The sequence below is a fragment of the Rana temporaria genome, chromosome 12, assembly GCF_905171775.1.
Source record: "Rana temporaria chromosome 12, aRanTem1.1, whole genome shotgun sequence".
In the NCBI taxonomy this organism is placed as follows: domain Eukaryota; kingdom Metazoa; phylum Chordata; class Amphibia; order Anura; family Ranidae; genus Rana; species Rana temporaria.
Window position 1 is genome coordinate 142,771,716 of NC_053500.1, and position 114,688 is coordinate 142,886,403.

The following is a 114,688-nucleotide window of genomic DNA, read 5'->3' on the forward strand; positions in this document are numbered from 1 at the left end:
GTCTCCTCCTCTCTGCAGGTCCTCGCTCTGACACCTATCTCCTCCCTGCAGGTCCCCGCTCTGACACCTATCTCCTCCCTGCAGGTGCCCGCTCCGCCACCTGTCTCCTCCTCCCTGCAGGTGCTTGCTCGACTACCTGCCTCCTCCTCTCTGCTGGTCCCACCGCTCTGCCACCTGTCTCCTCTTCCCTGCAGGTCCCCACATTGCCACTTATCTCCTTCTTCCAGTGAAAGTCTGTAGTTCAGCTTTACATTTTTAAATATTATATAAAATATTTTGGATCGAATGTATTATTAGCATTTTATATATTTTTTATCTTCCCTCAATGCTTCACCTAAAGTCTCCCTTTCTTTATAGACTTTTCTTAGGGGGTGTATGTATAAAAATACAATTAGCAGTGCTATTCATCCTGACACATGCATGAACTCGTATTCTTTGTGAATGACAGCAAAATCTAATGTTATTGGGGTATGTTTTATCTTCAGGTCAAGTGTTCTTCATTCATTATGGTGTGAATCAGGAAAAGAACAACCTTTTGGCCACTAGATGGCACTGATGATCGTAGTAATTTTTTTATCATTATTAGTCTAGTCTCCATAATGCTGTCCTGATTCACTCCATTCTGATCAATGAAGAACATTCAGCCTGGAGAGAAAATAGCCTAATAGCATTTAATGTTACTGGCCTTTGCATAGGCTGAACATATCCACTTGAAGACCAGGCACTTTTTGTACCAATCAGTATTTTTTTCGAGAATTTTTTTTTATATATATTTTATTATTTCAGTTTTATTTATTAAATTTTATTTTATTGTTTAACTTTTTTTTTATTTAATATGTTATTGGTTCTTTTTTAACTTTTTTAATTTTTGTAATTTATTGTTTTATTTCCATTTATTCAATTTTTATTATAGTTTACTTATATTATTATATATTCTATTGTACTTTTTGATTTAATTTGACCTTTTTTTTGTTTATTTATGTTAATGTCTTTTATTTTGTATTCTATATTCCCTGTTATATTTAAATTGCGTTCTTTTACTTTATTTTAATTGTTTTATCTTTTATGTATTCTTTTTTATTGTATTATTTTACCTTTTTTTTTTATTATTATTTATTTAATTTTACCCTTTAATATTCTTACTTTTTCTTTTAATGTATTTTATGTTTTATTTTACCTTTTCATTTTATTTACCTTTTCATTTTATTTATTTATTTATATATATATATATATATATATATATATATGTATGTGTGTGTGTGTGTGTGTATATATATATATACACATTATATTATATTATTATTATTATTTAAAAAATATACATATATATATTATTTTTTTATATATATATTAAAAAAAAATTATTTTTTATATATATATATATATATATATATATATATATATATATATATATATATATATATAATCATTATTATTAATATAAATTTATATATATATATATATATTTTTTTATATATATATATATATATATATATATATATATATATATATATATATATATATATATATTTAATTATTATTATTATTTTTTATATATATATATATATATATATATATATATATATATATATATATATATATATATATATATATATATATATTTATATTATAAACATTTTTAATTTCATCTCCACTTTAAATGGTTCTGATCCTATGCAGGAATCCACCGCAACCTATAAAGTAATAGCGAGGGAGGGGGGGGCGTAATACGCAGCGTTGAACGTTCTCTTGGAAAGCTCTCAGCTTGTACAGTCGGACTGAATATTTAATAAAGACACTGAATCATTCCCAAAGTCCCGCAGCCAGATATTGTTCGTCAGGAAATCGTTTTTTAGTAATTGTCATTACAGCAAACAAAAGCCTTTCCCCAAACCGGAAGTGGCCTATCGTACCTGATATGAATGGTTGTCATATAAACAAACCGCTTTATTGTCACGACCGCCGTTCAGTGGAAGGACGTGATGACTTCATGTAATGAGGAGAGCGACGGAGAGGTGCAGAGCGCTGGAACTTGTAGCAAACATTGTACCCGGTGTATTCGGGGGACCCATTTCCAAAGGAAGGACTCCTAGGCAATGGTTTGGGTCTTTACACAAAGAATCCCAACGACTGTGTATTGTATGGACTCATCACCCGAGCTCTGATTTCGAAGGATTGTCCCCGATCTGGAACAAAGTCCCTCTGTCCCTCCTTCCTTCCCACCCATTTTGGTCTGATCTACACACTTTATTAGGTCCACCTTGCTAGTATCGGGTTGGACCCCCTTCATTAGGTCCACCTTGTTAGTATCGGGATGGACCCCCTTCATTAGGTCCACCTTTTTAGTATCGGGATGGACCCCCTTCATTAGGTCCACCTTGTTAGTATCGGGATGGACCCCCTTCATTAGGTCCACCTTTTTAGTATCGGGTTGGGCCCCCTTTATTAGGTCCTCCTTGCTAGTATCTGGTTGGACCCCCTTCATTAGGTCCACCTTGCTAGCAGCGGGTTGGACCCCCTTCATTAGGTCAACCTTCCTAGTATCAGGTTGGACCCCCTTTATTAGGTCCTCCTTGCTAGTATCGGGTTGGACCCCCTTCATTAGGTCAACCTTCCTAGTATCAGGTTGGACCCCCTTCATTAGGTCCACCTTGCTAGTAGCGGGTTGGACCCCCTTCATTAGGTCCACCTTGTTAGTATCGGGTTGGACCCCCTTCATTAGGTCCACCTTGCTAGTATCGGGTTGGACCCCCTTCATTAGGTCCACCTTGCTAGTATCGGGTTGGACCCCCCTTCATTAGGTCCACCTTGCTAGTATTGGGTTGGACCCCCTTCATTAGGTCCACCTTGCTAGTAGTGGGTTGGACCCCCTTCATTAGGTCCACCTTGCTAGTAGCGGGTTGGACCCCCTTCATTAGGTCCACCTTGCTAGTAGCGGGTTGGACCCCCTTCATTAGGTCCACCTTGCTAGTATTGGGTTGAACCCCCTTCATTAGGTCCAGCTTGCTAGTATCGGGTTGGACCCCCTTTATTAGGTCCTCCTTGTTAGTATCGGGTTGGACCCCCTTCCTTAGGTCCACCTTGCTAGTATCGGGTTGGACCCCCTTTATTATGTCCACCCGCATAGTATCGGGTTGGACCCCCTTCATTAGGTCCACCTTGCTAGTATTGGGTTGGCCCCCTTCATTAGGTCCACCTTGCTAGTATTGGGTTGGCCCCCTTTATTAGGTCCACCTTGCTAGTATTGGGTTGGCCCCCTTTATTAGGTCCACCTTGCTAGTAGCGGGTTGGCCCCCTTCATTAGGTCCACCTTGCTAGTAGCGGGTTGGACCCCCTTCATTAGGTCCACCTTGCTAGTATTGGGTTGAACCCCCTTCATTAGGTCCAGCTTGCTAGTATCGGGTTGGACCCCCTTTATTAGGTCCTCCTTGTTAGTATCGGGTTGGACCCCCTTCCTTAGGTCCACCTTGCTAGTATCGGGTTGGACCCCCTTTATTATGTCCACCCGCATAGTATCGGGTTGGACCCCCTTCATTAGGTCCACCTTGCTAGTATTGGGTTGGCCCCCTTCATTAGGTCCACCTTGCTAGTATTGGGTTGGCCCCCTTTATTAGGTCCACCTTGCTAGTATTGGGTTGGCCCCCTTTATTAGGTCCACCTTGCTAGTAGCGGGTTGGCCCCCTTCATTAGGTCCACCTTGCTAGTATCGGGTTGGACCCCCTTTATTAGGTCCACCTTGCTAGTACCCAAGATTTGATGGTACATGGCCCCGTCCATCGTCCCTTTGATGGGGTGAAGTTGTCCTGTCCCCTTAGCAGAAAGACCCCCCCCAAAGCATAATGTTTCACCCTCCATGTATGACGGTGGAGATGGTGTTCTGGGGGTCATAGGCGGACCTCCGCTTTCAGCCATAACCCCGGCAAACCTCTTGCAAACTGCAACATACTGTATCTCCCAAAAGTAAGTACGCCCCTCACGTTTGTGTAAATCTTTTCATGTGACAACACTGAAGAAATGACACTTTGTATATACAATGTAAAGTAGTGAGTGTACAGCTTGTATAACGGTGTAAATTTGCCGTCCCCTCAAAATAACTCAACACACAGCCATTCATGTCTAAACCGCTGGCAACAAAAGTGAGGACACCCCTAAGTGAAAATGTCCAAATTGGGCCCAAAGTGTCAATATTTTGTGTGGCCACCATTATTTTCCAGCACTGCCTTCACCCTCTTGGGCATGGAGGTCACCAGAGCTTCACAGGTTGCCACTGGAGTCCTCTTCCCCTCCTCCATGAAGACATCACAGAGCTGGTTGGGTGTTAGAAACTGTGCGCTCCTGAGCTGCGGTGGCTCAACGCGATTGGCACTGCACTGACAAGCCCTTCACCTCTGCAGCTAGGGGTTCGGATCCCGGTCTCGGCTACATGTGAATTGAGTTTGGTGGTCTCAGCCCGGCTCCCGGTGGGTGTGCTATGCGAGGTAAGCCTGCGCTTAGTACGCCCACCCCCCTCCCACAAAAACCACAACACTTACACGCACTCGAAATTGGGTTAACACACGCACTTTGACCACACGGTCTCTAAAAAGAGAGGCGAAGGACTAACGGGGCTGGTTGAGCGGGCTAGATCCTCTCACTCCCTTATAGGGAGTCTCTCTGCCCCGTTGGGCTTCAAAGCGGAGCAGGTAGGGCGGGCTGTGTGGGAGGACCCCCTCACACACCCACCATTGCCACCCGGGGCATGGAGAAAGGTGGCAGATTGCCTCTGGGGGAGGCCTGCCTATTCTCAACTCCAGCAGTCCGGCTCCTCTCTCGAGTACACGCACAAAATACACAAAAAAAAAAAAAATGGTCACACAAGAAACCGTGCGCTCCTGGAAGGTGGAGGAGCGCAAGGTCTCCAACATCCACCAGCTCCGTGATGTCATCATGGGGGAGGGGAAGAGGACTCCAGTGACAACCTGTGAAGCTCTGGTGACCTCCATGCCCAAGAGGGTTAAGGCAGTGCTGGAAAATAATGGTGGCCACACAAAATATTGACACTTCGGGCCCAATTTGGACATTTTCACTTTGGGGTGTACTCACTTTTGTTGCCAGTTTAGACATTAATGGCTGTGTGTTGAGTTATTTTGAGGGGATGGCAAATGTGCATTGTTATACAAGCTGTACACTCACTACACAACATTGTAGATACAAAGTGTCATTTCTTCAGTGTTGTCACATTTTTGTTGTCATATTTACACAAACGTGAGGGGCGTACTTACTTTTGTGAGATACTTTATCTATAAGAATTGTGGGTAGTAGCAAACTCCTCTACGGCGTGTGTTGGCGCTCCATTGTTCGCAGATTTTATTGTCACTTCCTGGTAGGATATGAAGTCAGGACTGCAGGTGTTGGAAGCGGCTGACTGGCTGTAATTTTACGTCGCTGCGAGGAATATAAATCGCCGGTCACAGGACGCGGAAACACCGCTTCTCATAAAGATTCATACAAGAGATAGGAAGGAGACGGAGGACTGATTTCCAGATATGGGAGACTGGGGCTGCTGGAAATGCTGGTTGCCTGGCTGTGGCTTCTATATTTATGAAAAGAAGGGCGACCACATCTATGGTGTCCTGCCGCAACGAATGGAGGGGCAACCTTAGCCAGGCCACGCCAGGAGGCAGTTCAGAGGCGGGGCAGCTAAAATCTCAGGATTTTCACATCAAAAGCATGTCGGTTTCGGACATTTCAGGGACAGATGTAAAAAAAACACAGATTTTTACATACTGTCCCTGGTTTTACTGAACCTGGCAACCCTGATGGGGCCCCCTAGTGGCATGGGGCCCTCGGGCAGTGCCCGAGTGACTTAATGGTCAGTCCGCCCCTGCACTCACCATACAGTCTCCTCTCGTGTCAGATTGGAGAGCTTCTCCTCTACTGTAGGTTTATAGTGGCGGCTGCAGATCATTTCCTCGCAGATCATTACCTGACCCGACACAAATCACTGAATACAGAGGAGCCCGGCTCTCTTCACTTCTAATTGTGACAACGAGACATACAAGGTGATAATTACATCTCATTATCAATGCGGAACTGAAAGCTCATAATTATAATAATGGCAAAAACATTCAACGAGGAAACTGAACCGCCATTCAGCGAGGAGGAACATTGTGTCCAATGTGTATCCAGTGTGTATCCCATATGTGCAGGGCTGTCTTAATGATAGGACACACCTGGGCACTACCCAGGGGCCCCAGCTGCATGGGGGGGGTCCCTGCACTTTCCCCAAAGCAGCTGGTCCTTGAGCCCACGCTGCCCCGAAATTGGGGGCCCCATGGTGGCACTGAGAGTGATAATACGCCGGTGTAAGTGGGGCTGGAATGCATTTTGGAAAAAAACGCATATCATGTTTTTAACATGTTTTAAATGCGTTTTTGTTGTTGCCGCAAATTAAGAAAATTGAGAAGTGGGGGGCGGCCACGAAGTATATATATATATATATATATATATAAAAAATTATAAAAAAAAAAGGGGGGTTGCCATCAGGGGCCCTGGGGACCTCCGGGGTCTTTAAAGCGGAGGTTCACCCTAAAAAACATCTATGTACCATCCCATCCAGCATACTTGCGTCAGCTATAGTATGTTTTTTTTTTTTTTTTCGCTGTATTTACCGTTTAATCCTTCAGTTTCATTTCAGACTCCCGCGGGGAGTAGGCGTTCCTATGAAGAGGGGAACATGATTGACGTCCTGCTATGGCGCGTCACTCGTTCCGAAAATAGCCGGAGTAGGACTCGGCTCTTCACGGCGCTATACGGCGCCTGCGCACAGACTAGGAGCTGACTGCGCAGGCGCCGTATATATTCGAGTCCTATTTCGGCTATTTTCGGAACGAGTGACGCGCCATAGCCGGACGTCAATCATGTTCCCCTCTTCATAGGAACGCCTATTTCCCCGCTGGAGTCTGAAACTAAACTGAACGATTAAACGGCAAATACAGCGGCAAAAAAAAAACATACTATAGCTGACGCAAGTATGCTGGATGGGATGGTACAAAAAAAAAAAAAAAAAAGTTTTAGGGTGAACCTCCTAAAATTAAAAGGGGGTCCCCGGGGACCCTTTAATAAAAAGAAAAAAATATATATATAAAAAAAAGGGGTGGCCCTTTAATAAAAAAAAAGGGGGGGTTGCTATCCGGGGGTCTTTTATAAAACAAAAAAAATATATATAATTTTTTTTAGAAAAAAAAAATTTCAATTAAAAGGGGGTTTCCATCAGGGGGGCCCTGGGGACCCTTTAATAAAAAGAAAAAATAAATAAAAAAATATATATAAAAAAAGGGGTGGTTGCCATTCGGGGCCCTGGAGCCGTCTGGGCCCTTTAATAAAAATATATTAAAAAAAATGTTTTTTATAAAAAAATAAATAAAAAAAAGGAGGGTTGCCACCTCCGGCCCCTTACAACAAAAAAAAATGAAAAAAGGGGGTTGCCATCCGGGCCCCTTACAGGTGTACTGCCTGTACCCCCTGATGGTGGCCCTGTGCACCTGTGAAACTTTTGATATGGGACTCCCTGAGGCCGGGTTCCCACCCATGCAGGTTGCAGTTTCTCTATACTGCGCCGGGTGCATTTTGCATTTTTCGATACACATTTTTGATCCATTGAAGTCTATGGAACCAAAAAAAAAAAAAACAACCTGCTGGTCCCTCGGCCAAAAAATGCACAGGTGTGAACGTGACCCATAGGAACCCGTGTTACATGGGCTGTAGTGTGTTTCTGAAAAACTGAAAACGCACTAAAAAACCGCATAGGTGTGAACAGTGCCGATCCTGACCCCCCTGGGGCCCTAAGCAAAATGACATGTCACATTAAAGTTAAGAAGCGGAGGGTGGGGCGCTGCTGACAGTGACATGTCACATTAAAGTTGAGAAGCGGGTGGGGGGAGGGGGCGCTGCCGACAGTGACATGTCACATTAAAGATTAAAGTTGAGAAGCGGGGGAGGGGGTGTTCTGCTGTCGGAAATGACATCTTACATTAAAGCGAGAAGCGGGGGGGTGCTGAATTCTTACCTCTTCTCCCATGCAGCCAGCGAGTTGAGAAGCGGGGTGAGGGGCCGAAAATGATTTCTCACCAGGCGGGGCCTCTAGTAATTTGGGGGGGCCCTCCTCAGCTTTGCGGGGCCCTAAGCGGCTTGCATAGTGAGCCTATAGGGCGGATTGGCCCTGGGTGTGAACCAGGCCTAAACGCACAGCGGGTGCGTTTATTGACGCATTTTTTATGCGTTTCCGGTGTGTTTTCTGCAGAAATGATTGGGCGGTGTGTCTTTTTTTTTTTTTAGGCCGGGTTCACACCTATGCGAATTGAATGCGCGTTTCTCCGCATTCAATTCGCATAGCAGGAGAATGTGGCTTGCTCTCTATGGAGCCGGTTCACATATCTCCGCAGCGGGTCCGGTGCGGTGTGCGGGGAAAAAAAGGCAAGCCCTTTTTTGCTTGTGTTTCAGGTCCGATTTCAGCCCAAAATTCGGGATGAAATCGGACCTGAACCAGCACGCACCGGGACCCTGCTGTGCAGCGGCGGCGGTGTGAACCCGGCCTGAAAGTTTTTCTTTTTTTAAACATGGCGCCAAAGACGCAGCATGCATTGCAGGACTTTCCGAAACGCGCCGCGCCCGCCGTGCGATGATGTGAAGAGTTCCGTATGGATTTAAAGGGAAAACATTTTTTTATTGCATTTAGCAATAAAATAAATGATTGCGCAGCAAAAGCGCGTCAGTGCGCAAGGGGCCTTATGTGTTAGGAAAAAATCCTGGGAAAAAAAACCTAGGAACCTTGGAAAATCCTACGAAAAAACCCTGGGGGGGGGGGGGGGGGGGGTTGGCAGAGGGATTGGGTTCCAGAAGATGGACAGTCCCTTTAAATGAAGACGTCGGGTGTCTATGGGGACTGTGATGAGTCACAGCGCTCCCGGCCTGCCTGCACTTCCCCCGTGTGGCCAGCAGGTGTCAGCAGTGCCCGGTGGAGATGATGATGATGATGATGATGATGGTCCCTCCTCGGAGTGTCAGCCCGGAGCTGTGTGCAGAGCTCAGCCGGTGATCGGGAGGAGTACAGCATCCCCTCCCCCAGCCCGGGGCAACCGGGACTACATCATCCCTTCCCCCTCCACACCGGGACTACAGCACCCCTCCCCCGGGGCAAACAGGTACCCATGTGATGACTGCAGAGCATTGTGTGTATGTGGGGGGGGGCCCCTGATGGCCGAGAGCTGGGGGGCCACTGCACTGTGCACCACTGAGATCATTGCATTGTATAGAGCTGGGATCATTGCACCACTGACAGTATTATATTATATATACCAGTGCAATGATTACATTGTATACACTGAGATCATTGCACCACTGACAGTATTATATATTAGTGCAACAAATACATTGTATACACTGACATCATTATGTTACATTGTATACACTGACATCATTATGTTACATTGTATACACTGACATCATTATGTTACATTGTATACACTGAGATCATCGCATCGCACTGTGTGCATCACATAGGACTTTATATGTATTCCGGATATTGTGTGTGTATAGCTATGTGTGATCAGTGCAATATATATATATATATATCTATCTATCTATAATCTGGTTATTGCACTGTGATGATTGTATGATATATAATAGAGATGTGAGGTCCCTGCACAGTGTATTCTGGTGATCAGTCCATTATATAGCTCTGTGATCACTCAGTGCACAGCATTGTATAGCCCTGTGTAGTATTGTAAAGAATTGCAGTCCATTGTGTAGCATTATATTGTATTGTTGGCCATTTATATTTCATTGTATAGTATTATAGGACATTCTACATCATTATATAGTAGTGTAGATCAATGTATCTCATTATATAGTATTGTAGATCATTGTATTTAATTATATAGTTTTGTAGATCATTATATAGTATTGTAGGCCATTATTTATCATTATATAGTATTGTAGACCATTATATATCATTATAAAGTATTGTAGGCCATTATATATCATTATATAGCATTGTAGACCATTATATATCATTATATAGTATTGTAGACCATTATATATCATTATATAGTATTGTAGACCGTTATATAGTATTGTAGACCATTATATATCATTATATAGTATTGTAGACCATTATATATCATTATATAGTGTTGTAGACCATTATATATCATTATATAGCATTGTAGGCCATTATATATCATTATAAAGTATTGTAGACCATTATATAGTATTGTAGACCATTATATATCATTATATAGCATTGTAGACCATTATATATCATTATATAGTGTTGTAGACCATTATATAGTATTGTAGACCATTATATATCATTATATAGTGTTGTAGACCATTATATATCATTATATAGTGTTGTAGACCATTATATATCATTGTATAGCATTGTAGACCATTATATATCATTATATAGTGTTGTAGACCATTATATATCATTATATAGTGTTGTAGACCATTATATATCATTGTATAGCATTGTAGACCATTATATATCATTATATAGTGTTGTAGACCATTATATATCATTGTATAGCATTGTAGACCATTATATAGTATTGTAGGCCATTATATAGTATTATATATTACTGTGTGGTGGTCGGCCCCTGCTCACACCTCCCATAGTCCTCGGTGGATGAGAACACGGCTGATATATTTTTGTCTCGATGATTTTATTCATCTCTCTATTTTTATATCCAGATGTTTTTATAAACAGTTCCATGCAATCTGTAAATAGAAACCCCCCCCCCGGAGCGTGAGATCTGCGCTGGTACGACCCCCGGATCGCGGCCTGTTCTCTGCCGGAGTCGTGTGATTTGTATGAAACTGATCAGGTTTAGGAAGTTATTTGGGTTTATTTGTTTGTTGTATTATATTATACTGAATTTCTGCTGAATTGTTCTTCGGTATTATTTATCCCTCACTCCCCCTTGTTTACATATTTATTTATTATCATTACTCATTATACTGAATTTCTGGATAATTGTTGGAAAATATTATTCCTCACCCACACTCTGTTTCCATTTTTTTCCTGATGTCTATTTATTTATTTATTTTTTATTTTTATCTGAGTCGGGACCAAACAGGCAAAAAGTCCCCTGATTGGGGAGGCTTCCTTCAGTCAGTTTGGCTGCCAGGAGATCTCTGGATGTACGATCAGCAAAGTACGGTTGGCATTGTTCGTTCAGCGTTGTACGGTCAGCAATGTACAGTCGGGGAGCTGCGGTGGCTCAACGCGATTGGCACTGCGCTGACAAGCCATTCACCTCTGCAGCTAGGGGTTCGGATCCCGGTCTCGGCTACATGTGAATTGAGTTTGGTGGTCTCAGCCCGGCTCCCGGTGGGTGTGCTATGCGAGGTACGCCTGCGCCTAGTACGCCCACCCCCCTCCCACAAAAACCACCACACTTACACACACTCGAAATTGGGTTAACATGCACGCACTTTGACCACGCGGTCTCTAAAAAAAAGAGAGGCGAAGGACTAACGGGGCTGGTTGAGCGGGCTAGATCCTCTCACTCCCTCATAGGGAGTCCCTCTGCCCCGTTGGGCTTCAAAGCGGAGCAGGTAGGGTGGGCTGTGTGGGAGGACCCCCTCACACACCCGCCATTGCCACCCGGGGGATGGAGAAAGGTGGCAGATTGCCTCTGGGGGAGGCCTGCCTACTCCCAACTCCTGCAGTCCGGCTCCTCTCTCGAGTACACGCACAAAATACACTAAAAAAAAAGCAATGTGCGGTCGGCATTGTTGGTTCAGGGTTGTACGGTCGGCGTTACCGTACATTTGGACAGGTGTAAAGGTTTCAGGATCTCAGAGTTTACGGCAGTGCGCCACACCAAATCCTCTGGATTAGCAGACCAGAGATCCCCCAAACAGTGATCTCCATTCACTTCTACTATCCACCGTTCAATCTGCTCTCCTCCACTCACACACCGCCAACATAACATACACACGACGGGACATGTCCGCTGGCGGATTTTGGTCTGATGGCTGTACACACCATCAGACCAAATTTCCCGCGGACAGCGAACGCGGTGAGGTGCGCGACCCTGGAAGTTCAATGCTTCCACGCTTTCGGCCGAGCGGACATGTCCAGTGAGTCATACAGACGACCAAACATGTCCGATGGACAGGCTTCCAGCGGACATGTTTCTGAGAAACATTTGTCCGCTGGAAACCTGTCCAATCCGCTGGAAAATTGTCCGGTCGGCCGTACAGACGACCGAACATGTCCGCGGAAACTGGTCCGCGGACCAGTTTCAGCAGACATGTTCGGTCGTGTGTACGAGGCCTAACATCTAAAGGAGATTGTACAATCAGGCTGTATAGTGTATAACTAGTTGTACACACACACACATATATATACACTATATTGTCAAAAGTATTGGGACACCTGCCTTTACACGCACATGAACTTTAATGGCATCCCAGTCTTAGTCCGTAGGGTTCAATATTGAGTTGGCCCCGCCCTTTGCAGCTATAACAGCTTCAACTCTTCTGGGAAGGCCGTCCACAAGGTTTAGGAGGGTGTCTATGGGAATGTTTGACCATTCTTCCAGAAGCGCATTTGTGAGGTCAGGCACTGATGTTGGATGAGAAGGCCTGGATCGCAGTCTCCACTCTAATTCATCCCAAAGGTGTTCTATCAGGTTGAGGTCAGGACTCTGTGCAGGCCATTCAAGTTCCTCCACCCCAAACTTGCTCATCCATGTCTTTATGGACCTTGCTTTGTGCACTGGTGGGCAGTCATGTTGGAACAGGAAGGGGCCGTCCCCAAACTCCTCCCACAAAGTTGGGAGCATGAAATTGTCCAAAATGTCTTGGTATGGTGACGCCTTACGAGTTCCCTTCACTGGAACTAAGGGGCCAACCCAAGCCCTGAAAAACAACCCCCCCACACCATAATCCCCCCCCTCCCCCCACACCATAATGCCCCCTTCACTATACTTCACACTTGGCACAATTCAATATTCAAGTACCAATAGGCAAGTACCGTTTTGGTAACCGCCAAACCCAGAACCGTCCATTGGATTGCCAGATGTAAATTGTCTCTGAAGAGAACACGTCTCCACTGAATCCAGTGGCGGCTTTACACCACGGCACCCGACGCTTTGCATTGCACTCGGTGACGTAAGGCTTGGATGCAGCTGCTGGGCCACGGAAACCCCTTCCCATGGAGCTCTCCACACTCTGTTGTTGTGCGGATCTGAAGGCCACATGAAGTTTGGAGGTCTGTAGCTCTTCACTGTGAGCTTCAGCAAGCGCTGACCCCGCGCTGTCATTTTACGTGGCCTACAACTTCGTGGCTGAGTTGCTTTTGTACCCCTAACAAGTGACCGTGGAATATTTAGTAGGAAATTTCACGGATGGTTTTATTGCACAGGTGGCAACTTATTACGGTACCACGCTTGAATTCACTGAGCTCCTGAGAGCAGCTCCCCCCCCCCCCCCCCCGGCTGCGCCCCTGGCTCCACTTTACCCTGCACCATTTTGGTGCGAATGTGATTGTGATTTCAGCCATACAAGAGTTTGTATGGCTAAAATCGCATCGCACAGACAGAATCGTATGGCATTGCATTCGTGTGAACCGGCACTCAATGTTAGGCCTCGTACACACGGACGGACCGTTTTCATCGGACATGTTGTACACACCATCAAACCAAAATCCCCGCGGACAGGATACGATGACGCGGCGACGTGCGCGACCCTGGAAGGTCAATGCTTCCACGCATGCGTCAAATCACTTTGACGCATGCAAGGGCTTTCGGCCGAGCGGACATGTCCGGTAAGTCGTACAGACGACCGAACATGTCCGACGGACAGGCTTCCAGCGAACATTGGGCCAGATTCACAAAGGGGATACGACGGCGTTTCTCCTGATACGCCGTCGTATCTCTGTTTCTATCTATGCGACTGATACATAGAACCAGTTACGCATAGATATCCATAACATCCGACAAGTATAATTGTTTTACACTGTCGGATCTTAGGATGCAATACCGCGGCCGCCGCTGGGGGGAGTTCGCGTCATAAACCAGCGTCGGGTATGCAAATTAGGAGTTACGGCGATCCACAACTAATTTTCGCGTTCGCTACGTCGCCGCTAGTCTAGTTTCCCGTCGCAAATTTAGTCGTCGTTTTGGGTGCCCTAACTTTAGTCAGCAATCGTATTGCTGTCTAAAGTATGGCCGTCGTTCCCGCGTCGAAATTTAAAATTTAACGTCGTTTGCGTAACACGTCCGGGAATACGGAAGTACGCTACGCGCGTCGCCGTTCGAAAAAATGACGTCACGGCGCGCAAAGCACGACGGGAATTGCGAAACGGAGCATGCGCAGTAGGTTCCGGCGCGGGAGCGCCCCTAATTTTAAAGGCACACGCCCATTTGAATTGGCCCGCCATGCGCAAGTGCTTTGTGAATCAGGCACTTGCGATGAAAACTTGCGGCGGTGTAACGTATCTACGATACGTTACGCCGCCGCGATTCTACGTGAATCTGGCCCATGTTTCTTAGCATGCTAAGAAACATTTGTATGCTGGAAACCTGTCCGGTCCGCCGGAAAATTGTCCGGTCGGACGTACAGACGACCAAACATGTCCGCTGAAATTTTCAGCAGACATGTTCGGTCGTGTGTACGAGGCCTAAGTGTCAATTCTAATGTCGGCAGCATTCGTCGGGAGGTCAATTCATTAAGACAGAAATAATGTATGAATTTTTGCCCTAAAACGTCTTGTGCATTATTTATCTCACAAGTACTCAATTCACCAAAAAAAAAAAAAAAACTGCGTCATTTAACAAAATGTGTAAAATATTTATGTTCTGTGATATGAAGCACTTCGTGTTCTATGAATGAAGACCCCGGAATATTGTACATCTCTGAAAAGTGTTACATTGTATTTCCATTCCTGAGCTCAGGGCAGAACATTTCCGCATCAATACAGAGGGCCTTATTCACAAAGAGTTACGCCGGCGTATCAGTAGATATCAGTAGATACGCCGACGTAACTCGGAATCTGCGCCGTCGTAAGTTTAAGTGTATTCTCAAACTGAGATACACTAAAACCTATCTAAGATACGACAGCCTGCGCCGTCGTAACTTAGGGTGCAATTTTTCCGCTGGCCGCTAGGTGGCGCTTCCGTTGATTTCCCGTTGAGTACGCTTGCCCGTCACAGTAAAGATACGCCGTTTCCGTAAGAGATACGCCGCGTAAAGATAAAGCTGCCCCCTAGGTGGCGTAGCCAATGTTAAGTATGGCCGTCGTTCCCGCGTCCAAATTTTTAAATTTTACGACGTTTGCGTAAGTCGTCCGTGAATGGGGCTGGACGTAATTTACGTTCACGTCGAAACCAATGACGTCCTTGCTGCGTACTTTGGAGCAATGCACACTGGGATATGTCCACGGATGGCGCATGCGCTGTTCGTAAAAAACGTCAATCACGTCAGGTCACCATCCATTTACATAAAACACGCCCCCTCATCCTCATTTGAATTAGGCGCGCTTACGCCGGCCCTATTTACGATACGCCGCCGTAACTTAGGAGGCAAGTGCTTTGTGAATACAGCACTTGCCTCTCTGACTTACGGCGGCGTAGCGTAAATACGATATGCTACGCCGCCTCAAAGATGCGCCGATCTACGTGAATCCAGCCCATTGTATTCTCACATTGATACCTTGTATTCTCACATTGATACCTTGTATTCTCACATTGATACATTGTATTGATACATTGATACCTTGTATTCTCACATTGATACCTTGTATTCTCACATTGATACATTGTATTCTCACATTGATACCTTGTATTCTCACATTGATACCTTGTATTCTCACATTGATACCTTGTATTCTCACATTGATACATTGTATTCTCACATTGATACCTTGTATTCTCACATTGATACCTTGTATTCTCACATTGATACATTGTATTGATACATTGATACCTTGTATTCTCACATTGATACCTTGTATTCTCACATTGATACATTGTATTCTCACATTGATACCTTGTATTCTCACATTGATACCTTGTATTCTCACATTGATACCTTGTATTCTCACATTGATACATTGTATTCTCACATTGATACATTGTATTCTCACATTGATACCTTGTATTCTCACATTGATACATTGTATTCTCACATTGATACATTGTATTCTAACATTGATACCTTGTATTCTAACATTGATACATTGTATTCTCACATTGATACCTTGTATTCTAACATTGATACCTTGTATTCTCACATTGATACCTTGTATTCTCACATTGATACCTTGTATTCTCACATTGATACCTTGTATTCTCACATTGTTACATTGTATTCTCACATTGATACATTGTATTCTCACATTGATACCTTGTATTCTCACATTGATACCTTGTATTCTCACATTGTTACATTGTATTCTCACATTGATACATTGTATTCTCACATTGATACATTGTATTCTCACATTGATACCTTGTATTCTCACATTGATACCTTGTATTCTAACATTGATACATTGTATTCTCACATTGATACCTTGTATTCTCACATTGATACATTGTATTCTCACATTGTTACATTGTATTCTCACATTGATACATTGTATTCTCACATTGATACATTGTATTCTCACATTGATACCTTGTATTCTCACATTGTATTCTCACATTGATACATTGTATTCTCACATTGATACCTTGTATTCTAACATTGATACATTGTATTCTCACATTGATACCTTGTATTCTAACATTGATACATTGTATTCTCACATTGATACCTTGTATTCTCACATTGATACCTTGTATTCTCACATTGATACCTTGTATTCTCACATTGTATTCTCACATTGATACATTGTATTCTCACATTGATACCTTGTATTCTCACATTGATACCTTGTATTCTCACATTGTTACATTGTATTCTCACATTGATACATTGTATTCTCACATTGATACCTTGTATTCTCACATTGATACATTGTATTCTCACATTGATACATTGTATTCTCACATTGATACCTTGTATTCTCACATTGATACATTGTATTCTAACATTGATACATTGTATTCTCACATTGTTACATTGTATTCTCACATTGTTACATTGTATTCTCACATTGATACCTTGTATTCTCACATTGATACATTGTATTCTAACATTGATACATTGTATTCTCACATTGTTACATTGTATTCTCACATTGTTACATTGTATTCTCACATTGATACCTTGTATTCTCACATTGATACCTTGTATTCTCACATTGATACCTTGTATTCTCACATTGATACATTGTATTCTCACATTGTTACATTGTATTCTCACATTGTTACATTGTATTCTCACATTGATACCTTGTATTCTCACATTGTATTCTCACATTGATACATTGTATTCTCACATTGATACCTTGTATTCTCACATTGATACCTTGTATTCTCACATTGATACCTTGTATTCTCACATTGTATTCTCACATTGATACATTGTATTCTCACATTGATACATTGTATTCTCACATTGATACCTTGTATTCTCACATTGTATTCTCACATTGATACATTGTATTCTCACATTGATACATTGTATTCTCACATTGATACCTTGTATTCTCACATTGTATTGTTACATTGTATTCTCACATTGATACATTGTATTCTCACATTGATACCTTGTATTCTCACATTGATACATTGTATTCTAACATTGATACATTGTATTCTCACATTGTTACATTGTATTCTCACATTGTTACATTGTATTCTCACATTGATACCTTGTATTCTCACATTGATACATTGTATTCTCACATTGATACATTGTATTCTCACATTGATACATTGTATTCTAACATTGATCAATTTCAAAAAGGTGGAACTCCAACGTACGGACCAGTGCAGAGTTCCCCTCATTCCTAAAATATCTCCGGCCAATACCGTGAGACACACTGAGGGGGAAAAAGTATTTGACCCCCTGCTGATTTTGTACGTTTGCCCCACTGACATAGAAATGCTCAGTCTATAATTCTATTGGTCGGTTTATTTTACCAGAGAGAGAGAGACGGAATAACAACAAAAATATCCAGAAAAACACATTTAAAAAAAGTTATAAATTGATTTGCATTTTAGTGAGTGAAATAATAATTTGATCCCCGAGCAATCAGCGAGATCTCCGCCTCCCAGGTGTCTCCGCCTCCCAGGTGTCTTCTATACAGGTAATGAGCTGAGATTAGGAGCCACTCTCTCTCTCTCTCTATAGAAAACACCTGGAGCAATCAATCAATCCGACTCCAATCTCACCATCATGGGGGAGACCAAAGATCTGTCAGAGGAGGTCGGGGAGAAGATTGGAGACCTGCACAAGGCTGGAAGGGGCTACAAGACCCTCAGCAAGAAGCTTGGTGTCAGTGTTAGGGTCAGTGAGTGTCAGTGTTAGGGTTAGTGAGTGTCAGTGTTAGGGTCAGTGAGTGTCAGTGTTAGTATCAGTGTCAGAATGAATGTGTCATTATCAGTGAGTGTCAGTGTTAGGGTCAGTGTCAGAATGAATGTGTCATTATCAGTGAGTGTCAGGGTCAAAGTTGGTGTCAGTGAGTATCAGTGTTAGTTTTAGGCTCAGGGTCAGTTAGTGTCAATAAATGTCAGGGTCTGTGAGTGCCAGTGTTAGGGTTAGTGTTGGTATCAAGGCCAGTGTCTGTGTGCATGAGGCCGTAGTGTTAGGATCAGGGTCCGTGACAGTAAGTGTCAGTAAATGTCGGGGTTAGTGAGTGTCAGTATTCATGTCAGTGCCATTATCAGTCAGTGAGTGTCAGGGTCATAGTTAGACCCCCTTTCACACTGAGGAGTTTTTCACGCGGTACAGCACTAAAAATAGCGCTGCTATACCGCCTGAAAAACTCCCGCCCAGCAACCTCATTGTGAAAGCCCGAGGGCTTTCAAACTGAGGCGATGCGCTGGCAGGAGAGAGAAAAATCTGTGAGTGTCAGTGTTGGGGTCAGCGTTAATGTCAGTCAGGGTCATTGTTAGGGTCGGTGTCAGTTTTAACGTCAGCGTGGGGTCAGTGTCAGCATTAGGGTCGGTGTCAGTGAGGGTCAGTTTTAGTGCCAGCGTTGGGGTCGGTGTCAGTGAGGGTCAGTTTTAGTGCCAGCGTTGGGGTCGGTGTCAGTGAGGGTCAGTTTTAGTGCCAGCGTTGGGGTCGGTGTCAGTGAGGGTCAGTTTTAGTGCCAGCGTTGGGGTCGGTGTCAGTGAGGGTCAGTGTTAGTGTCAGTGAGGGTCAGTGTTAGGGTCAGTTTTAGTGCCAGCGTTGGGGTCGGTGTCAGTGAGGGTCAGTGTTAGTGTCAGTGAGGGTCAGTGTTAGGGTCAGTTTTAGTGCCAGCGTTGGGGTCGGTGTCAGTGAGGGTCAGTGTTAGTGTCAGTGAGGGTCAGTGTTAGGGTCAGTTTTAGTGCCAGCGTTGGGGTCGGTGTCAGTGAGGGTCAGTGTTAGTGTCAGTTAGGGTCAGTTTTAGTGTCAGCGTTGGGGTCAGTGTCAGTGAGGGTCAGTGTTAGGGTCAGTTTTAGTGTCAGCGTTGGGGTCAGTGTCAGCATTAGGGTCGGGGTCAGTTTTAGTGTCAGCGTTGGGGTCAGTGTCAGCGTTAGCGTTAGGGTCGGTGTCAGTGAGGGTCAGTTTTAGTGTCAGCGTTAGGGTCAGTGTTAGGGTCAGTTTTAGTGTCAGCGTTGGGGTCAGTGTCAGCGTTAGGGTCGGTGTCAGTGAGGGTCAGTTTTAGTGTCAGCGTTGGGGTCAGTGTCAGTGAGGGTCAGTTTTAGTGTCAGCGTTGGGGTCAGTGTCAGTGAGGGTCAGTGTTAGGGTCAGTTTTAGTGTCAGCGTTGGGGTCAGTGTCAGTGAGGGTCAGTGTTAGGGTCAGTTTTAGTGTCAGCGTTGGGGTCAGTGTCAGCATTAGGGTCGGGGTCAGTTTTAGTGTCAGCGTTGGGGTCAGGGTTAGTGTCTGTGGGACAGATTCAGAAAGTAGATATGACGGTGTATCTCCTGATACGCCGTCGTATCTCTGACTCTGGCCGTCGTATCTATGCGCCTGATTCATAGAATCAGATACGCATAGATCTCCCTAAGATCCGACAGGTGTAAGTGTCTTACACCGTCGGATCTTAGGCTGCAATCTCACGCTGGCCGCTAGGTGGCGCTTCCGTTTGTTTACGCGAGGAATATGCAAATGAGGAGTTACGCCGATTCAGAAACGAACGACCACCCGGCGCTTTTTTTTTGTACGTCGTTTGCGTTCGATTTTTTTCGGTGTATAGTTACCCCTGCTATATGAGGCGTAGCTAATGTTAAGTATGGCCGTCGTTCCCGCGCCGAGTTTTGAAATTTTACGTCGTTTGCGAATACGGATGGACGTAATTTACGTTCACATCGAAACCAATGACGTCCTTGCGACGTCATTTAGAGCAATGCACGCTGGGATATGTACAGGGACGGCGCATGCGGCGTTCGTAAAAAAAACGTCAATCACGTCAGGTCAACACACATTAACATAAAACACCAAAAAAAATAAAAAATAACATAAAACACGCCCCCCCCCCCCTTCCACATTTGAATTACGCGGCCTTACGCCGCAACAGATACGTTACGCCGCCGTAACTAAGGGCGCAAGTTCTTTATGAATAAAGAACTTGCGCCCAAAGTTAGAGAGGCGTAACGTATCGGAGATAAGTTACGCGGGCCGGACAGATACGCCATTGTATCTGAATCCAGTGGGCCAGTGTGTTTAGATAGAATAAATAAAAAAGCAGAATATGTACTTTTGTTTGTGGGCCGCACTTCGGAAACAGACAACAAATATCGCGCACACATGTGAACGCCAGAAGTTATTTTATTATTATTATCATTATTAAAGGAGAGTTCCAGTCAGTTTTTCTGTTTATTAAAAGTCAGCAGCTACAAAAAGTGTATCTGGTGGCTTTCAATAAACAGACACTCGCCTGCTCTACGTTCCTCTCCCCCCCCTCTCCGGCCGGCGTCTTCATTCTAAGTGTGGGCACCCGGCAGTGACAGCTTTCGGCTTCACGGCGGGGCACCCACTGCGCATGCGCGAGCGGCACTGCGCCATACGATTGGACAGGCGATCGCCTGGGACCTGTCACGTGTCCCAGGCGATCGCCTACAGGGAGGGGCTGCCAAAAGGCGATATGACTATTCGAAGCCCCCACTCTCCCCCCAAAAAAATGACATGCCAAATGGGGCATCTAAGGGGGAGGAGTGGATTAAGCAGAAGTTCCACTTTTTGGTGGAACTCCGCTTTAAGAAATATACAGCTAAAAAAATCTTTCCATTTTTATAACGATCGGGAAGAATCCATCACCCGCCATGATTGGCCGATTCCTTGTAATGATCAGTCCGGGTTCACTAACGCGTTGAAGTTGCAGCGCATTCCATCCATTGAAGGCTCTTTGGGGTGGGATTTGGAATGAACGTCACGCATTTCACCAGCAAAGTAGCGCGTTTTGCCGTACGGCACGCCGCCTTCCTATAATGTGCGAGGCCTTAGGGTTCTACTTTACGTTTCTTTATCCCGGAGGTCCCTTTTCTTTATCAGAAAACATATTGGCGCTGGAGGCGGAGTCTATTGATTTCACAAAGCCGTGTCCTTAGATGAATCCTCTGCTGTCATCTCGCCGCCGATGTTTATTCTTGGAGCGCTCGGAGTTTTCGATGAGTTCAGAGTTAATGATCCGTCTGGCTGCGTTCCTGAAAGGCGAGTCCATTATCGTCTTCCTGATCTGGGCGAGATGGATTTTGGCGCAGTTACTGTAACGGGAAACCATTTTTTTTTTGAGTTCGGGGCCCCCGGAGGCCAGAAGACGGGATACTTTGGGGCATATTGATGCTGCTCTCTGCTCCGCCCTCCGAGGTCGGTGTCACTGCGTCCGTCTGGACTCGGACCGCTCGGCGGGACGCACCTGAGACCCCCCCCTGTGATTGGCTGAATTCTGAGAATGTTCGAAGGAAAGGGGAAGAACGATCTGTGGATTAAAGAGAACCCGTCATTACCCGTCGTATACAAGAAAACTCACCATTTATCTGGGAAGTCTGGCCATTAAAGCGGCCCCGTCACCACGCCATTCATCCCAACAACATCCATTCATGTTATTTACCTGTGAGATCTCCCTTGTGACATCCAAAGGACAGGAGACTGCTGCTGGGTGCCGCCCTCTTTAATGTGATGTCAGCAGACTTGGAGCTTTCATTCAACTGACACTCTTCTCTATAGCAGGGCTGTCAAACTTCGCTTCATCGTGGTCCGCATCAGCAGCATGGTTGCCCTCAAAGGGCCGGTTGTATCTGAGGTGCGTTCCATGCAGAGTTCAGGAGCATGATATGTACAGAGTGCAAGGATTAGGGGTGTGCTAAAGTACGTACAGAGTGTGGAGTTCAAGGGTCTGTCACGTACAGAGTGCAGAGTTCAGGAGCATTTTATGTACAGATTGCAGAGTTCAGGAGTGTGTTGAGTGCAGAGTTCAGGAGTGTGTTGAGTGCAAGGATTACGGGTGTGTTATGTACAGAGTGCAGAGTTCAGGAGTGTGTTATGTACAGAGTGCAAGGATTACGGGTGTGCTAAAGTACATACAGAGTGCGGAGTTCAGGAGTATGTTATGTACAGAGTGCAAGGATTACGGGTGTGCTAAAGTACGTACAAAGTGCAGAGTTCAGGAGCGTGCTACATGCAGAGTTTAGAAATGCGATGTGTACAGAGTGCAGAGTTTAGCAGTGCGCTGCATAGAGGGCAGGGTTTAGGGGTGTGCTACGTACAGAGCGAATCATTCAGGAGTGTGTTATGTACAGAGTGCAGACTTCAGAAGTGTGCTACATACAGGATGCAGCGTTCAGGAGTGTGCTGCGTACAGAGTGCAAAGTTCAGGGGTGTGCTACGCACGTAGTGCAGAGTTCAGTAGTGTACTAAGTGCAGAGTTCAGGGGTGCGCTACATACAGAGTGCAGGGTTCAGGAGTGCGCTGCGTGCAGAGTTCAGGAGTGCGCTGCATACAGAGTGCAAAGTTCAGGGGTGTGCTACGCACGTACTGCAGAGTTCAGTAGTGTACTACATGCAGAGTTCAGGGGTGCGCTACATACAGAGTGCAGGGTTCAGGAGTGTGCTACGTGCAGAGTTCAGGAGTGTGTTATGTACAGAGTGCAGAGTTCAGGAGTATGTTATGTACAGAGTGCAAGGATTACGGGTGTGCTAGAGTACGTACAAAGTGCAGAGTTCAGGAGCGTGCTATGTACAGAGTGCAGAGTTCTGCTGTTTCCTTAACTAACCCATAGTGCTCTGGGAATCCTTTATCTTGTTTTAATTATTTATAAAACAAAGATTGTATATAATTGTATATAATACAACTGTTTATTTGCTCCCTTGTGGTCGATAATATACAATTAGAAGAACTTAATTTATATTTCAAGGTCACTGGAACCCTCACTGCTGCAAGCTTCAAACTCCCCCTTAACAGATCAGGGGGGTGCAGAAAAGTGGGGGGTGCAGTAAAGTGGGGGGGGGGGGTGGAGTAAAGTGGGGGGTGCAGGGGCCAGTACAATCCCTGCAATAATACATTTTTTAGGGCCCCACAATAGTTGCCCAAATGTTTATTAAAGCACCAAAAATACAGAGCACACATGAGCGCCGTACAGCGCCAAGTACACGGTCCTCACTAGGAGGAACAGCCCGCTGCTCATTAATTGGATGAAAGATTATTCGGCCTGGAGAACGAGGAGCCGCCAGTCCCTCGTCTTTCCCGCGGCGAGCCCTGAGCGTTTCTTGCACCATCTGTCACTGGCAGCGCCAACCGCCAGCCGTCTTCCACATCACAATGTTTACCCACAGTGCCATTCTTGCATATTGCCATCGGAATAAACAAGAACACAGAAAAGCTGCCAGAACTCCCGGGCGATATTTCATTCATATTCAATGTATGAGGAGGCGCGTTTCTGTGCGGCACCGCGGGGGTTAAAGCGCTACTCTTGTACCGCGCTACTGAATGTACCAACTGAGCGCCATTCTTGTACTGCGCTACTGACTGAGCGCCACTCTTGTACTGCGCTACTGAATGTACTGACTGAGCGCCATTCTTGTACTGCGCTACTGAATGTACTGACTGAGCGCCATTCTTGTACTGAGCTACTGACTGTACCGACTGAGCGCCATTCTTGTATTGAGCTACTGACTGTACCGCGCTACTGACTGAGCGCCACTCTTGTACTGCACTACTGAATGTACCGACTGAGCGCCATTGTTGTACTGCGCTACTGACTGTACCGACTGAGCGCCATTGTTGTACTGCGCTACTGAATGTACCGACTGGGCGCTATTCTTGTACCGCGCTACTGAATGTACCGACTGAGCGCCATTCTTGTACTGCGCTACTGACTGTACCGACTGAGCGCCATTCTTGTACTGCGCTACTGAATGTACCGACTGAGTGAGAGCAGAGTGATGGAGAGATGAGCTCATCACTGTGCTGCTTCTCCTTACGCTGTCCAATCACAGGCTGGGGGCGGGTCCAGGATAACCTGGACTCAAAGGAAGGGGGTTGAATTATGCTGACCAGCAGACTGAGGACACCTAGTGGCCAGTATGCAGTTGGTATGTTGCTGCAAGTTTGTTGCATTTTATATTCAGAATATCTCTTCCTTAAAGAGAACCTGTCACCAGGCAAATAATCCCACCATAAGATGACTGTATATGTACATGTAACATAGTTAGATGTACAATCCTCCCTTGTGTAGACATCCAAAAGCCCCAAGCCTGCTGCAGCCCCCGCAGACTCAGAGCTGTCACTCAAGTTACAATCTATAGTATTCCCCTGCACTCCTTACATAAAAGGTTTATGTAGGGAGGTGAGGAGCTGGGCCAACACAGACAGTAATAAGACACTCCCAGGAGAGTTCATGGGAACATTGAAGTGAATAAAAATAATTTTCTGGAGAGAAAAAAAACACTGCAAGTAATCATGTAATATTCTGGTATTCACGGACCGGTGCCTGTTCCTGCAATCCTGAAGGGTCTCTTTAACATTTTTTGTTCTTTTTGTTTTTTACAGGTTTTTTGAAAAATGACGTCTGAGATGCAAGATGTTGGCGTCTGGGCGCAAACCAAAACCCTCCTCTACAAAAACTACCTGGTCAAGTGCCGTACGAAGAAGGACACATTGCAGGTACACCGCATGTCATCCTAAACTTCCTCAGGGGGAACTTCCTCAGGGGGCTCCAAGGTTTTCTCAGGTGCCTCGAATCCTCAATATTCGCACTCACAACGCTGTCACTTTTAAAGGGACCAATATATACATATATATATATATATATATATATATATATATATATATATATATATATATATGTGTATATATTGGTATTGGTATATATATATGTCCCTTTAAAAGTGACAGCGTTGTGTGGATGGGAATATTGAGGATTCGAGGCACCTGAGAAAAAATATCTCTATCTCGTATGTATATGTTGGTTTTATAGTAGCAATACATGGATACATGAGATACAGAGTATCCAAAATGGCACAAAGATCCCTTTTTTTTTTTTTTTTAATTGATTTCTAAATTTGTTTTCTAATTATATTTTTGTGTAACATTTTAACCACTATAGATAATTATATATATAAAAAAAGAAAATATACATTTTAATATAAAATATCCAAATATTTATTTATAATTTTTTTCCCATTTGTTGTTCATTCTTCCCTGTGCGGGGGGGAATCAGATCAGTATAATGCACAGTTGCAGTTGCAGGAGATGTTCTTGCGGCTCGGATCACACATTAGCCACGTGGACATTTATTGACCACCCCCCCCCCCCCCTCCAAATGCCACAAAGACCCCTTTTTTCAATTTTTTTTTTCATCGATTTCCTTTTTTTTTTTATTTATTATATTTTTATGTAACATTTTAACACTATAAATATAATATAAATATAAAATATATATAATAATTATTTATATTATAATACATTTTTATAATTATTACTTAGTATATCATTTGTATTTTTTTATATAATACATTTTTAATATAAAATTTCCAAATCCAAGTTTTTTTGTTTTTTTCATTTGTTGTTAATTCTTCTCTGTGCGGGGGGAAACGGGTCGGTATAATGCGCAGTTGCAGGAGATGCTCTCGTAGCTCAGATTACACATTGCCCATCACCCCTCCCCTCCCCTCCTCCAAAATGCCACAAAGATCCCCTTTTCCAAATAATTTTTTTCAATTTAATTTTTAATTATTATTAGGTGGATTTAGAGAGACTTAGGCTGGCGTATCAGTAGATACGCCAGCCTAAGTCTGAATGTGCGCCGGCGCTAATTTAAGCGTATTCTGGAAACCAGATACGCTTAAATTAGGCTCAGATACGAGCGGCATAAGTGTCTTACACCCTCGTATCCTAAAGTGTCATTTTTAGGCTGACCGCTAGGTGGCGCTTCCATTGCGTTCGGCGTAGAATATGTAAATCACTAGATACGCCGATTCACAAACGTACGCCCGGCCAACGCAGTACAGATACGCCGTTTACGTAATGCATTATCAGGCCTAAAGTTATTCCATCAGATAGCTGGAATAGCAATGTTAAGTATGGGCGTTGTTCCCGCGTCGAAATTTGAAAATTTTACGTCGTTTGCGTAAGTCGTCCGTGAATAGGGATTTACGTCCACGTCAAAACCAAAAGGACCGTGCAGCGTACTTTGCCGCAATGCACACTGGGATATGTACACAGACAGCGCATGCGCCGTTCGTAAAATACGTCAATCACGTAAGGTCAACCTCCATTAGCATAAAACACGCCCCCTCAGTCGAATTTGAATTAGGTGCCATTACGCCCGCCCGATTTACGCTACGCCGCCGTAACTTAGCAGGCAAGTACTTTGAGAATCATGTACTTGCCTCGCTAACTTACGGCGGCGTAGTGTAAATGCCATACGCTACGCCGCCGCAACTATGCGCCCGCCATCCTGAATCCAGCTATATATAAATATAATATAAATATAAATTTTAATATAAAATATCCATTTTTTTTTTCTTCCATTTGTTGTTAATTCTTCTGAGCGGGGGGGGGGGGGTGTTGATCGGGTCAGTTGCAGGAGATGTTCCCGCGGCTCGGATCACACATTAGCCGTGTGGACATTTATAGCCCATCCCCCCCCCTCTCGGAGCGCAGTATCGGTTTCTTCCTCGTAGTATCTGGCCGCGGCGCTGTACACAAGTTCATATTACACGGCTCAGTATTTCCACCGACCACACAGAGGGAACCGCAAACCTTTTTAAAGGGTTCATCCACTCGGAATTGATATTGCATTTCTGGGCGGAGCCACGGGGGGCTCGAGTCACCTGCCTGCCAGAGGTTCCGACTGTGTTCCCGTCCACATGGAAGTCTCACTTCTCCTGCTGCAAAATGTTTTTAAACCTTCTGTTTCTTTCTTATTTTTTATATATATATATATTTTTATTACTGACGCTTTCCATAGTGTACATGTTACAGTCTGATTGCACATTCTACTTTAGATCTCACAATCCCGAGCAATGATGGGTGTTTTTAGTCTCCACCAGGGGGAGAGACAACGCAGGAGCACAATTGGGAGACAGTTGTCACCCTACACCAGGAATGGGCTGTCATGGCGGGACCAACGTGGATTATTTATATGTGTATATGCAGAGTAGGGAAGGGATAGAACCCCTGTCACTTTATTATTAGCTGTTTGTGTCCCGTTTGAGGTGATTTCCCTTCACTTCCTGTTCTGGAGACACAACAGGAAGTGAGAAGAAATCTCTACCTTGTGATAGGAAATGCCCCGCTCTGAACCTGTTATTTTCTTTTAATTATCTCTTTTAATTCTAATTCTTTTTATGACCCGATCTGAGTCCTTCCAAGGGCAAGATTGGGGCACTGAGGAATGGGGGAGGAGGGAGAGTCCCAGAGCCCCGAAACGCGTCGGTTTTCCAATGTCATCTTGTAATAAAAATAAAGAGTTCAGGTATGAATTATGTTTTACATAGTTACAATGTTTCAGCTTGGATCAATGCAACTATGTATATCCCGTCCCTGGCCAATGCCCCTTGAAGCTGGAAATCACGGAAGTAGACACTGCTACTACACTAATCAAAATGAAGAGAGGATAAGGGTGACTTCTGGAACCTCAATAGGTGATCGGATGAAGACTCCTTATAAAACAGTCAAGTATCCTTAGATAAAAGTACAAGCCGCTCACCTTAGCAGATGGACCTGTGGGTGAGCAGCAGGTCAAATGCGCTGTCCCTCTAATAAGGGGGTATTATAAGATGATAACGGTGCCTCCTCGGTCGATCCTTTTCTCCAAACCGACTTTCAGTGGCGGATGGTCATCTGGTATACTCTCATGTAGTTGAATGGCATGAAAAAGTAGCATACGTTTTTCTGCTTATCTGTTGTTCTTTATTTTGTCTGTTGTTGTCTTTTAAATGCATGTCCATGGGTGTTTCCTTACCTTGAGGGGCGGGGTTTTGTCCAATTGGCCAAATTAGGTCCTGGTGGTATATATTGAATCCTGACACCATAGCCCCTTATCCGCTGAAGAAGTCCTGTACCTTGGGACGATACGCGTGCGGGGGGCTTCCAATTTTGATGTCAGGACAGCCACCTACTTGGTATTTTATCGATACATGCTCATATTCTACGCACTAGGATATAGTGCCTCTTTTGTGAGTACTTTTATTTTTAAATAAACTTATTGCATTTTGGTTACTATACGGAGAGCACTATGTGTCTACTTTATACTTTTTCATGCCATTCAACTACATGAGAGTATACCAGATGACCATCCGCCACTGAAAGTCGGTTTGGAGAAAAGGATCGACCGAGGAGGCACCGTTATCATCTTATAATACCCCCTTATTAGAGGGACAGCGCATTTGACCTGCTGCTCACCCACAGGTCCATCTGCTAAGGTGAGCGGCTTGTACTTTTATCTAAGGATACTTGACTGTTTTATAAGGAGTCTTCATCCGATCACCTATTGAGGTTCCAGAAGTCACCCTTATCCTCTCTTCATTTTGATTAATTATTTTTTTTTGGACTTTCATCATTTTGTTAGTAGCGCTGCACTGCTTTTTTTACATACTCTGACCAAGGACTTATTGACCCTCAGTGTTCAGCAGCTTTGTTATTGTTTTGTCCTTTGCGCAGTCTGCTCTCTCTATTCAACTGCTACTACACTGTGACTATACTGCTACTACACCACTACTATAGCCCTGCTTCACCCTTTCAATTACTGCTACTACACCGCTATAATACTGCTACTATACCACTACTACACCACTATAACACTGCTACTACATCACTGCTATTACTGCTACTACACCCCTATTGTACTACTACTACACCACTAAAATTCTGCTACTATACCACTACTACACCGCTATAATACTGCTACTACACCCTACTATACCACTACTACACCACTATAACACTGCTACTACATCACTGCTATTACTGCTACTACACCCCTATTATACTACTACTGCACCACTAAAATTCTGCTACTACACCCTACTATACCACTACTACACCGCTATAATACTGCTACTACACCCTACTATACCACTACTACACCACTATAACACTGCTACTACATCACTGCTATTACTGCTACTACACCCCTATTATACTACTACTACACCACTAAAATTCTGCTACTACACCACTACTATTACTGCTACTGCACCACTACTACACTGCTATAATACTGCTACTACGGCATACTATTACTGCTACTACACTGCTACTATACCACTACTACACTGCTACTATACCACTACTACACTGCTAGAATACTGATAATACACCACTACAATTACTGCTACTTTTACTGCTACTATACCACTACTACACTGCTACTATACCGCTACTACACTGCTACTATACCAATACTACACCGCTACTACACCTTTGCTACACCGCTACTACACCTATACTACACTGCTACTATACCGCTACTGCACCACTACTACACTGCTGCTTCCGGTGATCGCCACTAGCTTCCAGGTCCCATGCATTGTGGCTGCTGGGCCCAGGCACCACTCAGGTAGTGCTTTAAGTTTACAGAATGAATGCAGGCCTTCTCTGATTGGGTGAGGCGGAAGCTGTGATGTCCCCCCCCCCCCCCCATCTCTCCTCCTCATCCAATCCAAGAATGCTTTGCAGTCATTCAGGAATTGTAAAGCATTCTCCGAATGTCTCCAAGCCGCTGACCTCCTGGGTTCCCAAACGCAGCAGGGTAGCCGCTTGTCACGTGACCTTGAAGCTAGTGGAGATCACTGGCGTAGTGGTGTAGTAGTGGTGTAGTAGTTCAGTGATTTTCAAGCTTCTGGGGCATCGACCAGGGTATGCAGTGGCGGCCCGTGATGCAGGGCGCCGGACGCATGGATTCCAATGTGTTTTTTTTTTTTTTTTTTTAGAAGCACATGATGTCAGCCTGAGGCTCTAATTGGCTTAGAAAAGGGGTGGGCTCGGGGCGCAGAGCACTGCGCCCCGAGCCCACCCAGTTGTGTGACAATAGCGAATTATTATTCGCTGTTGTCTTCCTGATTCTCCTCCTGGCCAATCTGGAAGCGGGTCCTGAGACTCGTCACCCGATTGACCTGAGAGAAGAAGCGATCCTATTGGCCGCCGAAGAGGAGGAGACGCAGGGGAAGCCGCTGTGAAGCACCAGGAGGAGGAGACGCCGCCCGGCCCCCCCGGAGGAAGCGCTACCACTGCAGATACGGTATATATACATAAAATATAAAATATCTATACCTGGAATTCGTATTTTATATACAGTAGGACTCTGTTGGTCTCTTCCTAGATGTTTTACTGGTAAATAAGAACTTGTCAGGGGTTCTAACCCTTCCCCACTCCTCCAAAAATGAAGTGGCTTTTGCTCACACAGGGCAGATCTATAAAAAGATTGAAAAGGGGATTTGGAAATGAAGACGTCGGATCTTCTGTGAGATTTCATTGACTTGATTGTTGTGTCTTCTCTGGCAGGAAATCCTCTACCCGCTGATCTGGTCGCAGATATGGCTGCTGTTGGTGCTGATCATGCCGAATAAATATTACGAAGCCTCCCCCAATGATATGCTCAGCGATCTGGAGATAAGTCCGCTTCCGACGATCGGATACACGCCGGTGACCAATGCCACCGAGAACATCATGGCCGTGGCGTGGGCGCAGTGTCTCGGATCAGGTAAAGGGTGTCGCTCATATATGTGCAACGTATCCAAACCCAGGAGCACAAATAGACACGTGACGTTCCTTTCCTTTCCGAATCGAAATTCGGACAAATTTTTCGGATGTATCTGAATTTCCTAATGACTAATTTTATATCGATCCAAAAAAAACGCAATTTATATCATAATGAATAAATATCACAGGCTCCTTCCATGTACATAAGTATCACAGACTCCACCCATGCACATAAGGATCACAGGCTCCTCCCCTGTACATAAGGATCACAGGCTCTTCCCATGCACATAAGTATCACAGGCTCCTCCCATGCACATAAGTATCACAGGCTCCTCCCATGCACATAAGGATCACAGGCTCTTCCCATGCACATAAGTATCACAGGCTCCTCCCATGCACATAAGTATCACAGACTCCTCCCATGCACATAAGGATCACAGGCTCTTCCCATGCACATAAGGATCACAGGCTCTTCCCATGCACATAAGGATCACAGGCTCCTCCCATGCACATAAGGATCACAGGCTCCTCCCATGCACATAAGGATCACAGGCTCCTCCCATGCACAAAAGGATCACAGGCTCCTCCCATGCACATAAGGATCACAGGCTCCTCCCATGCACATAAATATCACAGACTCCACCCATGTACATAGGTATCACAGGCTCCTCCCATGTACATAAATATCACAGGCTCCTCCCATGTACATAAATATCACAGGCTCCTCCCATGCACATAAGGATCACAGGCTCCTCCCATGCACATAAGGATCACAGGCTCCTCCCGTGCACATAAGGCTCACAGGCTCCTCCCATGCACATAAGTATCACAGACTCCACCGATGTACTTACTGGGGGTGGGAGGAGTTATGCTAGGGCTGTCCTTACAGCTTTGCTTGCTATTGTCCAATCACCTGAAGGTGGCTGCATAACCTAATTGTCAAAGACTAACATCCCGCGTCCTTGTACCCCGAGAAATAGATTTTATTTTATATTAGGAAGACTTAGATTAGAACTTCTAACAATGTTTCCTTTGCTGTTCCTTCCTATCCGGTTAACACCAGCTCCTCCCACTTCGTGTATGGGGGTCTCAGGGACAGGAAGTGAGGGCAAAGCTCTCCAATGGGGGGGGGGGTCACGGACAGAAATAAATCAACATAAATTGGCACATTCTCTCTCTCTCTCTCTCTCTCTCTCTCTCTCTCTCTCTCTCTCTCTCTCTCTCTCTCTCTCTCTCTCTCTCTCTCTCTCTCTCTCTCTCTCTCTCTCTCAGTATAATTCTAAATAATCATTTGGTTGGCGTTGGGCTCTAAATCGATGATATATTCATGTGAATGCTTCCTTATAATGGCAGTGAGAAATCTTCCCGCGGGTTTTTTTTTTTTTTTTTTAAACTTCCTTTTTTTTTTTGCAATCTCAGTTTCCTGTTGCACCTTTTTTAAAAATAGACAAGTGTGATAAAAGTCATTTGCATTGTAATGATGTCTTTGCTCTTGTTTTATAAAGCGTCACAAATGTTCATAGAATTGAAGGAACAGCGCTGTTTTAGACAGTGGCTGTGCATCTATAGAGGGTGCAGGAGCTCCGCCCCCTCTCTCCTGCACCCGTCAATCAACAATAGATAGATTCCTGCATTGCATGACTCTATTGTCGCCCCCCTATTCAGGTGTTCAGCCCTTTGTCAAGCGCCGCCCATCTGAATTACAGCGGTGGGGGTGTTTGGGAAGTGCCTTGATTAGAGCCTGTGGACTCTAATAGGCTTCCAAATTGGTAAGGAGCGGGCGCACTGCTGCTTACGTAGTGCTGTGTTAGGGAAGCGATTCCCTAACACTGAACCGCCTCTCAGCCAATCGGGTGCACCGGGTCTGGTTACCGGTCACCTGATTGGCTGAAGCGACAGGCGCTGTGATTGGCATCCAATCATAGCAGAGATGACATTAGGAGGATGGGAGAAGACATTGAGGACTCGGGAGGGAGCGTGGAGGAAGACACTGACCCGAGAAAGGTAGGTGCCCGGCGGGGGTGGGGGGGACAAGCTGGCGGCGTTTGGGGCAAACTGTTGGCTATTGATGGGGAAAACTGTTGGCTATTGATGGGGCAAACTGTTGGCTATTGATGGGGCAAACTGTTGGCTATTGATGGGCACAGTGGCTGCGTTTGGGCACAGTGGCTGCGTTTGATGGGCACAGTGGCTGCGTTTGATGGGCACAGTGGCATCAATTGATGGGCACAGTGGCTGCGTTTGATGGGCACAGTGGCATCAATTGATGGGCACAGTGGCTGCGTTCGATGGGCACAGTGGCTGTGTTCGATGGGCACAGTGGCAGCAATTGATGGGCACAGTGGCGGCAATTGATGGGCACAGTGGCTGCGTTCGATGGGCACAGTGGCTGCGTTCGATGGGCACAGTGGCTGCGTTCGATGGGCACAGTGGCGACAATTGATGGGCACAGTGGCGACAATTGATGGGCACAGTGGCTGCGTTCGATGGGCACAGTGGCGGCAATTGATGGGCACAGTGGCTGCGTTCGATGGGCACAGTGAGGCTGCAATTTATGTTTTCTTGTTTGTTTGCGCCCCCCCAAAAATGTTGATCACTAAGCGCCACTGGTTTTAGAAGAGACCAGATTTACTAATTTACAGTGGCAGCAATTGATGGGTACAGTGGCGGAAATTGATGGGCACAGTGGCTGAGTTCGATGGGCACAGTGGCTGAGTTCGATGGGCACAGTGGCTGTGTTTGATGGGCACAGTGGCAGCAATTGATGGGCACAGTGGCTGCGTTCGATGGGCACAGTGGCTGCGTTCGATGGGCACAGTGGCTGCGTTCGATGGGCACAGTGGCTGCGTTCGATGGGCACAGTGGCGACAATTGATGGGCACAGTGGCTGCGTTCGATGGGCACAGTGAGGCTGCAATTGATGTTTTTTTGTTTGTTTGCGCCCCCCCAAAAATGTTGATCACCAACCGCCACTGGTTTTAGAAGAGACCAGATTTACTCCTTTAGTTCCATTTTGCATTTCGAATAACGGTGAAATTCTGGACGCACTGATGGCTGACGTCCCTTTCTGGTTTTGCAGATGTGGACATCGTGCCCTATCACGACGAGGAGAGTTTGAAGGCCGCCAGCTCTTCCTTTCTGCACTTTGTTGGCGTCAAGTTTGAAGACCCCATGTCCTACAAGCTCATGTTCTTCCCCTTCTTCATCCCAAAGTCAACTTTGTACATACAAGGTATAGTTCCGATTTCCCATTCTTCGCCTACTGATGTCATAGAGCTGCAGGTTAATTGTGATGTCATAATAGGGGGAGCTTAGAGAGAAGGGTGGGGCTTCCCAATTTCAGTTTGTGAAGGTAGGGAGAAGAAACCTCAGGTATCTGTTGTAGGTCCCATCATAGCGGCCAACGGGAGATCTAAAATAAATATTGATCAAAGGGATGAGGGTGGGGAATGGAGGATTGACAGGCTCAGCAGACCAATCAAATATCTTTGATGGGAGCTTTCAGGTTTCTTATTGGTAGAGAGCAGAGGGGTTGGAGCAGGAATGTAAATGATTGGCCCTGATCAGACTTCCGAGTGTGGAAGGTAAGAGGAAGGACATGAAGGAGGGAATGTATGGTGATACCAGCTGCTGATGGGTTGCTGTGTAAACGTCGTTCAATAATATCCAAATATAGATTGATTATTGAATCTACATACATTGTTTCATTATTTCCAAACCCTGATGAAGGGGGCAGATTTACAGCCCAAGAAACGTGTTGGCTTTGCAAACTTTCATTGGAATAAACTTGTATTTGGGCTTCAATATTGCAATGAGGTGCCTCAATTCCTAATTCACATAAGAGGGAATAACCGGGATCCGGCACTAAGTGTCTTTAGATGAAGGACGAGGTTCCACCTAATTTCCGTATATGGATTTATAGAGCGTATGGCGGCCAAAGACTATACTGTGTGTTATACTGTTCTGTGTTTGTTTTCTTTGTCAGAACATTGCTTCTCCTCTCGGTGTGATGCGGCTCAGTACCATTATTCTGGATTCACACACCTGCAATCCTGCATTGATTCCGCCATAATAAAGGTAGAGGCCTTTCTCTCCTCCTTTCCTGATCTTCTTCTTCTTCTTCTTCTTCCTCTTCCTCTTCCTCTTCCTCTTCCTCTTCCTCTTCCTCTTCCTTCTTCCTCTTCCTCTTCCTCTTCCTTCTTCTTCTTCCTCTTCCTTCTTCTTCTTCCTCTTCCTCTTCCTTCTTCTTCTTCCTCTTCCTTCTTCTTCTTCCTCTTCCTCTTCCTTCTTCTTCTTCCTCTTCCTTCTTCTTCTTCCTCTTCCTTCTTCTTCTTCCTTCTTCTTCCTCTTCCTTCTTCTTCTTCCTCTTCCTCTTCCTCTTCCTCTTCCTTCTTCCTCTTCCTCTTCCTCTTCCTTCTTCTTCTTCCTTCTTCTCCTCTTCCTTCTTCTTCCTCTTCTTCCTTCTTCTTCTTCCTTCTTCTTCCTCTTCCTTCTTCTTCCTCTTCCTTCTTCTTCTTCCTCTTCCTCTTCCTCTTCCTCTTCCTTCTTCCTCTTCCTCTTCCTTCTTCTTCTTCTTCCTCTTCCTTCTTCTTCCTCTTCCTTCTTCTTCTTCCTCTTCCTTCTTCTTCTTCTTCCTCTTCCTTCTTCTTCTTCTTCCTCTTCCTTCTTCTTCCTTCTTCTTCTTCTTCCTCTTCCTTCTTCTTCCTTCTTCTTCTTCCTCTTCCTTCTTCTTCCTCTTCCTTCTTCTTCCTCTTCCTTCTTCTTCCTCTTCCTTCTTCTTCCTCTTCCTTCTTCTTCCTCTTCCTTCTTCTTCCTCTTCTTCTTCTTCTTCTTCCTCTCCTCCCATTGGGACTACAGGGAGTTTCCCGGTGGGCCGATGGCTCAGTGGTCTGGCTTCAGTGACAGCGGACTGCCGCTCCTCTGTCTCTCCCTTCCCGTAGCACTCACCTCCTCTCCCTCCCCGCAGCGCTCACCTGGGGGGAACAGAGGAGCATGGGGGAGGGGACAGACAGCTGACTCAACAGCTATGGCCTGAGGGTTTCTTACTTCTGCCTAATCTTGTCCCATAAGGGGGGGCACGGAACTGATTCTTTTCCCCGGGTGAAATAATGTCTAGCTTCCCCACTGGTACTGCCTATCAGAGTACCAGTACCAGCTGCTCTACTCTAATAAAGAAGAACGGCTAGTGGCTAGTGAAGGGGGAGAGGGGGCTTGGGTGGCCGGGGGGGCGGGAGTTGTCCGGCCGCCATGGGAGAGACCTGTCAAAGTGGGTCAGTCTGGATGAAGTCCAGGGCCAAATTTTTGTCCCAGTCCAGCCCTGTCTCTTTCTTCTTCCTTCTTTCTTCTTCCTTCTTTCGTCTTCTCCCTCTCTTTCTTCTTCCTCTCTTTCTTCTTCTTTTTCTCCCTCTCTTTCTTCTTCTTCTTCTTCTCCCCCTCCCCTTTGCTCCCTCTCTCCTTCTTTTTTTTTCTCCCTTCTTTTCCTCTCTCTCCTTTTCTTATGACCTCACTTTGTTTTCCCTAAATGTAAACCAATGACAAAAGTATTTGAGTACAGAGCCTGGTAATAAGGCTCTGTAAGGTAAGAGAACAACACAGGTTTTCCCACCAGAGAGTCCATGCGGTAAGCTACAGGGTTTATGCCTGTTTAGCTGTAGGACAATAGATTGTAAGCTCCTTTGGTACAGGGACTGGACTGTTCAGTTCTCTAGGAAGTGATTCATACTTTGTTGATCCTTTTACATTAATGCAGAAAATAAAACTCATTTTTTTTGTCTGGATTCCAGCTGAAGACCAATCACTCGGCCTGGAGGGAGCTGACGAGGACAAAGGTCACGATAATGGAGAAGCTGCCGATGATTGAAGTGGACAGCTACTACCATGCCCTCATGTCCATATGCCTTGCCATGGCCTTCTTGCCATTTGGCTGCTCGCCGGCAGCTTATATCGTAGCCGAAAAAGAAAAAAAGCTCAAAGAGTTTATGAAGATCCTGGGGCTCCATGACACAGCATTCTGGTACGAGGATTTGTGTCTCCCTGTCTATATATGTTCAGGATGTATCAATAGGGTGGATTTACTAAAGGCAAATAGACTGTGCACTTTGGAAGTTATGTGGCTCCAACCAGGGGTTCCTCCAGAGGTTGCTAGGGGTTCCTCCAGAGGTTTCTAGGGGTTCCGCAACTTCTGCCTCTTAGATAAGTTCCCACTGACACCATCCATCTTTTTATCTATCTGTAAGGGACATTCTTCCCACTGATCACCAATGTAAGGGACATTCTTCCCACTGATCACCAATGTAAGGGACATTCTTCTCACTGATCACCAATGTAAGGAACATTCTTCTCACTGATCACCAATGTAAGGGACATTCTTCTCACTGATCACCAATGTAAGGGACATTCTTCTCACTGATCACCAATGTAAGGGACATTCTTCCCACTGATCACCAATGTAAGGGACATTCTTCCCACTGATCACCAATGTAAGGGACATTCTTCCCACTGATCACCAATGTAAGGGACATTCTTCCCACTGATCACCAATGGAAGGGACATTCTTCTCACTGATCACCAATGTAAGGGACATTCTTCTCACTGATCACCAATGTAAGGGACATTCTTCCCACTGATCACCAATGTAAGGGACATTCTTTCCACTGATCACCAATGTAAGGGACATTCTTCTCACTGATCACAAATGTAAGGGACATTCTTCTCACTGATCACCAATGTAAGGGACATTCTTCCCACTGATCACCAATGTAAGGGACATTCTTCTCACTGATCACCAATGTAAGGGGCATTTTTCTCACTGATCACCAATGTAAGGGACATTCTTCTCACTGATCACCAATGTAAGGGACATTCTTCTCACTGATCACCAATGTGAGGAACATTCTTCCCACTGATCACCAATGTAAGGGACATTCTTCTCACTGATCACCAATGTAAGGGACATTCTTCTCACTGATCACCAATGTAAGGAACATTCTTCCCACTGATCACCAATGTAAGGAACATTCTCCCCACTGATCACATAAATGTATTTTATTGGGATTGTATGTGATGGACCAACACAAAGTGGCACATCATATTATATATTATTTATATTATAAGGTAATTCTCTCCTGTGTCCCTTCCAGGCTGCCATGGGTTCTGCTGTACATCGTTTTCATTCTGCTGGTCTCCATACTGATGGCCTGTATCACCACCAGCCTGACTCCATTTAGCCACAGCAGCTGGTTCTTGGTCTTCCTGCTCTATGCCCTCTATGGAATATCTCTGGTGAGTACAGCACTAAGAATCTGTATCAAAACAAAAATGTGTCCTTCGACCCTTTAATTATAGGTCCACCTGCACTTTTCAGTACCACAAATCTCTGCCAGTGAAGCCCATCTAATGCAACTTCCTGTGATGGGTGGGTGACAACGATGCTGCACTGCTCCTGAATGCAGAGCAGAGTTGTCACTCCCATGTAGGCTGTGCCTGCTTGCACTACAGCGGGAGGAGAAGATGTTGCAGGAGGTGTGGTTATCGGCAAGCCTGCAGCTTTTCAATCAGCACCTGGCCACACCCAGCCCCGCCCACTGCTTTCTTAATTGACAGAACTGAAATCCTCCCACTGTGAGCTGCAGTGTCCCGGGGGCGGGGCGGGGGGGCCGTGCCTAGAACCCCTTTAAGATATTTAGGGGCAATCTCATTAAAAATCCTTCTCGGCTCCCTCCAAAAACTAAAAGGAAAAATCATTGACAGGCTATTCTTATCTGCTGACCGATGTTAGAAGATTGATTGTATTTCCTAATGCTGAGCGCAATCATTCGCTGCATATAACGAGGAAGCGAAATGTTTCCGCCGATCGATTGATGTATCGGAATCCAGGGAGTCTAATAAAACAGAACGTCTGACTTGAAGCCCATCGCACGGCCTTGATGAAAGCAAAAATCTGCCTTCGGTTCAGGAGCCTTTCACAAAACGGGGGACACCGCGGGAGAGCTGAGAATCTATGTACAGGATCTCACAAAAGTAAGTGCACCCCTCAGATTTCTGTAAATGTTTTCTTCTATCTTTTCATGTGACAACACTGAAGAAATGACACTTTATGGGTGTCCTCACTTTTGAGGGGACGGCAAAATTTACACCGTTATACAAGCTGTACACTCACTACACAACATTGTAGCTACAAAGTGTCATTTCTTCAGATAGAAGAAAAGATTTACAAAAATGTGAGGGGTGTACTTACTTTTGTGAGATACTGTATATGCAGTCAACAGAGAATGTTTTTTAATGACACAATAAGTAGATGTGTCTGGCACTGTACACTAGGGTCATACAGATGTGTCTGGCACTGTACACTATGGTCATACAGATGTATCTGGCACTGTACACTATGGTCATACAGATGTATCTGGCACTGTACACTATGGTCATACAGATGTATCTGGCACTGTACACTATGGTCATACAGATGTGTCTGGCACTGTACACTATGGTCATACAGATGTATCTGGCACTGTACACTATGGCCATACAGATGTATCTGGCACTGTACACTATGGTCATACAGATGTGTCTGGCACTGTACACTATGGTCATACAGATGTGTCTGGCACTGTACACTATGGTCATACAGATGTGTCTGGCACTGTACACTATGGTCATACAGATGTATCTGGCACTGTACACTATGGTCATACAGATGTATCTGGCACTGTACACTATGGTCATACAGATGTGTCTGGCACTGTACACTATGGTCATACAGATGTGTCTGGCACTGTACACTATGGTCATACAGATGTATCTGGCACTGTACACTATGGTCATACAGATGTATCTGGCACTGTACACTATGGTCATACAGATGTGTCTGGCACTGTACACTATGGTCATACAGATGTACCTGGCACTGTACACTATGGTCTCTGGACGTTTATTTGTATCTTATGGTATATTTGTGGTTTCCTGCAGATAATGTTCGCATTGATGTTGACGCCACTTTTCAAAAAGGCCAAACAAGCCGGAGGCATCGCGTTCCTGTCCACCCTCCTCCTCAGTGCTTTGGGTATCTTCATTGTGCTGAAAGAAGACTTTCCAAAGTCCTTTGTGTGGTTCCTCAGCCCGTTCTGCCAGTGTACCTTCATGATTGGCACCGCCCAGGTAAGGGCTCTATAGATCTTAATATTTGCCTTTCAGGGCACTGAACCCAAATGAAATTAGTATTGTCCAGGTCAGGGGGGTCTCCAAACTTTCTAAACAAAGGGCCAGTGACTATAGGGGGGTGGGGGGGGGGGGGGCAGATTGTTGCCCTTTGGAAAAGAAAATGCCTTGGTGTCAGTGGGGGTGTCCCATCATTGGGGCTAATGGGGGGAATAGTGCCGTATTGTTATATTATTTCAGTGAGAGGAGTGGGACACCATTGTTGGTGTCAGTGGGAGTGTCCCATCATTGGGAGGCGTGGGACCCCATCGTTGATGTCTGTGGGAGGAATAGCGATTTAAGGGTTGGATAAAGGTTGGCAAAGGGACACGTCTGGCGCGAGGGCCACAGTTTTGAGACCACTGTTCTTAAACCCCCCCCCCCCCCCAAAAAAAAGTTTTCCCATGCAATGGGGCTGTGCCCGCACTGCAATCATCAACTGCTTGTTTTGTCTAGGGGGCGACGAGAAAGCTTATACTCACCCGATCCTCCGCTCCACCGGTCAACAGCGCTCCCCCGTGATCGGTTCTGTTCTGTTTTCTTGCCATGAGCGATCACTAATAATAAAACTCTCCGATCTTTGGTCTGGCGGTATCAATAGACTTTGTACACTTTGGGCCAGATTCACGTAGATCAGCGGATCTATAGATCCGCTCGATCTACGTGATTTAAGATCCGCTCCCGCAAGTTTGAGAGGAAAGTGGCTAATTCACAAACCACTTACCTCCAAACTTGCGGCGGCGGATCCTAAATCCCCCGGCGGAATTCAAATTCCGCGGCTAGGGGGAGTGTACTATTTAAATCAGGCGCGTTCCCGCACCGATTTAAATGCGCAGGCGCCGTCCGGGGAATTTCCCGGCGTGCATTGCTCCCACTGACGTCGCTAGGACGTCAGTGATTTCGACGCTTACGTAAACGACGTCCGTCCGTATTCGAGAACGACTTACGCAAACGACGTTAAAAAATTCAAATTCGACGCGGGAACGCCGGCTATACTTAACATTGGCTGCGCCTGATAAAATAAGGGGTAAGTATACGCCGGGAAAGCCGCTACGGAAACGTCGTAAGAAGACTGCGTCGGGTCCGCGTACGTTCGTGAATTTGCGTATCTCGCTGATTTACATATTATTTATCGTAAATCAGCGGGAACGCCCCCCGCGCCATTTTTAAATTTAAAAAAAGATCCGACAGTGTAACACAGTCAGATCTTAGCCCTATCTATGCGTATCTGATTCTATGAATCAGGCGCATAGATAGGACCAGTGTAAGTCAGAGATACGATGGTGTATCTGTAGATATCTGTAGATACACCGTCGTATCTCTTTGTGAATCTGGCCCTTAGAATCAGTTACGCATAGATACCCATTAGATCTGACAAGCGTAAGGCTGTTACACTGTCAGATCTTAAAAGCAATTTCTTTTCCCGCCGCTAGGTGTCGCATCGTAGTTTTCCCCGTCGTCTATGCAAATTAGGTAATTACGCGAGATTCCTGAACATACGCGCGGTCGACGCTGAGAATTTACATCGTTTCCGTAGCGTACGCGACGCGTAAGGTTGTCCCTGCTATTAGGAGGGGCAACCAATGTTAAGTATGGCCGTCGTTCCCGCGTCGAATTTAAAAAAAATTACGTCGTTTGCGTAAGACGTCCGTGAATGGCTCTGGACGCCATTTACGTAAACGTCTAAGCAAATGACGTCGGGGCGACGTCATTTAGCGCAATGCACGTCGGGTAATTTACCCGACGGAGCATGCGCAGTACGCTCGGCGCGGGAGCGCGCCTAATTTAAATGGTGCCCGCCCCATTTGAATTGGGCGGGCTTGCGCCGAGCGATTTAACGATACACCGCCGCAGGTTTACAGGTAAGTGTTCTGAGAATCAGGCTGTAAACCTGTAAACCTGCAGCGGTGTAACGTAAATCACATACGTTACGCTGCCCAGGAGCAACGTGAATGTATGAGAATCTGGGCCATAGATTTTTATTTCTGTCGGTGTTGCAGATTTTCCCTCACTTCCTGTCAGGTAAAGCTGTTGTCATCAGGACAGGAAGTGAGGAAGAAAAATCTCTTGCAAAGCCCCAGAGAGCAGTAAAAACCCGACAGAGGTTCTAATTCAATAACAACAATTTTTTATTTATTTTTTTGCCATACACTTTAGAACAACGATCCGTCCGACAGACATTAATAATGTAATGTACTGACCTTCTGATACCTCCGTGTGTATTTCAGGTCATGATTCTCGAGCAGAATGGAAATGGAGCCCAGCTATTCAATCTGAAGGATGGCCCCTACCCCCTCATCATCACCTATATTTTCCTGGTGGTGGACAGTGTCATGTACCTGCTCCTGGCGTCATACCTTGACCAGATTCTCCCGGGTAAGAACGCCCCGTGTGAGCGAGCGCATATTGACCTGGGTGGGTGTGCTTCATTTCTGACTTTGGCTTCATTGGGAGGAATAGTGCCCCATCATTGGTTTCAGTGAATGGTTATAGTGTCCCATCATCGTTGTCAATGGGAGGAAAAGGACCCCAATCCTTGATGTCAATGGGAGAAACCACCCCCCCTCATTGGTGTCAGTGGAAAGAATCAGACCATATCATTGGTGTCAGTGGGAGAAACAGTGCCCTATTGTTGGTCTTAATGGGAGGAATAGTACCCGCTTTTTGGTGTCTGTGGAAGGTATAGTGCCCCTTTCATTGGTTCCAATGGGAGGAATAGTGCCCCTTTTGTTGGAGTCAATGGGAGGAATGGTGCCCCTTTCATTGGTTTCAATGGGAGGAATGGTGCCCCATCATTGGTGTCAATGGGCAGAAAGGTTCCCCATAATTGGTGTCAATGGGCGGAATGGTGCCCCACCGTTGGCGTCAATGGGAGAATAAGGGCCCAAGCATTGATGTCAATGGGAGAAATAGTGCCCCCCCCCATTGGTGTCAGGGTAAGGAATAGTGCCCTATCATTAGTATCAGTGGGTAGAATCAGGCCACATCATTGGTGTGAGTGAGAGAAACAGTGCCCCATTGTTGGTATCAATGGGAGGAATAGTAACCATTTGTTGGCGACTGTGGAAGGTATAGTTCAATCGGAGGAATAGTACCCGCTTGTTGGCATCTGTGGAAGGTATAATGCCCCTTTGTTGGTGTCAATGGGAGGAATAGTAACCATTTGTTGGCGTCTGTGGAAGGTATAGTTCCCCTTCGTGGGTGTCAATCGGAGGAATATTACCCGCTTGTTGGCATCTGTGGAAGGTATAATGCCCCTTTGTTGGTGTCAATGGGAGGAATAGTACCCGCTTGTTGGCATCTGTGGAAGGTATAATGCCCCTTCGTTGGTGTCAATGGGAGGAATAGTGCCCTATTGTTGGTGTCAATGGGAGGAATAGTGCCCCATTCATTGGTATCAATAGAGAGTAAGTGGGGAGTAATATCGTTGCTGTCATTTTTGGAGTACTAGTGCCCCCTTGTTGGTGTCAGTGAAAGTATTGGTGTCCCATCATTGTGTCAGTGGGTAATGTAGTACCCTGTCCTTGGTGTCAGTGACCGGAATAGCGCCTCATTACTGCTGTCAGAGGGAGGTTTAGTGCCCCATCATTGGTTTCAGTGAGAGAAATAGTGCCCCAAGGGCCAGACAATGGCAAGTAAAGGGCCACAGCTTGGGACACTGGTCTAGAGAGAAAATATATTTGAAAACTAAAGTAGTAAAGGGGCTTTATTTGTCAAGTGTTGGGTCTCATTTCATTGTGTTGGAGGATCTTGACTTGTTGGGGGGGCTGTAAAGCTTCAATGTGTCTTTTGCTTTGGTTATAGGAGAGTACGGTTTGCGACGGTCACCTCTCTTCTTTCTGAAGCCATCTTACTGGTCGAAGAGGAGGAGAAATTACGGGGTGCTCAGTGAGAGCTTCTTCAGCACCAACACCGATCTGAGCGACGTGGTGGAGCCGGTACCGCTAGGCCTGCATGGGAAAGAAGCCATCAGGTATGTCACCATTATTATACGTTGACCTTCTTCAACCAGAACTACACTCTACTGTTTACATGAGACCACGCCCACAATCTGGTTGGGGGTGGGAGGTAAATAAAGAGTAATAGATGGGCTTAAATACTTACCATTCAAAGAGAAAGCAGTGTTCCAGCATTTTCTTCAGGGCAGGAATCTACCCCAGAAAGACTGTTACCCTGGGGCGGACTGACAACTCATGGGGCCCCCAGAAAGACTGTTACCCCAGGGGGAAATAACAACTCATGGGGCCCCCAGAAAGACTGTTGCCCCGGGGCGGACTGACAACTCATGGGGCCCCCAGAAAGACTGTTACCCCGGGAGGACTGACAACTCATGGGGCCCCCAGAAAGACTGTTACCCAAAGGCGGACTGACAACTCATGGGGCCCCCAGAAAGACTGTTACCCCGGGGCGGACTGACAACTCATGGGGCCCCCAGAAAGACTGTTACCCCGGGGCGGACTGACACTTCATGGGGCCCCCCGAAAGACTGTTACCCCGGGGCGGACTGACAACTCATGGGTCCCCCAGAAAGACTGTTACCTCAGAGCGGACTGACAACTCATGGGCCCCCAGAAAGACTGTTACCCCGGTGCGGACTGACAACTCATGGGTCCCCCAGAAAGACTGTTACCCAGGGGAGGACTGACAACTCATGGGTCCCCCAGAAAGACTGTTACCCTGGGCGGACTGACAACTCATGGGGCCCCCAGAAAGACTGTTACCCCGGGGCAGACTGACAACTCATGGGGCCCCCAGAAAGACTGTTACCATAGCTTTTTGTTGAGGTCTGGTTACAAATCTTCTTTGTTTGTTCCATAGTGAGTATATTTTAACTCTTTCTTCTCCCTCATGCAGAATTAAAAATATCCATAAGTCTTTCAAAAAGGAGAATCATCAGATGGAGGCATTACAAGGTAAGAGATTTAAGATTTCTTAAATATGAGATCAATAGAATTCCCGCTAGAGACCTGTAATTATTTTTGCTGTGGTGGGATGAAAACCTCAAATGCTGGAAGAAGCTGATGGGGGATTTTCCCCCTTTGAGCGTGGGAGGTGCCAAATCTTAGAAGAAGATGGTGGAGGGTTTGCCTCCTTTGAGCACGGGAGAGCCCAAATGTTAGAAGAAGCTGGTGGAGGATTCACTTTCTTAAAGCATGGGATACCCCAAATGCTGGAAGCTGGTGGAGGATTTGCCTCCTTAAAGCATGGGAGATCCTAAGTGTTAGAATAAGCGAATGGAGGATTTGCCTCCTTCAATCGTGGGAGACGCCAAATCTTAGAAGAAGCTGGTGAAGGATTTGCCTCCTTTTGAGCGTGGGAGACGCCAAATCTTAGAAGAAGCTGGTGAAGGATTTGCCTCCTTTTGAGCGTGGGAGACGCCAAATCTTAGAAGAAGCTGGTGAAGGATTCGCCTCCTTCGAGAGTCGGAGAGCCAAAATGTTAGAAGAAGCTGGTGAAGGATTCGCCTCCTTCGAGAGTCGGAGAGCCAAAATGTTAGAAGAAGCTGGTGGAGGATTCACCTCCTTAAAGCGTGGGAGACTCCAAATGCTAGGATAAGCGGATAGAGGGTTTGCCTCCCTAAAGCGTGGGAGATCCTAAATGTTAGAAGAAGCTGGTGGAGGATTAACCTCCTTCAAGCGCGGGAGACACCAAATGTTAGGAGAAGCTGGAGGAGGATTCGCCTCCTTCGAGAGTTGGAGAGCCCAAATGTTAGAAGAATATAGTGGAGCATTCACCTCCTTAATGCGTGGCAGATCCTAAATGATAGAAGAAGCTGGTGGAGGTTTTGCCTCCTTCAAGTGCGGGAGACGCCAAATGTTAGGAGAAGCTAGAGGAGGATTTGCCTCCTTAAAACGTGGGAGACCCCAAATGTTAGAAGAAGCTGGTGGAGGGTTTGCCTCCTTCGAGCGTGGGAGATGCCAAATGTTAGGAGAAGCTGGAGGAGGATTTGCCTCCTTCGAGCATGAGAGATGCCAAATGTTGGAAGAAGATAGTGGAGGATTTGCCTCCTTAAAGCGTGGTAGACCCCAAATGTTAGAAGGAGCTGGTGGAGATTTTGCCTCCTTCAAGCGCGGGAGATGCCAAACGTTAGAAGAAGATAGTGGAGGATTCACCTCCATAAAGAGAAGCTGGTGGAGGGTTTGCCTCTTTCGAGCGTGGGAGATGCCAAATGTTAGAAGTAGATAGTGGAGGATTTGCCTCCTTTGAGCGTGGGAGACCACAAATGCTATAAGAAGCTGGTGAAAAATTCACCTCCTTTGAAGGTGGAAGACCTGGTGGGGGCTGGTGGGGGATTTGCCTCCATCAAGCATCCACAAAGAATGTTCTGGGTCAGTGATTTGGGAATGATTGAAGCCAGACAACCTGCTTGTTCAGGAAGCCTGTAGTTCCCACGGTGCTCTTTAAGACCTTCTCTGTACCCCTTTCTCCCCTCAGCGTGCCATTAGTAAGACCTATATCTGGTAGGAAGAAGGTCGGTTCCCCCCATAAAGCAGTGGTCACTCTGCAGAGGTCCGGCGCAGCATTCCAGCTGAGACAGACCTAGCTCTGAAATCAGCAAAGCTCATGCTCCTCGCTGATTGGAGAGTTTTTCTACTCAGGCTGTGGCTGCTTAACAGGGAAAACTACAAGAACCCCTTTTTTTGTGGTTGTCGCACTTAAACTAATTACACTTTCTTTTTTTTTTTGAAAAATCCTGGATTTTTAGCTCAGAATATTTCTTTTTTTATATATATATATATATATATATATATATATATATATATATATATATATATATATATATATATATATTTTTTATAAATAGCCAGGGTTTGAGGAAATGATGTAGATAGTAGTATTGTGTCTCTGATGTCTGTGGTAATCTTATTTTTATCTGCAGGGCTCACCTTGGACATCTATGAAGGACAAATAACAGCTTTGCTTGGGCACAGTGGCACCGGCAAAACAACACTGATGAATATTTTATGTGGTCTCTGCCCGCCAACTGAAGGTGAGACATTTTGCGGTGTCTGAGAATCTTTGCTGTATGCTCTAGTATAGGCGTTCTACTAAGGTTTAAAATGAAATACGGGGACATATTATTTTTTTATTGGCAAATGCTAAACTATTTTATATGCATATTTTCCTCCAATTATATCTGAAGTCAGCGGTGTAGCGGGGGTTGTCTTGCCTCGTTTGCTCCCTTTTAGTCTGTTAAATGTAACAATCGACTTCCATTAGCCATAAGACTGTGTACAGCGAGGAAAGATGTCAGACATACTGAAAAATAGATTTTGGGGTCTGTACACATTTTATGTGCAGTGGGTAGGTGAAAATAAGTATCCGGAGTCCTCCCATTACTGTATGTATGGCCAACTATAGGCGTAGTGACCTGTGCAGGCCAAACCCGTCACATGGCGCCCTGCCTCTCTACGCTCGTACGAGGCATTCTTGTGCTTATTTAACAGGCTGAATAGACAGAAAAAGATGGATTAACGTTCGTCTGCTGCCAGCGAAGAGGCCGCCAGGGATTACCCACACTCCTCTAGGAGCCAAACACCAGTTTCTGCAAGCAGTAGCATAGACACAGAGCCTCCATGAATATTAATGAGCTTCCATTCCCGGGAGAGAAACGTGCCGCCTCTGATCATTTCTCTGTATTTTCTGATGTGTAAATCTGCCTCATATATTCATAATCCCTTATATACTGGAACACCTCCCTGTGGGGTGCATGATATGATAGTGTGTTATAACATGAAGGATTCCTCTACACAAAAAGGGACAGTTGAATCAAAAAAATAACTTGGGGGGGGGGGGGGCAATAACATTATTCATGGGGAGTTCTTCTTCCTTCTTCTTCCCCCCTTCTTCCTCCTTCCTCTTTCCTCCTCCTCCTTCCTCTTTACTCCTTCTCCTTCTCCTCCTCCCCCTCCTCCCTTCCCCTTCCTTCCTCCTTCCTCTGTCTTCCTTTTCCATCTTTCTTTACTTCCTACTTCCTTCTTCTTTCTGTTTCTTTCTCCTTCCTTCTTCTTTCTGTTTCTTTCTCCTTCCTTCTTCCACTTTCTTACTGCTCCTTTTTCCTTTATCTTTTTCCTCCCTCCTCCTCCTCCTCCTCCTCCTCCTCCTCCTCCTCCTCCTCCTTCTCCTTCTCCTTCTCCCCTTCCTTCTCCTTCTCCCCTTCCTTCTTCCTCCTTCCTACTTCCTCCTTCTGTCTTCCTTTACTTCCTTCTGTTTCTTCCTCCTTCTGTCTTCCTTTACTTCCCTCTGTTTCTTCCTCCTTCTGTCTTCCTTTACTTCCTTCTGTTTCTTCCTCCTTCTGTCTTCCTTTACTTCCTTCTGTTTCTTCCTCCTTCTGTCTTCCTTTACTTCCTTCTGTTTCTTCCTCCTTCTGTCTTCCTTTACTTCCTTCTGTTTCTTCCTCCTTCTGTCTTCCTTTACTTCCTTCTGTTTCTTCCTCCTTCCTTCTTCTTCCGCTTTCTTACTGCTCCTTTTTCTTCCTTCTTCTTTTTTTGTGCTTCTTCTCCTTTTTTTTTACTTCCTCCTCCTCCTCCTTCCTCCTTTTTTTTCCTCCTCCTTTTTTCTTCATCCTACATCCTACCTCCTCCCTCCCTTCCTTACTCCTTCTTCTCCTTCTCCTTCTCCTTCTCCCCTTCCTTCTTCCTCCTTCTGTCTTCCTTTACTTCCTTCTGTTTCTTCATCCTTCCTTCTTCTTCCGCTTTCTTACTGCTCCTTTTTCCTCCTTCTTCTTCCTTCTTCTTTTTTTTGTGCTTCTTTTCCTTTTTTTTTTCTTCCTCCTTTTTTTTCTTCCTCCTTTTTTTTTTACTTCCTCCTTTTTTTTTACTTCCTCCTTCTTCCTCCTCCTCCTCCCTCCTCCTCCTCCTTCCTCCTTTTTTTTCCTCCTCCTCCTTTTTTCTTCATCCTACATCCTACCTCCTCCCTCCCTTCCTTACTTCTTCTTTCTTCTTTCTTCTTTCTTCTTTCTTCTTTCTTCTTTCTTCTTTCTTTCTTCTTACTTCCTCCTCCTTCTTTCTTCTTTCTTTCTTCTTACTTCCTCCTCCTTCTTTCTTCTTACTTCCTCCTCCTTCTTTCTTCTTTCTTTCTTCTTACTTTCTTCTTTCTTTCTTCTTCTTTCTTCTTACTTTCTTCTTTCTTTCTTCTTCTTTCTTCTTACTTCCTCCTTCTTTCTTCTTACTTCCTCCTTCCTTCTTCTTTCTTCTTCTTTCTTCTTGTTTCTTCTGTCTTCTTCTTTCTTCTTCCTCCTTCTTATATCTTTTCATATAACCCCAACAAATTGCTCAACGCATTATAAAAAATAGTCAATATATTTATATATTTTTGTAAACTAACTTTGGATATTGTGGAGGCAACATGGACTTTCGTGGTACGATATGAATTTACACATTCTTTATCAATGTTTATTGAGAGAGTGAAGCTTCACTTAAAACGGACCTTCCGTCCGTATCTATTATATCTTCTGCTCTTGATGTTTTATCTTTTTTTTTATCTCAGAAGAGTTTATTAAAACAAACAAAAACATACAAACCAACATTGTAGGTTCCAGGTAAAACATTGTCATACACAATTCGACATGTCATCACAATCCACCTGTACATGCTCAAATTCTTGTACATTTTCACTGTGTTTCTTGCCCTGTTCCTCTCTCGTTTTTTTAACTTTGGATAGTAATTTTTTTTTCTGCCAGTAAATCCCTTATACAGCCCACTTCCTGTTTCCTCATACAACCCACTTCCTGTTTCCTTATATAACCCACTTCCCGTTTTCTTATACAGCACACTTCATGTTTCCTTATACAGCCCACTTCCCGTTTCCTTATACAGCCCACTTCCCGTTTCCTTATACAGCCCACTTCCCGTTTCCTTATACAGCCCACTTCCCGTTTCCTTATACAGCCCACTTCCCGTTTCCTTATACAGCCCACTTCCCGTTTCCTTATACAGCCCACTTCCCGTTTCCTTATACAGCCCACTTCCCGTTTCCTTATACAGCCCACTTCCCGTTTCCTTATACAGCCCACTTCCCGTTTCCTTATACAGCCCACTTCCCGTTTCCTTATACAGCCCACTTCCCGTTTCCTTATACAGCCCACTTCCTGTTTCTTGTCTGGTCATTAGCCTAGGATTATGACATCATGCACAGCTCTCTCTCATTCTCTGATCACCTCCCACAGCTACTACCCTTTGTTCCACTTGACCCTCCCTTCTAGATTGTAAGCTCTAACGAGCAGGGCCGTCTGATCCCTCCTGTATTGATCTGTATTGCGACTGTACTGTCTTCCCTGATGTAAAGCGCTGCGCAAACTGTTGGCGCTATATAAATCCTGTATTATAATAATAATTCTCGGGGGGGGGAGTCTTAAGAGGGCCAAAGAAAGCTGCAGAGCTGGAGGTGTTTCTCTGTGTGTTGTCTTGTCTAAATTCAGGAAGTAAACAGGCAGCAGCCTCAGCTGCCCACAGTTAGAATGGATGCAGCCAGGCTCAGTGGAGGGAGATTTCTGCAGCATATTTGGCAAGTCCAGAATCACAGTATATATAAAATAATATGCAAAGTGGTTGGAGGGAAGCAAAGATGTTTTTATTACACATTATGTGAGCGGACTGCAGTTCCTCCTTTAATGGCTTAACAGCTGTAATACACACGTGGAAATGTGTCTGTCAAAGGATTTTTTATTCTGATCGGCCAGTCTAGAGATTCCCATTCCCCTGCCAGACCAAACAGACAGGTGTCTATGGTCCTCCTCTCCTGTTCATTGATATTAGTCAGAAACTTCATCCATCCAGTTGGGTTACAAGGGATGGCAGGCAAGGGAAATGGAGCCAAAACGCTGACTTTCCAAGATGGCAACCATTGTACATCAGAATGATCTCTGTCTTTGGCCCTCCTCTCCTGTTCCTAGCTATTGGTCAGTAAGTCCATCCATCCAGTTGGGTTACAAAGGTTGGCAGGAAAGGGAATGGTCAATGGAGCCAGGGTGCTGCCTTCCAGGTTGGCGCTACGTGTATAACAGAACGACCCTTGCCTTTGGTCCTCCTGGAGGCTTTAATGAAGTTCGGAGTATGTCCGGGGAGGTCTTGGGGGCCCTAATATTCTACTTCTTATTGATGAACTGTAAAGGAGAACATGTAATTATCTCGGACTGTTCCTCTGAATTTAGGGGTGGCCACTATCTTTGGACACCGAGTGACCGACATCGATGAGATTCTGGACATCCGGAAGATGATTGGAGTCTGCCAACAAAGCGACATTCACTTCGAGGACCTGACCGTAGAGGAGAACCTGTCAGTCTTCGCCTCACTGAAGGGGATCAGCAAGACCTGCAAGGAGCTGGAGGTACGGCACCATGTTGTCACTGTAGATCTTCTCTCTGGGATTTTGGATTTGAGCTCCAAATTAATCCTATTCACTATTTTATCTAAGTTTATGAAGCTGTCATTTTGTAAATTCATAAAGGCCTAACTTCGTAAAATTCGTAGTTTTGTAAAATTCTTAATTTTGTAAATTCAGAAATTTGAAAATCCGAAAATAAGAAAGGAAATTCGAAAGAATAACTAATCTATTATTTAAATGATAAGTATTGGAATTTCCTTTCAAATTTGGCTGTTTGTTCAGTCAATGATTGCGTTATATTATCACTTTGATTAAACATTTGCATAAATTTCATATTATATGTGCAATTTAATTAATTTATTAAGTATAACACGGAGGTTATATGTACACTTATATCCTTTGAGCATACCGAGAGTAATATTTTGAGTGCCGCACTTTTTGTTTTCCACTATAATTTAATAGTTATTAGTTCGTTATTTCAGATTTTCTGATTTTTTCAAATTTAGAATTTCCAAAAATTATAAATTTTTTTAATTTACTGATTTTCGAATATTCCTCTTTAATATAATTTGCTGTGGTGGTGTATTACAGATAAATAGGATCCTGCATGATCTGGATATGGAAGCCGTCAAGCACAACCAGGTGAAGCGTCTGAACGTGGGGCAGCAGAGGAAGCTCGCCGTGGCGATCGCGGTTCTGGGAAATCCCAAGGTAAGTCCTATGAACAGCTCCGCCCATATCTGTGACTGCGATGAAATTTTTCAGGAATTGGGTGTGCACATGGAGGACTGGACGTGTGCAATTAGTTTTGTTTTTAATCGAAATTCGGCATATTCTACTATTATACTAAGACTATTTGATGTTTTTTTTTTTTTTTTTTATGTTTTCTAAAAGGACAAAAATCTGATAATTGGAAAATCAGAAAGAACAAAAATCAGAAAAAAGTGTCAGGTGTCCAGATTGTCCGCCACAATGTTGCAGTCTCGCTAAAAATCGCTGCCATTTCTGTTAACAAATAAATAAAAATTCCATAAAAATATCCCATGGTTTGTAGACGCAATAACTTTTGCTCAAACCAATCAATATACGTTTATTGGGATATTTTTTTTAACAAAATGATGTAGAAGAATATATATTGGCCTAAACTGAGAAAGAAATTCGTTTTTTTTTTTATTTTTTATTTTTTATTGGATGTTTCATAGCAGAAAGTTAAAAAGATTGTCTTTTTTTGTTTTATAGCGCAAAAAATAAAAACCACAGAGGTGATCAAATACCACCAAAAGAAAGGTCTATTTGTGGGAAAAAAAGAACGCCAATTTTATTTGGGTACAACGTCGCACGAACGCGCAATTGTCAGTTAACCGGTTAAGGACCGGCTCCTGTAGATTTACGTCGGCAGAACGGCACGGCAGAGTGATGTATATTTACGTCACTTTATAATGCCTGCCGCGCCGGGCGCGCACGAGCTCCGTGCCCGCGGGACCCGGCAAGTGTAAACAACCATCTCCCCATTCTGCCCAGTGACACTGTCACTGATCGTCTGTTCCCTATCATCGGGAACAGCGATCAGTGACGTGTCACTCGTAGCCACGCCTCCTAACAGTTAGAATCACTCCCTAGGACACACTTAACCCATTCAGGCCCACCTAGTGGTTAACCCCTTCACTGCCAGTGACATTTACACAATAATCAGTGCATTTTTTTATAGCACTGATTGCTGTAAAAATGACAATGGTCCCCAAATTGTGTCAAAAGTGTCCGATGTGTCCGCCATAATGTCGCAGTCACGATAAAAATTGCAGATCGCCGCCATTACTAGTAAAAAATATAAAATAAAAATGCCATAAAGTCAATAATATATCCTATTTTTGTAGACGCTATAACTTTTACGCAAACAAATCAATAAACGCTCATTGCGAACAAAATTTTTTACCAAAAATATGTGCAAGAATACGTATCGGCCGAAACTGAAGAAAAAAAAATATTTTTTTTTTTACAGATTTTTTGGGGAATATTTATTATAGCAAAAAGTACAAAATATTTTTTTTTTTTTCAAATTTGTCGCGCTATTGTAGCGCAAAAAATAAAAACCGCAGAGGTGATCAAATACCACTAAAAGAAAGCTCTATTTGTGGGGGGAAAAAGGACGCCAATTTTTTTTGGAAGCCACGTCGCACGACCGCGCAATTGTCAGTTAAAGCGACGCAGTGCCGAATCGCAAAAAGTGCTCTGGTCTTTGGCCAGCGAAATGGTCCGGGGCTTAAGTGGTTAAAGCCGTATCCCAAAAAATGGCCTCGTCGGGGGGGGGGGGGGGGGTGTTAAATCTTTCAGGGCTGAAGTGGTTAATGCTGTATTAATGATTATAGAGCTGCACTCATTGTTGCCGGAGTTCAGCGCCTGTTGAATATTAATTGTCCTCTATGTATCCTGACAGTGATGAATGAGCTCCAATGTTTCATCGTCTTCTTTTCCTGCGCTGTGCGCCGGGTATCACCTGCTCCTCATTAATATTTAACCCTTCTGAAGGCTCTATTGTTGCAGCCGATCGTGTCTGCTTCCCGCCTTGCCCTGAATACTGGCAGATCAGGCTTCTCATTTAGTGTCAATTGTTTATTGTGCCCCCATTGTGATCCTTCTGGATCTCCAGGAAGAGCCCCCGTCACGGACTCGCAGCATAGAAATGATAATGACTTCACTGCCTACTTGTAGCAGCAGATAGAATTAAAGATCGAGTAATTATTGGAAGGGTTACGAAACGACTTGAAGGGTTTTTCTACATTATAACGGTTGAGGACAGCGCCTCTAGTGGTCAGTCTAAACATCTGCCTTGGATCTAAATCCGATCAATACAGACTTAGATAAGCGCTAACAAGATAATAAATTGAATAAAAGAAGAGAGAAGCTCAGTGAGGCATTTATAGAGTATTATCACCATAAACTTTATTAAAATAAAAAGCATTGTACTAGCATGAAGAAGGGAAAAGTAGGCAGAGGGGGGGCTTCGCTAGTACTCAAAAAAGTAAGTACACCCCTCACATCTTTTCTTGTATCTTTAGATGTGACAACACTGAAGAAATGACACTTTGGGGCAGATCCACGTACCTCCGCGCATCTTTCCGCCGGGCGCAGCGTATCTAAGATACACTACGCCGCCGTAACTTTTTTTTTTTTTTTCGAATCCTCAAAGAATTCGCGCCGTAAGTTACGGCGGCGTAGTGTATCTTTGGCGGCGTAAGGGCGCGGAATTCAAATGGATGTAATGGGGGCATGTTTTATGTAAATACGTTGTGACCCGACGTAAACAACGGTTTTTTTTAATGGCGCATGCGCCGTCCGTGGGGGTATCCCAGTGCGCATGCTCGAAATGAAACCGGAACAAGCCAATGTTTAAGATGGTGACGTCATTCTACGCAAATCCCTATTCGCGAACGATTTACGCAAACGACATAAAAAAATCAAAATGCGAGGCGGGAACGACGGCCATACTTAACATTGAGTACGCCTCATAATAGCAGGTTTAACTATACGCCGGAAAAAGCCGAACGCAAACGACGTAAAAAAATGCGCCGGACGTACGTTTGTGGATCGCCGTAACAAGCTAATTTGCATACTCGACGGAAACGCCACCTGGCGGCCGCCGAAAGATTGGACCGAAGATCCGACGGCATACTAAGACATACGCCTGTCGGATCGATCCGGATTTTGTAAAAACTATTTTTATTTTTATTTTTTATTTTTTTTTCAATTAAAAACAGTTTAAAATCAATTTCATATCATTGGTAATGGGTATGAATTATTGAATAAAAGATATATTACACTCGCATGTTGTAGACCCAGACGATGAAACGCGTAGGACAGAGCGGTGTGCTGACGTCTTTGCAAATTCCCGGAAGTGCTGTTGCTTGTTAGGCCAGTGTATTTTTTTTTTTTATCTACGACATGTGAGTGTAATATTACTTTTATTCAATAAATCATGCCCATTGTAGCAAACTAGAAACAATAGGGGGAGCAAAACCCCCTTCCAACGGCAGCAGACAGGTGTTAGGAACTTCTGTGAGATAATCCCAGCAGGTGGGCAGAGTTAGGAACACCTGTGAAATAATTACAGCAGGTGGGCGGAGTTATGAACACCTGTGAAATAATCACAGCAGGTGGGCGGAGTTATGAACACCTGTGAAATAATTACAGCAGGTGGGCGGAGTTAGGAAACACCTGTGAAATATTACAGCAGGTGGGCGGAGTTAGGAGCACCTGCGAAATAATCGCAGCAGGTGGGCGGAGTTATGAACACCTGTGAAATAATTACAGCAGGTGGGTGGAGTTAGGAACACCTGTGAGATAATTACAGCAGGTGGGCGGAGTTAGGAACACCTGTAAAATATTACAGCAGGTGGGCGGAGTTAGGAGCACCTGTGAAATAATGACAGCAGGTGGGCGGAGTTATGAACACCTGTGAGATAATCACAGCAGGTGGGCAGAGTTAGGAACACCTGTGAAATATTACAGCAGGTGGGCGGAGTTGGGAGCACCTGTGAAATAATCGCAGCAGGTGGGCGGATTTATGAACACCTGTGAGATAATCACAGCAGGTGGGCGGAGTTATTATGAACACCTGTGAAATAATCACAGCAGGTGGGCGGAGCTAGGAACACCTGTGAAATAATCACAGCAGGTGGGCGGAGTTAGGAACACCTGTGAAATATTACAGCAGGTGGGCGGAGTTGGGAGCACCTGTGAAATAATCGCAGCAGGTGGGCGGAGTTAGGAACACCTGTGAAATAATTACAGCAGGTGGGCGGAGTTAGGAACACCTGTGAAATAATTACAGCAGGTGGGCGGAGTTAAGAACACCTGTGAAATAATCACAGCAGGTGGGCGGAGTTAAGAACACCTGTGAAATAATCACAGCAGGTGGGCGGAGTTAAGAACACCTGTGAAATAATTACAGCAGGTGGGCGGAGTTATGAACACCTGTGAAATAATTACAGCAGGGAGGCGGACTTGGGAACACCTGTGAACATTGATTAATAGATGCAATTACCAATGATATGTAATTGATTTTACATTTTTAATTGAATTTACAATAAAAACAAATCAATATGTGGTTGAATTGGTGCCTATGAAGACGCATATTTAAAGGCCCAGTCCACTTGACAGTCCTATCTCACTTGTAGGCGGAGCTTGGTGCGATTATTACGGCAACGTTTAAAGTCAATTGGGAGCAGCTTGGTCTATTTTTATCGGAAGGAGACAGCGACAGATGGCGAGGGCAATGCTTTCCGGTGGTGACCCCTCTTATTTTGTCTGGTGGTGACCTCTTGATGTCTTTGGCAGGTGCTGCTTCTGGATGAGCCCACGGCGGGTATGGATTCCTGCTCCCGCTACACCGTCTGGAATGTGTTAAAGAAGAGGAAGGCGAACAGCGTCATCGTGTTCAGCACACACTGCATGGAGGAAGCCGACATCCTGGCGGGTACGCAAACCTTCGCTCGGCGTTGTGGGATTATATAACAAAAAGAAACGGCGCCAATGAATAAAATAATAATGCACAACACGATCTCATAGGTGACAACAACTGCGACTCTTCCCGCAATATATTATACGCAGTCACTAAACAGTTAACGACATCAAGAGTTGCGCTTGTAAGTGAATTAAAAATAATTCAATGTAAAAATGACATAGAAACAAGAAAATTGTTATAAAAAAGTGTTATAAAGTTCACCGTGTAGATAAAAAAAAAGTCCTCTTTCAGTGTTGAGAAAAGCACGCTAAATCACGTGATCAACATCCGTCATCGGTGAAGACGTGTTCCGATAGTAGAACTACCACCAAACGTATAAATTGCACACTTCCCAAAGAGCGTGTGACTCCCTAATTAAAGAAAAGTTAAAACGAGCCTGTGATGTGGCGCCCCGCCCTGGGTTCTCCTAAGCAATCCTTTCCGGCCGGTGACCCCCATATAGTATGTGAATATAAAAGAGATGCTCCAATAGCTTAAAACCCCATCGGTATGAATTATTGAATAAAATATATATTACACACACATGTTGTAGACCCGGGTGACGTCCCGTGTGACGAAATACGTAGGGCGGAGCGATGTGCTTATATTACATTCACATGTTGTAGACTTTGACGACGTCATGTGCGACGAAGCACGTAGGGGGGAGCAATGTGCTGACGTCATCGTGAATTCCCGGAAGTGCTGTTGCTTGTTTGGCCAGTGTATTGTTTTTTTTTTTTTTTATCTACGACATGTGAGTGTAATATACATTTTATTCAATAAATCATGCCCATGGGGTTTTACGCTTTTGGAGCAAACTAGAAACAATAGGGGGAGCAAAACCCTTTTCGAACAACAGCAGACAGGTGGGGTTAGGAACTTCTTTGAAATAATCACAGCAGGTGGGCGGAGTTAGGAACACCTGTGAAATAATCACAGCAGGTGGGCGGAGTTTGAAACACCTGTAAACATTGATTAATAGGTGCAATTACCAATGATATGTAATTGATTTTTAAATTTTAATTTGATTTTACAATAAAAAAATATTTTTTTTACAAAATCCAATATGTGGCTGAGTTGGTGCCTATAAAGTCCATATATGTAAATGTCAAAATAATCACATCAGGTGGGCGGAGTTAGGAACACCTGTGAAATCATCACAGCAGGTGGGCGGACTTAGGAACAACTGTTAAAAAATCAGCAAGTGGACGGGGTTAGGAACACCTGGGACATAATCACAGCAGGTGGGCGGAGTTAGGAACTGTGAAATCACAGCAGGTGGGTGGAGCTAGGAACACCTGTGAGATACAGCAGGTGGGCGGGGTTAGGAACACCTGGGACATAATCACAGCAGGTGGGCGGAGTTAGGAACTGTGAAATCACAGCAGGTGGGTGGAGCTAGGAACACCTGTGAGATACTCACAGCAGGTGGGCGGGGTTAGGAACACCTGTGACATAATCACAGCAGGTGGGCGGAGCTAGAAACACAGCAGGTGGGCCGTGGGCGAGGTTAGTAACACCTGTGAAGGAATTGCAGCTGGTGGGGGGAGTTAGGATCACCTGTGAAATAGACAGGTAGGTGGGCGGAGTTATGAACTCCAATGTAGAGGGCTTCCTTAGTCTCTAGTAGATATGAGCTGTTCAGCCCACTATCGATCACATGACCGGTTCCTTCGCTTCCATGGCGCCTCCCCTTTTATGAAATGAATATTACATTTTTATACAGAATATAATCCTCCTTCTAATTTGTATTTCAGACAGAAAAGCCGTCCTCTCCCAGGGAAGCCTGAAATGCGTTGGGTCCTCTCTGTTCCTCAAGAGCAAGTGGGGTGTCAGCTACCGCCTCAGGTATAGTGCAATGCCATTGGCTGATAAGATTCCCATCCCATGTGCAGCCAAACAGAAGGTGTGCAAAGTCCTTCAGTGTGTATTCTGTGGCCACAGCCAGAGTAGAAAAGCCTGTCCCCTGCCAGCAGGAAGCAGAGAAGGACCCCCTTGCTCTCTGTGTGGAAGCAGTGGCCTCTCTCCTGGCATCCCACATGCCTCATGCTGAGTATATAGCCCTACAATTACCAATGCTCATGCTCTCTTCTGATTTGAGAGCGCTGACTCTGACCTCTGCAGAGAGGCCGCTGCTTAAACACAGACAGTTATTTTTAGACACAAGTAGGTAATGGTTGAAAAAAAAGCCATCCAGGTATAAAGATTTTTATAGTTACATTGTTCCAGATTACCGGTGGGATCCTTGTACCACTACTACACCACTACTACTCCGATACTAGACCACTACAACAATACTACTACAACGCTACTAAACCACTAGTACACCCCCCCCCCCATTACAAGACTAAAATAATTTTCTCTATTAGATACACTGTGATGATGTCATTGGGGGTCGGTCTGGGGGGGGGAGGGGTCTTTGTGATATTTTCTCTTTCAGTGACCAAACAAATGTTGTCTTTCCTCTCAGCATGGATATAAAATCCTCGTGTAACATGGCGTCTGTGTCTGCGCTCGTCTCGCAGCACATTCCCGGGGCGAGTCTCATGCTGGCCACCGAGAGCTCCCTCATCTACGGCTTACCACTGAAGGACGTGGACATCTTCCCAGGTAATTGGCGATGTTCTGTACTCGGCCCTCTGCTCTCTCTCAGATAAATTGTCTTATTCTGGATTTTGTTACGTTGTGGTCCAGTTGAGTTGTCTTTTTTTTCTGGATTTTTCTACATTTTGGTCTGGGGTTGGGTTGTCTTTATGCTGTATTTTGCTACATTTGGCCCCGCTGAGTTGTCCTTATTCTGGATTTTTCTACCTTTTGGTCTGGTTGAGTTGTCTTTATTCTGGATTTAGCTACATTGTGGTGCGGTTGAGTTGTCTCTAGTCTGGATTTTGCTACGTTTGTACCGGTTGAGTTGTCTTTATTCTGGATTTTGTTACCTTGTGGTCCAGTTGAGTTGTCTTTATCCTAGATTTTCCTACGTTCGGTCTGGTTGAGTTGTATTTATTCTGTATTTTGTTAAATTGTGGTGCTGTTGAGCTGTCTCTAGTCTGGATTTTGCTACCTGGTCTGGTTGAGTTGTCCTTTTTTTTGGATTTAGCTACATTCGGTTCGGTCTGGTTAAGTTGTCTTTATTCTGGATTTTTCTAAGTTTGGACCGGTTGAGTTGTCTTTATTCTGGATTTTTCTAAGTTTGGACCGGTTGAGTTGTCTTTATTCTGGATTTTGTTATATTGTGGTCCAGTTGAGTTGTCTTTATCCTGAATTTTGCTTACTTTGATGCGGTCGAGTTGTCCTTATTCTGGATTTAGATATATTCATTCCAGTTGAGTCGTCTTTATCTTTATTCTAGATTTTGTTATATTGTGGTCCAGTTGAGTTGTCCTTTATTCTGGATTTAGCTACGTTTGGTCCAGTTGAGTTGTCCTCACTCTGGATTTTGCTACCTTTGGTCTGGTTGAGTTGTCTTTATTCTGGATTTTGCTACGTTTGTTCCAGTTGAGCTGTCTTTATTCTAGAATTTGTTACCTTGTGGTCCAGTTGAGTTGTCTTTATCCTAGATTTTCCTAAACTCTGGTCTGGTTGAGTTGTCTTTATTCTGGATTTTGTTACAACATGGCCCGTTTGAGTTGTCTTTACTTTTGGATTTTGCTACCTTTTGGTCTGGTTGAGTTGTCTTTATCCTGAATTTTGCTTCCTTTGATCCGGTTGAGTTGTCCTTATTCTGGATTTAGATATATTCATTCCGGTTGAGTCGTCTTTATTCTAGATTTTGTTACATTGTGGTCCAGCTGAGTTGTCCTCATTCTGGATTTAGCTACGTTTGGTCCGGTTGAGTTGTCCTTATTCTGAATTTAGATATATTCAATCCGGTTGAGTCGTCTTTATTTTAGATTTTGTTACTTTGTGGTCCGGTTGAGTTGTCCTTATTCTGAATTTAGATATATTCAATCCGGTTGAGTCGTCTTTATTTTAGATTTTGTTACATTGTGGTCCGGTTGAGTTGTTCTTATTCTGAATTTAGATATATTCAATCCGGTTGAGTCGTCTTTATTTTAGATTTTGTGTGATTTCCATTTTCTAGGATTGTTTTCAGCTTTGGACAATGACTGCAGCCTGGGAATCCTGACCTATGGAGTGTCGGTCACCACCCTGGAGGACGTCTTCTTCAGACTAGAAGCAGAATCTGATGTGGACCAAACAGGTAATGATCTCCGGATCTCGCTGATTGATCCCAGATCCGTTGTCTGGCTCATCTGGAAATGAAAGGCCGAGACGCGGTCACAACTCCATTCCTGATCCTTTACTTTACTCCTTATTAGAATTATAAATAGTTCATGTTGATTGAGAGAATTTAATTAGATTGAATCATTGAAATCTCATCAAAACTTCACATTTTTTGGGGATTTTCAAATGTAGTTTTCAATCTTTTAAAATCTGCAGGTTTTATTAACTACTAATTTTTTTTTTTTATAGTTATACAATTTGTGGGTGGCACTGTTGGGTGGCACTGGGTGCTAATTAGTGGCACTGGTGGGCACTGATAGGCAGCACTGGTGGGCACTGATGGGCTGCACTGATAAGTGACACTAATGGACACTGATTAGCAGCACTGGTGGGTACTGATTAGCAGTATTCATGGGCACTGGTGGGCACTGATTAGCAGCACTGGTGGGCATCGAGGGGACCACTGTCCCTGAAACAGAAGCTGGTTAACGGCTTTCTTCTTCTTTTTTTTCCAACGGCTTCGGTTCACTTCCGTGATCAGTCATTAGCTGACAGCTGATCACATGTTAAAGGAGCCGCTGTGATTGGCCCTTTACCATGATCTGTGATCAGCCGAGTCCCAAAGACTCTGTGATCACAGAGTGTGCCACCCACGCACTGCAGGAGGTGCACAGGCAGAGCGAGCACGGGGGAAGACGTCCCGACGAAAGCCTGCGCTGTAGCCATCTTTCGTCTCTAGCGCGGGCGCCAAGTGGGTTAATGTATATGGGCCCCAGAGCAGAAATCTCAAATCTTAGGCTGCAATCATACCTGAGCCTTGTGGTTTTTTTTTGGTGTTTTTTTTGTGTTTTTATGGCCATTTGTATGTGCTTTTTTGTACAGCATTTTTAAAGCATTTATGAGCTTTGTTTTTTTTTATTAGCCAATAGAGAAAAAATATTCAGTGTTTTCATCCGTTTTTATTTTATTTTTAAGAGGTTAAGGGTTAAAGGTTTTTTATAAATATAAATATAAATAAATATATATATATATATATATATATATAATGTTGTAGTTGCATAATCTGATTGAAAAAATACACAAGTCCCCCTAGTTCTGGTTCTGGTTAGAGTTTTTACTTTATTACGTTGAATGAGGGGTACAGTAAAGGTAAAAGATGTCCACCAATTATAATCGGCTTTAAGACCATAATGCATTTTATTACAGATGGCAATATTTTCACTCATCAGAGGATAGACGATGACAGGAAGTGGAAATCCACCGAGGATATTGACCAGGGCTTACTGACCCTTCCAGAGTCGGATCCTTGCACCGTGAGCGGCCGCGCTCTGTGGAAGCAGCAAGCCCGGACCATAGCCAAGCTACATTTCCGCAACTTGTACCGAGACCGGAAATGTGTCCGAAACGTGTGAGTATTTATCTGCTGAGAGATGGTAAGGAACACCCAAAGTAAACCTATGGAGTGGGCTAACCATGTTAAAGGATAAGTCCACCCAAAAAATGTTGTTTTTGTTTTTTTTTGGTTGTTTTCTTGCTCTGCAATCCTATACAGAATCCACACTCTTCCCATTTAAAATTAATGCTAGGCAGAATCCGTTTAAACCCTGAGTTGTGTCAAATGCCCAAAACTCCAAAGTGAGAGGCAAAAGAGCCAGAAGCTAAAGAGGGGATTTCATGCCACTGGGATCCCTAGTAGATAAAAACTCCTTTAGATAACTCATTGCCACAGACGTCACCATTTACGTGAAATGTTTTTGGGTGGACTAAGTACTTAGCTGGCTATCGGTCTGAGTAGCAACCTAGGATCCCAGAGGAAATGCATGATTGCGTTGCCTTGCGACTCCTTCTGCTGATGCTTGATTCCTCCTTTTGGCCAGTGGGTTTACCCATCACATTCCTAACTCTTATGGTGCCCCCTGGCCTCACCCAAGGCACAAGGTCTAAGTTGATCTTTAGCAGAGCTCTTGAAGGTGTAACCTTAGTGGTATCAGTTTCTTTGGTTCAAACTGGCAGCAGGAGGTTGCAGTCCTCCGGATCACCCCACCAATGGCTGGTACAGAATAGCTATGATGCAGAGACTGTTCAAAATGAAAAAGACGTAGAAGAAGAGAGTAACCGGGATTGGGCAGAGGTAATGACAGACAAGAAAGAACAGCTACGCCCAGGCAGAGGTCATGGCAAGCAAGAGAGCAGTCGGCCCAGGCAGAGGTCATGGCAGGCAAGAGAGAAGCCAAGCCCAGGCAGAGGTCATGGCAGGCAAGAGAGCAGCCGGGTCCAGGCAGAGGTTATGGCAGGCAAGTGAGCAGCCGGGCCCAGGCAGAGGTCATGGCAGGCAAGAGAGCAGCGGGGCCCAGGCAGAAGTCATGGCAGGTCAGAAAGCAGTCAGGCCCAGGCAGAGGTCATGGCAGGCAAGAGAGCAGCCAGGCTCAGGCAGAGGTCATGGCAGGTCAGAAAGCAGCCAGGCCCAGGCAGAGGTCATGCCCGTGGTCATGGCTGGTAAGCAGACACACCCTCAGCATTGTTACTGGGAACTGTAGTCTTGGCAGGGATTCTGAGAGTACCATAACACCAGTCAATAGGAATGTGTGGGTAGAAGGATGGAATGCGGATGAACAGAATGTGGCTGTGCTGTCCCTTATACAGCTCCCTGGGATCTGAGGCTACTTTAGTGACAGAAGTAAAAAAGAGGCGCAAGGGGGGGCCAGCTTAGTGTACCATTAATTAATGTTTTATTAGTATAAAACAGCCAAATGCAGGCTCACATGACCGTAAACAAGACTTGCTTATCTGAAGCTATATACAGGATGCGAAGGTTACAAAAAATATTTCTCTTCCAGGTGTCTGTCTTTATTACTTTTCCTGGCTGCCCAGGTCACAGTAAACATCCTTCACTGGTACAACCACAAGCCTTCCGTCCCCATCAAACTGTCTTCGGATCTGTATTTCCTGCGTCCAGGACAGAAGAGTCAGAAGGACCTCACCAGCCTTCTTCTCCAGAGCTCCACAGGTAGCCTTTGGATCTCTAATGTCACTTAACGATGAATACCAGGCACAGCACAACAATAAGTCATTTATATGTAATGTCAAAAGCTGCATGCCCACATCCCCTTTATTTAGTTGGATGCGCCAATTGTAAGAAAAGGCTTTGGGCTTGTAGCAGGAAATAAACCCAAGTCTCCAATAAAGTCTTGTTTTGGTGGGTGCAAAATGCCAAGGAACCCTTACCCATAGTGACCCTTACCCATAGTGACCCTTACCCATAGTGTGGTTCATATGCACATCCACACTGTTCTCTAATCCTGTAAAAACACATCAGAACATTCAGTAGCTCCAAAGGCACAAGCAGATTAATTTTTATGCCAGTTTCAGCTTTTGTTGAGAGGGTTAAGCCTGGTCCCACACCTTCTTCCTAAGTATTGTTCCTTCAGTGTGCTTTGTGGCCTTAGTGACCAATAGAAAGGCTTGAACGGCACAAGAGGGTGCTGCCAAGCTGTTGCAGGAATGTAAACCACATGGCTACCAAGGATGGGTGAAAACCTCACCACCAGTGCTTCTTGGTGGACCACCCTAATAATGTTCTCCCTTCTCCTCTTCTGCCAGTGTCTGTTGGTGGACCACCATAGTAATGTTCTCCCTTTTCATCTCTTTCCACTACTTCCTTTTTGTGGACCACCATAATAATTTTCTCCTTTCTCTTCCCCTTCCACTGATGCCTCTCGGTGGACCATCGTAATAACGTTCTCCTTTCCCCTTTCTCTTCCACTGGTGCCTCTTGATGGACCACCATAGTAATGTTCTCCCTTCTCCTCCTCTTTCACCAGTTCCTCTTGGTGGACCACCATAATAATGTTCTACTTTTCCACTGGTGCCTCTTGGTGGACCGCCATAATAATGTTCTCCCTTCTCCTCCCCTTCTACTGGTGCCTCTTGGCGAACCACCATAGTTATGTTCTCCTTTTTCCCACTCTTCCACTGGGGCCTTTCGGTGGACCACCATAATAATGTTCTCCTTTTCCACTGGTGCCTCTTGGTGGACCGCCATAATAATGTTCTCCCTTCTCCTCCCCTTCTACTGGTGCCTCTTGGCGAACCACCATAGTAATGTTCTCCTTTCTCCCCTTCTCCCCTTCTTCCACTGGGGCCTCTCGGTGGACCACTGCAAATATAATCTCCCTTCTCCTCCTCCTCTTCCACCGGTGCCTCTTGGTGAATCACCATAGTAATGTTCTCCCTTCCCCTCTTCTTCCACCGTTGCCTCTTGGTGGACCACCATAGTAATTTGCTCCCTTCTCCTCCTCTTCCAACAGTGCCTCTTGATGAACTACCATAGTAATGTTCTCCCTTCTCCTCCTCTTTCACCAGTTCCTATTGGTCCACCTTAAAAATGTTTTCTCCTTTTTTCCTTCTTTTCCACCGGTGCCTCTTGGTGGACCACCATAATAATGTTCTCCTTTCTCCCCCTCTTCCACTGGGGCCTCTCGGTGGACCACCGCAATAATGATCTCCCTTCTCCCCCTCCCCTTTTACCAGTGCCTCTTAGCAAATCACCATAGTAATGTTCTCCCTATCCCTCTTTTTCCACCGGTGCCTCTTGGCGAATCGCCATAGTAATGTTCTCTCTTCCCCTCTTCTTCCACCGGTGCCTCTTGGTGAACCACCATAGTAATTTCCTCCCTTCTTCTCCTCTTCCACCGGTGCCTCTTGGTGGACCAATATATTAATGTTCTCCTCCCTTCTCCTCCTCTTCCATCGTGCCTCTTGGTGGACCACCATAGTAATGTTCTCCCTTCTCCTCCTCTTCCATCGTGCCTCTTGGTGGACCACCATAGTAATGTTCTCCCTTCTCCTCCTCTTCCATCGTGCCTCTTGGTGGACCACCATAGTAATGTTCTCCCTTCTCCTCCTCTTCCATCGTGCCTCTTGGTGGACCACCATAGTAATGTTCTCCCTTCTCCTCTTCCACCAGTGTCTCTTGGTGGACCATCATATTAATAGGTCATATCATTCTCCTTTTTCTGTCTTGCTGACAATGATTATATTTAACACAAATGCAAATTATCCATCGTAAAGCTTCGGCCTTTTCTCTCCGCAGGTGCGAGTATAGATGAGATAATTGACTACCTGCACAGCCAAAGAATAAAGGTGGATCTGATGAACGGGACCGACTATATGTCTGTCGCTCCTCACAGTGGCGCTTTGGATATCATTAGTTCAGGAAAGGTAGGAGGGTGTAAGTAGTGAGTAGAGTACCGCATGCACTGTACTAATAAATGGAAGCAAGCAAGCAAACATTCAATGATGGGCGGTGGGGAGGCTGCATTTGATGGGCGCTGGTGAGGCTGCATTTGATGGGCGCTGGTGAGGCTGCATTTGATGGGCGCTGGTGAGGCTGCATTTGATGGGCGCTGGTGAGGCTGCATTTGATGGGCGCTGGTGAGGCTGTATTTGTAGGGCGCTGGTAGGCTATTGATGAAGACTTGAGGGGCAGACGTTGGGCGTTCATTCAGTGCAATAGAAAAATCTTCCAGTGACAAATGGAATGAGAAAGCTGAAATCTGGTGATAGGATTGCCGTCCTGTCCTGGTGACACCCCCATCCCTTCTTTCTAGTCTTGGTGTCACTGGGTTGAATCTCTGCCCTCCTATAGAATCTGCATCAGTGCATTTTACAGATAATGAGCAGAAGGGATTATTGCCCGTCCAGAGGGGTCACTGTCTTGTGTTTGTGTCTTCCAGTATTTCATCTATGAAGTCGTATTCAATAGTACCATGGTGCACTCCCTTCCGGTCCTCATTAACACCATCAGCAACACTCTGCTGAGACAGCTGAATGTCAACGAGAGCATCCAAGTGTGGAGCAGCCCTTTCCCCAAGGTGAGAGCTCATTATAATACTACACACCTCAATGGGTGCCTTTTTTTAAGGGCCATTTCCCCCAAAAGAGGTATTTTAGTTGCAAGTGAAGCCTGGCGGGCCGAGTAGGCTCTTCCTTATGTGTTTTGGATGCTCCAACATCCCACGAACCCTCCTATAATTTCTTAATCGGATACAGACCCAGGAACTCAGCACAGGGATGGTGGGAATACCTCATAATGGGCACAGCAGGTGTAAAGACCCAGGAATCCAGCACAGCGATGGTGAGAACCCCTCATAATGGGCACAGCAGATGTACAGACCCGGGAACTCAGCACAGGGATAGTGGGAACCACTTATGGGCACAGCAGGAGTACAGACCTGGGAACTCAGCAAAGGGGTGGTGGGAGCCTCTCATAATGGGCACAGCAGGTGTAGAGACCCAGAAAATTACCACAGGGATGGTGAGAACCCCTCATAATTGGTGCAGCAGGTGTACAGACTGGGGACTCGGCACAGTATTGGTGGGAACTCCTCATAATGGGCACAGCAGGTGTACAGGCCCGGGAACTTAGCACAGGGGTGGTGGGAACCCCTCATAATGGGCACAGCGGGTGTACAGACCCAGGAACTCAGCAGAGGGATGGTGGGAACCCCTCATAATGGGCACAGCAGTTTACAGACTTGGGAACTCAGCACAAGGATGGTGGGAATCCCTTATAAAGGGTACAGCAGGTGTACAGACCCAGGAACTCGGCACAGGGATGGTGGGAATCCCTTATAAAGGGTACAGCAGGTGTACAGACATGGGAACTCACACTAAGCACGAGTCAAAAAATTACTCCTTCAACTTCCCACTTCTCCGTTCAGTAGACCTTTAAAGTATTAGTTAGAGAGAGACAGTCTGAAAGTAAACAGCATCTGCCGTGCCTTCTCTTTAGAAACCCAACAGTGCAGCTTCAACTCAAAGGTTTTATATGATTATGGAGCTCCGCAATGAAAACTGCACTATTCTCTTTTATATATCAATTAGATAAGCCTGATTTGCATCTATTGAAGAACAAGATTTTCTTCTGCCCATGCGAGCCAATAAATCACACTTAGAATAATTGTATATTTTATGTCCTCAGGAATACTTGGATGTATCCTACAAGATCACTCTGTACTTCCTGGTCATATATCTGGGAATTTTAGGTGCTGGGATGTTGCCTTATTTTGCCATGGAGAACATCTACAACCATAAGGTAAGATCTGGTATGCCGTTTGCCCGGCTTCGATACCCATAGACCCTTCGTGCCACCCTGTCCACAACCTGTGTAGTGATGTTGTTCCTTTAGTAGGTGTGCGTTGGGTTGCATTGGTGAATGCCACCTTCCCACTATTCTCTATCTCTGGAAACAGAGAAGGTATGCTCACCCCCAGGGCATTCTTAATAGCATCATGGGCCCCTGTGCAAAGTAATGCTCTGGGGCCCTTACAATGATGACAGTGCAGGTAAACAGACATCAAGTAGGTAGGAGGCAGACTGCCTCCCCTTTGCATCTACCACTCTCAGTGCCATCATGGGGCCTCCAATTTTGGGGCAGCGTGGGTTCAAGGACCAGCTGCTTTGGGGAAAGTGCAGGGGGCCCCCATGCAGCTGGGCCAAGGTGTGCCCTCTCATTAAGACAGCCCTGCCCACCCCTACTCACCTTACGTCAAATCACATGCCACTCCTAAGAAACGTGAATTGACCAGTACTCTGGGTATCAGGAGAATGTGACTCGGTCCTCTTCCTCCCACAATGCAGGGTTCAGAACCAATCACCAGACACATGAATGGTCATATGGGGTCAGAGGGAGGGTCCTTAGCCCTGTGTAAGCTCAAAGCAGTATGACTTAGAGCTTACATAAGGTTTTTGCTCCTCAGGATGGAACAGAAGAAGAGTGTAAAGAGAAAAGCAACAGATTGACCTTTTTTCCCTAACAATTCTGCTAAAGCGTAGCAACCCCTCTGTGACGGATCTCGGATACCCCTGCTGGGCACCTCCGCCATACCTGTGTCTCCTGTCCTCCAAACGCACCCGCAGCCGGCAGACTCACCATAACCAGCCCTTAACCCCCCAATCATAGGATTAACTCTCAACAGGTGTTGAGGATTAAACATGCAGAACATTAACTCTTTATTAAGTGCCAAACATAGACTTTTAAACACAGTTCGGGATACTCCCCTTAGCCTTGTCATAGAGGGGGTAGGGGACAAGGAAGAACCAATGGAAATGCAACATTTGTATATTCAAACAACTACAGTTGAAACACATAAAGGGATTATGATAAGCAGGCAGCCCCTCCTTACATATCCCCTGCTGGGACGTGTCTCCAGACCTTTGTCTACGTGCCATGACCCAACACAATTAAACACAGCAACAAGAGGGCGGGGGATGGGGGAGAAAGGATGTAGCATTACATTATATCAATGCCATTTTGTCCCCAAGTCTCTCAGTCTCTTCTGGGCCAAAATCTTTGGGTAGTAGGCCAGCCCCCTCCAAAACACACAGTGGGTTCTGTCACACCCTCCCTGACCGGGGGAAGGAAAAAACCCCAGCGAAGGGGCAACTGACATTACCCCAGTTTGGATCCATGACCGCAGTGGAGAAATGCAAGAATGAAGAGTGCCGGTCACTTTAGTCTTTCCGAATTTTTATTCCTCTGGCTCACAGGGAGAGAGTGTTAGGCCGTGTACACACCAGCAAACATGTACGATGAAACCGGTCCACCGGACCGTTTTCACCGTACATGTCTGCCCGGGGCTTTCTGTACGATGGCTGTACTAACCATCGTACAGAAAGCCGCGCGCAAACAATACGCGGGGCGTGTCCGCGGTGTCGCCGCGACAATGACGCAGCGACGTGGGCAGGCCTGCCAGTTAAATGCTTCCACGCATGCGTCTAAGTCATTCGACGCATGCGAGGGATGGCGGGCGCGGGGACATGTACAGACGACCGAACATGTCCGAGCGGGCAGGATTCCAGCGGACTGTTTTAAAACAAGTCCAGGAATATTTGTCCGGCGGGCAAATGTTTGCTGGAATCCTGCACGCTCGGGCCTACACACGACCGAACATGTCTGCTGAAACTGGCCCGCAGACCAGTTTCAGCAGACATGTTTGGTCGTCTGTACGGGGCCTTAGGGATTCAGATACCTCTTCTGAGGGCAAACCTAATCCCCCCTTAGCAGGACTTCTCTCCCTGGCTCTCCACTTTGGGTGCTGTATGCTCCTCAACCGGTCAGGGCAACTTGAGGTATCTGTCCTAGTCCTAAAGGGCTATTGGGCTACTCAACACAACTCTACTGCACACACTTCCCCAAAACTCTCCAGGCCACGCCCCAAATACTAAAGTCCAAACAGGCCAATAGTGAAAATATTCTCCGCTCCAGGTCGGTCTGCCTTGTCTAGCCCCCATTCAAAAAGGAATGTGTTGGTCCGGTTCGCAGCCGATAAAGACTCCAATGTAAAAAGGTAAATGATTGCACACTAGTTCTTGGAAGATCCAGAAATCATTTATTAGAAGTGATCCATTGATTAAAGCATTACGGCCACTCAAAGATAGGCACAAACTTTAACGTATTTTATGCTGAAAGTGCTTAATCATAGTCATTATGATTAAGCACTTCCAGCATGAAACATGTTAACGTTTGCTTCTATCTTTGAGTGGCTGTAATGCTTTCTTCAATAGATCACTTCTAATGAACAATTTTCAAATCTTCCAAGTGCTAGTGTGCGGTTATCCATTCATAGAAATATTACAGCTACTCAAAAGTTTGAGCAAACGTGAACGTGTTTCACGCTGGAAGTGCTTAATCATAGCCATTAGACTCATTATGATTAAGCACTTCCACCTTAAAACATGTTAACATTTTCTTCTATCTTTGTGTGGCTGTAATTCTTTCATCAATAGCTCACTTCTAATGAACAATTTTCAGATCTTCCAAGCGCTAGTGTGCGGTCATCCACCTTTTTCCATTTTGAATATTTATATCCTCCCCCAGCATGCACCACCAGCATCAAACCTACTAGTGGGTGGCCAGGGGGGGGATATAAATATTCAAAATGCAAAAATGTTATACCTCCCTTGCCTATTGCCCCAAGTGCCAGTGACAGCAACTGGGAACAGCAGCAGCAACTCTGTGCTTTGAGGAAAGCAGAACAAAATTTACTAGGCACCTCTGCTTAAAGCGGTTCTCCACCCTAAAGTGAAGTCGCGCTGATCGGCACCCCCCCCCCCCCCCCCCCTCCGGTGTCACATTTGACACCTTTCAGGGGGGTATTTGCACCCACTTCCGGCCCGGCATTCACGGGCAAAAGACGGGCATTGCGTCACATCCCGTCGCCCCGTTGTGTGCTGGGAACACTCGACTCACAGCACACAGCGGGAGCCAATCGGCGGGCGCAGCGCGACTCGCGCAGTCGCCGTAGGGAACCGGGCAGTGAAGCCGGAGCGATTCACTTCCTGGTTCCCTCAGCGTGGATGGAGGGGGGAGCAGCAGGGTGACGAGCGATCGCTCCTCCTCTGCTGCGGACGCCGCTGGACTCCAGGACAGGTAAGTGTCCTAATATTAAAAGTCAGCAGCTGCAGTATTTGTAGCTGCAGGCTTTTAATATTTTTTTTTGGCGGAACATCCGCTTTAAGGCAGGGTGGCTACATTAACATTTCTTATGAGGGGAAGGATGGTTAGATTCGCCTCCCCCTTCCATTCCCCAACGTGTTTTCCTTTTGTATCTGTTGGTACCCAAAGTCTTTATCCATTATACATCAGCAGTTAATGGATTGATGTTACTTGTCCATCTCTTTACACCAGGTGAAGGCCTACACCCAGCTGAAGATGTCGGGCCTCTACCAGTCTGCCTACTGGGTTGGACAAGCTTCGGTGGACATGCTTTTTTTTCTGTTGATCATCTCCATCATGCTGGGAATTATGTTCATCTGTAATAAGGGAATTTCACTTTATGTGGGAACATTCGTCACCTTGGTGAGCTTCTGTATTTCTTGTCCTCTACTGTTAAATCTCATTGTCCATTGGATTATAAATACTGTTAGCTAGATTCACATAGATGGCGGCAACTTTAAGGCGGCGTAGCTTAAGGCATTTAAGCTACGCCGCCGTAAGTTAGCGAGGCAAGTACATGATTCACAATGTACTTGCCTGCTAAGTTACGGCGGCGTAGCCTAAAGCGGGCGGGCGTAAGGGCGCCTAATTCAAATTTGTCTAAGGGGGCGTGTTTTATGATAATGAGGCTTGACCCGACGTGATTGACGTTTTTTTTCCAACTGCGCATGCGCCTACATTTCCCAGTGTGCATTGCGGCTACGTCCGCCGCACGGGCCTATTGATTTCGACGTGGACGTAAACTACGTAAATCCCTATTCACGGACGACTTACGCAAACAACGTAAAAAAAATTAATTTCGACGCGGGAACGGCGGCCATACTTAACATTACTATTCCATCTATTTGATGGAATAACTTTAGGCCTGTAATGCCTTACGTAAACGGCGTAAATGTACTGCGGCGGCCGGGCGTACGTTCGTGAATAGGCGTATCTACTGATTTACATATTCTACGCCGACCGCAATGGAAGCGCCACCTAGCGGCCAGTCTCAATATTGCAACCTAAGATAGGACGGCGCAAGCCGGCGTACCTCTGTTTGAGAAAACACTTAAACATAGGTCGGCACAGATTCTGAGTTAGGTCGGCGTATCTACTGATACGCCGACCTAACTCCTACCTGAATCTAGCTATATATGTTTATATTCGAACCTACCCTGATCGAACAAGGTCGAAAAATCTGTGCACTTACTATAAGATTGTCCTAGGTTTTTCTCCTTTCCATTACAATTGGATTGCAATTTTCCTTTATTTCAATAGACTTTATGGAAGCTGATCATTAAACTTATACCATAGACAGAGATGTTGGTGCTACCGAAAATTAAAAGTGTATTTAGCTTGTGTTGGAGACCAGGCTAGACTGACTGGATTGGTCACTGGTCCTGAGTGGGTAGTCGTGTGGGCAAAAAAAGAACAAATGCTTTCCGGTGGATAGTGCCCAGTGATGGATGATGGCGATGGGCCTTCTTTGGGATTGGGCTGTGCGCCTTTTCTGGCCGTTTCAGCACGTAGACTTGGATAAAAAGAAAGGAGCGCCCGGTGTCCAGAGAAATGTGACCTCGAAAACATGTTTTTTTTTTTTTGGACGTTTATTAAATATTGGCAACATGTAAACCAAGCCTACGGGTTTCGGGGGGAATAGACTCTCCTTCTTCAGGGCTGTCGCTGAATACTATTTGGTGGGAACAATTCCCATGAATGGTTACGTTAAATCAAGGTTTCTGAATGGTAGGATACCTTTTGCCCACACAGATACCCCCTCGGTTTAGAATTCGCTATTGACCAAGTTCTGGCAGTCAGTTAAACCCTTAGGTAAATTATTAGTTTGTGGTGATTCCAGTGGCGGCTGGTGCTCAAAATTTTTGGGGGGGCGCAAACAAACGAAAAAAACAAACAATTGCAGCCTCACTGTGCCCATCAAATGCAGCCACTGTGCCATCAATTGTCACCACTGTGTCATGCCATCAATTGTCGCAACTGTGCCATCATTTATCGCCACTGTGCCATCAAATGCAGCCGCTGTGCCATCAATTGTCACCACTGTGCCATGCCATCAATTGTCACCACTGTGCCATCAAATGCAGCCGCTGTGCCATCAATTGTCACCACTGTGCCATGCCATCAATTGTCGCAACTGTGCCATCATTTATCGCCGCTGTGCCATCAATTGTCACCACTGTGCCATGCCATCAATTGTCACCACTGTGCCATGCCTTCAAATGCAGCCACTGTGCCTATAAATTGTCACCACTGTGCCATCTAACGCAGCTGCTGTGCCATCAATTGTTACCACTGTGCCATCAATTGTCACCACTGTGCCCATAAATTAGCGCCACTGTGCCCTGTTAAATGCTGCCACTGTGCCCTGTTAAATCCCCCCCCCCCCCCCGCAACAACTTACCTTTCTGGGGTCAGCCATCCTGCCACTGGCTCTGATAGGCACTTCCAATACCAACCAGCTGCCGTTATTCAAATGGCCGGCGCTCACCAGGGGGCCGGCCATATCAATAGTGGGCGGCAGCGACAATACATAGAGATTCATGCAATGCATGAATCCATGTATTGTATTCAGTGGCGGTGCAGGAGAGAGAGGGGGCGGCGCTCCTGCGCCCTCTATGGACGCACCACCACTGGGTGATTCAGAACCCAAAACCAGTTTCTTTTATTTTTTTGATCTTTCATGATTCATTTTTGATCATTTTTGCAATTCCTGGTAGATCGAATGTGAATGCAAAACCAAAAAAAAAACGATGACAACAGAGCCAGCCAAAAAGATTCCGCCCAGGTGGGGGGCGTGAGCCGCGTCTCTCGATGGATATCAGAGAAAAGGAATTTCCTCATAAATCAAGCAATGCTTTGTATTTCAGGTCTTCTGCATAATCGGCTATGTTCCTGCGGCGGTGCTGCTAACCTACGTGGCTACCTTTATGTACAAATCCATCAGTGACACCCGGCAGTGGTGGTCCATTTTCTTTTCTATGGTATGTACAGTGGGCCATGACTAGGTGACTTAGAGGGGATATATATATTGTATTTTCAATTATTTTTTAATATCAATTACGTCCAATCATTGTTATAGAATTATTATACAAATACAGTGACTCCATTTGTTTATGGTAATATTGCATTGCTTGTTCTTCCTGTTTTTTTCCCTTTTGTACTCGATGTAATTATATAGTTCAGCAGCTTTGCAGCGTCTTCATTTCTATACTTGAAACAATCATTTTCAAGGGAATATATTTTCTCAATCATTTTTTAAAGCGTATATAAACCCTTGCCTCATAAAACAAACCCATTCAATTTAAAATACATTTAAAAACATAATAAATAAATACCTTTTTAATAAATGTATACACAATTCAGTTTTAAAATTGATTTGATCAAGTATTTAAAAATTAAAAAAAATTCAAAATTTTAAACTGAACTGTGTGTACCTTTTTATTGCCATTTGGACCATTAAGTAAAAGAAAATCTTGAGTTCTAATATTTGGCAGTTTATATTTAGATACACCTTCCCTCCCAATGCCACTAACCTTGTAAAGAAAAGAAAGACAGTGGGGCAGATCCACGTACATCGGCGCATATTTCCGCTGGGCGTAGCGTATCTAAGATACACTATGCCGCCGTAACTTACTTTTTTATTTTCGAATCCTCAAAGAATGCGCGCCGTAAGTTACGGCGGCGTAGTGTATCTTTTGCGGCGTAAGGGCGCGGAATTCAAATCGATGTGATGGGGGCGTGTTTTATGTAAATACGTCGTGACCCGACGTAAACTACGTTTTTTTTGAACGGCGCATGGGCCGTCCGTGGGGGTATCCCTGTGCGCATGCTCGAAATTAAACCGGAACAAGCCAATGCTTACGACGGTGACGTCATTCTACGCAAATCCCTATTCGCGAACGACTTACACAAACAACGTAAAAAATTCAAATTTCAACGCGGGAACGACGGGCATACTTAACATTGAGTACGCCACCATATAGCAGCTATAACTATACGCCGGAAAAAGCCGAACGCAAACGACGTAAAAAAATGCGCCGCCCGGACGTACGTTCGTGGATCGCCGTATCTAGCTAATTTACATACTCAACGCGGCATTCGACAGAAACGCCACCTAGCGGCCAGCGTAAATGTACACATACGATCCGACGGCGTACTAAGACGTACGCCTGTCGGATCGATCCCTCATTTCGTTGTATCTTGTTTTGTGGATACAAAACAAAGATACGACGCGGGAACTTTTAAATTACGCGGCGTATCAAGAGATACGCCGGCGTAATTTCTTTGTGGATCTGGCCCGGTGTATTTAAAAAAAAACTGCCAAATTTTAGATCCCAAGATATTTTTATTTAATGATCCACATAGCAAAACAAGTAACACAAAAATTCAATTTTAATTTTTTTTTATTTGAAATTTACTTTCCCATATCAGTTTTAAACGGTACAGTACTGTTGTGTACATTTAGTTTATATTTAACCACTTAAGCCCCGGACCAATATGCAGGTTTAGGACTCCTTTTTGCCTTTCGGCGCTGCGTCGCTTTAACTAACAATTGCGCGGTCGTGCGACGTGGCTCCCAAAACAAAATTGGCGTCCTTTTTTTCCCACAAATAGAGCTTTCTTTTGGTGGCATTTGATCACCTCTGTGGTTTTTATTTTTTGTGCCATAAACAAAAATAGAGCGACAATTTTTTTTTAAATTCAATATTTTTTATTTTGCTATAATAAATATCCCCCAAAAATATATAAAAAAACTATTTTTTTTCCTCAGTTTGGGCCGATATTTTACATATTTTTTGGGGAAAAAAATCGCAATAAGCGTTTGATTGGTTTGCGCAAAATGTATAGCGTTTACAAAATAGGAGATAGTTTTATGGCATTTTTATTAATATATTTTTTTTTTACTAGTAATGGTGGTGATCAGCGATTTTTTTTTTCTTTCGTGACTGCGACATTATGCGACATTATGGCGGACACATCGGACACATTTTTGGGACCATTGTCATTTTCACAGCGAAAAGTGCTATAAATATGCACTGATTACTGATAAAATGACAATGGCAGTGAAGGGGTTAACCACTAGGGGGCGCTAAGGGGTTAAGTGTGTTCTAAGGGAGTTATTCTTACTGTAGGGGGGCGGGGCTGGACGTGTGATGTCACTGATCGTCGTTTCCTATAACAGGGAACAGACTATCAGTGACAAGCCACAAAGAAGAACGGGGAAGGTGTGTTTACACTCACCTCTCCCCGTTCTTCAGCTCCTGTGACCCGATCGCGTGACACCGGTGCCGATCGGGTGCGCGGTCACGGAGGACAGGACCAGGTCGCGAGCGCGATGCCGGCGGGGGCACTCGCGACCCACGGCTGGGCATCTTAAAGGGGACGTGCCTGTACATCCATGTGCCCAGCCGTGCCATTCTGCCGACGTAAATAGTCATGCGGGGGTCCTTAAGCGGTTAATTACACCACAAAAAAATAAAGAAAAAAGGCGGGACTTTCAATGAAGCACACAGTCAATAGTGAGGGGTCAAAACATGGTATATTTAATGTATATCATAATAAAAAAATCATACAAGGTAATAAAATGTCACAATATAACTCATCTATATACATATAGGAACATGATAATACATGACAGTGGAGAGGGATTAGGACTACATGTGGAACTTCCTATTGCACAGGAACATTTTGATGATCATAATAATATACAAATATTCATATGAATAGAATTGAATACATAATCGGTTTGAACATTGCATGTACAGAGGCTCGACGCGTTTCGTGGAGTATTTATATCCACTCCTCAGGAGCAACAATGTGTGTATCTGAAATGGAACATATGGTTTTATGTAGAGAGGGATGGAGGCATGAGACCCTAAACCCTTCCTTTTTTCCTTGCTAGCACAAATATTTAATTACACCTTCACTCATAACGTCACTAACCTTGTAAACAAAAAAGAGGGAAGGTTTCATATAAACTGCCAAATATTGGAACCCAAGATAGTCTTTTTTTTTTTAATGATCCAAATAGCAATAAAGTTACACAAAATTCAGTTTAGTATTTTGTAATTTTAACATTTTAATTTGTAAAGAAAAGAGGGAAGGTGTATTTAAATATAAAATGCCAAATTTTAGATCAAGATAATTTTATGTAATGATCCAAATGGCAATAAAGGTACACAAAATTCAATTTAAAATTTGTAATGTGTGTTCTAAAAAAAAAAGAAATTAAAATTAAAATGACACATTTCTATTTTTTAACACTTGCCAAATGTAAATTTTGAACTGTATATTGTGTTAATATATTGCTATTTGGATCTTTGAATAAAATCATATCTTGGGTTCTAATATTTGGCAATTTACTGTATATTCCCTCCTAACGGCGCTAACCTTGCCAAGAATAGGAGGGAAGGTGTATCTAAATGTAAACTGCCAACTATTAGAACCCAAGATATTATTTTATTTAATGATCAAAATAGCAAAAAATGTATACAAAATAAAGTTTAGAAATTTGACTTGGGCAAGTTTTAAAATATATACTTACAAATCTTAAACTGAATTTTGTGTACCGTTATTGCAATTTTGGATCATTTAAATAAAATAATTATATTTAATATATGGCAGTTGCTATTTAGCTACACCTTCCCTCTTAATGCCACTACCCTTGTAAAGAAAAGAGGGAAGGTGTATTTAAATATAAACGGCCAAATATTAAATATTTAATGATCTACATAGCAATACATGTACACAAAAATTCAGTTTTAAATTTGTAATTTTTTAAATTTTAAATATACTTTTTCATGTCCATTTTAAACTCTACCGTATATTATGTACATTTATTGCTATTTGAATCATTGAATAAAATCATATCTTGGGTTCTAATATTTGGCAGTTTAGATGTAATTACACCTTCTCTCCTAACGTCACTAACCTTGTAAACAAAAGAGGGAAGGTTTCATATAAACTGCCAAATACTAGAACCCAAGGTAGTTTTATTTAATGATACAAATAGCAATAAAGGTAAAAAAAAACAGTTTAGAATTTTGTAATTTTTACATTTTAATTACTTTCCCAAATCATTTTAAAACAGTGTATTGTATACATTATTGCCATTTGGATCATTAAATAAAAGAATATCTTGGGTTCTATAATTTGGCAGTTTATGTTTAGTTACATCTTCCCTTTTAATGCCACGAACCTTGCAAAGAAAAGAGGGAAGGTGTATTTAAATAAAAAAAACTGCCAAATATTATTATTTATTATTATTATTATATTTAATTTTCCAAAAATTAATAAAGTTGCACAAAATTCAGTTTAAAATGTTTACTTTTAAATACTTGCCCAAGCCAATTTCTAACTGTACTGCATACTATATTGTATACATTTATTTCTATTTGGATCATTAAATATCCTGGGTTCTAATATTGGCATAAATATTGGAATATTAGCTAAATATAAGTTACCAATATTAGAACCCAAAATATTTAATGATCCCAATAGCAATACATGTATACAATATACAGTACAGTTTGAAATGGGCTTGGGCAAGTATTTAAAATTAAAATGTAAAATTAAACATTTTAAACTGAATTTTGTGTAACTTTATTGCTTTTTGGATAATTTAAATAAAAGAATATCTTGGGATTTAATATTGGCAATTTATATTTAGCTACACCTTCCCTCTTTTTCTTAACAAGGTTAGTGGTGTTGAGTCTTCAACTTTTTTTTAACGTTTTATTTTCTCTGATAGATTTCACATACAGGAGGACCCCTCCCCCCACTATATATAAGATCATTTAGAAGAAGGCTAAGGTTAGGACTTTGAGGACATTTTAGGATAAATGCTTGTTTGTGAGGTCCCCCCACATAGTGAACGTATCCCCCCTTACATCGAGATTCCCAGGCCATTGTGGGAAAAGCTCAGACAGTTACTGCAAGTGTGAAATCATCCCGCCCCTTCCTGCTTCTAGCACATTTCAATTGGCCAGTCAGACAGCCAAACATAGTAATGGACCAATAGGAATGGGGGGCAGAAATTAGCTGGAAAGCGGCGGCACTATCTAGAATTGTTACAGCTTTGCCCGATGTAAATGGCCCGGCTTTTGGGCATCTAAAGGGCAATAAAAACTAGGTGAAGTTGCATTTAGTTGCCCAAATTTTCCACCTGCTAGAAATATAAAAAAAAAAAAGTTTTAAATGCTTTGGTTATACCGTAGTTCAGGGAAGCTTGTTTCTTGCTATAAATGTTATTACATTTCTGCCCCGTTAGTCACCTTTTTTTTCCTTCAGATGTGTCTGATCACCATCACCACGGTCGAGCTCGCTTCTGTTATCGGCAACGATTTGATATTTACCCTCTGCCATGACCTGTTCTCTTTATTTATCCCCATCTACCCCCTGATTGGATGTTTGATCTGCTTCCTAAAGGTAAGAATGGAGTGGGGTTAGGCAGGTTTGGCTTTTCTGATTCTTCAGATCTTGGCATTTATTTGATGACCAGCAGATGGTTCGTTTACCAGAGCCATCCTACAGAGCCTGATGGAAGTAGATAGGATGTGCTAAAGTCTGGTGTGACTTCATTGGTTGTTGGTGCTTCCATGAATTAGCCATAAGGTTGGCGAGATGCTTCCTAACCACCCACCCTCCCATCACCCTCCATCAGCTGTCATGGTCTAGTATCGGGCTTGGAGGCCAATGCCTGTAGCAGTAGAGAGATTCACAAATAGTCAGCAGGAAATATACAGGTAGATCCTCCCAGCAGATGACATGGGTTAACCCAAGGCATGGGGTCTAAGTACTAGTGGGTATTAACCAACCAGAGCTCCTGATGGTGGAGATGGGTTTTGCTGCATGCTAGTACCGGGTCGAGGTGAGCAAGCTGGGATAAGGTGTAGTCAGAAAGCAAGCCAAAGGTCAGTAGTAGCTGGATGGAATCAGATGAAAGCATAGTTGACAAACAAGCCAGGGATCGATAAGGGGTGGCAGAGCAATGATAAGGACAGCAACAGAAATGCAAGGATTGTTTTTTTTTCTTCTGTTTTCTGTTTCAGAAATCCTGGAAAGTTTCAGGGGATGAAAACAGCTACACACAACTCGGCCGGGTGCTGGTGGCAGTTTTAGCGGTAAGGCGATCTCCCATGTTTTATATATTTAACGTTGGTATTGTGACATTTAGTATAAATTTTATTTTTTTATTTATGTTTATATTTTTATGACTACTGTTGGGGGGTCATATTTTCTTTGTGATATTTCATATCTGTATTGTAGCCACCAGAGGGCAGCAGACAGTGCAGCTGTTGTCCTTGCTATTTAAATATATCATCGTCTGACTACACTCCCAATTGTTTTCTTTTCAGTGTTGGATAGAGTTGGAAAGAATTACATTTTTTGCTTGTTTTTTCTATGTCTGTGACCCCATTGGGGAGAATTTCCCTCACTTTCTGCCCCTGTGACACCAATGAAAAAAATGAATGGTGCAGTAGTCACCAGGCCAGCAAGGCACAGACAGTAATAAAAATGTGTCAGAATTTATAATCCTTCCCCACTTTGCCAAAAATGTGTACTCACTTCCTGTCCCAACGGGAAGTGAGCTTTATCCTCGCTTCCTGTCCCAACAGGAAGTGAGCTTTCTTACTTCCTGTCCCAACAGGAAGTGAGCTTTCTTACTTCCTGTCCCAACAGGAAGTGAGGAGAGATCTCCCCAGTAGAAAACAGGTAATAATGACGGCTTGCCATAGGCTCTAACCGACCCCCACTCCATCCAGAATAAAAATATAAATTCCAGGTAGGCGTCCTAATAGGAAAGTGTGAAGCTTCCATATTCCTCTCCATGGCACCGCTATGACTTCTGGGCTATGTAGCGTAGATACTTCCCATCTCACAATGCAGTGCCTGGACCCCATACACCTAAGCCTGGGCACTGTCCTACGGAGAAGGGCGTTTCCATACTAATTGCAACTTTCTGGAAGTTATTTCTGTATTTCGGGGACCACAGTGGTGTTTCGGAGAGACTTAAAGTAGGGTACACAAATACACATTATTATTATTATATAATAACAGTTTTCAGGTGTAGCTCAACTGAAGTTTTGGTTTATATCAGATAAATACATTCCAGGTATGTACATACAGTTGGTTTTCTTCAGAAACCAGCCACAGCCTGAGTAGAAAAGCCTTTCTCCTCAGGCATGGGTCCTTCCAGAGAAGGACCCATGCTCTCTGCGGGAGCCAGTGGTCCCTATGCAGAGGTCTGACCCCCCCCCCCTTGGACCTAAAGCTCATGCTTCCTACTGATTGGAGAGTTCTGGCTCTGACCAGCAGGGGGCGTGTCACAGGGCACATCATTTATTTTGGGGATGTATTGCAGCCTATTGTTCTTCCATCATGTCTGCTATATTGAAATGTTTTATGGGAGAAGCGGTCCTAAATATATGAATACCACAATTCTTCTTTCTCTACAGCCATATATACAGTGCGTTATCCTGCTGCTTCTTCTGCGCCACCTAGAGGTAAAGAATGGAGGAAAATCAATTAGAAAGGATCCCCTGTTCAGGTAGAACACATTTTATGTTTGGAAGTTAATTAAACACATTGAATGCAATATTTAGTGATCACAAGGAGGGGGCGCTGTCACTCCTCCTGGCACTACTCTCCTCTCCCACTAACCTGCTACCACAATTTCCCTCCGCCGATCAACTTTACTGGCCTACTGGTTTAGTTTTCAGATAGATTAGATATATTATTAATTTCATTTAGTTAAAAAAAAAATTTTTTTATCAATTTTCAAAATTGTTTCAAGTCTAGATCCGTTGAAAAATGATCAACCAATTGGAATTCTGTGTGACGAATAGCTGGTTGTTAAGGATGCGGCAGCCGGCTTCTCAGTCCACTCCTTAACAACCGATGACTCATCAGCTGTCAGTGGCTTCCCCTCTGACAGCTGAAATGTAAGCAAAAGAATGCCGGAAATTACAATTTTTGAAAAAAAAAAAGTGTGTGGTTCCCCCCTCCGATCCATACCAGGCCCTTAAGGGGAACCCCATGCCAAAATTAAAAATAAAAAGTGTGGGGTCCCCCCCAAAATCCATACCAGACCCTTATCCATGCAAGCGCCCTGGCAGGAAAGGGAAGGCCCTCAACATGGGGGGGGGGGTGAAGTGTGGGGTCCCCCCCCAAAATCCATACCAGACCCTTATCCAAGCAAGCACCCCGGCAGGAAAGGGAAGGCCCTCAACATGGGGGGGGGGGGAACTCGGCCCCCCCCCCGCCCCAAAAGCACCTTGTCCCCATGTTGATGCTTCAGGAGATTTGGATACATTTGAATCTTCGAATAATCCAAAATTGTTCCGAATTCACATTTGGAGCGAAATGTATTGCACATGTCTAATCAGCCGAGAAGTTCCAGCAAATGCACCATGGACGGGGGTTGTCAACTTGAACCTGTTTTCTCGGGTTTCTCCTGTCTGATAGGCCTGTGGATACATCATGAACACCAGAAGACTGGATGGAGAGCAGAGTCTTCCCCAGCAGTCACTCTTGTTTCCCCTTTTTTGGGGCTAGCAAATGAAATAATGTCTTTGTTCAAGATGGCGGCCAATAAACTTGCTTCTCATTTGACTTGAGATCTGTTTTTGCTTTCTCGGGGGGGCCACAGGACGAAAGACAAGAAAAGCAAAGCATGGAAGTTCACCGAGGTCCCGGAGGATGAAGACGAGGACGTCCGGATAGAAAGAGCGCGGGTTGGCGAGTACATGGCATCCGACTCTTATGAGGTACGGACATCCTGGGCAGAAGTACCTCCTTTGTAGTGCAGTTTAACCCATTAGGTCTCAGTGTGGTCATCGTCCAGAGCCGTATCCATGGGTTGTGTGCCATCTGAGGACGGTGTCAGTTTGTAGGGCAGAGGACGGTGTCGGTTAGTAGGGCAGAGGACGGTGTCGGTTAGTAGGGCAGAGGACGGTGTCGGTTAGTAGGGCAGAGGACGGTGTCAGTTAGTAGGGCAGAGGACATTGACGGTTAGTAGGGCAGTGGATGGTGTCGGTAGGACAGTGTCCGTCCTCTGCCCTACTGACACCGTCCTCTGCCCTACTGACACCGTCCTCTGCCCTACTGTGTCAGAGCAGAGAACTGTGTCAGTAGGGCAGAGGATGGTGTCAGTAGGGCATTACTGACTGGAGGGGGTGCATGTAGACAGGAAGTGGCTGAAAAAACTGAAGGAGATCAGCATCATTGAGATGCAGGAAGAAGGGTGAAAGCGCAGAACTTTACCCAACTTTATATCATCCATTGAGGGTTTCCATCTACATTAACCTTTTTGTCTCTCCCAGAAACCGGCCATCATGGTGAGCGGATTACACAAGGAGTACAATGAGAAGGGGAAGACCATCGTGGGGAAGACGATGAGGAAGCTGGTGGTCAATAACATCTCCTTCTGTGTAAGGAAAGGTAAGTCCCCCCCCCCCCCCATCCATCTCTGTACACAGGAAGTTGGTTGTCGCCATCGTAACCTTGCCTCTGATTCCAGGGGAGATTCTCGGGCTGGTGGGGCCCAATGGATGTGGGAAAAGTACGATCCTGGACATGATGGTGGGACAGACGGAGCCGAATGCCGGGAAGGTCAGCAAATGTTCTGATTGTTAGTATTCTGTGTTATATGGAAAGAGAACCCGTCATAGTGCAACAGAGGAGGGGAGTTCGAGGCTTGCCCAAAAACTCTAAAAAAAATCCCAACACCCAAAAATTTACAGGTAGAAGAATCCAGAATATTAAATAGTTGCAGAGTGACGCTACTCCCGCCATGACAGCTCTTATATAGCTGAGGGCGAGGCCACCCCGTGTACGTCACGGGGCACCCCGCCTCGCCCCCATCTGATGCCACGGGGGAAACCTCAGGAAACACGGATAAGAGTCTGGTTTGGCTTTTTGGTGGGACCCGTACACCATTTTTTTATATTTTTTTTGGCGCGGGGTTCCCCTTAAAATCCATACCAGACCTGAAGGATCTGGTATGGATTTAGAGGGGGACCCCTACGCCATTGAAAAAAAAATTTGCTTAGGGGTCCAGTTAATATCCATACCAGACCTGAAGGGCCTTGTATGGAATTTGGGGGGACCCCCATGCAATTGTTTTTAATTTTGGTTCGGGGTTCCCCTAATATTCATACTAGACCCAAAGGGCCTGGTAATGGACTGGAGGGGGACCTATGCCGTTTTTTTCAATTAATTTTATCTGTATTGCCGGAACCCGACAATTTATTATAGCCGCGAGTAGTTTTAATTGACCTTTTTTCCTATAGAAATATCATTTTGTACAGGGACAGTTCTAAACACTGGAAACATGCGCTACTTTACAGGCATACTATACACACCCCCAGGTACGAAATTTAAAGGAATGTTTCACTTTAAGCATTATTAAAATCACTGCTCCCGAAAAAACTTCAATTTTTTAAACTTTTTTGCATTGATACATGTCCCCTGGGACAGGACCCAGGTCCCCAAACACTTTTTATGACAATAACTTGCATATTAGCCTTTAAAATGAGCACTTTTGGTTTTTGATGTTCATGTCCCGTAGACTTTAATGGGATTCCACGGCTTTCGCATTTTCCCCGAACCCAGCATATTGTTCGGTGTTCGCTAGAACATCCGAACAACCAAAGTTCGGCCCGAACTTATGCTCGGCCCGAACCATTTGCCCATCCCTAGTGTCTACACAAGGGAGGATTTTACAGGTAAAAGCCATAAATAAAATTCAATAAATAAAACTATAAACTTATGGGAAGATTGATGGTGAAATGAATGGTCTGGTGACAGGGCCTCTTTAAAGGCAAAGAAGGACCCAGCATTTAGTGGATGGGAACACAATAGAGGAGCACTCTGGAAATTCCAAATATTTGTAAATTCTAAAATTGAAAAATTTGGAAATTTCGCAATTGACGAATTTTGACAAATTCATAAAAAAAGAATTTGGAACTAGACAAATTGCACATGTCTGATTGGTTCTCTTATGACCTGATGCCCAATGAGAAGAATGGTGATGCCAGTGTTGGGGGGTATTATACAATCTATGGGGAGGCGATCTCTCCGGATGGAGAAGAGAAAGAGGTCAGGTGCACCTTCCATGAATTCAGAATGATCTCAGAGTCTCATTCTGATGTCCTCTCTATATGTGTGCTTTCAGATCTGGGTTGGAGATCCGGGCCCCACAGAGACAGCCGGGGGCCCCATACGGTACGTGGGGTATGCACCTCAATTAAGCCATCTGTGGCCGGAGATCAGAGTGCAGGAACACCTGGAGACCTACGGCTCCATCAAAGGCATGAGCCAGAGCAGCCTGAAAGAAGTCATAGACAGGTGAGTTCTATGGGGTCTCATCAGACAACGTCATTATTTAATAGAAGGGCCCAGAGATCATGAATGTATATTGTTAGTTATATCTTCTTAGAGGCCACTCCACTCAAAACTGGAATGGTGGGAACCCCTTATAATAGGTACAGCGGGTGTACAGACCTGGGAACTCAGCACAGGGATGGTGGGAACCCCTCATAATGGGCACAGCGGGTGTACAGACCCGGGAACTCAGCTACAGTGAGTGGGCAGAGCTGGAAATTCATGGACTGGAGTGTCTTAGAGATAAGAGTATGGTAGGGTTAGTGTGCCCCAACCCTCCGTACTCACACACACCTGCAGTGGACTGGACCTTTATCTTTGCCGGGGTTCTCACTATGACCTTGTTTTCAGAATAGTAGAAGCTCTGGACATGAGAGACGACAGGCAGAAACCTACCAAGAAGCTGTCAGCGGGAGCCCAGAGGAAGGTAATTTCTCCCATTAGATATGAACCTTGTATTTTCATCCTTCTGTTTCTGGATCCTATGGATAATGTAATGTCCTTCCTCGTCACATAGCTGTGTTTTGCCCTGAGCATGCTGGGAAATCCGGATATCGTACTCCTGGATGAACCTTCCACAGGGATGGACCCTAAAGCCAAACAACAATTGTGGTGAGTACCTTGGATGTCCAGTATTACCATATTCCACAGCACTGTGTATAGAACCATGTCTACCTGTTCTGATCACCAATGTAAGGGACATTCTTCTCACTGATCACCAATGTAAGGGACATTCTTCCCACTGATCACCAATGTAAGGAACATTCTTCCCACTGATCACCAATGTAAGGGACATTCTTCTCACTGATCACCAATGTAAGGGACATTCTTCTCACTGATCACCAATGTAAGGGACATTCTTCTCACTGATCACCAATGTAAGGGACATTCTTCCCACTGATCACCAATGTAAAGGACATTCTTCTCACTGATCACCAATGTAAGGGACATTCTTCTCACTGATCACCAATGTAAGGGACATTCTTCCCACTGATCACCAATGTAAGGGACATTCTTCTCACTGATCACCAATGTAAGGAACATTCTTCTCACTGATCACCAATGTAAGGAACATTCTTCCCACTGATCACCAATGTAAGGGACATTCTTCCCACTGATCACCAATGTAAGGGACATTCTTCTCACTGATCACCAATGTAAGGGACATTCTTCTCACTGATCACCAATGTAAGGGACATTCTTCCCACTGATCACCAATGTAAGGAACATTCTTCTCACTGATCACCAATGTAAGGGACATTCTTCTCACTGATCACCAATGTAAGGGACATTCTTCTCACTGATCACCAATGTAAGGGACATTCTTCTCACTGATCACCAATGTAAGGGACATTCTTCTCACTGATCACCAATGTAAGGGACATTCTTCTCACTGATTACCAATGTAAGGAACATTCTTCCCACTGATCACCAATGTAAGGGACATTCTTCCCACTGATCACCAATGTAAGGGACATTCTTCCCACTGATCACCAATGTAAGGGACATTCTTCCCACTGATCACCAATGTAAGGGACATTCTTCCCACTGATCACCAATGTAAGGGACATTCTTCCCACTGATCACCAATGTAAGGAACATTCTTCTCACTGATCACCAATGTAAGGAACATTCTTCTCACTGATCACCAATGTAAGGGACATTCTTCTCACTGATCACCAATGTAAGGAACATTCTTCTCACTGATCACCAATGTAAGGGACATTCTTCTCACTGATCACCAATGTAAGAAACATTCTTCCCACTGATCACCAATGTAAGGGGACACTTTGTTTAGTGACTGCCAAGTAATTCTGGATTTCCCATCGCTCTTTCCCAAGGCCAAGGAATCAGGTGATGGTCCCGTGTCATTCTAACCCTTCAATGTTCCGCCTCCTATTGTCCACTCCATGAATTTCTATCTTCACCTCTATGGCCTTACACAATGTAACTTGTTAATAATGAGTTCTGCTGGGTCACGATTCTCATGCCTCGTCCTTTATCTAGGAAAGTCATCAGATCCGCGTTCAGAGGGAAGGAGCAGGCCGCTGTCCTCACCACTCATATCATGGAGGAGGCCGAAGCCGTCTGTGACCGGGTGGCCGTCATGGTTTCCGGACAGCTGAGGTGGGTGATGTTCTTACATAGTTACTCGAGTTGAAAAAAAAAAAGTCCACCTAGCTGTGACATCACAATGCTGAATTTGGATCTAACAATCCAACGGTAATCGGTAATTTTAACATTTGGTATTTTTTTAAAGAGTACCTGTCATTCGGTTGACATGGGATAATAATACTCCGTTCCCCATCTCTCTGAACCCCTATAAACCACGTGTAACCTCTCCCCAGATATATCGGCTCAGTGCAGCATCTGAAGAGTAAATTTGGTCGGCACTACAGTCTGGAGCTGAAGCTGGATGCAGACGCCGGGACCCAGCAAATGGAGATCCTACACCGGGAGATTCTCAAACACTTCCCCAATGCCTGCCGCCAGGAGAGGTACATCATTAAATAAATCTACAGGGAAACCTTGGATTGCGAGTAACGTGGTTAACGAGCGTTTCGCAATACGCGCAATTGTCCGTTAAAGTGGCACATCGCCGAATCGCAAAACGTGGCCCGGTCATTTGGCAGCCAAATGGTCCGGGGGGCTGAAGTGGTTAAGTCACCTGGTCCTCCAAAGCAAAATGTCCTATCCCACCCCTAGAATTGGCTCCACCTGATGCCATGGCGCATGCTCATCATACGGGTCCTTCCCTCCCCTGTAAAAACTGTTGCTTAGTATGTGACATTCCCAGTAGTATCATTAAAGCGGGGGTTCCGCGGGAATACGTTTTTTTTTTTTGTTATATGCATCTTCCACTCTTCCCACAGTTATTCTTGTACTCATGTGTCCTTATTTCGTAGGCCCCAGCAATGTCTTTCTGCCGCAAAACATAACTTATAAAAATATTCTCTGGAGGCTTCCATCTTGCTTGTGGGCAGATTTCACCTGCTTGCCATCACTTAAAATGGCGGAATTGTATCCGCCCTCGTCACATGACCGGTTGCACGAGTCATGTGACGTAGGAAATCACGCGAGAGTTCCTCTGTTCAGCTAAGGAATCGTCTCCTGGGCAGCGTCACGCTGTGCTCCCAGGAGACATCGCAGCTACAGCGACACGCCCACTCCCGCGGGAGCTGAACCAGGAAGTGCCTGGTTCACAAAGGAGAAAGGAAGGTATGAAATATTTTTTATTTTTTTTGGACAGCGAACGCGAAATGTACACACTGATCCCCTGTGATTAAGGTGGACTTTAATTTAGGGTGAACCTCTGCTTTAAGTTTACCACCCTTGACTGTGCAAAAGTCCGCCGTGACCCCGTCGGACAATAAGAGAACCGGTTCTCTAAGGTCCGTCGGACTTCCGACAAAAAAAGTTAGATGGAGGCTACACACGGTCGGACTTTCCGAGGGAAAGCCGTGTGTACGAGGCATAAGTCTCATCTGTGGTCGGTTTCAGAAGCTCTAAACTTGCTGTTCTTCTGTCTTCCAGCTTTGCTTCATTGATGTCCTACAAAGTTCCAAAGGAGGACGTCCAGTCCCTATCACAGGCCTTCTTTAACCTGGGACAAGGTAGCGGCTCTTCTGTTTTCCATATATTCCCCATATATTCAACCTTGGTTTGAGAGCGTTTTGCAAGACAAGCAAAATGTTTTAATATATTTTGCCTTGATATACAAGCGATGTCTTGATATAAGAGCAGCATCATGTCACCGTTGAGTATAAAAAAGAAAAGAGGAGACTCTAAGGCCCCGTACACACGACTGGATCGATCCGCTGGGATTGATCCGCGGATCAGTTCCAGCAGATAGATCCGGTCGTGTGTAGGCCCGAGCGGACATTTTCAGGCGGATAAAAATCCAGCCGACGGATTCCCAGCGGATAAAAATTTCTTAGCATGCTAAGAAATCTATCCGCTGGAATCCAGTCCAGCGGACTGATCCGGTCGTCTGTACAGACTCACCGGATCAGTCCGTCCGCTCCCATCCCTCGCATGCGTCGTAATGATTCGACGCATGCGTGGAAGTATTTACCTTCCAGGGTCGCGCACGGCGCGGCCAGGTCACCGCGGATGTATTCCGCGGGGATTTCGATCTGATGGTGTGTACAGCCATCAGATCCAAATCCGCCAGAGGATTTATCCGCTGGAAACGGTCCGGCGGACCGTTTCCAGCGGATATCCTCTCGTGTGTACAAGGCCTAAGTGTAGTAATATGGTTACATTTACTGAAGGTACAACATTTAGCAACTTATTGCTACACTTAGAGGCGCCTCTCTTCTCTTTTATACCCTGTAAAAACAAATGCTTTGATATACAAGTGCTTTGGATTACAAGCATGTTTCTGGAACGAATTATTCTCGCAATCCGAGGTTTTACTGTATGTTCTTATTCAACATTAAGATTTGTATATAGGTTTGTAGGTTTTTTTTTCCAAGTGGCACGCTGTATAACAGGACAGTACAAAGTAGGATTTCTGTACCCCCCGGAAAAAAATCTTTCCTCGGAGTCCATTGGGGGACACTGGTCTCACCGTGTTTTATAAGATCATGCTCTTGGTACTGCTGTGCTACACAACTGAGGCATTCTGGGTGGGAGTTTTAGGGGCTATCCTGAGCCGGTCTACAGTTTTTTTTTTCCATTTTGCCAGTGTCCATGTCTCCTGTAGGCGGCAGTATAACCAGCTGCCTTCAAAGGTACCTGTGTCCCTCAACGGACTCCAACTAAGGGAGTACTCAAATCCTGCTTTGTAATTTTATACTGTCTTGTCAGCAGGGCCGCTGTCTCGTCAGCACCCAAAGCCCCCCGACCTCTAAGGGGCCCGGTGGTCCCCATGGCCCCGAATGGCACCCCCCTTTTTTTTGTCAGCACCCAAAGCCCCCGACCTCTAAGGGGCCTGGTGGTCCACATGGCCCCGAATGTCATCCCCCTTTTTTTTGTCAGCACCCAAAGCCCCACCAACCTCCAAGGGGCCCGGTGGTCGTCAATTCGTGGCGGCAGCACCCCCCCCCCCCCCCCTCTGCTCCAGGAGGCCTATGCCTGAAGCTGTGTAAAATTCCTGATGGCGGCCCTGCTTGTCAGAGTGCTACTGGAGTAAGGACCTGCAAATCTATATATCAAATACAGTTATCATAATGGGGGGTCTAGTAAGCAGGTGAAATATAATATGTGAAAAGTAACACACCGATTTCCAGGAGAACAGCACAACAACTCAAAATGTGCAAATACAATCTCACCTCTGTGTTGTCTTCTTGTTGCAGTGAAACGTACCTTCAATGTAGAGGAGTACAGCTTCTCCCAGTCCACGCTGGAACAGGTAACAGTTCTGAACATGTTTTGAAGGGGAAAAGGGGGACTGTTGGGTCTCCTTTAATCTCTTGGGGCCCATTCCCACCATACTGTCTCTGACAAAGCCCAATGTAAACATAAAAAAAAGTTGAGCTTTTTCACAGCCCAGCCACCAATCAATTTCAAACCTGCCTTGGACATTTCACAGTCTTTAGGAAGTACACCCCCATGGACACTGAGGAGCTCTGTGTACTTTTGCTGCTGTGGATAACCCAGTTTAAGGTAAAAGGGCAGACCTGATATTAGTATGGCTGCAGTATATGTTAGAGGGTATTAGTGGATCACCGATTGGTTACTGGTGCCCAGCGCTTTTTTAAGAAAATTGGTACAGGTTCTCCTAAATCCTCCTTTCCTTGTCTCTACCCCAACTTCAAACACCAGCCTTTGTCACTGCCCTGTACCCACCTCCCTTGTATGACCCCTTACAGGTCCAGGTATCATGTTTTCGTCTAATGATATAATGCATCTTACCTAACACTCTATTTCCTGTATATCCCCAAAGTAAACAGACATCACCACAGTTTACGTCTCAGCCCCATCAGCATCACTGCCTAGAGACCAGTCTGCTTGGCTTTTTATTCCAACATCACAAAAGCTATGACAAACAGGAAGTGTCCGCCACAATAGCCAATCGCTTCCTCAATACAAAATTACATCACAGGAAATGACCAACAGGAAATCCTTCCAACAAGATGAGTTAATACAAACAACCAATGAATAATGGCTAAAGGAGTCCTATGGGTGTGTCTGAGCAGAGACAGGTTGTATTGCCTTTCTTGGAACAAAGTAAAAGCTTCCGTATTTCCTCTGATAGGAATCCTTATTCTGCGTTGTTCCAGAGAACAACACATACCCGGATTATACTACCGTTCCTTGTGGAAGGGAGGCTATCTGCAGGTGCACGCTTCGATTCTCGACCTGTGCTGATCAGACACAACAGAGATAAGAGCGTACATCCGCCTGTCCTTGCAGAGTAAACATATCCCCTTCAGACGATCGTTCTGTGCATCGCACAGGGGCCCTTCGCCGGTGGACATATCCCCACTCTGCAAACACCTCTCTCCAACCCCAGGAAGTTTTCCACTAACAGATGGGACTCAACCAGCGTCAGTCTGCCCCAGTCAGCTCTTTAGAGCGGGCTGCGGGAGTACTAACACTGGGCCACACTATGGCAATACATCTTCATAAAATTTCCACAACACCCTGAAGTTTGCATCCATAGAACCCCCTGCATCCAAAAATTCCCCTTAGCGATGATTTTCAGCAAAATTAGATCCCCACAGCAACAATAGACACTCCAATAACAAATTACCCCCAGCAAAAAAAAAAAAAAACCCTAGCAACAATAGATTTCCCTAAGAATAAATGAACCCCCCCCCCCCCCCCCCCGCAACAATAGATCCCCCACAGCAACATTATATCTTCCAGCAACAAGCATCGATACATCCTCCACCAACAAGAAAAAAATTAAATAGACCCCCCCCCCCAGCAATACAAACCCCCCCAGTGACAATGTATCCTCCTGCTTTTGCTAACATGTATACTCGGTGCTGGAGGTGCAGGAACTGTGTACCACCACGTTACCGCCGAAGAAGTGGTGACGTTTTTTTTGGTCCCAGTTCTTCCTTGTTTGCATTAGGTGGTCATCACCTCATCCAACATTTTCAACAGAAGTTTGAAGATTGGTGGCACCCTGGCAAGTGCCCTTCATATAGTTCTGGGGGAAGGTCTGTTGGTCAGGTTGGGTTTGCCATCAGTCTGAACAAGTTAGCTAACCAGCTGTCAGAAACCATGAATCAGACCGAGACAAGAGTACAGTTAAATCAAACTTGTTTAATAATAATAAAAAGATAAACAGAGTAAGCGTAGTAAAAAAAAAGCCAGAGTTCATGAACCGGATAGTCAGCCAAGCCAAATGGCAGAGAGCCAGAGATCTACATAGTAGAACAGCAAGCAGGATCTGGAGCCAGAAGGAACGTCAGCCGAGCAAAAGTCTTCAACAGGAACACAGGAGATAGTCTCTGTGATGTTGACCAAGGCGAAGGCAGAGAGCAACTGAGCTGGAAGGCTTAAGTAGGCAGGACTGACGAGCAGATCATCAACAGGTAAGTAGCTGTGGAGAGATAGGAGCTGGCAATTAGCCAACAGCTGAGCGGCCAGCTCAGAGAAGGAAGGGCTGAGCCCAGCCCTGACACTACCAATGCCTGTATGTCCCTCAGTCAGGACCTCAATCATTAGTCAGATGTCTGTGGGCCTCATTCTCTGGTAACGCCTTGTCTTCCCTCTTTCAGGTGTTCATTGAACTGGCTAAAGAGCAAGAAGAGGAGGACAATTTTGCGACCATGAACAGCACGCTCTGCTGGAACCGGAGACAGGAAGACTCGGTGGCCTTCTAAATGCTGCACCCAGCCGTTGTACGCAGCTGGGACATCCACCACTTACTCCACATGAGAGGGGGCGTCACCACACTGCCCGCTATAAGGCTGCAGACTGGTGGAGCAGCAAAGGAATGAGGACTCCCAGGGCTTGCGCCACGTTTTGTGTTCTAGACTGCCGACTTTATAGGCAGAGATTACGGGAGCGCTGCAGGAGTTAGGTTCATGTACAAAGTCCTGAAATTCAGGTTTTTAGGGTTTATAAAGCACCTCATAATTTTTTTAGCGCTTTAACGTGTTACAGTCACCCATTATCATGAGCATACTCTAACAGAAATGCATTGAAGAATCGTCAGTCCTTGTTATCTGTTCAGGGAGGTGTCCCACAAATAGATATTTTATAGGACTGACCGTATAAGAGCCGGAGCGTGCTCTGGGATGACATTCCGGATATCTTCTCATTGCTAGAAGGCCTGTTCTTGGGTGGACGCTCGTCATTGTATTGACTTAAAGGGGATGTCCAGTTCTGGAAGAAAGCTGTCCTTGCTTGCCCCCCCCCACCCCACCCCACCCAGAGACAAAAACCAGTTGAGAGAACCTCAATGACTTCCCTAGGTCAGTCCAAGACGTTCACTGGCTTCCGTAGGTCAGACCAAGAAGATCCAGTGACTTTCGTAGGTCAGGCCGAGAAATTCAGTGGCTTCTTGTAGGTCAAACTGAGAAGTTCGGTGGCTTCCGTAGGTCAGACTGAGAAGTTCAATTGCTTCTGTAGGTCAGACCGAGAAGTTCAATGGTTTCTGTAGGTCAGACCAAGAAGATCCAGTGACTTTCGTAGGTCAGGCCAAGAAGTTCAGTGGCTTCTGTAGGTCAAGCTGAGAAGTTCTGTGGCTCCCGTTAGTTAGACCGAGAAGTTCAGTGGCTTCCGTAGGTCAGGCCGAGAAGTTCAGTGGCTTCTGTAGTTCAGACCGAGAAGATCAGTGGCTTCTGTAGGTCAGACCAAGAAGATCAATGACTTTCGTTGGTCAGGCCAAGAAGTTCAGTGGCTTCTGTAGGTCAAGCTAAGTTCGGTGGCTCCCGTTAGTTAGACCGAGAAGTTCAGTGGCTTCCGTAGGTCAGGTCGAGAAGTTCAGTGGCTTCTGTAGGTCAGGTCGAGAAGTTCAATGGCTTCTGTAGGTCAGGCCGAGAAGATCAGTGGCTTCTGTAGGTCAAACTGAGAAGTTTGGTGGCTCCCGTTAGTCAGACCAAAACGTTCACTAGCTTTGTAGGTCAGGCCGAGAAGCTCAATGGCTTCCTTAGGTCAAACCGAGAAGTTCTGTGGCTTCCTTAGGTCAGACCGAGAAGTTCTGTGGCTTCCTTAGGTCAGACCGAGAAGTTCTGTGGCTTCCTTAGGTCAGACCGAGAAGTTCTGTGGCTTCCTTAGGTCAGACCGAGAAGTTCTGTGGCTTCTGTAGGTTAGGCCAATAAATTCAGTGGCTTCCGTAGATCAGACCTAATTCAGAAATGGGATCCTCAGCCTGGAGGAGGATGGAGATCGGGGATGTTGGAAAACAAAAATCTCCTACATGTTCCTGCTCCAGAGATTAAAGCAGCATTTAACCCAAAAATGTAATATATTGCAGCTTACCTGTCCCTAGTTAGTTTTTTGGGGATTTTTTTTTTTTACCTGGTGATCCTGTTAGTTTGGTTTTTCCATTGTGATGTCACTCTAGGACAGGAAGTGCACTACTGGCAGGATCACCGGGTAAAAATAAATAAAGTAAAGCCAAAAATGAATGTAGCCATCAACATGGACCCTTCATGTAAACTGGACACCCCCTTTGAACCATTGTTTTGTATTACCTCAAGTCTTCCGTATCTGTACGTCTGCCATTGCATATACAGCGGGGGAGGGGCACTCGTCTTACCCCCTCCCTCCCACAGTTCTTGAATGTTTTCATGTGTTTCCAGGTAGAAACACAAATCTCTGCACTGAAATCTTCGCTTTTGGGATTTTATAAATCGCATATCATGTGACCACAGCGAGGGGGGGAAATCGATAAACCTGTACGCTCATTTTTTTGTCCCGACAATAAAGGAGGACTCCACCAAAAAACAGGAATCCCCAAAGCGGAGCATAGCTGGTCATGGCGGGTCAGGCTATGCTTGAAGGACACTCAGACTTGATCTATCTGTGCCTGCAAGGCTCCACTATGGTGCAGATTGAGTCCCTTTATGAGCACAATGAATGTATACTAGAGTGCCCCCTACTGACCAATGAAAGACACTGTAGGCACCGTTGACAAAAGTGGCACTCCTGCCTGCAAACAAGTTGCAAAAATGTTCTTCTAAAGGCCTGCCTGTCATAAAAAAAATGATTTTTATCACCAATACGTTTCTCGAAGTGCCTGCATGAATGTATAAATGTGTCCCCGAGTCCCGGGTGGAGCCTGGCCGCGGTCCAGACTAGGACATCGCCCTCAGTGCGCACTTCATGTATAGACGCCGCTTCATTGTGAACAGCAAACCAACAACACAACGCGCCTCAGCGCCCAATGTGCAAATCTACATGTATGTTGTCATGTCTCAGGGGTCCATTCATAAAATATTTGTTGGATGAATCTCAAATACAATCATGCATGCTGCACCAACGTCTCCGAAAGATCGATCCCTTAGATCCGGGGGCTTCTAACTTTCTAGATGAAGGGCCAGTTTACTGTCCTTCAGGGTTTAGTAGGGCCAGAATGTGGCCAGCGAGAGTAGAAAATACCCCGAGATCAGTGGGAGTAGCAATGATCCATCATTGGTGTCCAGGCCTGGCCATTTTAGACTGCGCAGCCCGGGGGGCGCGGCGGCGGTTAATGATAGGATGTGGGGTTCCAGCACCCTGCACCTCTGGGCCCCCTTTACATTACACAGCACCCTGCACCTCTGGGCCCCTTTACATTACACAGCACCCTGCACCTCTGGGCCCCCTTTACATTACACAGCACCCTGCACCCCTTTACATTACACAGCACCCTGCACATCTGGGCCCCTTTACATTACACAGCACCCTGCACCTCTGGGCCCCTTTACATTACACAGCACCCTGCACCTCTGGACCCCTTTACATTACACAGCACCCTGCACCTCTGGACCCCTTTACATTACACAGCACCGCACCTCTGGACCCCTTTACATTACACAGCACCGCACCTCTGGACTACTTTACATTACACAGCACCCTGCACCTCTGGACCCCTTTACATTACACAGCACCCCACAGCTCTGGACCCCTTTACATTACACAGCACCCTGCACCTCTGGACCCCTTTACATTACACAGCACCCTGCACCTCTGGACCCCTTTACATTACACAGCACCCTGCACCTCTGGACCCCTTTACATTACACAGCACCCTGCACCTCTGGACCCCTTTACATTACACAGCACCCTGCACCCCTTTACATTACACAGCACCTCTGGGCCCCTTTACATTACACAGCACCCTGCACCTCTGGACCCCTTTACATTACACAGCACCCTGCACCTCTGGACCCCTTTACATTATACATCCCCCCACAGTTTGTTACACAGATCCCCCTAACCGTTCTGGACCCCCTGCATGTTACACAGACCTCCCTACAGTGCAGACCCCCCTCTACAATACAGACTCCCCCCCTACATTACAGACCCCCTCTACAATACAGCCCATACAGACCCCCCCCCCCCCCATGCCCAGTCCGGGCCTGTTGGTGTCAGTGGGAGGAATAGTGTCCCATCATTGGTGTCAGTGGGAGGAATAGCGCTCCAAGGGCTGGATAAAAAAAAGCAAGGGGCTGCAGTTTGGAGACGGCTGCCCTCAGCTCCATCTAATGGAGAAAATGCATTTTTTTTTCCTGAAATTCCTCAGTGAGAAAACATTCCATGTTTTGGGCACTAGGTGGCGCTGAGGATCTGAGGGGCAATCGAGGAATTACAGGCAGAATTCATGCAGAGAGCAGGGATGTGCCGGACATTCATCCAACAAATCTTATATATAAATAGACCCCGTAACCTCTCAATGAAACAAAACTCATTAATTTCATCTTTTTTTAGATAAAAAATTCAATGTTTTCTGTTAAAAATACAACAAGCTGAAAATATTCCCAAGAGAACGAAGGTGAGGGAATATCTGAGGGGTTCTTTCAGGCTTTAGAGATTTGCATAGAAAGCTTAGCCAGACTTTTCCACACATTTGACATGTTAGGCCCAGATATACCTAATACCAATATACATATACAGGCTCTTGAAGTGTCTGCTGTGCCCAATACTAGAAGTTCAGAGGTTTCTCATTGCCATAGGTGAGAAGTGAAAACAATTCTGTAATAACTGAAGGTCAATGGTTGTCCACAGCCATTAGTTCTGTGTGGTGCTACAGGAGACAGTCAGAGACTGCAGACATACTACATAAGATGGCCAGAGACTGCAGACATAATACAAGAGATGGCCAGAGACTGCAGACATAGTACAGGAGGGGGTCAGAGACTGCAGACATACTACAAGAGATGATTAGAGACTGCAGACATACTACAGGAGACGGTCAGAGACTGCAGACATGATACAGAAGATGGTCAGAGACTGCAGACATAGTACAGGAGACAGTCAGAGACTGCAGACATGATACAGGAGAGGGTCAGAGACTGCAGACATACTACAAGAGATGATTAGAGACTGCAGACATAGTACAGGAGACGGTCAGAGACTACAGACGCATGGAAGATAACCATAGGGCTTTTAGGAAAAAACTAAAGACCTACCTCTTCTGAAGGATCAGGACGACACTGGATGCAAAAAGCACCTTGAGGCGATTTAGTTGGCATACAAGTTACTCATTCACAGACATACTACAAGAGATGATCAGAGACTGCAGACATAGTACATGAGAGGGTCGGGTTGGTCACCAGGGCTGTAGACAGATTCCTATAGTGAGAGGCAAACTCCTAACATTTCCTGGGGTGCGTATAGAATGGAATACGATTGTGTTACTTACATATTCCTGACGTTACCTTTGTTGGAAATGTGAGAGACCCCTCTAGATAGTATTTGGAAATGCTGCCCCCTTGTGGAATGTGCCGGTCACAGGCAGGTGTGAAGAATAGTCTGGACATATATATATATATATATATATATATATATAAGAAACCTATATACTGTAATAGAGTTGAATGTCATACTACCTATTTTTTACGCTGCCAGTTGGACATTAGTAAGCCCATTAGGTTGCAACTGCCCCCCTCGTTACTACTAACCAATCAGGTTGAAGCTGTCATTTTACTGGTCACCTCCCACTATGATATCTGCACACAAGGGGTTGTCCCAAATCTGACCATAGCAGCCAATCAGAATACATTTTTTTGCTGATGACTTTGGTAGAGAAGTTTGGTTGAGGTTTACGCGTTACATCATCGCTGTCACCCTTCACAAGGATACAAGGGACGTGTGAACCAATCAATGTCTCCGGCCACGTCTGATATTTCAGCTATGAGTGGAGTCTGTCGGGCTGAATCTCCAATGCCGAATGGTGGTTCAGCAAAGTGCTGCTGGAATCGGCTCCTGGAGCCTTCTCAGGGTGGGAGGAGCTGGGAACCCTTCTAGGGAGGGAGGAGCTAAAAACCCTCCTATGGGGTGGGAGGACCTGAGAACTCTTTTACAGGTGGGAGGAGCTGGGGACCCTTCTCAGAATGGGAGGAGCTGGAAACCCTTTAATGGGTAGGAGAAACTGGGAACCCTCCTCAAAGTGGGAGGAGCTGGGAATGCTTCTCAGGATAGGAGGAGGTGGGAACCTTCCTTAGGGTGTGGGGGGAGCTGGAAACCCTTCTCATAATGGGAGGAGCTGGGAACCCTTCTCAAGATGAAAGGATCTGGGAACCCTTTTTAGGATGAGAGGAGCTGGAAACCCTTCAATGGGTGGGAGGAGCTGGGAACCCTTCTCAGAGTGGGAGGAGCTGGGAACCCTTCTCAAGATGAGAAGATATGGGTACCGTTCTCAGGATGAGAGGAGCTGGAAACCCTTCAATGGGTGGGAGGAGCTGGGATCCCTTCCCAGAGTGGGAGGAGTTGGGAACCTTCATCAGTGTGAGGGTGAGCTGGCAACCCTTTTCATAATGGGAGAAGCTGGGAACCCTTTTCAGAATAGGAGGAGCTGGGATCCCTTTAATGGGTGGGAGGAGCTGGGAACCCTTCACAGATTGGGAGGAATGTATGACATTGGATCACGGAATCCACCCAGGACTGACCACCTGTATATAAAGGGCTGATCCTCTGTTGTAGATGGCAGTTTATGAATGACCCAATGTGATCAAGTGGATCCCATAGGACATAAGAAGGGACTCCGGGGGGGGGGGATGGGAAGCTTCTCGTAATAATGGTGCAGTCAGCCAGTAGCAGATGCACATCATCGGTCCTCGCTGTAACATTGCGGCACTTCTTTGTGTTCACCAATAAACATGAATTGCACTGATAATACAACATTGTGCGTGTCGTCTGTGCGTCTCATCTCTGAGAAAAGTGTCGCTGCTGCCGGGTGCCGCCACCTTGCTACCAATTAACTTCCCACTGATCACCAATGTAAGGAACATTCTTCCCACTGATCACCAATGTAAGGGACATTCTTCTCACCGATCACCAATGTAAGGGACATTCTTCTCACTGATCACCAATGTAAGGGACATTCTTCTCACTGATCACCAATGTAAGGAACATTCTTCTCACTGATCACCAATGTAAGGGACATTCTTCTCACTGATCACCAATGTAAGGGACATTCTTCCCACTGATCACCAATGTAAGGAACATTCTTCCCACTGATCACCAATGTAAGGAACATTCTTCTCACTGATCACCAATGTAAGGGACATTCTTCCCACTGATCACCAATGTAAGGGACATTCTTCTCACTGATCACCAATGTAAGGGACATTCTTCTCACTGATCACCAATGTAAGGGACATTCTTCTCACTGATCACCAATGTAAGGGACATTCTTCCCACTGATCACCAATGTAAGGGGCATTCTTCCCACTGATCACCAATGTAAGGGAACATTCTTCTTACTGATCACCAATGTAAGGGGCATTCTTCCCACTGATCACCAATGTAAGGGACATTCTTCCCACTGATCACCAATGTAAGGGACATTCTTCTCACTGATCACCAATGTAAGGGACATTCTTCTCACTGATCACCAATGTAAGGGACATTCTTCTCACTGATCACCAATGTAAGGAACATTCTTCTCACTGATCACCAATGTAAGGGACATTCTTCCCACTGATCACCAATGTAAGGAACATTCTTCCCACTGATCACCAATGTAAGGGACATTCTTCCCACTGATCACCAATGTAAGGGACATTCTTCTCACTGATCACCAATGTAAGGGACATTCTTCCCACCGATCACCAATGTAAGGGACATTCTTCTCACCGATCACCAATGTAAGGGACATTCTTCTCACCGATCACCAATGTAAGGGACATTCTTCTCACTGATCACCAATGTAAGGGACATTCTTCTCACTGATCACCAATGTAAGGAACATTCTTCTCACTGATCACCAATGTAAGGGACATTCTTCTCACTGATCACCAATGTAAGGGACATTCTTCTCACTGATCACCAATGTAAGGGACATTCTTCTCACTGATCACCAATGTAAGGGACATTCTTCTCACTGATCACCAATGTAAGGGACATTCTTCCCACTGATCACCAATGTAAGGGACATTCTTCTCACTGATCACCAATGTAAGGGACATTCTTCTCACTGATCACCAATGTAAGGGACATTCTTCCCACTGATCACCAATGTAAGGGACATTCTTCCCACTGATCACCAATGTAAGGGACATTCTTCCCACTGATCACCAATGTAAGGGACATTCTTCCCACTGATCACCAATGTAAGGGACATTCTTCTCACTGATCACCAATGTAAGGGACATTCTTCTCACTGATCACCAATGTAAGGGACATTCTTCCCACTGATCACCAATGTAAGGAACATTCTTCCCACTGATCACCAATGTAAGGGACATTCTTCTCACTGATCACCAATGTAAGGGACATTCTTCTCACTGATCACCAATGTAAGGAACATTCTTCCCACTGATCACCAATGTAAGGGACATTCTTCCCACTGATCATCACCAATGTAAGGGACATTCTTCTCACTGATCACCAATGTAAGGGACATTCTTCCCACTGATCACCAATGTAAGGGACATTCTTCCCACTGATCACCAATGTAAGGGACATTCTTCCCACTGATCACCAATGTAAGGGACATTCTTCCCACTGATCACCAATGTAAGGAACATTCTTCCCACTGATCACCAATGTAAGGGACATTCTTCCCACTGATCACCAATGTAAGGGACATTCTTCCCACTGATCACCAATGTAAGGGACATTCTTCCCACTGATCACCAATGTAAGGGACATTCTTCTCACTGATCACCAATGTAAGGGACATTCTTCCCACTGATCACCAATGTATGGGACATTATTCTCACTGATCACCAATGTAAGGGACATTCTTCCCACTGATCACCAATGTAAGGAACATTCTTCCCACTGATCACCAATGTAAGGGACATTCTTCTCACTGATCACCAATGTAAGGGACATTCTTCTCACTGATCACCAATGTAAGGGATATTCTTCCCACTGATCACCAATGTAAGGGACATTCTTCTCACTGATCACCAATGTAAGGGACATTCTTCCCACTGATCACCAATGTATGGGACATTATTCTCACTGATCACCAATGTAAGGGACATTCTTCCCACTGATCACCAATGTAAGGAACATTCTTCTCACTGATCAGCAATGTAAGGAACATTCTTCCCACTGATCACCAATGTAAGGGACATTCTTCTCACTGATCACCAATGTAAGGAACATTCTTCTCACTGATCACCAATGTAAGGAACATTCTTCTCACTGATCACCAATGTAAGGGACATTCTTCTCACTGATCACCAATGTAAGGGACATTCTTCTCACTGATCACCAATGTAAGGGACATTCTTCTCACTGATCACCAATGTAAGGGACATTCTTCCCACTGATCACCAATGTAAGGAACATTCTTCCCACTGATCACCAATGTATGGGACATTATTCTCACTGATCACCAATGTAAGGGACATTCTTCCCACTGATCACCAATGTAAGGGACATTCTTTTCACTGATCACCAATGTATGGGACATTATTCTCACTGATCACCAATGTAAGGGACATTCTTCCCACTGATCACCAATGTAAGGAACATTCTTCTCACTGATCAGCAATGTAAGGAACATTCTTCCCACTGATCACCAATGTAAGGGACATTCTTCTCACTGATCACCAATGTAAGGAACATTCTTCCCACTGATCACCAATGTAAGGAACATTCTTCTCACTGATCACCAATGTAAGGAACATTCTTCCCACTGATCAGCAATGTAAGGAACATTCTTCCCACTGATCACCAATGTAAGGGACATTCTTCTCACTGATCACCAATGTAAGGAACATTCTTCCCACTGATCACCAATGTAAGGAACATTCTTCTCACTGATCACCAATGTAAGGAACATTCTTCCCACTGATCAGCAATGTAAGGGACATTCTTCCCACTGATCACCAATGTAAGGGACATTCTTCTCACTGATCACCAATGTAAGGGACATTCTTCTCACTGATCACCAATGTAAGGGACATTCTTCCCACTGATCACCAATGTAAGGAACATTCTTCCCACTGATCACCAATGTAAGGAACATTCTTCTCACTGATCACCAATGTAAGGAACATTCTTCTCACTGATCACCGATGTAAGGGACATTCTTCCCACTGATCACCAATGTAAGGAACATTCTTCTCACTGATCACCGATGTAAGGGACATTCTTCTCACTGATCACCAATGTAAGGGACATTCTTCTCACTGATCACCAATGTAAGGGACATTCTTCTCACTGATCACCAATGTAAGGAACATTCTTCTCACTGATCACCGATGTAAGGAACATTCTTCTCACTGATCACCGATGTAAGGGACATTCTTCCCACTGATCACCAATGTAAGGGACATTCTTCCCACTGATCACCAATGTAAGGAACATTCTTCTCACTGATCACCAATGTAAGGAACATTCTTCCCACTGATCACCAATGTAAGGAGCATTCTTCCCACTGATCACCAATGTAAGGGACATTCTTCTCACTGATCACCAATGTAAGGGACATTCTTCCCACTGATCACCAATGTAAGGAACATTCTTCTCACTGACCACCAATGTAAGGGACATTCTTCCCACTGATCACCAATGTAAGGAACATTCTTCTCACTGATCACCAATGTAAGGAACATTCTTCTCACTGATCACCAATGTAAGGAACATTCTTCCCACTGATCACCAATGTAAGGGACATTCTTCTCACTGATCACCAATGTAAGGGACATTCTTCTCACTGATCACCAATGTAAGGAACATTCTTCCCACTGATCACCAATGTAAGGGACATTCTTCTCACTGATCACCAATGTAAGGAACATTCTTCTCACTGATCACCAATGTAAGGGACATTCTTCCCACTGATCACCAATGTAAGGGACATTCTTCTCACTGATCACCAATGTAAGGAACATTCTTCTCACCGATCACCAATGTAAGGAACATTCTTCCCACTGATCACCAATGTAAGGAACATTCTTCTCACTGATCACCAATGTAAGGGACATTCTTCCCACTGATCACCAATGTAAGGGACATTCTTCTCACTGATCACCAATGTAAGGGACATTCTTCCCACTGATCACCAATGTAAGGAACATTCTTCTCACTGATCACCAATGTAAGGGACATTCTTCCCACTGATCACCAATGTAAGGGACATTCTTCCCACTGATCACCAATGTAAGGGACATTCTTCCCACTGATCACCAATGTAAGGGACATTCTTCCCACTGATCACCAATGTAAGGAACATTCTTCCCACTGATCACCAATGTAAGGGACATTCTTCTCACTGATCACCAATGTAAGGAACATTCTTCCCACTGATCACCAATGTAAGGAACATTCTTCTCACTGATCACCAATGTAAGGGACATTCTTCTCACTGATCACCAATGTAAGGAACATTCTTCTCACTGATCACCAATGTAAGGGACATTCTTCCCACTGATCACCAATGTAAGGGACATTCTTCTCACTGATCACCAATGTAAGGGACATTCTTCCCACTGATCACCAATGTAAGGGACATTCTTCCCACTGATCACCAATGTAAGGGACATTCTTCTCACTGATCACCAATGTAAGGAACATTCTTCTCACTGATCACCAATGTAAGGGACATTCTTCCCACTGATCACCAATGTAAGGGACATTCTTCTCACTGATCACCAATGTAAGGGACATTCTTCCCACTGATCACCAATGTAAGGGACATTCTTCTCACTGATCACCAATGTAAGGGACATTCTTCTCACTGATCACCAATGTAAGGGACATTCTTCTCACTGATCACCAATGTAAGGGACATTCTTCTCACTGATCACCAATGTAAGGGACATTCTTCTCACTGATCACCAATGTAAGGAACATTCTTCTCACTGATCACCAATGTAAGGGACATTCTTCTCACTGATCACCAATGTAAGGGACATTCTTCCCACTGATCACCAATGTAAGGGACATTCTTCCCACTGATCACCAATGTAAGGGACATTCTTCTCACTGATCACCAATGTAAGGGACATTCTTCTCACTGATCACCAATGTAAGGGACATTCTTCCCACTGATCACCAATGTAAGGAACATTCTTCTCACCGATCACCAATGTAAGGGACATTCTTCTCACTGATCACCAATGTAAGGGACATTCTTCTCACCGATCACCAATGTAAGGGACATTCTTCTTACTGATCACCAATGTAAGGGACATTCTTCCCACTGATCACCAATGTAAGGAACATTCTTCTCACTGATCACCAATGTAAGGAACATTCTTTCCACTGATCACCAATGTAAGGAGCATTCTTCCCACTGATCACCAATGTAAGGGACATTCTTCCCACTGATCACCAATGTAAGGGACATTCTTCTCACTGATCACCAATGTAAGGAACATTCTTCCCACTGATCACCAATGTAAGGAACATTCTTCCCACTGATCACCAATGTAAGGGACATTCTTCTCACTGATCACCAATGTAAGGGACATTCTTCTCACTGATCACCAATGTAAGGAACATTCTTCTCACTGATCACCAATGTAAGGAACATTCTTCCCACTGATCACCAATGTAAGGGACATTCTTCTCACTGATCACCAATGTAAGGGACATTCTTCTCACTGATCACCAATGTAAGGGACATTCTTCCCACTGATCACCAATGTAAGGGACATTCTTCCCACTGATCACCAATGTAAGGAACATTCTTCTCACTGATCACCAATGTAAGGGACATTCTTCCCACTGATCACCAATGTAAGGGACATTCTTCTCACTGATCACCAATGTAAGGGACATTCTTCTCACTGATCACCAATGTAAGGAACATTCTTCCCACTGATCACCAATGTAAGGAACATTCTTCTCACTGATCACCAATGTAAGGGACATTCTTCTCACTGATCACCAATGTAAGGGACATTCTTCTCACTGATCACCAATGTAAGGGACATTCTTCCCACTGATCACCAATGTAAGGGACATTCTTCTCACTGATCACCAATGTAAGGGACATTCTTCTCACTGATCACCAATGTAAGGAACATTCTTCCCACTGATCACCAATGTAAGGAACATTCTTCTCACTGATCACCAATGTAAGGGACATTCTTCTCACTGATCACCAATGTAAGGGACATTCTTCCCACTGATCACCAATGTAAGGGACATTCTTCCCACTGATCACCAATGTAAGGGACATTCTTCTCACTGATCACCAATGTAAGGGACATTCTTCCCACTGATCACCAATGTAAGGAACATTCTTCCCACTGATCACCAATGTAAGGGACATTCTTCTCACTGATCACCAATGTAAGGGACATTCTTCTCACTGATCACCAATGTAAGGAACATTCTTCCCACTGATCACCAATGTAAGGAACATTCTTCTCACTGATCACCAATGTAAGGGACATTCTTCTCACTGATCACCAATGTAAGGGACATTCTTCTCACTGATCACCAATGTAAGGGACATTCTTCTCACTGATCACCAATGTAAGGGACATTCTTCCCACTGATCACCAATGTAAGGGACATTCTTCTCACTGATCACCAATGTAATTTTCTAGCAAAAAAAAATGATTGTTACATGTGGAAAGAAAAGTGCCAGGTAACGCCTGGTCTTTGTCTTGGAATGGAGCAGACTAAGGACATGGATTACTGGAACCGTCTCCTGTGGTCTGATGAGACAAGATAAAGGTATTTGGTGTCAGATGGTGTCAGGCGTGTGTGGGGGCAACCAGGTGAGGAGGACAAAGACAAGTGTGTCTTGTCTACAGTCAGGCATGGTGGGGGGAGGGTCATGGTCTGGTGCTGCATGAGTGCTGCCGACACTGGGGAGCTACAGATCATTGAGGGGATCATGAATGCCGACATGTACTGTGACATACTGAAGCAGAGCATGATCCCCTCCCTTCAGAGACTGGGCCGCAGGGTAGTATTCCAACATAATAACCACCCCAAACACACCTCCAAGACCACCACTGCCTTGCTAAAGAAGCTGAGGGTAAAGGTGATGGACTGGCCAAGCATGTCTCCAGACCTAAACCCTATTGAGCATCTGTGGGACGTCCTCAAACGGAAGGTGGAGGAGCGCAAGGTCTCCAACATCCACCAGCTCTGTGATGTCATCATGGAGGAGGGGAAGAGGACTCCAGTGACAACCTGTGAAGCTCTGGTGACCTCCATGCCCAAGAGGGTGAAGGCAGTGCTGGAAAATACTGGCGGACACACAAAATATTGACACTTTGGGCGCAATTTGGACATTTTCACTTGGGGGTGTACTGACTTTTGTTGCCAGCGGTTTAGACATTAATGGCTGTGTGTTGAGTTATTTGTTATACAAGCTGTACACTCACTACACAACAATGTAGATACAAAGTGTCATTTCTTCAGTGTTGTCACATGAAAAGATACAAGAAAAGATTTCACCCGTCACTCTCTAATTTCCGTAGATAATATGCATTGCATGAATCTATGGTCGCTGCTGCCACCCCCTATTCAGGAGTCCGGCCCCTTTTCGGGGGATCACCTGAATTACAGCGGTGGGGGTGTATTTTGGATGCACCCGATTAGAGCCATAGACTCTAATAGGCGCCCAGAAATGTGAGAAGCGGGGGCAACGCTGTGCATTCGCTTCTCACTCAGCTGTACGTTCGGAAAACAAAGGAATCCGCTTTCCTAACACTGAACCATCTCTCAGCCAATCAGGTGCACCGGGTCTGTGTTACCTGTCACCTGATTGGCTGAAGCGACATGCTCTGTGATTGGACGCCTAGGCACAGCACAGGGCGGGGGGAGTAATCAGGGTCCATGCTGGGCGCTCGCTGTTCACTCAGCGTTGTGTTAGGAATGCGAATAAATCGCTTTCCTAACACTGACCCACCTCTCAGCCAATCAGGTGCTCGGGTCTGTTACCCGTCACCTGATTAGCTGAAACAACAGGCGCAGTAGCGGCAATTGATGGGCACACTGGCAGCAATTGATCGGTACAGTAGCTGCGTTTGATGAGCGCAGTGGCTCTGTTTGATGGGCGCAGGGGCTGCAATTGATGGCCACAGTGGCTGCGTTTTTTGGCACAGTGGCTGCATTTGATGGGCACAGTGGCTGCGCTTGATGGGCACAGTGGCCGCGCTTAATGGGCACAGTGGCCGCGCTTAATGGGCACAGTGGCTGCGCTTGATGGGCACAGTGGCTGCGCTTGATGGGTACAGTGGCTGCGCTTAATGGGCACAGTGGCTGCGCTTGATGGGTACAGTGGCTGCATTTGATGGGTACAGTGGCTGCGCTTGATGGGTACAGTGGCTGCGCTTAATGGGCACAGTGGCTGCGCTTGATGGGCACAGTGGCTGCGCTTGATGGGCACAGTGGCTGCATTTGATGGGCACAGTGGCTGCGCTTGATGGGCACAGTGGCTGCGCTTGATGGGCACAGTGGCTGCGCTTGATGGGCACAGTGGCTGCGCTTGAGGGACACAGTGGCTGCGTTTGATGGGCACAGTGGCTGCGTTTGATGGGCACAGTGGCTGCGCTTGATGGGCACAGTGGCTGCGCTTGATGGGCACAGTGGCTGCGTTTGATGGGCACAGTGGCTGCATTTGATGGGCACAGTGGCTGCAATTAATGTTTTTTTCTTTCAGTTTGTTTGTGCCCCCGCCACCACTGATGGGCACCCTGACCGGAGTGCCACTACACAACCCCATAACACAGCAAACTGCAATGAACAATTTTTCTGCTTTCAACACGTCAACTTCAGTGACAACATGTTCACTTGCTGCCAAATATATTCCACCCACATGCAGATGCCAGTGTAACAAGCTGATCATTGTTATTCGGTTTAGCAGTTCTGGCTGATTGGTGTATCTCCATTATACTGCCTGTGGGAACCCACAATGGCCACAGGAGGGCAGCGATCACCCAACAGATCGGTGTGAATCCTCTATGGCTGGAGACGGCGCTCGGTCAATATCTGACTCCATGGGATTTGCAATGTTACTGGAAATGAAGAAATTCTTCTCTGCCGATACATTCAAATATAAAAATGGAATTTATTCCGCAAAAAAGGATCAATCGGGTCAATGCGTCTCGGGGATTGCGGCGTTCCCGGGGGTTTGATAAAAAGGTAAATCGGGAAAATATGTAGGAGAAGATATTTAAAACATTTCAAGTGACATCACAAGAGGTCCGATGACTTTCTGTATTGTGGCCGCAAACAGGGCCTTGAAAAAGTATTCATACCCCTGGAAATTCTCCACATGTTGTGACGTTACATCCAAAAACGTAAATGTATTTTATTGGGATTTTATGTGAGAGACACAAAGGGCCGGATATTTAACCGAGATACGCCGTTGTGTCTCTGCGTTGAGCCGTCGTATCTCTGCGTTGAGCCGGCGTATCTCTGCGACTGATTCTTAGAATCAGTTACGCATAGATATCCATTAGATCCGACAGGCTTAAGTCTCTTACGCCGTCGGATCTTAAGTGCATTTTTTTTTTTGGCCCGCTAGGTGGCGCTTCCGTCAAAATCCGCGTTGAGTATGCAAATTAGCTAGGTACGCGAATTCCCGAACGTACGCGCGGCCGACACAGTAAAGTTACGACGTTTACGTTAGGCTTTTCCCGGCGTATAGTTGCCCCTGCTATATGAGGCGCAGCCAATGTTAAGTATGACCGTCGTTCCCGCGTTGAAATTTTAAAAAGTTACGTCGTTTGCGTAAGTCGTCCGTGAATGGGGCTGGACGTCATTTACGTTCACGTCGAAACCAATGACGTCCTTGCGACGTCATTTGGAGCAATGCACACTGGGATATTTTACGGACGGCGCATGCGCCGTTCGTTCGGCTGTTGGGACGCGCTTCATTTAAATGATACACGCCCCCTACCCAATTTGAATTCCGCCGGGTGATTTACGCTACGCCGCCGCAACTTACGGAGCAAGTGCTTTGAGAATACAGCACTTGCCCATGTAAGTTGCGGAGGCGTAATGTAAATGAGATACGTTATGCCCGACGATCTTTGTGAATCTGCCCCAAAGTGTCACATAATTTTGAAGTGGAAGGAAAACCACGTCTAGGTGCCTCAATGCATCGAGTTGCTGCCATGTGATTGGCTGATTAGCAATTTGTGTTACCAAGCAACTGAACAGGTGTACTTAATAAAGTGGGCGGTGAGTGTATGTTGTACGCCGCACTTTTGTCGCTTTTCTTTAGCTGCGCTCATCTGTGTTCTTTGCCGCCGTTGTCTACGTCGTTTTTCTTCTTTAGCTCGGTTGGTCCATGTTCTTCGATGCGCTCGTCTATGTAGATATTTGTTCTATGCTGCGTTCACCCACGTCGTCTTTTTTTTTTCTTCTTCTTCAGCCGCGCTCGTCTCGGTTCCTCGCCACGTTCCTCTCTGTAGCGGTTTGCTCCTCGGGTCGCTCACAGGAGAAAGTCAGCAGTCAGTAAACCTGGGGCGGCTCTCTGCAGAGAAGACGGGAAGTGGTGGGTACAGGAAGGTGGCCGCACCTTCTTGGGGTTTCTCATCTCTCTCTGAACTCTGAACAGGTGACACGAGATCTCAGACGGGTTGTGTTCGCAGTCTGGAGTCACGGCTTCATCAGTTAAAGGTGGAGAGGTGGGCGGCTAGAGGCGTTTCACATATAATGATACACACGCTATTCATCACCAGGGCCACCAGTGTTAGAAATCATGGGGGCCCCATGCAGCCTACCTAAGGGTTAGGGGCTACGGGTAGGGTTAGGTGTTAGGGTGAAGGGTTACGGTTAGGGGTTACGGGTAGGGTTAGAGGTTACGGGTAGGGTTAGAGTTAGGGTTTCCCCTTGAATAATAAGGCTAAAACTCAGGAATTGGAACAGGGACCTCCCCCAGGGGTCAAAGGTCAGAAGGCGGGTTCCCAGAGGTCAGTCCTTGGTCTTCAAGGTTTCCTCTCCCCCACTTCATGGGTCTAAGTGAGAGCACTCACCTAGTACTTGGTGGACCTTCCCTAAGGGTCCAGATCTGCTTAACCAGGTAGGTCCACAGTACCTTAGGAGCCCCTTCCACCATTGGGGGTTTAATGGGAGACAGGGTGCAGGTTCTTCAGGCCAATTCTGAAGTCTGAGGGTATCTGTGGTCTTCAAGGTTTCCTCTCCCCTTTACCCCACCTCATGGGTCTAAGTGGGAGCACTCACCTAGTACTTAGTAAAGTTTCTCCAAAGATCCAGATATGGTTAACCAGATAGGTCCAGGAGCCCCTTCTAGTACTTGATGGACATTTCCCAAGGATCCAGATCTGCTTGACCAGGTAGGTCCAGATTAACTTGCCCCTGTCAGGAGCCCCTTCCACCCTTGGGGGGGTTTAATGTGAGTCAGGATGCAGGTTCTTCAGGCCTATCCCGAAGTCTGTGGGAGTTTGAGGTCTTTAATGCTCCCCCCACCCACCTCATGGGTCTAGGTGGGAGCACTCATAGTACTGGGTGAACTTTCTCCAAGGAGTTAGATCTGCTTTACCAGGTAGGTCCAGAGTTACCTTGTGCCTGTCAGAAGCCCTTTCCACCATTGGGGGTTTAATGGGAGACAGGCTACAGGTTCTTCAGGCCTACCCTGAAGTCTGGGGGCATTTGTGGTCTTCAAGGTTTCCTCTCCCCTTTCCCCCACCTCATGGGTCTAAGTAGAAGCACTCACCTACTATAGTACTTGTTGGACCTTTACGAAGGATCCAGATCTTCTGAACCAGGTAGGTTCACAGTACCTTGACACTGTCAAGAGCCCCTTTCACCCTTGGGGGTATAATGGAGACAGGGTACAGGTTCTTCAGGCCTATCCTGAAGTCTGAGGGGGTTTGTGGTCTTCAAGGTTTCCTCTCCCCTTTACCCCTCCTCATGGGTCTAAGTGGGAGCACTCACCTAGTACTTGGTAAAGTTTCTCCAAGGATCCAGATATGCTTGACCAGGTAGGTCCAGGAGCCCCTTCCACCTTTGGGGGTTTAATGAGAGACATGGTGCAGGTTCTTCAGGTCTACCCAGATCTGCTTAACCAGGTAGGTCCACTGTACCTTTCCCCTGTCAGGAGCCCCTGCCACCCTTGGGGGGTACATCGGGTGCAGGTTCTCTGGACCCATTTTAAAGTCTAGGGGTGATTGGAGGGCTGCAGTCTTCAGTTTTCTGAATGCTCCTCAAGCTTCCCACGTCAGAGGTCTCTGGACATTGAAGCCTTCTCCTAGTACTTCTTGGTTGACCTACCCCAAGTACCTGAATCTGCCTGGTCTGGTGGGTCATAGTACCCTGCCCTTGTTAGGTTCCCTGCCCCCCCCCCCGGGAGGTCCAGGGATTAAGGCCCTTCCTCTTCAGAGGAGGACGTGACTCTCTTGTGCACAGTTTTGATGACTTATTGTAGGCTTAGGATACAATCTTTACAATCTGATCTCAGCATATGTGGCCGGCTTGATGTGGGAATGTTACTCTCTTCCAAACATTGTCAGAAAACCCAAGAAATATATATTTTCAGTGAACTTTGTGGTTTCTTATTCCTGGGAGTTCTCTTGGACGAATGAGTAACGGTTGGCTGGAGTGATTGTGGCGGCACTCTCATGGTTTATTTTTTTTAGCGAAAGGCCGCGGCGTCCTCTACAAACCATTTTAAAGTCATGAGCAATCAGAGCGGCCGCTTCCAGGAACGATACTATAAAAGCATTTCCAGAAATAGAATTGTATAAACGTTTTCACTGCAGATTTCTCTTTTGTTTTCAGAGAAATGACATTCGAAGGAATTCGCTTTCTGGAGAACAGTAAACAGAGGTGGGGAGGAGAGTGGCTGCAAATCGCACTGATGGCGGCAAAGATCGCCGCGCTTCTCGCTATTAGAGCGCTGTCCAGGAACCATTGCTGGGGGCTCATTCTCTATACAGAGGTGGGGAGGAGAGCGGCTGCAAATCGCACTGATGGCGGCAAAGATCGCCGCGCTCCTCGCTACTAGAGCGTTGTCCAGTAACCATTACTGGGGGCTCATTCTCTATACAGAGGTGGGGAGGAGAGCGGCTGCAAATCGCACTGATGGCGGCAAAGATCGCCGCGCTTCTCGCTATTAGAGCGCTGTCCAGGAACCATTGCTGGGGGCTCATTCTCTATACAGAGGTGGGGAGGAGAGCGGCTGCAAATCACACTGATGGCGGCAAAGATCGCCGCGCTTCTCGCTATTAAAGCGCTGTCCAGGAACCATTACTGGGGGCTCATTCTCTATGAGACTCCGGGTCCCGCCATTTCTCCAGCTGTTTCTCCTTTAAACAACAGAAATATTTTTAGAACTGAAACTTGTCAATCAGACAAAACTTCCTTCTTCTCCTTGCCGGGCACAGAATATCGAGTGCCGATCCGCACGTGTCACCATTGGCTCATAACTTCCGGCTTCTCCTGGTGGATTTTGGGTTTGCGCCATACCCTGCAGAAGTGCGCATGAAGGAGACCCAACGAGTTTTGAAAGATCTGATTTCCAAACGTAGGAAATAAGCAATCGCCCCGCAGCGCTCTACACATTTCAGAGATTGAATCAGCTGATGGAAACTTGGCTCGGTCTTGTGTTAGTTTCCACATGCCACTGACACAACCGCAGAAGGTCAAACCCTGCCGAAAGGGTCCTTAACACATTTGAGGACCCTTTAATAATTACAAAGCTGAATTCCTTTTGCCTTTTATACACTCACCGGCCACTTTATTAGGCCCCTCTTGCTAGTAGCGGGTTGGACCCCCTTTATTAGGCCCCTCTTGCTAGTAGCGGGTTGGACCCCCTTTATTAGGTCCTCCTTGCTAGTAG

The 114,688-nt window shown here is 45.3% G+C and overlaps 1 protein-coding gene across 2 annotated transcripts; it reads left to right on the top strand.

Moving 5' to 3' along the window:
* The first annotated feature begins 9,000 nt into the window (after positions 1 to 9,000).
* ABCA5 (ATP binding cassette subfamily A member 5) lies at positions 9,001 to 96,757 on the top strand. 2 transcript variants are annotated; one of them, XR_005744510.1, is made up of 40 exons: positions 9,001 to 9,182; positions 25,118 to 25,231; positions 31,076 to 31,274; positions 34,353 to 34,505; positions 35,259 to 35,350; positions 37,057 to 37,286; positions 38,413 to 38,554; positions 40,238 to 40,426; positions 42,694 to 42,841; positions 44,270 to 44,438; positions 45,320 to 45,378; positions 47,346 to 47,456; positions 51,618 to 51,793; positions 52,382 to 52,501; positions 57,125 to 57,263; positions 59,048 to 59,138; positions 59,761 to 59,900; positions 61,372 to 61,491; positions 62,721 to 62,922; positions 64,352 to 64,521; positions 66,607 to 66,734; positions 67,250 to 67,387; positions 68,497 to 68,610; positions 72,205 to 72,375; positions 74,880 to 74,993; positions 80,302 to 80,439; positions 81,063 to 81,134; positions 82,470 to 82,561; positions 83,663 to 83,780; positions 84,336 to 84,453; positions 84,533 to 84,624; positions 86,189 to 86,361; positions 86,749 to 86,824; positions 86,915 to 87,009; positions 88,405 to 88,524; positions 88,746 to 88,895; positions 89,932 to 90,011; positions 91,698 to 91,753; positions 94,077 to 95,212; positions 95,365 to 96,757. XR_005744510.1 is itself a non-coding variant. In XM_040331034.1 (39 exons), the coding sequence occupies exons 2-39, from the start codon at positions 25,130 to 25,132 to the stop codon at positions 94,179 to 94,181; spliced, it is 4,902 nt and encodes a 1,633-aa protein (XP_040186968.1). In that variant the 5' UTR covers positions 9,001 to 9,182; positions 25,118 to 25,129; the 3' UTR covers positions 94,182 to 96,757. The 2 variants fall into 2 exon arrangements, 1 of the variants encoding a protein (XP_040186968.1); XM_040331034.1 differs by having other exon boundaries at positions 94,077 to 96,757.
* The last annotated feature ends 17,931 nt before the right edge of the window (positions 96,758 to 114,688 follow it).

Coding starts and splice junctions, on each gene's coding strand:
- ABCA5 (XM_040331034.1), top strand. CDS start 25,130: ATGACGTCTGAGATGCAAGATGTTGGCGTCTGGGCGCAAACCAAAACC. Junction 80,440..81,062: donor GTTTGATCTGCTTCCTAAAG/GTAAGAATGGAG, acceptor TTTCTGTTTCAG/AAATCCTGGAAAGTTTCAGG. Junction 81,135..82,469: donor TGCTGGTGGCAGTTTTAGCG/GTAAGGCGATCT, acceptor CTTTCTCTACAG/CCATATATACAGTGCGTTAT.